We start from the raw sequence: 144,179 nt of genomic DNA, 5'->3' as shown, positions 1-144,179 counted from the left end.
AGTTGGACATCCCTGTTGTATAGTTGATTTTTGTTACATAACTGGCCACAGGCTGTGGAGACTGGACTGAATTGGGACTATGGCATAGAAGGCCCCCTGTGGTCCAGGAGTGGCCCACATCAGTGCTTCCTCTTCTCAACGGAATTGAATTTCCCGCTGGTGTCAATGGGGAACTTTCCTCCAGTGTGAACAGCAGGCACGAGGAAGGGGGACTGATTCCAATCATGACCATGGTGGGGCCAAAGGGCCCTCCATACCCCAGTTGAGCTTAACACACACCCACACCCTACGCCAGTTATTTGCTTAGCAACAACCAGCTTTGCAATGCAAAACTACATGACTGTTGTGTTCAGGTCTGCAACCAGAATCTGCAGGGCAAGATAGGGTCAAAAGCCGCAGGACCATGGATAGCTCCGAGCAAGTAGATTGCTTCAACAAGGGTTGATATCAGACTGAGCCTTTCAAAGCCTCTGCCCGCTTGTAGCTGAGTTTAAATTCTTAAAGGGCCAATCCTCTGGTCTATTCTATAGCCCCCTGCCTGGTGCACCCCATGCGCTACTGGACTGGTGAGGTCCTGTGGGAGGCATTTGGTTCCTCAAACTGAGGGGGGTCTGGGTTCTGTCTCATGAGTGTCTAAGGGAGGTTCTTTTGGGGGCTGGTGTCCACCAGGCTCAGTGGTCTCCTGATTTCCATCTGCCAGCTCAGATCAGAACCCATAGCTGGAGACAGTTCAGTCTCTGGCTCCAAGTCTTGGTTGCTGCTGGTTGGGTCATGACACTGGCAAGAAGTCATTCATAGTTTGACCATGAAATGTCTTCCTTAGCTCTGCGAGTTATTCAAACTGAAAGTCTGCTGGAGGGACCCAGCCCGACATGCTTAAACTTGAGCAAGTAAGTCATGAGTTAGGAAAGTAAAAATGTTAAATTATGGAAATTAAAAATAATATTCTATTAGTCTGTCTGAGTGGGCTGTGCTGCTTTCCATTCTAAGGAGCAAGTCTGCATGTAGGTACTATTTATTTCCCTCCCCAGGGTACTGGCACTGCATGGCTAGACAAGGTCAGACATGCCCTGCCCTGTTTCTTAATCCAGGAAATCATTCCTATAAAAGGTTATGCCCTTGCGTCAATTTCTTAGCCAAATTTCATATAACTATACAGACAAGTGTGAAGTGCTCTCAGTCTGGGATCAGCAGGTGTTAAACTCCCTGGATTTGACACTACGGCTTTAACTGCTGGTGGGAATGGGGAGAAAGAGACACTTGACTTTTAACTCATAATGACTGCACTGTCCCATGGATCTCCTTTAGCCACACAAAAGGGTATTATATCATTTAGAGAAAATAAGATCAGCTGCTTGCTCTATATATTTTCACCACAGCAATTCTGTTTGTATTTGTTAACAAACATGATCTCAAATGCTGTGTTTCCATCGGGGGCGGGGATTCTAACTAAATTTATCTCACTGCATATTAATACATTTGTTCTTTTGGCCCATTTATTGGAAATGTTTATATGCTAACCTGGGCCCTCAATCCACCCTGTGGCCCAGATCTATAATGACCCAATTTGGGCTGATCTGTCCTGTTCTGCCTCAGGGACCACCTGCCCTGGATCCATCCCTGAACCAATTCAGAGGTGAGCTCAGGGTTTTTTAAACCCTATTTTAATGTATGGTCAAAAGTGGGATGGCAGAGACACTGTGTCGCCTTCTCCCCTCCCCTTCCCCACCGAGGACAGGCAGTTTCAATCCTTCAGGATACTGCTCCTTCACAAGCAGCTTCACTGCATGCTGGGAAGCTGCTTCTGAAGGAGCAGCACCAAGCAGGATTGGATCTTCTACCAGCTGGTAAGTGGTAGGATCCGATCCTGCATGGTGGGAAGAAGGTGGGAAGGAGGAGAGGTTGGGTGGAAAAGGCATCTATCCACACCCACCATAACCGTCTTCCACAAAGTTGCAGCCACTTGGTAGGTCCCTCATTTCATGGTTGCTCCTTCTTTCTGCCTGATGCCACCTCCCTTGACAGCCTCTGATCACTCTGGGCTGCCCAACCTGAGCTGCAGCAATCTGAGGCTGTCTCAACCCCACTCAGCTGAGACCCAGATCTCCGAATCAGCCTGATTTGGTTGAAATCTGCTGCACAACCCTAATGCTAACCCTCTAGGCTGCTGATGTTCAAAAGGTGAATCAGGACTCACTAGTGGGTCATGTCCTGATCAAATATGGGTCACAGCAGGAGCATTACCACAGAGCAAATATACATAAAATAAGCAATACATATACAGTGGTGCCTCGGGTTACAGACGCTTCAGGTTACAGATGCTTCAGGTTACAGACTCCGCTAATCCAGAAATAGTACCTCGGGTTAAGAACTTTGCTTCAGGATGAGAACAGAAATCATGCTGCGGTGGCACAGTGGCAGCAGGAGACCCCATTAGCTAAACTGGTACCTCAGGTTAAGAACAGTTTCAGGTTAAGAACGGACCTCCAGAACGAATTAAGTTCTTAACCCGAGGTACCACTGTGTGTGTGTGTGTGTGTGTGTGTGTGTGTGTATACACATGTTTGGGTTAAAAGTGGGCCCGGGTCTGCAAATACCTGCTCTAGATCATGAATGAGAACCTCGGTTCCATGGGCAAAATTTGGCCCCACAATTCTCACTAATTTTGCTTTGCACCCTCTTTTCATGGAATGTGCCCTTGAACTTGGATAATGCCTTGTGCTTGCCTGAATAGAGGGTATAGAGGCATGTGCAGAGGGGCCATCTTGCGCCCAAGATTGGTAGGGCTGGCGTGCATGACGTCGCATTGTCGGGAGGTGGTCAAGCACAGAGCCCAGGGTGGCACAGCTTCCTCTCTTATGCTCAGGAGGAGCCAGCCACTGGACTGTGCGGCACTCACCTTGATGATTGGCTTCCTCTGCCCCTTCAATATTAAGGGGGTCTGGCCCTGTGCCAGAATATTTTGTGGGGGCTGAAGATACCTCTACCCCCTAGGAGTTGGCGCACTTGAGGGCGTGTAAGTCTGGGTAGAAAGTAGCCTTCTGTACCAAGGCAAAATCCAGATGAAGAGTTCTGCTCACTTTTGTATCTGTTTGTGCACACTTTTGCCTTTGGACCTGCCCACCACTGGCAAGCCCACATACAGCTTTCCAGAAGCGACTGCAGTCCACAGACTGAAAAAGGTCATCCTCTTCACTCTAGGCATCTTTGCATGTAAGAAACTGGAAACTGATTGAGTTAGGTTAAAGTGTCCAATGCATTGCCAAAAAAGAGGAAACACATTCACCCCAATCCCCAAAAAGAGCGCAACAGTGGACATGCATAAAATGTGCACGTGCCAATGTATATGAATAGGTGCAAAATTAGAAAACATTTCTCTTCCCCTCCCCCCCCCTACAAACACACATTCTCTCCTTATGCTCTTGAACCCAGTAGGTAGTGACAGCTATTGATTCACTGGGAGTGTTTTTTGAGTGAGGTTAGTCTTACTGGTAAACCTGAAGCAACTAAACAGTCATGGAATTTCATATGCCAAGTAATTCCTGGGGGTGCCACGGTAAGGACAGTGATAATATTGACACTCCCCAAGAACACCCACTTTCCTGTGAATGTTAGCTGTAAAATGCCATCTGCTTCCTTCCTTTCTCTGTCCCACTTTACAGCGATCCGAACAGTTCCCCCTTCCAACTCTATTAAATGAATTAATGCCTATTTAAAATGAATGTAGCTGTGCAGTTGTCAAATCATTTCCAGTAATCATTTATGGTTTTTGACCCTGTTTAGTTAAAGGACACTTTACATAGCAGAGATGTATCAAAGGAGATGTGTGCCCCTCTTTCCATTGATCTGCAAAGAGGGAGGTCACTGAACGAATTTGGGATTTTAATTTGAATATTCCGCTTTTGAACTGTGCTCATTGTGGTGTTTGATGAAGGCTATTTCTCTCCTGGTCTCTGCTAATTATATATTTCTCCTAGATGATATTTTTTATTTCTGATGTGGTTGGGATTACTGAAGATGCCTAATTGAAGTCTTTGGTCAGATTTTTATCGTGTTATCCCTCTGTAACTCTTTATATACAGATTGAAATTTCTTATCTGACACCTTTCACAATCTCTGTGCTTAGTGGTGTGAGCCACACTACAAAGTATTTTATTTATATTGCCGAACTGAAATAAAGGGGGAGGACTTTTCCTGAAATGTCAAAAACAAATCTATACCTAGGATATCCATCCTTTGGACTGTGCCATTTGTTCTGGACCTGCTAATCACTCTGCAGGAATAACAGCTAAAGAATCCCTGTCTCTTAGTCCCCAAGAGTGGCATGTGGTAAAATTTTTCATAGGGGAACAGTTGGGGCCAGAGGTGCCAGCTTGCGAGGGCGATTGGTGGGGGCTGACATCTCAATGTTGCATGTGTGAGCATTGTGCCTCCCTCCCTAAGCCGGGCAGAAGCTTCCCAGGATTTGAGAAGGAAACGCCAGGGGGACATTTAGCAGATTAGCCTAGTCCCCCAAGCCCACTGACAGCAGGCCACTGGTCCCCAATGTCCCTGTCCTACTAGCACAAAAGACTTGTGGCTGAGGAATGGAACTTCCCTCTGCTCTCCTTTGCAGTGTCCCGGGCATCTGCAAAATCAGCTCCAGGGGGTCAAATTTGGGAGTATGCCAGGTGGGTGGGGAAAGCATGGAACGGGAAGTTCTGTGGCTGCTTTCAGAGCGTTGGGTACAACCCATGGTGTTGTGGGAGCAAATTTCATAGTTTAACTATGTGCTGTATGAAGGAGTCTCCACTGAGAGCCAGTGTGGTGTAGTGGTTAAGAGCGGTGGACTCGTAATCTGGGGAACTGGGTTCGCGGCTCTGCTCCTCCACATGCAGCTGCTGGGCGACCTTGGGCTAGTCACACTTCTTTGAAGTCTCTCAGCCTCACTCACCTCACAGAGTGTTTGTTGTGGGGGAGGAAGAGAAAGGAGAATGTTAGCCGCTTTGAGACTCCTTTGGGTAGTGATAAAGCGGGATATCAAATCCAAACTCCTCCTCCTCCTCCTCCTCCTCCTCCTCCTCCTCCTCCTCCTCTTCTTCTTCTTCTTCTTCTTCTTCTTCTTCTTCTTCTTCTTCTTCTTCTTCTTCTTCTTCCCCTGGATGTCTCCCACCTCCCAATTCAGCTTCATCAGATGGCCCTGCTTTCTAGTAATATGAGAGAGGAAGAAAAACTTGACATGACACCCTCACCCCAAAGAAAGTCTCCCCTGTCCAGAAGTACATTTCAAGCAATCATATCCACCATCACATCTCATTTCTTGGATGCCTCACTTCCTGCACTTTCCCTGTGTTTAGTGCTAATATTGAAAACCGTGGCCAGGGTATGGATTGAAGGGCACGTGAGGCCACAACTTGGCTGAAGCTCAGCAGGTTTGGGTCTGGTCAGTGCCTGTAAGAGCACCTGGGAGTGACATCTACGCCACCTTGGGCTCTGGTGGAGGAAAGGTGGGACAGAAACCCAGGGAAACAAGCAAACCAAAGGGTTGCAGAATGCAGATCTGAAAAGTGAAAACCATTTCTCTTAGCAACAGTAGTTTCCCCTCTGAGATGGGCAGAATTATCACCAGCTGCCGGTGAATGTGAGCATGGGACAACAGAAATCCCATGTCAGAATCCTCTTTGTGTTTCTGTGGAAGGGCAGCTGTGTTTCTGCCCTTCTTTCTGAGAAGGCTGCCATCCCTGGCAAGTGCCACCCTTTGCTGCCCTGCCAGCGCTCTGTCACTGCAGCATTGTGCCAAAGCGAATGTTGTGCCCTTGCCATCAGTCTATACCGCCAGATGCCATCACATGCATTCCAGTGGGCTGTGTGTACAGTGGCAGAGAGCCAAGCGTTGTGAGTTTATGACTGCACAGCCACTCTCTCTGCTGTGACAAATGCACTATTTCTCCAAATCTGCAGCAGCAGACCTGATAAGGGCAGAGCTGGGATGAACAATAGGCAGAAAGCCTTACGACAAGCTATATAGGCAGCTTAGAACTGGATGGCACATTTAGCAAAGAGACATGATACGGCCCTCTTAGGACTTGGTCACTTCAGGGGTGGCAGAGAGGAAGCGTTTTAAACGTTGCCCCATTTTCCCATGGACAACTAACACATCAAAATAAAGGTCAGTGGTAGAGCAGCTACTTAAGTGCAAAAGTTCCCAGGTTCAGTTCCTGGCATCTCCAAATCTCAAATTCATTGTTTTATTTTCAGAAACCACTACATTTTGTTGGTTTGGGGGTATGTATTGCTTCATTCCACTCCCACTTTGTAGAGCTGCTTTGTTTCATAAATGAAACTTTTTTTTTTTTGCATTTCCAACTGATTTAAATGGGGGAAACACAACACATCTATAAATTTCACCTTTTTCTTCCACAGAATTGCATTCTTTCGGCTAAAATACTGACATTTCAGACAAATAGGTCCAGCGGCATTTTATGTTCCAAAGGTAACATTTTTTTAAAGTTTCTGCTGCTCTGCCACCTGGCTTTTGAAACTAAGTATTTGCATGGAACTCCTTTGGCCCAGAAATGGAAGACAGTACAGTGGTACCTCAGGTTAAGTACTTAATTCATTCCGGAGGTCCGTTCGTAACCTGAAACTGTTCTTAACCTGAAGCACCACTTTAGCTAATGGGGCCTCCTGCTGCTGCTGCGCCATCAGAGCACGATTTCTGTTCTCATCCTGAAGCAAAGTTGTTAACCTGAGGTATTATTTCTGGGTTAGCAGAGTTTGTAACCTGAAGCATCTGTAACCTGAAGCATATGGAACCCGAGGTACCACTGTACAGGGCTTAACCCTTTCATTGTGGTGTAAGAACATGTGGATTCTGTCTATTGTAGAGAAAATAACTCACAAATTACATGCTTCTAATGGTAAGGAAGACCCAGAACATTTCTATGCCTTTGGGTGGAATTTAATTTCTTATGTGTCAAATTCAGATATACAAAACTCTCTTCTCTCACCAAATCACAAAATTTAGCTTTGCTGCTTTTATTTTTCCACATTATCTGCTCTCTATTTATTTGGAAAATAAATGTACTGCTCTTCTGTTTTGTAATTTTGATTATGTTTTCTTTTTTTGTTGGCTGCACTTTTAATTTTATGTTAAGGGAAAAATACCTTAATTAAAAAAAAAAAACTTTACATAGATGCACACACACACACACAGAGAGAGAGAGAGAGAGAGAGAGAGAGAGAGAGAGAGAAAAACCTCACAGGGAATACAGAGGTGCCCTTCGGTAAAATCTCTGCAAAATTTGATATGGATATTTGCATCATGCAGGCAATGTAAGGCATTATTCCACTGATAGATAGACTTGTCAATTACAGTGCTGACTAGTACTCAGTCACCCTTCTCTACCCCTTCCTGGACATAGGCAAGGCAGAAAATCAGTACCCAAAATACAACTGAAACTTCATTCAGCACTTTGGTTCTAGCTGCCTTGTCCCAGCTTCTTTTACCTTCCACTTCATTTTACCTGGCTACGAACTACCCCGATTTATTACACACCTGAATCTGATCCAAAGTGATTGCACAGCCCTTACACCTAATACCTTTTGGCATAACTTATTGGTTTCATCCCAGGGTTCTGAATGGGATGGTCAGGGATGGTCAGTGGAAGCTTGAGAGACATTGCAGGGTACTGAAGATGAGGTTGAACTCAAGGGTTGCAGCTCACAGCCGGCCCATTGTGCCTGAATGCAAAGCAAGCAGAACTGGGGAGAAGGTGAGGAGCAGATTCCATTCTGTCTCACTTGTGTTGGAATGCAAAACAGCTACATAGAACATCCTTCTTCAGTGAACGCAGCCCTTTACAAGAAAGGAAGGTTAATAAAGAAGGACATTGGGCTGTATCCAAACCTGCAACTCAGGCAAAGGGCTTCCTTTCCCTCTCCTGTCCCTTCCAGACCCATGTGCACCCTCAAAATCAAATCCAGAGCATTGGATACAAGCTCCGCCCTCCTTTTAAACTGTGGGTGAACATTGCTTTAAAAGGTAGAGTAAGATACACAAAGTGAAAGCTCATCCACACTTATCTTTTGCCCCATGCTTTCTAGGCAAAGATCTGGGGTTTCCAGGTCTGACAACCTCTCTCCCCCCTCTCATTTTTTGGGGGTGGGGTTGCCTTGGCAAAAGCCCACTTTTTACTACTGAATCAGAGTAAATGGCAATTTGTTCCAATTCAGCAGTAAAAACTGGGTTTTCTTGGGGAAAGCAGTGGGGAGGAGGGTGTTCTCAGACCAGGAAAGCGCAGGCCTGTGCAAAAAGTAAGTGTGGGTGAGCCTTGAGAAATAGTCTTGAACCCATTTGCTTCATAATGGTCATTATAGTAAAGACTCATATTTCCCCCCAAGCTTTTGACAGACTAAGCAGATGCTATTTGGTTACTAGTGTGTGGATGCTATTTTGTTACTAGTGTGTCTGTTGTGGAGGTTATTTTCTTCTGTTTTACGGTGTAATGTATTTATATTTATGTATTCAATGTTCTGTCAGTTGCTTGGAGACCTTCAGGTAACAAGTGACTAAGAAGTCTTCTTCTTCTTCTTCTTCTTCTTCTTCTTCTTCTTCTTCTTCTTCTTCTCTCTACTACTATTTCCTGCTAAACACTATAGTTGACACCAGTCACAACGGAGAAATGGGAAACTTCAAGGAGATGTAACAATTGAGGGGAGGTTGAATGAGGGGAGGTTATGTCGAGGCTGAGGAAGATCTAGAGATCTCGATGGATCCAAGTTCCCAGAAGTTTATAAAAGTTTGTTTTACTGGGAGTAAAGAAATACAATCTAAAACGCAAGCTATGATGTGTAGCCTGGCTGTGGGAACTTGCTGCTGGAATACTTTCCTGCCCGGAGAGGCCTGCCCGCATGTTTCCTGGATTTCTGCACTGTCTCCTGTCAGCAAAGTGCTGAGACAACAAACTTAACCTCTCTGTCCACGGTGCACCTATCAGCCGCGGTTATTAAATCCCACAAAAGGTAGAAGAAGGGAAGTGAATGGGTCTAAAAGGAAGGAGGGGAAGAAAGAAGCACTTTCCTCATTTGGATTACCTCCTACAGAAACAGGACCTGCCAGAGAAAGGCAGAGAGTGTAATTGCTGGCCTGAAAGAGAAAGACAAACTATAAAAGGAACGAAAGAGAAGAAGGGGAGAAAATTGATAATGAAAATTTATCCTCTGAGCTAACGGTTAATTAATTCTGAAAATATCTGTCAGGCTAATAGAAGGTGGGGGGCGGGGAGGCAAGAGGAAAGCACGTGCCACAATACACAATCAGTAAAATAATAATAACCAAAAAAATGAAAGCGGAAAAAAGATTTTTGTAAGGTGTTGCTATCTTCTTACAGAGCAGGCCCTTGGCTTCCCAATGTCATTCTCTACACAATTTTTTCCCCTCCCTTCGTCTCTTTTCAGAAATTGTTCTCATGAATGATTTATATATGTCTAGTTATCTGGAGTGATTTCTATGGACCCGGGCGCGCTGCTGCATAATTGTTAATTTTAATGCCATAATAGCTTCAGATGGAGGAAGAGATTAGGCGTTTATTGCACAATTAAATGAAACATACTTGAGAATCACAAAAGGTTCCGTAATTATTTCAGACCATTAATAAAATGGGCATTAAATTATATGGGACACAAAAGGGAAAGGAAATAGATTTTCATTACAGCAATAGAAGCCGAGAGTAGTAATAGATCCTTGTTGAATTCTCTTTCTCTCTCTCTCTCTGAAATTAATTGTTGCCCAGCTTATTTCAAAGCAAAATAAAAGAGAAATAAAGTGTGTTAAAGAAGCCCTGATGAAAGGGCTTTGTTTGATAAGGACAATAGCCACTGATAAACTCCAAATAAAAGACTGCGCTTTGATTTTGGCTTCTGTCCTGAAGGCTGAGAGCGTTTTCACAAACAGAGGGTTTTCCAACAGAACAATGCTAATATAGGCCAGAAAAAGAGGGGGGAGATGAAGGAGGGTCCCCTTTGAATCTTGGATATTTGTTTCTGTTCCCTATTCATGTAAGAGATTCCTTCACCCCCTTGTCTTCCTAGTCCTCCCTCCCCCTCATGTCCCATCTCAAAACACACGCCTTAAGCAAAGTCTAAGCTGTGCCTCATTTTAACTGTGCACCTCCACTGCCAACTGGTTCACCCTACCCTGCTCACTACTCCTCACATGCCAGCACCTTCTTTCTCCTTGCACCTTCCTCTCACCTGTCCAATGTCAACTGCAAGTCCTTCAGGTGACTGCCATTCCCATTCTAGGTAACAGACAATGCCAGCCATGGAATTGGTACCAGATAAAAGCTGCATATGGGCCCACAGTTAAATAGTCTGTATTCTGATTTGGGGTGTGCAGTGATATCTCCTGTTGTTGTTGTTGTTTTCCTTGCCTAATTGAAATGGGGAATTGAATCAAAGTGGGGTGGAATTAACCCTTTCTGCTGCATAAATTAATCTAGGGATGCCTCCCCTCCCGAAGCTGTTATTAACCCCAGAGGGAGGAAAAGCAGGAACCTTTTTCCTGAAAGCATCATTTATGTCAAAGGAGTGGATATGAATGCACAGTAGCACCAAGGTGGGCCCTATTCGCATGATAATGGTTTTGGACCACGGCCGCCATGTTTTCCGGCTGCCTATGATTATTCCCAGCTGAATTTCCAGACAGTCCGAGTCTGTTGTTCAGCCTGCTGCCACAGACTGATGCTGGCAGAAGTTCTGTTCATGGCACTGACATGCATTTGACTGGATCAGCCCTTAGCAGTCTGCTTGGAAGTTGTTATAAGCTGACCGGAAACTGGAGCTGCTATAGCCCCCAAAAGCCACATGAACTGCATTGTGCGGTGCAGTGCCTAGGGTTTGTTTTAGATGTGGGGAAGCAATCTTTGGACCCCCACACAGCTGTGAAGCATCTTTCCTTGGCTAGTAGCAGCTGGTGTGGTAGAGCAGAGCTGCCTTTATGATGCTGGCATTACCACAGCTTACCTGTATGGGACAGTGAGGGTGGGGCTAGACTAGTGCTGTTCAAATAGGTCATTTTCAGGTTCTCTCACAGTCAGGTTCTCATTTTTCAAATCCTAAATTCAGTTCTCCACATTTCTATATCAGTTTGCAATTATTATTATTATTTTTTAAAGTCTATGAAAATTCATTAACATCTTTGGGAATGTTTCTCCTGCTATATTCCGTTTTATGTGCAATTTTACATAACATTCACATTTTTGGCAAAGCAATTCCCCCTAATATAATGCATTTTTTGCATGCCATTCTTGCTAATATTTTATGCATACTCTACCCTAGCAGATGCCCTTTTTGTACACATCATTTGTCTGGAGAACTCCATTGCAAAATTTGGATAAGTGTGAATTTCAAAGGATAGCTGTGTTTCAGTTTGCGTATTGTTTCTGAAAAGTGCAAATTTGGTAAGCTCACCTTTCAATACAAACTGAATCATATACCTCTCTCATCCCTAGGCTGCACAGATGCACCAGCATGTGTGCCAGATTTGCTACATTGGTGAAGCTGCACATGCCAGACCTCCCCACCACCCTGCCTGTTCCACCTCAACCCTGTTCAGATAAGCTGCAGTGATGCAGGTGTCAGGAGGACAGCATTGCCCCACTACATGGACAGTGGCTGCTCGTACCTCTGCTTTCTCAGGCTACCTGTGGCCAAGGCTTCTTGTGGGGCTAAAATGCTGCTCTAAGCTCATCTGAGGAAGGCTGGGAGTGGGACGCAAGTGAATAAACGGTCACTACCATAACTCTCTCCTTCCACCGGCAGACTTACTCCTTCAGCTTATTTTTCTCTACTTGATACATGATATAAATTTCTATGTGAATTATTTCCCAAGCCTTGAAAGATAGTTCAGGGTCGACCTCCCATTGCAATTCAAATGTCTTCATTTGTCTTCAAAACTGCCAGTGCTGCTTTCATGTTACTTTTCGCCCTACACAACATTCTCCAGGGGGTGTTCAGGTGTGTAGGAAAGTTTGGATAGACAAAGATCCCGCTTCAGATCTCTCTCACATCTCCAGATAGCGCTGGACCTCTGTCCCATCTGAAACTCTGGGGAACCACTGCTGTTTTTCGCCATAGACAGTGCTGAGTTAGATGAACCAATGGTCTGAATTTGGCATCTCCCAGTGTATTTGCCAACCAAAGAACTGCCAGTGCATCTCCCATGTGTGTCTATTGACCACTGTTTATGTGTTGGTCCCTCATTCACAAATAAAGTATCAGGTGGCCATCCTGCTGTACACAGGAGTATACAGGAGAAGGAAATAACTATTTCTAGTGCATTTCCTTCCCTTAGTCAGTTGCTCCAAGAGCTTTTCCCTTCTTGGCATTCACAGTGGAAGTGAAATAAGAATGGTGAAAAGTGCTCACACAACAACAGGCTGCAGAGAGGTAAGGTGCGAGTGAGGGTTCAGCGTCCTTCTTCCACATGCTTCTCATCCTTTACTTTAACGGGGTGGACATATCAAAAAAACTTGTGCATCTGCTACTGTTTCTTCTAGGTAAGTCCTTGTCCAAATGACGTGAAGCTTTGGTTTAACTCACATATTTAGCATCCTGATTGTTTGGAACCAAATGATTCCACTGGACATTGAGAGATGAGTATGAATTTTTTGGTAATTTTTGTTCAGGACACGGTTCTACATTTCAAGTTCAAATACCAGCTAAACATCCCCCCACAATACAGAAATATTTTCAAGGGACTTGGGAAATTCGTAAAATGCAATGTAATGTGTAATTTGCCTTGAAAACTGGGCTGCCATGATGACCTCTGGTACCCTGCACTTCTGTGACAGAATTCTCTGTTTGATGTTGGGAACCCTCTCAAGTTCTGAGCCCTTTTATAAGAGACTGTGGAAATGAAGGGGCCAAATGAATTCTGTTGTCTGAAGAATTCTGTTGTTTTAAGCAAGGTCTCTTATGATTTCTTAGCATCCTTCGTCTCTGCGGGCCAAATGGCAAGTTACACTACAGCCATGTGCAATGTTAGTTTGATACCCGCTTTTTTATTGCAGAGGACCCTTAGGAAATGCAGGGAAAGAAAGGCTGGCTCCTTTCCTTCTGTCAGGACTGGGCGTCAGGGGTTCAGTAGCCTCAGACAAGTCAGTAATATAGAATTAGAAGTTGTGATGTTCGTGTCCAGGCCAGGAGGACAGAGCAGCTTCTGCCACACAGTTCTTCCCTCAGACAGCTGACTTGATGGCAGTTATGCCAGTGTATAAAGTATAGGATGCTTTCATCCAATGTGAAGGGCACACGCAAAAAGAATTATTTATTTATTGTTTCTTTATATCCTGTCTTCTTTCTTCAATGGAGGTGGCATACACAGGACCTCCCATCCAGGCACTGATCAGACTCAGATCTGCTTATCTGCAGCATGGCTCATGCATCAGATGCCTTCAGATCATCATCTGGGACTAATTGTGTATGAATTTATCAAAAACACAGAAGGATTGCCTCATTCCTTCCTAGCTGCCATATCTGACTTTTGTAATGGCATGCTCCTAACTGTCAGTGTCCAGGCCCTTCAACCTTAAGAGGACACCTGTCTATTTTATACTGAGACTTGTGACCCTGTGCAAAAAATAATAATACGAGAATCAGCTCTTAAACTGGATATTTAAACAGAATATCTTGGTATATTGCTAATTATTTATTCTAAATCTGACTCTCCCCCTTGCCCTTGCCCTTGCCCTCACTCTCTCTCTCTCTCTCTCTACACACACACACACAAACCAAGCAATGGTAGACTTTAGGCTTTAAAAATTCAGTGGCATCCTGTGCGATGCCAAAATTTGTCCCTCCTCCTGCTTTCCATTCATCATGATTGCAGTGTCCCCTGTGGTGCCCAGTGCAGACAAACTGGTTATGGTCCCCTAAATCTGCCTCTGGACCAAGGAGGCAAAGGAATTGGGTAAAGACTTCACACGCAGGTCTTAGCAACAGAAGAGAGTTAGTGATATTGTAAGGCTTGGGATTTGGTTATTGAGGGGATATGAGATCACAGTGGGAAGAGTTTGACTTCCAGATGCGAATTTGAAACAACTAGACATATTTTGACATTCCTAACAGAACAGTGATTGGATTAGTACCATATAGTAGTATGATAAAACTGACCCGTTTGGTCAGATATAGTGAGGGCTCAGAAGGAGCTCATACTTTGAATGTGTTCTGCACAAAAATAGATTCCTTTTCTTAATTTCTTGAAACAGAGAGCCAGGCTCAACTAATGAGTCCTGCTAGCAGAAGCCCATGCAAGGACTTGGGCTAATGCAGTAGGGCTTAACTCCCTCTCCTCCCCCCATAAGCTGCCATGCCCCTCAAATTTGGCTCTGGGGTGCTGTTGGGAGAACCCCCAGAACAGCAGGCAAGGTGAGGAGAGAGGGGATCATTCTGTCTGGCAAGCTGAACTGCTTTTCATAGCACTACACTGGATTCCCCCAGACCTTGAGGCTGCAATCATCAATGCACATTTACCTAGGAGTAAGTCCCATTTAATTCAATGGGATATATCAGTTTCTCTTCATCTTAGTCTCTTTTATGATGTGCTGCATTTTAACTAAACCACTTTAAAGTCTAAGAAATAGAAAGAATACTTCTGTTTTAGCTTTTCTCTTATCCAACGTAGCTGAAATGCCCTGGCATAACTTCACATTTTCTCCTCGTTGAGTCTGACATTGCATGACCTGGAAATCTGTTGGTATCAATCAAGGCACACTTTCATTTCTCTTGTTTGGTTCAGCTATTCTGTTTGGCTTCGGCATCAAATCATTAAACAATGTCAGGCAAAGAAAAGAAGGCAGAGCTGTAACAGCAGGAGCTCAGAAGGTGTACATTCTGTTCAAGGCCTCTGGTTATGCCACTTTTAGAAGTCCTGGTTGGTCTAGATTCCCAGGAGGAGCACTCTTAGGCAAGGCAGAAAGGAATGTGTGTGTAGCACAGCGTTCCCTAAAAGAATAATCTAGTTGGAAACATCTTACTTTTAAAAAGCTGGCCATAGTGGCTTCAAAACACAAAACAAACATTAGTCACAATCCATCAGAAAATTGAAATGAATGGGAATTTGGAATGAACAAGAGCTGCTTATGAGCATGCACTGCAGTGTTCTCATGAAGCCCCCATTCCTATCCTCTTGACCTATCCAGAATCTATCATTTTGTGGAACCGACATAGGAATAAACATTGCCCCAGGCACAAAATTGTTAGGGATACAAAATTTCAACACCTGGTGCTGCCTCAATACAGCTGCATGCTTCCATTGCTGGGCTCTGTTGAAAATGGCTTCTCCATGCAAACCAGGAAATGACCTCTCCAGACAATGGAACGGCTCTTCTTTTCGTATCTCTGCGGCTGCAGTCTCTAGGGTGACATGACACCATTAGGCAGCTGAATGTGCATGTATACTCCATCCATTTCCCTCTCCCCCACCCATCCTCCTCTGTGTAGCCCCAAGCGCTGGCAACCCATGCTACGCCACTGGCCACAAGACACTTTCTTGTTTTTGCAGCAACAGATTGCCAGCCCAACCTAGCAATTCTACCCTAGATGCAGACTAGATATGTGTCAGCCTGGGGCATACAGTATGGCTATCTTATAATTCACTTTTGTCTATAGATAATTCGGCAGCAGCAATACCAGCCAATAATGCCCTTGTGGAGTCACACTGTTTACCGTTATGAAAAGTGTTGTGAGCATTTATTCCCACCCTTTACTTTTTGCCTTTTAACCAGTTTCCAATTCATAAGAGCACCACTCTTTGAAGTTTCCTTACATAATCTCTTGGGGTCCCGTTATGCAGTTAGACCTTTGACTCTTTGAATCTTTTCCAGCTAACTTTTAAACACCTGGTGTTAGATTAACCACATTCCTGTAGGATGCTGACCTTTCAGAGGAATCCTATACATAAACATCTTCTGTGTTCAGCAAGGGTTGCTTCCTACAAATTGTGGAAAGGGATTGCAGGTTTAATAATAATTACACTTTAAACAGAGACATCTGCAGTTAACTTTATATTGAATCTGACCATTGGTCTATCCAGCCCAGTAGTGTGTACTGCAGCTGTCTGGAGGTCTCCAAGGTTTTAGACAGTAGTCTTACCCAGATCTGCTTCCTGAGATCCTGTTAACTCAACGTGCATCCAGACTTGTAGCACCTCCATTTCAAAATGATCCTGCAGTATTACAGTCAAGCACACTAGTGCAGAATTGTGTGGGTGCTTTCATGAGCCACCAGCACAGTGACTGGTTACTATTTAGTTTGCATTTAGCGAGGCACTGGATGTTACAAGCAACACTGAAGTGCCACTTCGTGTCTCTTTCCTTTCTCTTCTTGGAAACATCTAATCCAGGAGGAGTCTTCCAGATTTCAACTCCCACCATCTTTAACCTTTGGCCATCCACTACGAAGGACGCCTTGTGCAAAGGCATTTATATTATGTTCCAGGTGAGGTCCATGGGGATAATGGAGAGGGAAGAACAAATGTTCAGGTGGTGAGCAGAATCATACATGGCTCCAAGTGAGGCTGAACAAAGAAAGACTTTCAAGTGCAGCAAAGTGAAATAATGCTCCAGTGGAATATTGCTCTATTGAAGTTAACCAGGAGTCTAAATGGCCCTGCTGGTTGGTGCTCCTGGCTCCACCCCCTCCAAAGAAACTTCTGGTTGTTAAAGGGACAGCACTCTGTTCCCTAAGTGCTGTTACCATCAGGGCTGGGGAGTCTTTGGCTCTGCTAGGGGGTCAGGCATATAAGTCTGAAGAGGAGGACAGAGCAACTTCCTCAGGATGTGGTGGCGGCAAATCTTGCCCCTGGGATTCTTCTCACTGGAAGGTTTCTAGCAGAGTGGGTGGTTTCTAAAGGTAATTCTATCAGATATCATCCTCCTGCTCAGTGTCTTCAGGCATTTTGTCTGATTGTAAAGGGTTTGACCCCTGAATGTCTGGTTGCAGAAATGTGCTGCTGAAATAGATATGCATAAATGGAAAACCCATAGAAATACCAACATTTAAAATGGAAGGCTTCTAAATTATGCATTCCATACCTCATATCTGTCATTGAAACTCAGCCTTGTTTCAAAATGTAAGCACCAGCCCAAACATGAAATACTGCAGTTCACCTCAAAAACATGAACATTTGCTAGAAACTCACAAGTTACATCTAAAATTTTAATTCCTGTGCTGGCAACTTTGAAATTCGGTTTACAAATATGGCTTGAGAAGTGGCAAGTTATTTGCTCTCTGGTCACATGACAAAACAACCAGAGTGCTATTTTGCTGCAGATTTCAGTATCCACCATTGATACTGTGATTTACCTTATTAAAGTCCATTGTGTGAATTTCTAGCCTTCAGAAAGAAGGCATTTTATTGCAAAAGTGTTTCAAAATACAGAGACAGACTTCTGCTTAATGCCCCACCATGTCTACCTTTTGTTCACCACAGATGCAGGTTGTCTAAAAGTAGTTGCAGCTCAGAGAGTCATCTAGTGGCTGGAAAATAGACATCTCGTCACACTGTGTGCAGCCCATCTTGACAAAAAGTAAATATTGGCTGTTGCTGCTGTTACTCATGCAATGCTTACACAGCCAAGACAGCTGGGACGTGGAGAAATGCAGATTCTATTTCTTCCCTGGCCCTGAGGGAAACCTTTATTAAATTCTAATCCCTGTGCAAATTTACTGAAGGGTCTTAATTGGGAAACACCATGGCTGCAAAGGTGTAACTGACAGCTTAATTTGGCCTTAGAAAGTGTGTATTCCTGCTGATGATGTTGACTGAGATGGGAAGAGTCCAGGTCTGCCTTTCAGGCTATGTCTGCTCCAGCAGCAATCACTGTGCAGCATTTCCAGACCTGGCACATAGTCTAGACAGGTAGCCCAGTCTTGTGCAAAGTTAGCTGTACCTAAGAAGCTCATTGATTCCAGTGGATTTGGAGGGTCCAGAGGTGCCTTTGGAAATCTAAGACACTGTCGTGGGCACCACAAAATGCCCATTTCAGGGGGAAACTCATGATGTTCAGAACCCCTGCCTCAAACAAAAGGAAAAACACCTGCACGCACCCCAGACAAATAAAACATAGACCAGAAAACCCCCACAGGTTATCCCCCCAACCGCCCAATGGGTAGCATGGGGCTTGTCTAACGGCACCATGATGCTCATGGGAGCCACACTGGGGAGCCTGGATCTAAATTATTCAGGAGTAACATGTCCCACATATGATGTCTGGAGCAAGCAATAGGATGGGGCTGCAATAGACCATAGATGTGTTTACATCAGAAGCAGTGCTGGAGTCAGCAGGAATATGGGAGAAGTGATCTGACCTCACTCCTATGCAGGGGCATAGGAAGGGGGGCAGTGGGGGCGGTCCACCCCGGGTGTCATCCCTGAGACAAAATCCCCCCTGGGCGGATCACCGTGCCACCCCCCTGGACGCCAATCGCCCCCCTGGACACTGATCACCGTGCTGATTGCCCCCCTGAGATGCTCACCAATCACCGCAGGCGGCACCCCCCTGGGATGCTTGCCCTGCCCACACGGGATGTTTGCCCCCCCCCGGGTGCACAGCATGTGTGCTGCTCCAGGTGCCAGAACAGCTAGCTCCACCTCTGCTCCTATGCTGCCACCTTGAGTTTGGGGGACAGTCGTTTTCACAGAACTGAGTGTGGGAGATGAGATTCAATGTAACTGCAACATGATACATTCTATGTCATAAAATCCATGTGGCATATTCATTTTATCCAGATTTGCAAAAGTGCATGCATTTGAATGAATGCACATTTCAAAAGACCCATTACTAGTTCTGAGGTTAAAAAAAGAGCAATAAAATGAATTAAAATAAGCTTTTAAAGTTTTCAAGAAGGAGGATAAGCTGGATGTAAAAACATTTAAAATTATCAAATTATCAAACAATATATAAAATTATAAAACAATACTTGCAAAGAGGAGACCAGTGTGTAGATGCAACACTGCCCTCTGGTGGGTGGAGTCAAACTATGTATGTCTCTTTCTGGGCAGGAAGCAGCAAGGGAGAGTTTCCTGTTTGGTGGAAGGGATGGGTCTTAGCAGGAAGAACCAAGTTATGTCTTTGTGGTTGCTTTCTTTTTCACAGCCATTGTATGTGTGCAGCAGAGTGACAACCATGAAGTCCTACACTGATTTGCTACAATACAAAATAAGCAAAAGAGTACTTAAAAGGAAACATAAGAAGCTAAAGAAAGAGTCAGAATCAGGAGAGGAGGAAAAAAGGCCTTAGAGAGATGAAAGAAGGATGGCATTAGAGGGACACAAATAAGGAGATACAATGAAACATGAACAATACACAGTATTAGAAGAGCCAGTAAAAAAATTCTTGAAAGAAAACTGGCTAAAATGCTAAACAGACAGAAACTCAGATGAAAGTTAAAGAATGTGAGGCTTGGTTTATGGTCTGTTTTGAATGTATTGTTGTTTATAGGCCAGTTTTCTCACCTGCTGATTATTAGAAATTCTCATTCACATAACTAAAAGTACAGCCCTATGCATATCTAGGCTAACTGTTTCAGAATGCTGTCTTGTCTCTTTGTCCTACAGACATGGTACTCTTGAGAAGAACCCTGAGTCTATACAGAAAAGATGCAATGGAGCAGATGGTGCTCTGGAACTTATTTTTGTGATATGTTTTAAAGTGTCTGATAGCATGGAGAACCTATGCCAGCCCTATAATTTGACTGCAGTGGATGTTAGGGTTGCGAACGTAATCTGTGTGGGATGCACGCAGCATTTGCAACCCGCAGCGGCATGTCTGTGCATGCGTGGGTTGTGATTCGGTGCTTCTGCGTATGCGCAAAGTGCGATTTAACGCTTCTATGCATTCTCGACTGCCGAAACCTGGAAGTAACCCGTTCCAGTACTTCTGGGTTTTGGCGTGTCCGTAACCTGAAAAAACGCAACCTGAAGCGTCTGTAACCCAAGGTATGACTGTATTCTTTTTTACATGCTATCAGCGCTGCTGGAAGACACTTGGAGGCCATGTGATAGCCTGGCCTGTGATCATACTAGTTATATATAATAATGCTAAGAACATGGGAAGGTTTTGTTGTTGTTGTTTAGTCGTTTAGTCATGTCCGACTCTTCGTGACCCCATGGACCAGAGAACGCCAGGCACCTCTGTCTTCCACTGCCTCCCGCAGTTTGGTCAAACTCATGCTGGTAGCTTCGAAGACACTATCCAACCATCTCGTCCTCTGTCGTCCCCTTCTCCTTGTGCCCTCCATCTTTCCCAACATCAGGGTCTTTTCCAGGGAGTCTTCTCTTCTCATGAGGTGGCCAAAGTATTGGAGCCTCAGCTTCAGGATCTGTCCTTCCAGTGAGCACTCAGGGCTGATTTCCTTAAGAATGGATAGGTTTGATCTTCTTGCAGTCCATGGGACTCTCAAGAGAAGGTGCCTTACACCAATTCTTGCAGTCCATGGGACTCTCATGGGAAGGTGCCTTACACCAATTAAGAACATTGCTCTGTCTAGTTCTGTATTGTCTATGGTAGTGGCTCACCAGGGTTTCAGGCAAGAATTCTCCTCCAGCCATTCCAGGATATGTCAGGGACTGAACCTGGGGCCTTCTCCATGCAAATCAGATGCTCTACCACTGAGCCACTGTTCTCCCCCAAAGAACCATGGGATATATGTGAAGACTAAGTGTACATGATCTTTTACAAATGGCTAAACTATGTGGGCTGCATATTTTTGAGTTGGGGTAGAGGATGCCAGAGTTTTACTAGCAACATGTCAGTTATATATCAATTGCATGTCCAGGCTCCATGGTCCAGAGTCATGAAGGTTTCAGCCTATGCAATTACATTTTGGAGCATTCTCATGGGACTAATGCACTCCATAGGATTTGCAGACACCGGTGTGGTGATCACCCTTCTTTTTCACTGATTAATTCCTGCAGGATTGGTTTGTGCATGAACTAAGAACAGAAGCAACTGCCATATTTGTGAAGTAGAGGCTGATCCTCTCCACAGTTCACAGGTGTATAAGCAATTAATCTCTCTCATTGTCCAGATCATGTGATGTCACTCCTTAATTTCTGACATCCTGCCTAGTCTCAAAATCTAGCACAAACTGCTTGTCCTCCCAGTAGATATCCTTTCTGTGACCTCCTCATCACTTCAACCATCCTCAGCCATCTGAGGAAGTCCTGCTCCTTCAAACATCTCCACCTTCCCCCCTTGTCTTATCCTTATGCTCTTTCCCCCCGTTCCAACCAAATAGCAACAGTGAAGCATTACATCTCAGACTGAATTTGGTTTCCCAAATTCCCAAATTGGGGAGTGGGGGAGAGATAAGTTCTGGGGTCATGTGATATTGGTAGAAAGTTCAGTGATTTGCAAATAGAATCAAATGAGACCTTGGGCAAAAATGTCAGCAGACATAGTGGGACTTCTGCCGGGGCAGTTGAATATATTTTGCTGCCTGAGTTGAAGGACAAGATGGCAACCCACCCCCATTCCATAAACCAACTTGATTGGCAGTTAAATCTTGCTTCAAAGCTAGCCATGGGAGAGCATCCTCCATTGCACCTGAGAGCAGGAGGGTAGCTTGGGTGGTGCAGGGCAGGCCATGTGGCACACACAGCTCCATCCCCCCCATCCTGCTGCAAACCCTTCTACACTGGCTACCTTGGGAAGCCATCTTACTCTGCCTAATTGTAGGGATGGTCCTATTTGTGGCTGTAATTCTCTGGTGTGTTTTCCCTGTGTTAAGTTCACTTCTATGAAATAGGTCTTGGGGCAATTTCTAAAGTGTCTTGATCCTTCCTTCCTTCCTTCCTTCCTAAGCTTTTTGAGAGTGAATTGTTTTGGGAAACAACAATGACGCATAACCGCTAAGGAGTGGTGATGGAAGGGAAGAATAATAGCTTAGAATGTGCAGAACTCATAACCTTATGAATGAAAGAACAAGCTGTTACATTGCTTTCTAAGAAATGTCACCTCTCCTCCTTCTCATTGAAACTACTGCCTGCCTAGAACCTTTCTTAGTAACCTATGCTTGGCTTCCTACCTTGGAACTCAATGGGGCAGCACAGGAAGCAGTACAGACTGTCTTTTCCAAGGTTTGAGTGATGCATCTCTCTCTTTAAGGGGGCCTGCTTATGGGCAGAGATAACACATTTAGTGCCAGCCTGGAAGGCGGGAGATGAAAACACTGGGGCCCTGATCAGTGCAGTGGTGCTTGACTGCCTCTTTCTATCTCTCTCCGGCCCAAAGACAGCTGAGCAATAATCTCTCCAGTCCCTGATTACAGCAGGGAAATCCATGACTTGGCAGCTCATAGGACTCTGGCAGCTGCCCAGGAAATATGGAAAACTCAGGAATTCCAAGCAGCACATTGGGCAGGTTTCTTGCTACCCTCCAGCGTACGGCAGGTTTTGTGGTGATTATCTACTTAAAACACTTCAGTGTCATCTTAGCCAAGACACATCAGCTAGGAAATTACCTGCTCCGTCCAGGACAGGTGGTGACTGTTGTTGAGCAATGGTTAGTTCCACGTTTGGCAGGTAGCAGAGTAATAATGTAGAGCAGGGGTCACTGATGTGGTGCAAGCAGATTCCAGTGTGTGTTTGAGAAACCCTTATGGCACCTGCAAAAGGTCTCAATAAACATCCCCTCAAAAATCCACAGTGCACAAGAGGCTGCTTGTTCTTCCTGCTCAGTTCCTCTCCTAAACTGAAAGCCTCACTTCAGGGTTGGCACTTGAGGCAAACCACAAAATGGCAGACACGCACTCCAGAAAAGAAGTGGGGAGAGAAGTTCTACAACAGTAACAAACAGGGAACAAATTTGATACAGGGCAGGAGGAGACCAGCAGTGCCTGCTATTTACCAAGATGTGGCTGTGGAGGCTGCCAAGGAGGTAACAGATCTGGCTTCCAAAGAGGTGATGTGTTCCTTGGAGGCTGGAAATGCCGCTCCTTATATCCTGCCACCTGAGGCAGGTCGCCTCACCTTACCTCATAGGTGGGCCCCACCCTACCCTTTAAACATGATTATTATTTATTTAATGTATTAATCACATGCCCACCTTTTATTGGATGCCAGGATGGGTCACACACCCTCTCTTCCATTCTGGACAGAGGAGAGGTGCAAAGATCATTGTGCTGTGATTCTGTGTGGCAGTAGCATTTTCCCTCGTTGATGAGGAGTGGGGAGTCTGGAGGGCATTGTGGTCCTGTATCTTATTCTGCTATTTTAGATGTGGCAGCCATTTTGTGCTATACCACACACCCCACGGCAGCCATTTTGTGACTGGCACCCATTACACTTCCACAGAACCCCAAATGTGCCCAAATGTTTGGCAACTCCCGTTGAAGCAGGACATAAGTACCAGTAACATAGAGGGTGCATGCTGCTTATTTTGTGTACCAACTGTGCCCACAGAGTGCAGTCAACAGGGGCCAGGGGCATTAACCAACCTGGCGGTTGCTGAGGATGGTTGTAGCACCAGTGTAGTCTACACAGTGTCCTCAGCTGGTTTCTTGATTTCCACATAGGGATGTCCCAAGGAAAAGCTACCTAGAGAGGTGCTGCCATGCATGTGAAAATGAAACAGACACCATACCTGAGAATGCTCCTGTGTATTTAGAACTGGGAGGGAGCTTCATTCCCACCTCCCTTAAGACTGGAGTTGCTTCCTATTGAGCCTTACCTTTGCTGAGGAGGTCTATACAGGCAGAGAACTTGTGGTGCCTCCAGCATCAAGTCTGGATTACAGAGTCCTATGTGGAGGTCAGAGAGGGGAGAGCTGTTAGCAAGGATTTTCACTATCTGAATGAAAGCTTTAGGATTTCCCTTCACTTCAAAGAAAAGATGCCAATAGAAGCACATCCTTGCCTTGTCACATTGGTAGGCAGAGGCAGTATTAGCATCATTGACATGTAAGCAGAGGAAGCCAGGGGCTCAGAACTGTGGTTCCACGCTGTCATAAACTCACAGGAAAATTTTTCAAAGCATTGCACCGAGATTCAGCCATGCAACTCCCATTGACTTATGTATTAGTAAAACAGCTAAATCCCCGCGCACCACTTTGAACATTTCTCCTTAGGAGACTGAAAGGGACAGCAAGCTTCTGTTTTATTAGATCTAAAAGGAGAATTAAAGGAATATTTGTGTGGGAGTCAAGGAGACCTGCAGCATATCTTTGCCACGCTCTCCATCCTCCTGAATGATCAGTGCTGGCCCCAAGTACCCCCACGATTAACCTAGCAACAGGAAGTTATAGCTTGTTGTTTTTAAAACTTACTTGCATCTCACTGTATTCCCTGGGTTTTACTCACTCAACTGTGGAGTTACACAGGAATTTACCTTATGGATCAAGTGCCAGATTCCTCAGTTTAAGAAAGCCCATTCCCCAGCATTTTGTTCCCAGGGAATAAATGGAGGGCAGGAGTTGCTGTTGTTGTTTCAATGAATTCTGCTGGAAGAGAGGAACAGGAAGTTATCCAGAGCAATGAAACCTAGGGATCTTTGAGTAATTTGAACTTTGAAATTTCCTCCACGAAATGGACGGATCCAGAGCCCTTAGCTATATCCACCAGACCTCACAGTTCTTTAAATGTTATGATACAGTTCTCAGAAGTTTAAATGCATTTAAAAGAAAAAGCACATTAAAAATATATTGGCACATGTTAAATTGCAGCTTTTCTTGCCAGATGATTAGATCTCTGCCACGGGTGTCCACTTTGTATTGTTTATAATCATCTGGCTTTTCATGTGTGTTACTTTTAACTGGTTTTCTTTTTTTAAAGTAGTTTTTATTGTATTCTGTACATCACCTTGAGATATATACCAGTATATGTCAAAGGTGATCAATAATTAACAACAACATTTAAATATTTATTTTTAGAGGACTTTAGAAAGAACAAAATCCACAGATTAATGCAGAAATGGAATGGGATTATGGGTAAAAATAATGCAGAAATGACAGAGATAAAAAATAGGCAGTTTTGTCCGTCCATATTAAAATCTCATCCCCTGACCATTGGTCTTCTGAGACCTCCGCAGGCTCTGTCTAGTCTGTTTCACAAATGTCCACCCCATTGCACAAATAAAATAATGTTCATTAGCACCTTTTGAAGGTTTTTGTCCTTCTGTCTTTGATCTAAGAAATCATTGTTGCCCACTCTTTTTTCTTCTTTATGGGCAACTGGTAAGGCTTTGCTGGGATTGCTGGGATGCTTTCCTGTTTGGTGGAACCAGGAATTCCTAAGCAGATGTGGACATTTTATTAATGCAATCACCACAAAGCTTCTGTCTGACAAACTGAACTCTTATCAATTCATCCTCCTCCCCTCCTCTGTGCAATGGCAGGGGACCACTTTTGCTTGCAAATTGATGTTCAAAGATAATAAGGGTGTTTTTTTTTACACATCCCCTTGAAATGTGATATTATTTGCACAACATTCTAATAACATTTGGTTCTTTGTTTGCCTAGGCTATAATTGCTTCTACATGCAAATAGTGTGCATTGAATAAATGAAGACTTGACTCATTTATGATGCTTCAGTCTCCTTTTTTCTTTTTAGCTCTAGGATACATAGACAGCCGGGGCCACTGCACATTTATCCATAAAGGTGCATTGCATTTCCTACAGACATCACATTGGCAAGTCTATCGCCTTGATATTTTGAAAGCAGCATCTTTATTACTCAGAAGGGTGAGGCTAATCAAAGCCTTTCTGGTAGTGATTTTCACATGCCTGATTTAGTAGTGAGGCTGCTGTGTCTTGGAGTAAATGTAAGTGAGCCTATGGCTTTTCAAAACCATTTCATGTTGTGGGATGCTCAAGCCTTCTGATTCCCTGGATTCAGCAATGAGGAGAAGTTGCCTTTCTTCCATTTACAAATATATTTTTCTTGGTTTATCATAAACATATGTACAAACTAACCACATAATCATACAAAGAATAACAGGAGCATACATGGAAGATATTCAGTACACATAAAAAACAAATTATAGAGATGCAGTTCTACATATAGCCAAGATTTTAAGATGATTCTATACAGCCCAACCACAATGAAGTGTGTGTCATAGGAGGAGTACTTACTGTACATGCCTTTCTGATGTGGACTTTTCAAACCCTAAAACCTTGTAAGTTTTGTGCTGTGTAAATAGGAATCTGTGTTTTATATCTAACCTAAACCTAATATCCTTTCTTTCAGTAGATCTACACTCTGAGGACCATTTATTGTTATTATATTAGCAGTATTTAGAAACTTCTTTTTAAAACTGCAAAAGCTTTCCCCATTATTGCTCACAAATTTTGAAATTTATAAAGCAGAATGCCACTGCGAAATAGAATTAGAACAAAAATAGAACACAGCATTCCTTCAAACTGGCGTGAACTTCCTCAGGGAGGGAGTGCCATGATTTTGGTGCCCTTGTCAAAAAGCTGCTGACTTAAGTAGCCAAACTGTGAACAGCAAGGAAACCTGAAACAGGACCTGTTAGGAAGATATCCTGCTAAGGGTAGGTTCATATGAGAGCAGGCAGTCCTTAGATGTCCTGGGCCCAGATCTTTTAGATCAGGAATAGACAATCTGTAGTCCTCCAGGTGTTATTGTCCTATACTTCTCATCATCCCTGTCCATTGGCTAGGCTGACTGGGACTAATGGGGATTTGAGTCCAACATTGTTTGGAGGGTTACAGATTCTTCATACCGGGCTTAGGATTTTAAAGGTCAACATCAAAACTTTAAGCTGGGCCAAGAAACCAACTGGGAGTCAAAGAAGCTAATTTCAAACTGTGAGATGTGTTCCCTACATCCCCTCCAGTTGTAACTGTAGCATCTGTGTTTTGGACCAGTTGTAGTTTTCAAGAGATCATCAAAAAGATCATGCAGGCTGTGTCTTACTTTGGCATCCACTCAGCTCTGCAGCCTGTGGTCCTGCTTCCAATTCCTCTGCTTCTTATTTTTTGGCTACTTATCCTCTGAATTCCCATCTTTCTGTTCCATACGCACAGCATTAATTCAGTAGTTCCCATAAAGAGCTGGTTCACCCATCTGTTTCCCGTTGCACTAACAAAAGCAAACACCTAGATCTTGAGCTGCTACCAATCAGAGTGTGGTTATTTTTCCCCATTAGCATGCATTGATAGGGCGAAAAGGGGGGGAAGATCCACTATTTAACCATCCTGACAGTGGCTTGGTTTGTGCACGATCACTTTCCCAATTCCTTGAATGATGCTGCATGTTTATTATCTCTCTCTCTTCCTGTCCTCCTCCCCACTCCTTTGCCCGGTTTTTAAGCCCCAAGTTAAGGGTTTAAGGCCTTTTAAAGGTTATTCTGTAATCCCACTCCCAATGTCATTTGTAATTCGTGGTATATTTTCCAGTGCCTTTGGGACAATATGGGCAGCCAAAATGTAACGCTGTATTCAGGTCATGATATTTTGGCAGTATATTTTTTAACTTTTCACAATTTGTTATTTTAACATTCTGTTTGCCTTCTCTACGGTCATACTGCAGGTTGTGTTCAGTGACCTGCATGACTTGTGACCCGCCAAGATGAAGTTGGTCTACTGCTCATATATTTTTGGCCTGTCTGGTGCTTGACTGCTACTAATTTGCAGTCTCTGTTTTTGCGGTGCTAGACAAGTAGCACATAAAAAAAATTATAGCATCCCAAACATGGCCTGTGGGTTTCATTCAGCTTGGCAGGTCATAAGTTTTGTGAGACTGTAGATCTTGTTCCTGAATGACTAATTAAGAAATAAACACTCATAGGGAGCTGCCTTACACTGAGTCAGACGATTAATCCATCTAGCTCAGTATTGTCTATGGCTCTCAGCCTATGACTGGCCATGGCTCTCCAGGATTTCAGATAGAGTCCTCTCCCAGCACAGCCTGGAGATCTCAGGGACCTTCAGCATAAAAAGCAAATGCTCTTCCACTGAGCTACGGCCCTTCCTTCAGATTAAGACCTATACTTCTCAGAATTTTATTTTGTTTGTCTGCTGTTGCCTTGGGAATTCTTCTAAGTCTGGAAACACCAGTTAACTGAAAGAGCGTCTCCACCCCCATTGTTCAACCTGGACACTAAGGTCCATATTGTTGTTGTTGTTGTTGTTATTATTATTATTATTATTATTATTCTTAACAACTAGATTGGTACAAAGGCCAAGTGGAAACTATTTAGTCAGAATTGAACATGGATGAAGAATCCATAACATGCGAACACTTGGGACCTAGCAAGATCTACGCTTACATCTTGCTTAAGTTGAGATGTGTTTCCAAATGGAACATTCTGCCACAAATAATCTTGCGCAGTTATGAATTTAGTTACAGGTAGGTCTGCCGTAGTCAAAACAAACAAACAAACAAAATTCCTTCCAGTAGCACCTTGGAGACCAACTAAGTTTGTTCTTTGTATGAGCTTTCATGTGCATGGTATCTGAAGAAGTGTGCATGCACACGAAAGCTCATACCAAGAACAAACTTAGTTGGTCTCTAAGGTGCTACTGGAAGGATTTTTTTTTTAATTTAGTTATGAATTTGTTAGTAATATGAACGCTATAAAGCACAAACAGTTCCACAGAAAATGATCAGATTATATGATGAGTGGTGTTCTCATTAGCTGCTTCTTAGTTGGTATTCCATCCCCCATAGTGGATAGTGCCTGAATATCTACTGGAAAAGTTAGTAGATATCATCATTAGTCTGGTTGCAGGAGTCTGAACCAGGTTACAGCCATTTGTAAAAGGAGTTATATTATCAAGGGGGCTATGAATGCAGGATGCAACAGCACAGGAATGTGTTTCTATTAACCTGACTGAGAACAGTAACTTAAAAGAAATGACAATCAAAGATCATCCTAACTGCTAACATGTTGTTAATCTGTTCTTAGGAATATGGTTGGTTAATTGCTGATACTGTGGCAGGAGAGATTGCCCAACTGGTAGTGATTCTTCCCAACAAGGGGCATTAATATGGAATGCTAAGCTACTATATCTTTTGATGCATAGAGCTTCGAACATGCTGTTGGAGGCAAGAACACCACCAGTCAGCCCTGACACCTGGGAAAACTTGTGGAAGACCTCACCAGCTTCATTGGTTATATATCATTGTAAACTATCTCAAAAACACAGCTGCATTTGTTTAAGAGTTTGTTTGCTTTTAAAGTCCTTCACCTTTCTACACTGGTACCACACTGAAAGGCTCAAACTGGGGTACCACAGAGTAGGAGGAATTTGGATTTTGATCTTATTAGAATTAGAGAGGATATCTTGATGTTTTATATGCTGTGTGTTGAGAACTTATTTTTATATAGTTGGCTTTTTAATTGTTGTAACATGAGAAAGGATGGGATTAAAAACCCAAATTAATATTCATAAAGCACTTATCTGACTGGGGGGAATTATGATATTTGTTTTTGCAGATAGAACTCAAATCTGTGCAATTATACTGAGTGACTCATCAGAAAAAGAAATCTGGAGTGAAAACTAGAAGCTATCCTTAGTATTTATGCAGATTTGATGTTTGTGCGTATGTAGAAATCATTCTTTAAGATTACTTCTGAGGTAAAGTTTTCTTCTGAAGAATTGTATATGAGCTGTCTAGGGCTCCAGGCTTTCGATTATGAGCTGTGGATGCCTGGTACAGTGGCACCTCGGGTTACAGATGCTTCAGGTTACAGACTCCACTAACCCAGAAATAGTACCTCAGGTTAAGAACTTTGCTTCAGGATGAGAACAGAAATTGTGTGGTGGCAGCAGTGGGAGGCCCCATTAGCTAAACTGGTACCTCAGGTTAAGAACAGTTTTAGGTTAAGAATGGACCTCCAAAATGAATTAAGTTCTTAACCCAAGATAACACTGTATTAGACTGAGAGCTGTAGGTGCCTGCCTGACAGCTAACTGTCACATCACCAAGAAAACCAAAATAATTTTGAGAGTGAGGTCCTGTTTATACACAGAGATCAAGGATTGAAATCTGGTAGATTTTGATTGGTCAAGACAGTTGATATTCTGCCTCATTCCATTGGACCAGAGTGATGGCTTGATGAAAGGGGCATCTCTGAAGTGATTGGCTGGAGAGAGGCCCTAGCTGGAAATTATATGGCAAACTTGAACCAAAGTGGGGTCAATCTTCAAGGAGAGTCACTGTGGGTTGGTTGTTGATAAGAGGAAGACCGAGGCCATCATGGGAAGAAGACAGAATTTCTTACATTCTAATGAACATCATGGCTTGGAAAAACTGAGAAAACTCAAGAACTGAAATCATTGGTTGGATCTGAGGAGGTATATGAGGGAGTGAAAATGTCCAGAGAGGCCGCCTTCATGAGTCAGTGGAGTTGTGAAGCTCCTGAGGCAGGAGAGATTGCTGGACAAGGTGAAAACTATATCAGAAGTCCTAACAGAAACCTGAGAGACTTCAGAGATAAATAGTTGAGGGCCAGAGGGGAGACTGCAAGTGTAGTCCTCAGAGCCTAGTTGATGAGTGCTAACTGGGTTGGAGCGTGTAAAGGAAATTGGCAATAGGTTTTACATAGGGAGAGGAAATGAATACCTCAAAACTGTCTTCTTAATGATACAATAGAGATAAATACATTGTATGACAAAGGAGCTGTTGCCTGACCGTGTTTACAAGAAAGAAGATATTTATATAGTTTTCAAACAACAATGTATTGTGGCTGGAATGCTGGGGAAAATGCCTGAGCAGTGGAAGCGCAATTTTGGGTGACAGTGTTTGCATCACCCACAGGAAACAAGTGACAACTATTCTCCCATTCTATCCTGCAAATGATCGTGTGTTTTTTAGTTGTGAGTCCAACACTTCATGATCTCTTTAGCATGACCTTGGGGGCTGATTCCTCGTTTTCAGATATTTGGAGTGGGAAAACGGATTGCCCTCTGAACCAGCCCCAGATGTACCTACTGCCCTGGAAGGGTACCCAAGAGGTTCATACCAGTATACCTGAAGGAGCATCTCCAGCCACATCATTCAGCTTGGGCACTGAGGTCCACCTCTGAGGGACCAAAATCTGCATGCCTGAAACCATTGCATGCAACGACATGTAAGAGATCTAATACAATTTCCTCTTCATAATCATCCAATTAAATCCTTTTAAAATAAATGTAAATAAAATTGCATATTACCAAAAACCTCAGTGTTTGAGAATATAAGGGAATATGCAGTGTGAGATGACTTACAACTGAATAAATGTTACCATTTTCTCCTTCATTCTCCATTACAGTAACATACAAGACTCCTATTAGCTAAACAAATAAGCAAACAAGTGTGACCTTAACTTACAGCTCCACCACTTAGAATTTGCTGTTACTGATTAAAATGGTCATCTCCTGATGAATCAAGTCAGGCTTTGACTGATTAATCTAACTGTCAAACCGGTCAAAGCTTCCAGCTCTAATTTTCATTATGATACTTTACATAAAGATCACTAACCAAGGACACAAGTGTAATCTGTGTCATACCCAGCTCAAAAGCCAAAATGACAGAGACCCAGAAAATCCAGTGTTCCTGAAAATACCACAACAGATTTTCTGCATAAAGAAGAGGATCACAATGGGCTGTAGTAAATCTAGGAAACAACATCAAGACAACTTTATTATACTTAAACACCCTCCCCAGAAAAGCTAGTGATACCAGTAATTGGAAGGGGCTCCATTTTACTAACCAGGAACAGGTTAAAAATCCAGAAAGATGTTTTTAAAATTGAGAAAGGTAGTTAACACAAATTTATGCTAAGTTGTGTTCTGTGTGCCATATAATCTTTATCATATATAGAAAATACTAATGCCTGGTATAAATAATACTTAAATATAATACAGCTGCCTAGAAATGTGAAGCAGTAAATGCTGGATGAATATTGGACTAAGTTTATCTGACTTTTAAGTATTTTAGGATATATGCTGACATAGTTCAGATAACCACATTTTATGTACTGCCACAATGTTCCATATAATAAATAGACCCTCCACAAATAGTATCTGCATGTCTGTGTGTTTTTTTTAAAAAAATAATACTGTTTTTAAGAACACTTCAAGTTTCTCCACCTTTAAGAATACAAATGGCAGCCTCACCCAAAAGAGACAGAAACGGACTTATTTGAAACATGAAATGGAGGTTCCTTATATTCCAATATTCATAGCTTCAAGCTCAGGCAGCCCATAACAAAATAATAGAATTATTTGTAATCTACTCTCTCTAATATCTTCAATTACTGTATATTTTGGGAGAATAGCAGGGAGCCAGGCAGAAGTCATACGCCCAATTTTCACATGTTGGCCTCCTACTTAAAACGTCCTGCTGCTTCCCATTCTGTACCACAAATCCTCCCCACTGTTTTCTTTCCACAATACTTACTGCTGTGAGGTGACTGGTGGGGATGGCTCACTGAAACTGTTTGCCTGGACAACGCTCCCCCCCCCCCCCGTAAGCATGTACACAGCAGCATTTAGGCATGGAGGTTTGGGGAATGTAAGTTCCCATGACTCCTGCTATGCATAGACACTTCTGCACATGTTTCAGCAGCATCCATGGATGCAAAAGAGAAAACCAACAATAGGGAAATAATTGGATGCTCATGGCAATGTGTAAGCCCCACTACAGCACACCAGTTTCCTTGAGAGAGGCAGCAACAAGAAGGGTTTGAATGGAGGGTAAGTGTTCCAGGGTGCTTCAAGATCCTGGTGACTTCTCTGGAAGTGTAGCAGGGGCCATGGGCATAGTCAAGGTGGGGCAGCTGCCCCACCATCAAGTAAATCAATAAAAACATTTTACTAACTGAGGTTCTGCCCCCCACAACATAAAGCCAGCCCCACCTAACATAAATCTTGGCTACACCTATGGCAGGGGCACAATTCACCAAACCAATTACCGTATTTTTTGCTCTATAAGACTCACCTTTTCCCTCCTAAAAAGTAAGGGGAAATGTGTGTGCGTCTTATGGAGTGAATGCAGGCTGCACAGCTATCCCAGAAGCTAGAACAGCAAGAGGGATAGTTGCTTTCGCTGTGCAGCGATCCCTCTTGCTGTTCTGGCTTCTGGGATTCAGAATTTTTTTTTTCCTTGTTTTCCTTCTCCAAAAACTAGGTGCGTCTCATGGTCTGGTGCGTCTTATAGAGCGAAAAAAACAATAATTGTTTTCAAAGTTTAGCCAAATTCAAAAACAAATGGAATCATTGAACATAATTGGTTTAAAGTATCAAATCCACATTCTTCCAAATAATTTCATTCGGTTGTATTCTGAATCGGACCATCCCTTACTGATATTTCACTTCTAGCTAATTATCACTGCTGCTGGGATTTCTTAGTAATGTCAGTCAGTCAAACATATTAACTAAAAACTACAAACTATCAGACTGAGAGAGCTATTTTAGCATAGATGACCCATGGCACATTGAACCCCTATTTGCATGAGTTGCCTTGTTACAAGGCTTCTATTAGCTTTGCCTACATTTACAAATAAGGGGAGGGCTCAGAGTGAGCTGATCATTTTAGCATCTAGCGAACTGAGAGCCACTATCTGATCCCTGTATTTTCCCATCTCTTCCACCTTCCATGGTTTTTTTTAAGATTTACCTGGCTCCAAGGTTTAGTGCAGGGATATAGATAGATATAGTCTGCAGAATCTAAGAACTGTAGGAAATGCATATGGGAAAATCTAAACAATGTGTTATATCTGTCATGACATCAGGCCTTCATATAATAATTGCTGGTGGCTTTAATACCAGAATGGGACACGATTATAAGCTGTTAATTAAGCATCAGCTGATCACTTGTTGAGGAAGAGGAGGTAGAGACTGCAAATGTCATTATATTTTTCTATCTTCATAAGGGGGGAGCATTATTTACATGCTTCCTTCCTGAGCATCAGTTCCATGATTGGATTATTTTATGGTTGTTGACTGGGAAGTGACCAATTCCTAATCAAACTCACCCCCCCCCCAATAAGGCTGAGGTGTGCCTTCAGTATGGAAAGACATAGACATAGTCAGATAGCGAAGACATATCCTCCAAGGCTCTAGGCAGGTTTTTTGGTCTATTCCCATTAAAGAAGGAGTAACCAACCTAGTTCATGATTATAACTTTCCCTTAACATGACAAATTAGGTCATTTTGTTGATATCTTGAAGGCATCCTAGCCATTTTTTGTTGCAGTCTAGTCCTTCCTAGTTAAACAATTTAATGGTGGCTGATATGATTTTGAATGCTGGAGAGCCAAATGTTCTATTGAAAAAAGTTATGAGTTTTCAGAAGAGAAGGGAGCCACTCTCCCCCAGCAGATTACTGTGTCCCACCCCACATTGTTCATAATGATCCACCAGAGAGGCTTTCTAGAGCATGTGTAGTGAGTTGCATTGGGGAGGAGGGGACTTCCTTAAGTTAACTTTTCTTGACATCTAACACATTTCCAGCACTTCCCACTCTCAGTGTAAATGTTAGAAAGTTAAATGTGAATTAAGAGATCCTCTGAAGCCAACAAGATTTAAGAGCCCAGTAAGTTTTACTGATTTAATAAATGTTGTTGGTTTTCTCCAAATTGTGTTCTTTATGTTTTATGGCCTGAATGTAACCCTAAATTTCTAGTGTTAGGTTGATTCCTTAGTTGTCATGCAACTTAACTTAATCAGTTAAGTACCCCAGCTAATCAACTTCTGTTTTAAATTACAGATAAAATCAAACGTATTTGAACTGCTGAAGGGCCTGACGATGCGCAGTGCAAATAGCCAACTCTATCCACTGTATATTAGTTCTGATGAAAAAGACAAAAGCAATGCCTTTTCCTTCAAGTTTGTATCCAAAACTAGCAAATATTTGCCTTTTAGGGAGAAATGGTTGTGCTATTAATTCTAGTAAAAAGAACCTATGGCAACAGAAGCAGGCAGCGCTTGGCTGAAATCACTGCCGATATCACACACACACCGGCAAAAAAAAAAATTATCTGAATTTTTCACAATACTGATGGAACTTGAGCTTTTTTTGTGAAGCTATTTGGGGATGTTATCATAATAGGAAATATCACATATTTGTTTGATAGAGAAGAAAATGAAGGTGACTCTTCCTTCTAGCAATAAGGGGTGGTTTTGTTCTGTTATTCAGTTTAATAAAATGTGCTGCCTTGCACTTAAGGAAAACTATCCCTTTCCTTCAGAATCATCACAAACACATTTCCATGGATGTTCTAGTATATGTGCACATATATTTCAATAGAACAACCCTCAGATTACTCTGCTAAAAGGTTAACAAAATCAGCTGGCTGAGACTTACTCCAAGGTACTTTCTGCTCCTTTCCCCCTTAGCTATTGTCCAGAGAAGTTTTACTGCAGTGATGCTACATAAATAAACTTTCTGCAGTGATGCTACATAAATGATGGCATATACGGATTTCCATGTAATTTAGGAAAAAATATCCAAATATATGAGAGTTATAATAATGTTTCAGAAGCAAATTCTATTGTGTTTGTTGGGGCATGCTCCCAGGTATGTGTATATACAATGTGTCTTTGCTCAGAAGTAAACCCCATTCAATGTTTTAGTTCCAGATACTTTCGTATATGACTGCAGCCACAGACATTCATGCGTTACATATGAGTGACAGGAAAATGGCTTTTCTGTGACACAGGAGGGCCAAATTGAAGACTGTGTTAGCCTAGCCTCAGATTTTATTCTAACACCATTCATGTGGCAGTTGAAAGACAGGTGTTCATTTGACTTGCAGTGGTCCTTGAATGAGGGAATAAGTAAGAGATAACAAAATCTGACAATTCTAAAAGATGTTTAAAAGCTGCAGGCCAGCATTCAGGTGTGACTCTAGAAATTTAATAAATTTATGTACAAATTTAATGAATAATAATAATGTGTTTGGTGAAGGGAGTTAGTGGTTTTCTTTTGTTTACATATGTACCGATATATTGTGTTCTCATTTTGTATTTTGTATTTTTTATGTTGCATACCATCCTGTGGTCTTTGGATGAAGGGCAGCATAGAAATTTAATAAATAACAATAATGAAGCGGTTGTTTGTGAAAGAAACTAAAATGCCAGCAGATGTCAATGTGTTTGCTTGCAATTCCAAAAATAACACTGGCATTTATATGGAAAATAAGAACAGAGACTTGAACTTAGCCTGAGCATGTTATTAACAAGTTACCCCCTCTAAAATCAACTGGACTTTCTTCATGTTAATATGTTTAGGACGGTGGCCTCTTGAACAGGGAAGAGGGCTTTGATCCATGACTAAGGGCTATCTATTAACTTCACTTATCTTTTCTCAGGCTAATTCAGGCTAATCAGCAGTGATGCTCAAAGTGATCATTTGAGCATCACTGCTGTACCAATGCCACCTTCAACCATCCTTAAAGATACAGGAATAGATGGACCAAAGAGATGGTAGTGGTCATCGTCATCGTGGTTATTGGTGATGATGGTGATAATGGCAGCATGAAGAGTGGTCGGATCTCTTCATTGCTTTAATAGTTTTGTATTGCTTTCTGCTATTAGCCCTATCTGTTGTATTGCTATTAGCCCTATCCTAATAATTTTTAATCAGTATAAGTCCCATAGTTGCCAATACATATTCAGGATCGCAGTCTTAAATGCTGTTACTTGTAACAACTCTGGGGACTCTCCGAAAGAAGAAGAAAAGGATTCAGCGCCCGCACTTATTTTAGTGGAGTTCGTGGCATGTAAATGTCTGGATACGCATTGCATATATATCGCACAATACTTCGGGTCCACATATTTTCATCAAAATGCCGCTCCAGAAAACCGCTTCTCACATCGCCAAGGGAATTAACTGCATGTGTAGAGTATGTGAGGACAGGGAATGGATTGTGATGCTGAAGTTCCTGACGGTGTCTCGAAAACTTCTTACGCACCCTCTGAGACCCATATACTCCCCCGTTGACTTTGCTCTTTTGTGCGTGAAAAGCAACGCACTTTAAAGTTGATTCATTCTTAGCATTGAAAGGAAGTGGTTAACTTGCTCCCCGCCCCCCCGTCTCCAATTTAACTCAGAACTTCTCCGGCGCGTCCAGTTAGATGGGTGCCGGGAAGAGAAGAATATATTTAACCTGGTCGGCCCTTGTCCTGTTGCTTCGCTGCTATTTTCTCCTGCCCCCGAAATAGCAAGCGCGCCCAGTTCTAAACCGGGATGACATTCGCCTGTGCTGAGGGCGCCTCCTAATTGGGCTTGAACGCGATTCCCAAAGGAAGCTGAACTGCCTTCGGGCGCAGCATTTACTCATATCTTTTGCTCTGCGGGAAATAACCCCGTCCCCACCCTTCTCTCTTGTATACCTTTTGGTGGAAAGAAGCGAGGGGAGGGGGAGCCAACCCCACAAACTTCCTCGCAAGCTTGCTGAAGTCGAGCGATTTGTCTTTGCAGCAGGTGGGAGTTCTCTTTTCCTGAAGACGAGGTCGCTGGAATTCCATGAGGGACTTAGTGGGCTATTCAATAGAATCCCCCATTTGGATGTCCCTCCCATGGGAAGGAACGATGTGGACACAATGCAAGAGAAAGTGTGCGTGCGCGCGCTCTCCATTTCCCTCCCAGGCTGCTTAAACGCGCCTAGACGAGCGTCGGGGAGTTTATTGGCAGAGCAATCTCGCTCCATCAATAGTCCCAACAATTATGGAGTGTTTTTTGAAAGGGTCTTCGACAGCCAACAAAGGGCAGCCTTCAACTCCCAAACGATTGGTCTTGCTATCTGGATTATTTTGTAAACCCAGAGACCAAATTTCACCTGTTTCTAAGCGGGGATAATGATAGCAGGTCCCTCCCCCCCCTCAAATAAATACATACTTCTCCTCCCACCCATCCCCAATAACAATGTTTTTGATAAAATAAATAAATGGATAAAATATAATTTGGCAGGAAAGGAGGAGGAAAGAACCGATATGTCATCGAGCCTGAGTCAAAGGGACCGCACACCCAAGCTTAGATCTGTAATGTGATTTTCCTGCCTTTTATCAAGCGCGGGTCTTTGCCTCGTGGCTCTGCGCACCTTGGTCCATGTGAGCTCCCGACCTTGCGCTACAGTCGGGAGACAGCGCTTCCCAGCCAGACCCTCGCAGCAACCCCGGCTGGAAAGATCCCAATGCTCTTTGGGAATGCGAGCAATCCGCGCGCCCGAAGAAGGGATCGCATTAGGAAACTGGTTGCCCCGCGCAAGGCGCATCTGGCTGCTGACTAATCCCAGACTACGGCCATGAGCCGCGGGAGAGACGTTTGCCTTGGCAAAGGGCTCTGAGTGGCAGTTTCTCTCCTATTGGTCCTCCGATTCTACCCTCCCCAGCTTTTTTTAGTTGCTGGTGGGGAATTGAGGCAGAGAGGGAACCTGCCCCGAGGCTAAACAATCATTTCGGTTTGAGACTTGAAGTCTCAGCTGACGAATGACCCCTGTCCATTTAGGCTAAGCAGGAGGATCCCTCGCACAGCGCTGCACCTGAGCTGTCTTGGAGCTTTCCCAAGAAGTCGGAGGGGGCGAACGGGCAAGAGGGGAGCTGCATTGGGTAGCCCCTTACAGAGACCCGATTTAGACCTGGGATTATTTTCGCAGTTGAGGAAAGAATGTGGAAGTTGCGAGAAAAAATCAGTCAGGATCGTGAGATGTGTTCTAAAACAGGGCGCAAACTCGGTTCAAGAGCGCGCTTTACGAGTATTTTGGAGAGGACTTTTGTTCACCCGGAGACAAATAGCATCTGTAGCCCTGACTAAGCAACAACACGCCGACCGCTGTCCCACCCCACCCCGCTTCTCTTTGCCCGCCTGGTTGGGGTCTCCTCCTGGCCTGATAGGCACCATAGTTTCTTTCCCAGTCCCCACTTCCCAACGCCCTAATACAATCAGGCAAATGGTGTGAAGTGATTTCTCCAGGAGTTTTCTGACCGAGGAAAAAGTAGTGTGCGTGTGCTCGCGCGCGCGCCCTTGCCACTGCGGGTGCGTGATGGGAGAGAGGGAGCGCTCACCTGTTCCCAGGGTCCCCGCCTCCAAATAGCCAACGAAATTTACTAAGGAACGTCTGCTGCAGCCTTTGAATCATATTCCAATTCCCCCGGGGGTAGGATGTGAGGGCAAGGGACTGCGGCTCCTTCCTCCGACCTGGTGAATTATGTATCTCATGTGCAGTGATTTTTTTCTTAAAAAATAATGTTTAGGAGTACTCTCATTTTCCGACTCATACTGAAATACTGCCCTCAATGAGGCCAAACTTAATTCACAAAATGTTTTTTGTGCGTACCCCCGCGTACCCCCACAAAAATCACTGCTTATGTGTAGCGCCGTGCCGCGCGCAATCAGCTCTCTCGTCGGTGTTTTGGTGCCGGAGAGGGAGGGGAGCGAGCTCATAGATTATCGCTATTGGTCATCTTAAATCTGGAAGTATAAAAATCGACAGCGGAGGAAAAACCCCCTTTAATCACGTCCGTTTACTTAAGTTACATATTGCGTTCAAGCCGTCTACGCGGGCCCTTGCAATGAGACCATTCTTGCCGCGTAAAAGCGCATGTCGAGCGGGGCCGGCCTGCGCCAGGGTTTGCTAGCTGAGCACCGCGCCGGGCTCAGAAATAGCAGGCGCGCGCGGCCATTACTTGAGCTGAGCCCACAGGACGGGAGCACGCCGGCGAGTGCGGGAGGAATAAGCTTTATACAGCCATATTCGCGGGCGCCATCAATTTACGACGGTGGTGGGAGTTGGGGAGGGTGGGAGAAGATGTCTGATGTTGTCTCAAAAAGGTACGTATGGACGTGCATCGCCACAGGCAGAAGACACAAGCAGAAGCCAGGGTCCCAGACTTCAGCTATTTAAATCGTGGCAGCTAACGAAATCCATGTATATCCCCCTGAGCATTTGAAATGGCGTGGGTTTTCTTTCTCTCTCTCTCTCTCTCTCTCCTGTTAGTGTAGTTTTCATTCAAGAGATCACTTCATATATATTACGCACATGCACATGCAATTCAAGAATCAAAGGCCACTCTGCCCTGCATTAAAAAAAACACCAACACCAACAGTGGGGTGGTTTTTTTGCTCTAGAGGCTGATATATTAGAAACCTTCCTTTGGATAAAAGTGTGGCAGAACTGAGAAGCGGGGGCGGTCGGATGGAGGATTCCGTTCGGAAAAGACATACCAATACACACGCAGCACAGCACCGATGCATTACATATGCATGAACCAGCCGCTCGGATGGGGCATGTAACCTCTAAATATACCTTGGGGAGCAAAACGCAGAGGGCCCCGGGCGCAGAGGGAGGGGGGAGAATGTCTCTGGCTGAAAAATGATTGGTGTTCTGCAAATATTTGCGATCTATTACCTACGCCGTTGCCAAGCGCGGGGAGACCTGGTCGCTGCTGTTTCTTCCCAAGCTTGAAAAACAACAACAAAACAAAACTATGGTTTGGACTCTCGGCAACGGCACTGATTTCCAGAGAGAGAAAGCCAGCGGCACGGGGAATATTTGTGCGCGCGCTTCTGTGTCGTGTGCGTCCGTGTGTGTGTGTGTGTGTGTGTGTGTGTGTACTTCCGAGATCTTTTGAAATGAACCAGGATGAGCTCGGCAGCAGGTGTGAGGAGCGGTTTAAGACGCCTCTCTGTACAGGTGTAAGGACTGAAACTGGCCTTCCATTGCTTTAAATAGGAAGTCGAGTAAAATCAGATCGTCAGTGGAAGTTGGGAGAAGGGGGGCTAATTGGTAAGCATTATTCTGCAGGGCCCCCCATAACAACGGAGAGGAAAGAAAATGATAGGTTCCCGCCCCGCCCCTTAGACAGTGCTGCAAATCATATGGTTTTATATTTGTAAGAATGTTTAACACCACGGGGCATAGTGGATGATATTATTATTATTATTATTATTATTATTATTAACTTGATTGGAATTTTTTTTTAAAAAAGGATGAGGCGCCTATATTTACATCCTGACAGCTTTAAAATCACTGGTGTAAAATTACCTGGCGTGCTCTTTTTCCATTTTTTGTAAAAGTCAAAATCAAATTTGAACCATGCAGTTGGCTAAATGAGCCTCAGAATTCCTATATTTTAAAACATCCTCTCTCCTCACCCTCCACCCCGAGACGCGGAAAAGGCATCATCAAAGATCCGGATCTACAAAACAAGGGAAGGTAACCCAACTCCTGTTAACTCTGACGCGCCTTTCGAACGAGAGCAGCTACAGAGCGAAAGGAGGCGATGGGAAACTATGGAAGAGGGTCGAGGGGCGGGGCGGGGGTGTGGAGGAAGAGAGAGAAGGCTGATGTTGGACCAGTTTTAAACTCGGCAGGTGCACAGAGCCAATAGGCCCTTCAAGAACCCGGGCTCTTTGGGGATTCGAGGGAAATGGTTTCCATTTAATAAATATTTTCCCCAAGGGCATTTTGCGTTAGGCAGCAATTATTCAAAGAAAACAGGCGTGGAGGGGAGAGAGGAGGGAGGGAGGGAGAGCTCCTGTGGGTATTTTGTTCTCTTTAGAAGCCAATCTTTTAATAGTTACCCCCCCCCCCAAATGCAACAACAAAAACCCCAGGACAGAGAAAGGCTTAGATTTAAAGCAGAGGAGAAGAATGAGAGAGCGCATCACAAAAGGGCATCGTCACCAAAGCGCAGGGGACAAATGTCTTCCTCGCCGCGCCCGCCCCGTCCAGCGTCCCCTCCTAGCCCAGTTCACTTAAGTCGGGCAGAACTCGTGCTCTTTGAGGCTCTGTAGATTTTTGCCTCCATAAAGTACGTATTGACATTTGGTATAAAAATGAACTCCAAATGGCGCTGGAAGTTTAGGTCTATCCTGTTCCACTCCCGTCCACCCCATCGAAGTGCCAGACCCCCCTTAATGCATATGGATCCAGCTTCGTCCTTCCACTCCCCCCGCCTCACAGCTCAGCCCTGTTTCTCCAGGTCGGCATTTGCCAGGCTCTCCCCGGCTCGGCCCAACTCCTTGAGGGGCAAGAGGGGAAGCTGGAGAGAGACGCGTGGCGACCTTCGCGCGGCTCTGCTCACTTTTGCTTTTCAAACAATCGCACGCCCCCCCCCCCAGTCGCCTGTCATTTCTCTCTCCCTCAGCGGCCCCCCCTTCACATCTCTCTCTCCAGCCAGACCTGGTGCTTTTCTGGTGGGGTCGAACACAAGGGGGGAAACATTAACAAGGACGCCCTTGTCCTTGGCTCGTGCTCTTGCCCCATTGACAAATTTACTCCGTTTGTTTGGACCCCACTCCCCAAATTAGGGGGAGGATTTCCACCACTCTGCCATGCCCCCTCCCTGCTCAAAAGAGCTCTTTTCACCCACTCCGCCCTAAAACGAGGGGATGGGCGGAGTTTTATTGGCTGCTGCTATTAGCGCGCCGTCTAACAAAAGCGGCCCCTTTAATCCTGTGTCTTTAGTGATTTCTGCCCTCTCCCCTCCTTCTCCCCCTCCTCTTTTTTCCTCTTTCTCCCGCTCTCTCTCTTCCGAAGGTATTCGTTCTCTCTCGCTCGCTCTTTCTCTGGCCGCTGATTGGGCGATCAGGTGAAGGGAGTGAACGCCCTACTCGCCGCTCCGTCAAGCTTGCGCGCCGTCCCGAACAGCCTCGCCTTTGAACTTCCCCGCTTTTGGCTCCGAGTCCGCTCCTTGTCCTCAGTCCCTTGCCAGCCGAGCCAGACACCCTCCGCGTCGCCACCGATCCCCGGTTCCAGGGCCGTCGAGGGGACCCCCCGGCAATCCTCTGGAGAGAGGGAGAGAGAGCGCTCGCTCGCCGGCGGACTAGGCGCCCCTGGATTGCCTTTGGCCTCGCTCCTCGGGCTCCTTCGCCCTGCGGCTGCCTCCTCCTCTTCCTGCTGCTTGCTCGCTCGCTCCGCTTCTCTCCTCTCCTCCCCTCCCCGCTCCCCAGCCATCCATCGGGGTACCTCGGCGGGGACTGGATCGCCCGGAGAACTGGTATGATCAGCTGAGCGTGGTGGGGGGTCGCCTTGGCTGGAAGGCAGGAGGAGGAGGCGAAGCGGAGCCAGGTGCGTGGGGCTGGGGACAGCTGGCGGCGGTTGGGCTGCTCGACGAGGCGTCCGTCCGGCACACCACCATGTCCAAACCTTCCGACCACATCAAGCGCCCCATGAACGCCTTCATGGTGTGGTCCCGGGGCCAGCGTCGGAAGATGGCCCAGGAAAACCCTAAAATGCACAACTCGGAGATTAGCAAGCGCCTGGGCGCCGAGTGGAAGCTGCTGTCGGAAGCCGAGAAGCGCCCTTACATCGACGAAGCCAAGAGGCTGCGCGCCCAGCACATGAAGGAGCACCCCGACTACAAGTACCGGCCCCGTCGCAAGCCCAAGAACCTCCTCAAGAAGGACAGGTATGTCTTCCCTTTGCCTTACCTCGGAGACACTGACCCCCTCAAGGCGGCCGGGCTCCCCGTGGCAGCCACGGACTCTCTGCTCGGCTCCCCGGAGAAGGCGAGGGCTTTCCTGCCCCCCACCTCCGCGCCCTACTCCTTACTTGACCCCAGCCAGTTCAGCTCCAGCGCCATCCAGAAGATGACCGAGGTGCCCCACACCTTGGCCACCAGCACCCTGCCCTACGCCTCCACCTTGGGATACCAGAACGGGGCCTTTGGCACCTTGAGTTGCCCCAGCCAGCACACCCACACCCACCCGTCGCCCACCAACCCCGGCTACGTGGTGCCCTGTAACTGTACGGCTTGGTCGGCGTCCAGTTTGCAGCCTCCCGTGGCCTACATATTATTCCCAGGCATGACCAAGACTGGAATAGACCCCTACTCGTCAGCGCACGCCGCAGCCATGTAACCCCCCCGGCAAGCTCCCATCATTGACAGCCCCACATAGGGCAGGCGGCCTGGAAACCCCCACGTCGCCATAGCGTTGGCTTGCCGGTGGAATCGGAACCCCTCCGTGGTGCATGTGATATTTGACGAGACTTCAGAAACAAAGATATTTTAAGAGCCTAAGCGAAAGCCACCTGAGCGCGGGAGAGATGTCCCGGAGACCTGATTTCACCTGGGGAAAGACTTTTAAGACTCGACTTTTTCCGAGGGTGGGAGGGCGGGGATGGGGAGACTCCGAGACTTTGTAGTCGAATCCAAAAACAAACACACAAAAGGTATTTTTCTTTCTGCACTTGGGGCTCCGAGGGGCCCCGAAACTTGTAAGAATTGTAAATGTGTCAAACTTTTAATTGCCCTTTTTGGCCGAAAGGCCAAAACATCTTTGATGATGATGATTTTCTTTTTTATTTATTATCTCAATGTCTATGAGTTTATATGATCGGATGTGAATCGGACTTGAATTCCTAAAATCCCGGAAGTATTCTGACTTAACTATTTCCTTTTTTGCACATTAAAAAACAAGAGTTAGCTGTGTTATATATATCTATATATCTATATTTTACCATCCAGCACTAATAGCTAAAATTGCTTTTCATGTCAAAAAGATTAAAAAAGAAGCTCTTCAGAGATATTAAAAAAGGGTGAAAAACGTTTATATTTCAAACATGGTATGATAGTGTTTGCTTAATTTAAAACAGATAGTCCTTCAATTTGTGTGAATCAGTGCAAGTAGACCTAAGTTTACTTTTAGACAGAATTTCAGATATGAAGTCAGGCAGTAGAATTGTTTTTTTTAATGGAAAATAAAATTTTAAAAAATGAATAACACGGTGGTAATTTAAATATGTTTTAACAATGTATTGGGGGAAGAATTGTATCCAGAAGGATTTTACCTCGTTAATTCTGTTCATTTGCTGAACAAAGACATTTTGAATAAAGACAATCTGTCGTCGAACACGTCAGTTATGTGCTTGTGAATCCAGTCTCGATCCACACAAAACAAAACCTTCTAGACAGCGAGGAAGCTGGCCAAGTCTACCTGCGTCTTGGCGGTGTGGTAGGGCCTGCAAATACTGCAGAAAGTAGGGTCAGGATACAAACAATTTCTAATATCGTCCTGAAAGCTCGAAATTTTTTAAAGATCTGAGCACAATCTTCCGGGAAATTATCCTGCTTACGCTCTATTAAAATGAACTGGGTTTTTGTGGGTAGCGAAAGCAGTTACTCAATCTTTCTTGCCGTGAACGAACTTCCAGGGAGATCGTGCCCATAGCTTGTCAAACTCCTTTCTTTCCATCCATCCACCCACCCACCCACCCCATCCATTTATTTATTTCGATTTCTGTGTTCCTTTGCTTCTAAGGCCCAGGGGCGTGTATGGTGCTACATTCTCTCTCTCTCTCTCTCTCTCTCTCTCTCTCAAAACCAACTCTTCCTATTTTACAGATTGGGAAACTGAGGTTGAGTCAGAGACAATGACTGGCTCTCGGCCACTCAGCGAGGTCCCCAGCTAGCGATCTGTCCTCTGGGCCTCTCTGAGGCCGCAACCCTAGTGTAAGCTCCATGGAACACAGAGTGGGGGCGACTTTTGAGCAAACTCGTAAATGCTTGTGCTAAGGGGAGTCTTTAATAACACTCTGTTTGCATATTTACTGCGAATGATCTCTCGTGCATTCAGTGGGCTTACTCCTAATTAAGTGCGCGTCGAACCACAGCCTGCCTTGCAGCAGTGTTTTAAGAGACTGAACCGGTTTAAAACAGGGTAATCGGTTACAGGTTTACCGTTTACTCAGCAGTTAAGTCCCGTTGTGTTCGGTGGGGACCATTCCCAGGCATAGGATTTGCAGTCTGGTTGAGTGGCAAAGGAATAAGTCTTACCTTGTTTAGGATTAGGAAGGAAAGAGATTTAAAGGGAGGTGCAGGAAGGAAAAGGAACAGTGAAACTCAGTTAGACGGACTGGTCCATATTTTGCTTCAGGGCTGAAAAGAACTGATCAAGTTCTCGAAATGTTTCCGGTACAGTTGGAGGTACCCAAATATTGACCCCAAACTTAAGCAGCTAAGCGATTATGTCTTGGCGGAGCTCTAGATTACCAAAAGCGAGGCGGCACAAAAAAAGCTCCGAAGGGCTGGGATAGCCCGAAGGAATTCACCTTAGCCCGGTCTCCCTGCCCAGTAAAATGTAGGAAGAGAAGAGCGCTTCTGAGAATGTGCAGAATCCCTTCCGGCTGAACTAACGGCAGTTTGTGGGGCTTCTCGACCTCTAGAAATTCCGTTTCCTCGTCCCTCTGCACGTATTGCAATCACCGCCCACTTCGCCCTCGTTTCCCAGGTCCCAGGATCATTTAATGTAGACTCCAGACCTGATGATTTGATGACCTCCGCTCTTTCGATGGCAAAATGTAGGACTTCACTTCTTTCCAAATGTGGCGAGACAGCTCTCTTGCCCTCGGGTCCCTCTTGGTCCCTCTGCTGAGTGGGGGTCCAGGAGTGCCTCAAAAGCGCCCCCACTCCCAATTTCCACCACCTTCCTTGCCCACGTTTCCACATTTCACTCCCCCTCCCCAATATCCCAAATCAGAGGGCGCAGGCCTGGAAAGAGGAAGAAACATCTCGGAAGGGAGGCTGGAGCAGGGCAGATTAGCATCTTGTCCCAAACAATTAACAGTGTTTGGCGCCCCTATTCATCAGGTCTCTCCCTTTGTCCAGGAAAGGATTTTTCATTAAAGGGGGAAGGAGGGGAGGATAGAAAGAAAAGATGGGGGGGGGGGCTGAGGTGGGGAGGGCGAGAGAGAGAGAAGAAGTAGCAGTTGTCCATCTGGCTAAGCTGAATAGCCAACGTGATCCATGTTGTAGATGTTTTTCTCATTAAGTGCTCTTTGGAGACCGCTGTTAGAATTAAATGGCATAACACAATTAACATACACGGGACCTGAATGGCAGGGTAAGCAGAGGAAGAATAGATAGATAAATAAATGAGAGATCAGGCGAAGGTAAACAAAAGAGCCGAGGAGAAAAGCTTTGAAAGGCGAGGTTAGAATGGCTGAACCACGCTTGTTTAGCATGACAAAAAGAGAGAGAGAGAGAGAGCCCACTTACAAATGGGCACAATTAAGACCTGGCTTGACTCGGAGGCGACAATCAGAGGCACAGTTGCGAGGGGACACTCCGAGGCAAGCCGCAATGAATGGACCCCACAGCGGAGGCGGAGGAGCTGCGCGCCCGGGCTGATTTAACCCCAGTTGACAGTTGCTGTCAGGCCCTGTGATAACGCTCATAGCTCAGCGTCCTTTAACATCTAGCTAGATTAGTCTTAACGCTGCCCTCACAGGTACAGGCGGGAGGGCTGCCGTCAGCTGTCTCCTCCTCTGGAGATTTGGGGAAGAGAGTCCGGAGGGCTGGGACAGGAGCGCCAGAAGCCCCACGGAGAAAGGCCTGGGCGCGCGGGGGGGGGGGGTGCGCTGGAGACTTGGTCTCCTGGGTTCCCTTCCTGGGCGCTAACGCAACGGGCTGGCTGGACTCCTCCGTTTGGTTACAGCGTTGATTTGAAAGTGAGAGATGGAGAGGACATTAGGAGGTGATGGTCCCAGGGGCAACTTGGCTGTTTGGCAAAACGGAGTTGCGTGTGTGTGGAATTGTGCTTCTCTAGAAAATAAATAAATAGGTTATATTGCACCATCACCACCAACGCGGCCTCTCAAATAAATAGGTTGGTTAGCTTTGTAAAATGCTGTCGTTACTGTGGTCATCGTGTAGTCGATATGTGAAGCTGAGATTTACCTAGTTGTTGCCGCGTCGCCTCAAGGGAATGCAAAGCAGGAGAGGGGAGGGCCCGATTTTTCTTTTCGCAGGATCTTTCTCCTGGAACTTTTGGGTCACACAGGACTCTTCGTCAAGGGGAATGGAAAAGGGTGCCGATTGAGCAAGGTTACATATTCCACTGCTCAAACTCGCCATTTAAACATATTCATTTTGCGAAATTCTGTTTTGATTTCAGCGATAGATGTGAGGATGTCATGTCCACACGGAGCTAGAGCTTCTAAATACTTCAGCACCCCAGGTCACCCCTCTTCTATTTTATTATGTATTTTTAACGTTAACTCAGCACCAGGAGCTCCACGGAATATACAGCTCCTGCCCATATTTACTACAATCTAACGATTTTGCCGAGTTGATGCTGGATAGTTTCCACTCTGCTCTACGAAGAGTCCTGTGTGATTCGAAAGTTTGCGCATTGTTATCCTTATTTGTGTTCTAGACGCCACAGAAATTGACTCGCGGAAGTTTGTGTGATGACTTTCCTCTCAACAGAAATCCAGACGAATGCCAACAGGGCAAAACTTTAGGACTGTCTTGAAACTTCATCGCTTGTCCCCCTCGCCCCGCCCCTTGCAACATTTCCTCATTCCTCCGCCAAATTACCACCTCTATCCGGCTCCTTCGTTTGCAGGTGCGTGTAGCTATTTTTATGCGTGCAGAGATAAAAATATTAAATAATCGCCATGACACCGAAATGAACCGATTACCGACTTTGATGTCAAAAGAATTGCAAAAGAAGGCGAGAGAGCGCGCGAGAACTATTCCCTAAAGGGAGAGAACGAACTCCTTGTCAAACCTGTTTCGCCACAACTGTCTCCTTCTTTCAATAAAATCATTAAACAAAAGGCTGCGGGGGTTAGGAGACACCACGCCTTCCGTGCGCTTCCCAAAGAGCAGGGGAAGGCAAGAGGATCCCATTTAGCCCTCAGTCCCCCCCCCCCTGAGTTTGGGTTGTCTGGGGTGCTCAGCGTGCCCAGCCCCTACTGGTCAGCTGGAGAGATGATGGATATGGACCCACACAGCTGGAGAGGAGGGAGATTGGGGAATCAGGCGGAGAGATTTTATTTCATTTTTAATGATCGGCCTAGGATTCTGCTGGGCTAACGTGCGCACACCTCGTTGGTGCTGGAGTTTTGAACCGCTACTCAACTCTGGGGTTTGGGAACAATGCAGTCGCTCAACAAGTGGACACGATTGGTACACCCTCCCCTGTCTTCCAAAAGAAATCTCAGTGTGATTCTTTGGAAGGCAGTCCCGCTGAAACCAACGGGCCCTTCCTTCCCAGTAAGAGAGTTGAGGAGTGAAAGGCCAGCCCTATTGACAGCAGGGGGAGTGGCACCCGATCCTCAAACCTGTTTGCTTGAAAGCAATCTGGCTGAGCGGAAATAGGCTGCCAATGGACGCGAACCTGGGAGCAAATCTGCTTGAACGCAGCGGGATTTACTCCCTAGTAAACACGCCAGGGTCCAATGCGCAGCCCATTCTAACCGGCAGCAAAATCCTCTCTAGGTCTCAACGATTATAGATTGCGGTGTTATAAGATCGCGCTATATATTCAAGCAACCTTGATGAAGTGGACTGAGGATCTGGTCTTCTTCGTCCACAAATCATTGATTTCAAATAAACTCCTCTTTGAAGGCGGGCGGGGCTGGAAGTTCTTAATCCATTTCCCTCCTTTCAGGAAGGAAAGAAGCTATTCCTAGCTAGCTGTAAACTTCACTGACTCCCACTATTTATACTTTTTCCTAATCCTCTCCAAAGGCCATCCCTCTCAAACTCCAGCCAGGGGGAAAGTGGGGGGTGCGCGCGCGCAAAAGAAGCGCCCCCTCATTTAGTTGCAGATGGAAACGCTGGATTCTTGGCCAACTTTGCTGCGGAGGGGATTAAACGAGCGAGGCCACGGACGTGCTGGAAACTTTCCTTTGAAAGGACACATTAAGAAGTCTCGGAGAGCTATTACTGATTTCTGCTGATTGGTGATAATAAGGGCGGAAATTCGCCGCCGAGGACTATCAAAGCCATTCAAAGGCGCTCTGGGAGATCAAACAGATCCCAGGTTGTGATTTGACAGTGCGGTTTTTAAAATATATTTTTTAATCCCTGCCCCCCTCCCTCCGTCTCCTTCTGGCTAAATTTCCTTCATTGTACTGGGTTTTTGCTTGTTGTTGTTTTTCTTAAAAAAGGGAACCGGGAAATCAGTAACATCATCTTCATTCTCTAGCCCATGAAAGTATTTTTTAAGCAACGTCAATGTCTAGAACACAAAAAAAGGTGGGGGGAGGAGGAGGAAGAAGAAGATGGAGACTCTTCTGGAAACGAGACTCCGAGAAATAACCCCAAAACGAATGCACCCGCGCCGCCGCCCCTCCTTGCCGAAAGGGGTTCTCGATTTGGAGCTGTCAGCTCGGCAGACGCAGCGAGCCGTCGCTTATCGAGCTGCATCTTGTACGGAACATCTGGCGGAGCAGCTTCAAAGCGGCGGAGGAAAGTTGCGCAGGTAAGAACACGTTCTCCGCCGCATCGGCAGACCGCGATCGACGCAGATCCCGGGCAGCTGCTGCCTCCGAGCTAGGTGGGAGCTCGCATGCTGCCTGCAGGAGTCTCGTGGGGAGGGCTGGGGTGGAGGAGGATGTGTGGGGTGGAAAGCGACGCCTGGCGACGTGGACGAGCTGCGCCAAAGCAACGCAACCTCCCAGGCGCACCAGGGGCCCTTCAGCCCAAGGAGGACCTCTGGCCCACAACTCCTCCAAGGCCTTTCCTTGGCGAGGCGATGCGCCAAGCTGGCTTCGTTAGGCTCCCTTTGGGATTTGCTTAAAAAAGAAATGCAGGAAAAGTTGGTGTGTGTGAAATTCTGGGTTTGTGAAATTGACTAGACCAGCGGAAGTGGGCTAGTTAATCGCAAAGGTCAAGAGACTGAAATGGGTTTAAGTCCCTGGCCGTCGGTTTCAAGAAGGCCAGACTCGTGGCCTTCGTACCACTCGAGAGGGGAGATTGTCGGGACGGAGGAGATGGTTGAGGAGGAGAAAAATAACAGCAAGGGAGACAGATGGGTTGAGAAGCGGGTGGAGGATGGAGAAGCAAAGTTTTAGTGGCACGGCTTCCAGTCTTCGAAGGGGCTGGGGGCGAAAATGAGGAAAAGGGACGCAGAGGCGACCCCGTAGCCGGGATGGAGGAGATTCTCAGACTGGAGCCCTGGGGTGGGTGGGTGGAGGCCTTTCTCCGCAGATCCCGTGGGAATCGGTTAAGCCTTGCCGGCCAGTCGTTTGCTTTTCAATTCGGGAGCGATGCGGTCGCCACGCAAGCTGCAGAGGCGTTTGATCTCTCTGGAGTTTACGGTTTCTCCTGCTAGGTCTTCATCTGCCTTTTAAAACGTTTGTGTTTTAATAGCATCTTCCTCTCTTTCTTCTTTCACACGCCTCGGCTTCGGTTCGGTCTGTTTTATAAGCACATCAAAGGCAAGAGCCAATCCTGCTTTCTTCTTTTTATTTTTCTTAATTTTTTTTTATTAGGACAAATCACCCAATATACTTCATTAGGGCCGAGCACGCCTCCTTTGAACCAGCTAAGCAAGAAATAACGTGCAAGTTCCGAGGAGGGGAAGATCACATTCCAAAAAGTTTGAGGGACTAAAAGGGGCCGGGAATGAAAGACTGCTGCTGTTGCCAAATTTTAAACCCGCGCACGGAATGAGAAGCTCCTCAACGGGCGTGGAAGGAGAGAGAGAGAGAGAGAGAGAGAGAGAGAGAGAGAGAAAGAAAGGGATCAGGCGGCGCCAAGGAGAGGGAAAGAGGAGCGAACGTGCACGCCGGATTCCAGCGTCGTCGTCTGCACCCAACTGGCACTCCGGCGCAAAAGCGTCGAGCGCTCATCTCCGGATGGGGCTCGCGTGCGCTCCCTTGTCTGGGCTTTGTGGTCGCCCCCTCCCCCCCGCCCAGCTCATTGTCACACTGCAATGCAATGGGATTTGCACACTTGAGGTGTAATAGCATTACTGCATTAATTAAAATTTTCATTTCACGTCCAGATTGTTTACTTATCTGCTGGAAACATATGTTGAGCGAAGTTAAGATTCTGGACTCTGCACTGTTGCCCAAGGTGCAATTCAATACCGAGGGTTGGGAGTGGGGTTGTGGGGCTGGTGGGGAGGGGGAGAGCGGAGGAGAAAGAGAAGAGACGTCTTCCGATTTATTATTATTATTATATCCTCCAGCCTTATCTTGGTGGCTATAAATTATAAGGATACTCCATTGAGCTGAATATTAAGATTATATTCTCTCTCACCCCCAATTCCCGCGCCCCTGAACATCGCTTCCTAAAGCTGGCCAGATCTCTGGCTCTTTGAAATAACCAAGCCTGCCTCTCTCTCTCTCTTTCTCTCTCTCTCTCTCTCTCTCTCTCTCTCTCTCTCTCTCTCTCCCCTTCCAGCAATCCTACCTTGCTTAGCAGCCAGGGGGTACCCCATGGCAGACAGACTCCCATCACCTCTCTTTGGCCATGCAGAGAAGGTGGAAGAGGAAGTCCCGGATGCCTGGAGCGGCTCCTGATGCTGAGAAGCTCTGGATCATTTGCCTTAAAACGGAGATGCGCTTCTTTAAAAAACGTGCAAAAAGGCGGATATATTTCGACGGGAGAAGCGTTGGCTTCACCGCCCAAAATGCTTCCCCCCACTTCATTGCTTTTATTTTTATTAATTTTTAAAAGAAGTTTAAAAAGCGTTCTAACAAACCGCCAGACATTTCATTCAGGTCCGCCCCCCCCCGCGCCGCTGTATCTCATCCGGATGGACCGGAGATGCAAAACCTCTCCCTCTCTCTCTCTGGTCTATTTTATTTAAGCAGCAGAGCTGCTCTGGAAGAGGAATCCAATCTCTCCTTATCTCGCCCAGGCCTCCTTTCAGGCTGAGATCAGAGCAGGGAGGATGGAGGGGGTGGGGAGGGGAGGGGGTGAAAAAGAAAAAAAGAAGAGAGAGGGGGGTAATTGTTCTTTATTCCCCCCTCCCCTTTTAATTTAATACGGCAGCCACCGCTTTCAGGTCATTTATATGCCTAATTTAGTGATAAAAGTCAATAAGCAAGGATCACAGCGTTGTCCCCTCCTTGTAAGTATTTCAGAGGAAGCGAGGCTCGGGCGGAGCGCGGGTGGGGAGACAGTGAGAGGAAAAGCAGTTTCCAAATCCTGGGCTTCAAAGCGTCCTTCTGGCTGCTCAAAAAAAGAGGGTTTTTTTTTAGTGTAATGAGGCTGATATTTGTTTGGCGGTAGCTGTCAAGCCAGTGTGGCTCTTTTCTTGTAGGCACCGCTTGCCTCTCCCTCCCCACGACGCTCCGGCAGGACCCACCGCGAGAGTCGGAGAGCGAAGCGCACGATAGGATGATAGAATCGCTCCTTCCCCAGGATTCCCGCATAGGAACACCGCGGTGTGTTTCACCCCGGTTTGGACCAAGCCCCTGTCACGAAATAAACAGATTGCTTCTCCATTTGGGGTGCGTTTTGCAGGGTGGGGAATTGTCGTATGTGGTATAGGCGGAAGAGGCATTTCCCTTCTCCCCCCCCCTTTAATTTTTAAAAGAGGAACGGTAAGGTGTCACCCTCCCTTCCTGGTCTATCTGTAATTGAATCTAGGTCAGTATTCTAAAGCAAGAAAAGTATGCTTCTGACTTTCCTACATCAGCCTAGAATTTAGGGGAGGGAAAGGGAGGGGGGTTCCTTGCAATTTCATTTAAAATGTAATGGTGGATGAACTGATAAGCAAATGGTGGGGGAGGGGGCCACTGCTTAAAAGAAAAAAAAAATGGCACGGTTTTAATATGCTTCCAGGTGGGGGGAAATGATTTACATGGGAGTTTATTTCCTCTTTGCTGATATGAAAGAATTACAGATACAAAACCCACTGATCTATAGAATAAAAAAAGAAAAGAAATGTTATTTTCCTGTAAAGGTATCAGTTCATTTATATTCATTTAACCATCCATCCATCAATTTAGTTTCTCACTCCTTGCACATACTCCTTAGCTCTGTTAAAGCTTCCCAACCAATATACTTTTCCAGAATATACAATGAAGTTCCCACTTAAAAAAAATAAAAATCATGGGCTGAAGTAGGTAAAGATGAGACCATTTCCACCCTAGGGGAAACTAACCCACACAAACACACATTCCCCCCTCTAGAGAGAATGAGCACTGCTGAAGTTGAATCAGTTGCATTCATTCATATACTGTTTATGAAACTGATTCACCTTTACCAATACTCATTCACAATATAGAAATATGTATGGTATAAGCACCCCTCTTCATAACATTCATTTTGTTGATAATAGACTTGATTAATATGCATCGTGCATTTATATTGTAAATGTAAGATTAGTATTCAAATATATAGTACAGTACAGTATTATATACACATACAATGGGATTGTGTTTTTATATTTGCACAAGCATTTTATACGCATATACATTGGGTGATATCCAGTGTTATGCATATCCTGACTTATTTAAAATCAGTGAACTTGAGTGTCCATTCATGCCAGTGAGTCAACTCTGAGTGTGACTAACTATGAATAATCACCCAGTATATTTATATTGTGTTTATTTTCATCATTAAACACAACATCTATACTGCAGTCAACACAATGTAAATGTGTGTATTTAATCGTTAATGAAAGAAACGAAAGTATTATTATTTTTTTATTTAGAAAGAAAAGATCAGATTAGAGTCTCATAAGAATAGTCCCATCTGGTTTTAAAATTGGTAAGAGATTTTAGCTGGGTTGGGGTGGGAGGAATTGAGAAAGAGAGAGACACTTTGCTGTTTGTAAACAGTATTAAAGAATGCAAGGCCAACCCCTTTCTTCCCATCAGCGGAACATCCTAACATTAAAGTCAAGCAAGACCATTATAGAAAAGCTCATTCTTATCTTTAGCGTCTGCACATTTGGTCAAGATATGGAGTGCTTTAAAGGGCTTTTCTCCAGTGTTTGACTCTGGCAGGCTTACTCAGGTGAGAGGTTTCAGGAAAGGAAGTGGGATTATTCACCAGCAGGGGTGGGGATGGGGGGAGTTACAGACTCAGGCTGCTTGTAATTAATGGGTTGTTCTTGTATGTGTATAAATATACTTTAAAAGCTGGGGGGGGGGGAGTGGGGAGTAGGAAAGATAGATGTTTTAAATTGGACAAAAACAAACAGGGTAAAACCCAGAAAAAAGCTAGCGATAATTAAGCGTACAATCCTGTGTACCCTTAAGTATGACTAAGTCCCATTCAACTCAGTTGGATTTACTTCCGAGTCAACCTGTATAGACTTGGGCTCTGTGTCTCAATGGAATTAAGGAAATTTACAGTGCAATCCTATATATGTCAGAAGTAAGCCCTATCAAAATCAGAGACTCTTACTCCCAGGTAAGCACTTATAGAATTGTGGCACAAAACTAAATACTCCCATCATTATTAATGCATATATGACTTCCTGCCAGGATAGGCTTCTAGGTGGTTTACAAAATACTTTTAAAAAACCCATTTACACAAAGTTCCATTTTACTTGTAAATAAGTCCCACTGTTTGGATGTACACTCAGAAATAAGTTCCACTGTATCCACTGTGACTTACTCCCAGGTAAGTAGGCCCAGGATTGAATCTTTAGGTTTAATTAATTTTAAGTGATTGTGCCTAGCTTGTGTCTCCATATTTTTTTTTTACTTCCAGCAAGAGTGCCTATTTCACAACTTATGTTTCCTTTTCAGTCTTTCAGAAATATACATCTAAATAACATACTTGTAAAATGTTCCAAATATTCTTAAAACCATGACATGAGCAACGTGACAGAGATTGTTCTTGTTGAAATTTATATCCAGAAGGAGATCAGGGTCTGAATGGGAGCTGCATGTTGTGGTTTGAGCCCATCCATGCACCTCCCCTGTGCACGATCATTTCATACAATAGTAAGGTTAGCAAAAGAAAAAACCCCAAAATGCTGGAAGTTAATGCATTTGGAATGCAAGCAGTAGTAGAAATCAGAAAGATTGGCACCAGCAAACTATAGTTCTTTTTCTTAAATGGTATTATCAAAATGTGGGTTTTGTGCTTGACTTTGGCAGAGGGTTTCTAAAGCAAGCACATGAGCCACACAAAAGCCTTGCCCTTCCTAACCAGCCTCATTTCAATCAGTGAGAGTTTGCCCATCCATTGCCATGAGCTCCCAGAGGCACTCCAGAGACCCATTTGGGTTGGGAACTGAAACACTGCTGCAGAGTGTTTAATTTTATTAATCTTTTAAAGCCCACCGCTTTTGAACAAATGCCCATTTAAAGCAGTTTTGCATAATTACACGTTTCAGTCGCATTTGAGTTGATTCTTAATTTTTATTATTATTATTATCTTGGGTTGCGTGGAAGTGCTCAATTTGCTGAAACTGAGTCCGGCCTCTCTCTGTCTTGAGTTCTTTCCCCCCCCTCTGAGACGCTTTTGGAATTCTCTGCCTTGCCACAAGAAGCTTTGGTCACGCAGAACTGTGCCAGCTCCCAGGACTGGTGAGTAAATCATTCTAGCATCTTTCAAATGCTTTCCCTCTGGCTGTTTCTCTGCTGCATTTGTCCCAGAATATCTAGAAGTTGCTCCAGTGCAGGGTATATGCTTCTTTATTTGATGTGTTTCCTTTCGTTATGATCACACAGGGGTGGCCCTGCAGTGTGGCAGGGTGAAGCAGGCTGTTTTGGGGGTGAAATTGAGGGGGCACAGCTGAAGCAGGAATCGATGACTGAACAGGGCAGCAAGATTTTTCAAAGTGTTTGTCCGAGCATGAGGTGTATGTGCGTGTGTGCGCCAGCCATTTGGTGACTTGGTGCAGGCAGCAAAATGCTTTGGACTGGTCATGTAATCACTTCACTTATTCCATTTGCAGAACCACACAAAACACTGCAAAGCCAGCTTCATCGGATTGCCTGTCCTGAATTTTGCTTGGGAATCCACCTGAAGGTATTGTAACAGAGCTGCTTAACACATCACAGATACAATCCTGCCCAAATTAAGCACTTTTATAATACACTGAGACCGTGTTCATACTGTACACTTAAAGCACCCCCAAAGAATCCCAGAAACTGTAGTTTACCCCTTAAAGGTAAAGGTAAAGGGAGCCCTGACCATTAGGTCCAGTCGTGACCGACTCTGGGGTTGTGGCGCTCATTTCGCTTTATTGGCCGAGGGAGCCGGCATACAGCTTCCAGGTCATGTGGCCAGTATGACTAAGCCACTTCTGGCAAACCAGAGCAGCACACGGAAACGCTGTTTACCTTCCCACCAGAGCGGTACCTATTTATCTACTTGCACTTTGATGTGCTTTCGAACTGCTAGGTTGGCAGGAGCAGGGACCAAGCAACAGGAGCTCACCCTGTCGTGGGGATTCGAACCGCCGACCTTCTGATCGGCAAGTCCTAGGCTCTGTGGTGCCACCCGCATCCCCCTTGCAGAGCTACAATTCCCAGCACTCTTAACAAACTAAAGTTCCCAGGGTTCTTTGGGGGAATCCATGTGCTTTATATGTATTGAGTGTACATGGTGTTTGATGAGAGAGTTAAGCACCTGCTTAAATCTCTCTCCTTGAAATCAGAGGGACCTAAATTTGGCTGGATTGAGCCCTACACTTCAGATGTGCATGTGAAATGTTTGTTTCCTCCCGAGAAAGTTAAATGGGAACATGCAGAAATATGTATGTAGGCACACCAGTGAGACCACAGCTCAAAGCTTTATGCACATCCAGTGGCAACCACTGGGTAATGTGAGAAGGGGCCTGTCAGCTTATTGAGACCCGTACATGGATACTGTATTCTTGAAGGATCCAAGTGAGGGCAGCACAAAACAAATGAATACTTAAATCAGAGTGTTTGTATCACACATGCACACATGCTTCACACATGAGATTCTTCCCATAAGTTGCAGCCTTAGACATCCAAGTAAATTCAACATTACAAATGCAGACTCTGTGGGTTGAAGATCCCAGTCACAATGTTTGTGGGTTCTTTCAATTCAGTATAAACTGGGTGTTCTTGAAGCCATCTACATATTGTTTGTCAGGTTACTGGTCCCTTACAGTTGCTTTATGCAAGTGACCTAGTTTATAGCAATTGATTCTTGTTGGGTTTGACCACATTCCTTACTGGCTAGTTCAAGTTGCCTTCTCTGGTGAGCTGCTATGGGTCATAAGTGTCTGCTGGATGTAGGAATCATGCATCTCACTGGTTATACACATATGTTCATGCTTTCTTATTAACCTGTGTTGTTGTTCCCTTGCTTTCTGTCTCAGCTCTGCATCTCATCCCTTGTCAATTTCTGCTTGTCTTAGCTGCGTGGGAACTAACCTCTGGGACCCTCCTTTCTGGAGAACCTTCTTACGTCTCCTTGTCTTGTCCTGATGCCTCTAAAGCTTCAACCCAGGGAACCCATCTTGAACTCTGGAATTTTACCAGGAAAGGTAAGCACTAGAAATCATTAATTTAGTAAGTTGTTATGGACTGTTCCCATTATGGCCAGTTTGACACCTTGTCTCGTCTTGTATATCACTCCAGAATCTGAAAATGATCCTGATTTTTAGTCTTCTTCCTTGAAAAGTCTTGATATGCCTTGCTGGCTTAGAGCAAGAAAATGATACTTGCAAGATAAGAAAACCTTAAAGTCTCATGCCTTCGTTCTCACTATTGTGAGGGGAAACATTGTGCAGTAGAAGATCACTGCCTAAGCAGGGGTGCAGAAGTGATGGTTTGCAGGCCAAATTTGGCCCCTGGTGCATTTCCTACTAACTCTCATTTGAAACCACTGCTCAGCTGTTTCCTGAACAGCTGGAGGGGGGAAATTGTGTGGAATGGAGAAAAACTTCCCCTCCTCATGCTCTCTCTCTCTTTCTCCCTCCCGCCCCTGACTCTTCCATCCTCTTTAGATTAAAGAGTGCTTTGGGTGACTTCCTGTTACTTTTCACTCTCCAGATAATCCTGCCCTGCCCTTTTAGCACTCATGAGTAAAACTAGGCCAACCTGCTGCTCTTTTGGGGCCTAACTTTATCATTTGGTGACTGGGGTTTCTTGGGGTCCTCCCAAAAGGATATATGATGTGGACCTGTGCACACCCTTCTTGCTATTAAAGGTCACTTTAGGACAGTCCATCATTACCTCTTCTCTTCAGTGTTATACTGAACACCCTGGCAAGGCATTTGGCTTGGCCAGAATTTTGATCTGTTCAAGGACAAACAATGAAACTATTGAACCAAAGCATTATTTATTCAGGAATGTATAATATAGCATCACGCATGCCCAAATAAACGTGTCCCTGCAGTCTGACTGGTACCCCGATACCTCCTATGATTAATGAGGAATTAGTTCACAGGGGCATAGAAGATATTAGAGAGCAAAGAACTATTCCTAATCTGGCAGAGATTGTCTGCAACATGCCCATCAAATGGTCAGTGAACAAAAATGAATGACAATGACAATCGCTTTTCTCTCCTGAGCCAACCCAGCAAGGGAAGATTGACCTTTGGAGAGCAAATGACATATCACAACCCTTTGTATTTGTTCAGAATTTATACTGTACCCTTTGCTGTGATCACTCCCACCACTTCTGAAATTCTCATGAACGGTGGACATTTGGGAAAGGCATGAAGTCTGAGGCTGCCCCACCAGTAGAGATTTCATCCAGAAAATCAAAACAGTATTGGCATCCTTATTGATTCAAGTACTTCTTAAGGGAAATCTTAGATGTATGCATTTCACAAACAAGGGATAGAATAGGTTGAAATGGTTTCAAATAAATACATAGGAGGCAAAGGAAGGCAGTACTTTGTGATCATAAGAAGGTTTTACTGTCAAGATGCTTGTTTGTTTTTAATATCAGGAATGAATTTGTGACTGTTTGTCATGGAGCCGGGGGGGGGGGGGGGGAGTAACTTGCTTCCTAAACGCTACAGCATCCCAGTTGTCAGTTGCCAGGTTGATTTTTGTTTTGTTTTGTTTCTTTTCTTTTTAATCTGGTTTCATTGATAATGCTGTTTTGCTGTATTTTGTTGGGTTTTGACTGTAAGCCACGTTGAAAGGACCCTGCATAAAAATATTTTAAATAAAGGAGGTACTAGTGGCAATGGAGAACCTGGATTTTTGCACCCTGGTTATGGCAGCAGTAGCAGTTGTTATTAGCCCACGAAGTAAACTTGTACATGTGTGTGGATGAGAAAAGGAAGGAACACAGAGGACAGAGCTCCCGACTTCTGAGTTCCTCATCCAATGAGCGAGGGGACCCTGCAGAGGCCGGTCCTGCTTCTGAGAGCTCTCAGGATCTGGCGCCAGGATACAGTTCCTTTACCTGATCCATGGAGTATAGTGTCAAGGCCTCCTCAGTGTTCCCTCATCTTCCACGAGAAGTTCAGGACTGGAGGGTGTGGTGTGAGCTTCTACTCTCTTCTCTCCAGTCCCAATGCCATTGCAGGGGTTTTTCTTGGGACAGCGGAGGGCAAACAACATTCAGCCCCTGAGTCCAAGGCACCTCTCCACGACAATGTTGGTGAGCTTTTGAGCTTTCAGAATCCATCCTATGGTGCTTGACAGGCCTCTTGCTTCCCTTCAGCCATATCTTCTTTGACTTCTGGTGACTGAGGATGGTGCCTGATTGCTGCTCTCTGTTGACAGGGATTTTGAAATGATAGCTCATGAGTACAAGCCTGGTTCCACAGCAACAGGTGTGTGGGGGCAGTGGGGGTCAATCTGTTCCTTGCTTTTATTCATCAGGGGAGTCTACTATGAATAGACAGCCTCACCATGCCAAAGTTTTCTCATTCCTCATTTTTGCATCCTCAGAGAGTGGTGGTGGTGGGAACACGAAGTCAACATTTTATCGAACAGGGAGACCCATTCTACAGATTTCAACTCCCCTCATCCTGCAGCATTTGCAGCTGCCTCACTTTGCCTAATAGTTAGGGCTAGCCCTGTGTACTTGTGCTATTGGGTACATGTAATCTTCCCTTGAGTGCAGTTCTCTGCATGTAGGATGGCCATTAATGGGGAACATGCGTTGGTGATGAAGGGCACCCACAAATGGGCAAGGGAGGGGAGCATGTGAGAGGGAACTGGATTATTCTTCCGAGTGACCAATCATTTGGACAAAAGCTTCATTAACAGTGAAATCATTATATGTATCTAGTCAGAAGTAAACCCCTTTGCATCCAGTCAGACTTATTTCTTTTAGACACTTATATGGGTTACAGCAAAATTATGGAATTAATTGTTAAAATATTATTGAAGTTTTGATGGCAGGTTTTTTCTGCAGCTTTAACTATTTTTTTTTTAAAAAATGAGATTTCAAGTATTGTAATGAAAGCAATGTTAGCGTAGAAGACTAACATCAGAAGAATACATGATTTATGTTACTGTGTCTGTCTTTGCACCTGCCTATCCCCGAAGCTATTCAAGTTTTTCTTATTCAGATTTGGTTTCCAAAATAATCCAAACTGGTAATAACCTCACCACAATTAAATCCAACAGCCTCTGGCCAAGCTAATCTGATCGTCAGTAGTAACATCTAAATTAGCCAAAAATAATTACAGAAACAAGATTCAAAATCAGGGAGAGAAATGGAAGCATTAATTGGGCACATGCGAGGAGGCAAATGTTTTTGAGCAAACATCCTGTAGAATGGGAACATTTTAGTGGTGCATTTTCTGGGCTGGCTTCTTGAACAAACCACTTTCCAATGGTATAGATTTTGCTTTGTTTGATAAATGGCCATTTGCTCAGCTGAATTTGCATGGTCACATTGGCAAAGTGAGCAGTAGGGGCCTTTGTGTGGAATGTCAGATAGTTTTTGTTCTCTAGATGTGCTCAGCGACAGCCAACATATACTTGATCTCATTTTTGTGGGTTGCCTAGACAGGGAAACATGACGAATTGTAGGCTATATTTTTCCTCTTTTTGTCAGGGCGCTGAAATGGCAAGGCAGCTCTCCCTGTAGACCCATGAGTAGTTGCTAGAGGAGGTATAATAATGATCTCCTTCTTAACTAAGGCTTTGATTATTCCAGAACTGGAATCACCAACCTTTTTGGGCTCTTGGACCCATTTGCAAACCAGAGAAACTGTTTTTGGCAGGCATCCTCAACAACCAATCATTTCCTCAAGCTTATTTGATTGGCTACAAGGCGAAGGAAGGGGGAGGGGACCCTGTGAGCACCAAGGAAGGTCTCTTGGGGGAACATCTGTACTCATGGGCACCATGTTGGTGACGCCTGCTCTAGAACATGGAGTAGAGAGGGACTTTTCTTACCTGTAGCCCAATCAATATAACTGGAGATGATGTCTGCCCTTCTACTTGTATTGATTGATGGAGATAGAGAACAATGGAGTGGTGTTTTTTGGCAGAGGCAGTTGGTGTATTCTTCCTTTGAAGATGTCAAAGCATGCATTTGCAGGGAAGGAGCCAAAGCTTAGTGGTATAATATGTGCCTTGCAATTAGGAAGCTCCAGGTTCAATCCCTAGTACCGTGTTTTGAGATTGGATCTCAGGTAGCAGGACTGAGTTACTGAGACCCAGTTACGAGTTACTGAGACCCAGACAGCTACTGCACTCAGATTAGATTGCACTGCGCTCAATGAACCAATGGTTTGACTCAGTCTAAGGCAGCTTAATTTTATTTATACCCCTCCTTTCTTTCAACATGGGACCTGTCTGACCTGAGACAGTATACATACATACAGGCACTGAGCAGTTCTGTGGTAGCCTCATGTACCTTCAGACCATACACTAGGACAATATGTTTTCTGCTTTTCTCTTCTGTAGTTTCTGTTCATTTAATGCATCTCTCAATGTTTAAATTAGATTGTAAAAGAGAGACGGGCAAGGAGAAGGCCAGGGAGGGTAAAAGTAAGCAAATCATCTTGAAGTTCCATGAGTTTTATAATTGTCACCTGGACGTGGTGGTTATCAAAACTGGCCCAAACTGGAGCAGCAGTCCTCCACATTATTCTGGCAACTAAGGCAGAGAATCCCACAAGGGGAATTTTGAATGAAACTTATGGCATAGCTCAGTGTGTGTGTGCCTTTTCCAGTGAGTAGGTATGGTGTCAAGTATCAAAAGAAGACTATTACCTTGGACTTCATGTGTATTAGAGAGACTCTTTGTTTGTTGATAGCAATCAATACAATGTCAGGGATGTCTGGCTCTGAGGTTCACTAGTAAAGAGGAAGAAAAAAGGAGTGATATTTGTTGTATTATTCCAAATCACTGAGATGTTAATGGTTTTATTGCCCCCTTGGGAATAAATCTACACAGATAATAACTAACATTGCTAACAAATTTCTGCCCTTTCACAATGCCCAGAACCATCTCTGTGGGGCAAATGCCTTGCTAAGCCCAAGTTTATGTAACTGAAGTGCTTGTGCACTTTCCCCTGTTTCCTCAACCTCTTCTTCTGTTCCCTCACTTGTGCTGAATTTTAGATTGTAAATAAAAATGAACTGGCAATTTTTTTTTTAAGAGTGTAAACTCCTCAGGGCAGTGATGTGTCTTTTTGTTAGACACACCTGTAAAGTGTGCACCCGTTAATGGCTCTCTGCTGCTGCTATTGTTGTGATGGCGGATCCAAACTTCCCATGTGTGGAACTCTGCTGTGGGAGGGAGAAGCAATATTTGCTGCTTCTGCCTTCTTCCTGCAGCCCCTGGACCTCCCTCAAAATCTCTGGAGAACTGGTGGACTCTCCAAAAACTGTGTGGGAGGAGTTGTGGTGGTGGTTGCGCAGGAGGGAAGCAAATCAAGTGAAAATGGCCATCTTCTCCTCCCACCAGTGGCAGCCCTCACTAGATCCCAGTCCCTTCCATGAATGAAAGATATGACATTTGCAGAAGGACAGTTCTGGATCCAGCCCATCGCCCCCACTATGAGCAGCAGCAATACTAGCGTAGGAAGAAATCATCACCATCTTAACCACCCCTTCACATGATTTCCCCTCTCTTAAAAAGCTAAACAAAAAAACAACAACAGCCACACAACAGCCTTAATACATAGAAGTCCCCACATTTATAATACAATTTCCTTGCAGCAGTTTTGTGAAGCAATCCCTGAACTTGACTGTTCCCAGATTGGCACAGTGGCTCCCCACACAGGAGCCTTTGCCGGCTTGGCCTTTCCACAACTGTTCTGCCCCCCAACCTGAGGTGCACAAGAAGAATCAGAATGCAAACAAATGCCATCTTTACAGAGAGTGAGGATCCCCCCCCCGCAAGTTGACCGGTCTCCCTCAATTCCTCACTCCATTAACTAGCAACACTTTAAGGCAATTTTATTACATCAAAGGATGATTTTATTATGGAAAGTAATTACAAGGAACAAGAAGGAGGAAAAGAAAGCGAAAGGCTTGAGTTGGCCAGCCTCCTCAGCAGTTTATAGCACCTACTCTGTACTTCCATTCCAGGCAAAATGGTCATCTGTTCCCTACAAATCTTTGGACTGATTCCATCTGGGAATTCACCATTGATTTAGGACATTTCCACTGCCAAGAACAGAAAAGCCTGCTGGATCAGGCCAATGGCCCATCTAGTCCAGCATCTCAACAAACAGGTTGAGAGCCACTGTGGTGTAGTGGTTAAGAGCAGTAGACTCGTAATCTGGTGAACCGGGTTTGCGTCTCCGCTCCTCCACATGCAGCTGCTGGGTGACCTTGGGCCAGTCACACTTCTCTGAAGTCTCTCAGCCCCACTCACCGCACAGAGTGTTTGTTGTGGGGGAGGAAGGGAAAGGAGAATGTTAGCCGCTTTGAGACTCCTTCGGGTAGTGATAAAGCGGGATATCAAATCCAAACTCTTCTTCCTCATCATCATCCTGTTCTCACAGTGGCCCACCAGATGCCTGTGGAAACCCTGCAAGCAGGATTTGAACATAAGAGGACTCTCCTCCTGTGGTTTCTGGCAACTGGTATTCAGAAACAATGCTGCCTGCAGCTGTGAAGGCACAGCATAGCTGTCATGGTCTATAATCATCTACCAGCTTTCTCCTCCACAAACTTCTCTTTTATTATTATTTATTAAATTTGTATAATCCTCTTTAAAAAAGCAGTTTTGCTGTGGGATTCCGTCACATACTGGCAAATTCAAGATACACAATTAGACTTGATCTGGAGGTCTTATCCAAGAAACCTTCTTTCCCCCACATATTAAACTTTTTGCAAAAGGGAAAGGGGATGAGCAAATGGGTGCTGTGAAGAGTGGGATGAGACTGGCTCGACACAACATTGTCTAACCTCCTCACAATCTAATCAGGAGGAATACTCACTAAACTGCCAATGTCATCTAATAATGTCCTTTCAGGATGAACGCTCAACAAACAGGTTGTCAGGAAGCACACTTCAGTTTGTCCAATTTACCTTTTCTGAGGGGAACAAAAGGCAAGGTTACTCTCCTTTTCTCACTCTGAATACCAAATGGGAACTGAGATTTCTTGGGGTGGGACAGATTAGGAGAGATACAGTTTAATTGCAGAGCTGGGGATAATTTCCTGGTTTGTAAATACTTTTGCAGGGAGTTTGGGAGCCGGGACACTTTGGGAACCTCTCAAGATAATATCACTGCAGGGCCTGGATGTTCTCCCCTTACAGAACTACGAATGTGGATGAATTAAAGTCAAAGCCCACCAAATAAATAGAATGCCTAAATGGGATTTCACCCAATGTTGGTCACAGCTCTATCTCAGAGATGGGGAACCTTTGGCTCTCCAGATGTGGGTGGACTATGTCTCCCAGCATGCCTGACCATTGGCCATGTTATGGGAGTTGAGAGCTCATATCCTGCCTGCTGGCTTCTCATAGGCATCTGGTTGGTCCACTTTGGACCACATGCTGAGCTAGATAGGCCTTTGGTCTGATGCAGAAGTGCTCTTCTTAAAGCAGGAGGAGTAGACTGGAGTGTGCTGCCCCCTAGATGTGGTATTTCACAGAGATGGAAAGACAACTGCCTGAGAGGGGTGGTTATTGGGTTGTTGTTTTTATTTTGATTATGTATTTTGTGGTTTTATTTATTGATTTTATTCTGTGAACTGCCCTGAGACCTCTGGGTTTAGGGCGGTATATAAATTCAAAAACAAACAAACAAACAAACAAACTTTGGGAGTCAAAACTGCATGAATGTAAAATGGAATACGACAAGACCTTGGGGAAGTTTGAAAAGCAGGCTCATCAGTCTGAGAGACCCTAACCTAGACAAATGGCTGTGACAACTGAGTCCCATTTCTCTCTCTTTTTAACTTCCTCAGTGATCAGATGCAGTTTCTGAGAGAGCAGTGAGGACAACTGTGGCCTCAAGCTGAGGACATTTCTAATTTTGCTGACCTTCATTTTTTGCTACATGATCTATCTTCAGGATGGCTTTTTGTCCCTTGTGTGAACATATGTGGACTTCTTCAGTGATAACAATTCAGCCTGTTTCTTCTGTTATAAAGGATCAGGGTGGGAGATGGTAATAATGCTCTTTTTCTTGCAAAGCGGGTGGAATATATTCTCTCTCCCTCTTCCACATTTTGGAAACAATTGCAAGCATATTCTTTCATTGAATTGGTTGTAGCAGATATTCTCCTCCAGTCATTTTATTTCAGGGCAAACAAAGAATTGCACAGGCTGCCTCGCTCCCTTCACTGTTGGGGAACGCACCAGTCACACACCCTCAGTGCACAAGTGGAGCACGCTGCAGCACAGAAAAGACTGGGGCAGCCCATGCTCATGAGAAGGTCTAAGTGGTCAGTGCATCTGGCTGTGAGGTGGATTAGGCTGAGAGGCAGCGACTGGCCCGAGGTCACCCAGTGATCTTCATGGCCAAGTGGGAATTTGAACCCTGGTCTCCCAGGTCCTATTCTGACACTCTGACCACCACACAACACTGTTGCCAATAGGCTTCACAGCTGTAGATCATTGTGGGCACAATTTTTGGTCCATACTCCAAATGCCTGGTGGCAAATGATTGGCATAGCTAGGCGATGGTTCTATAATTTTATCTCCTTTTCTTCAGTTGCTTCATGTTACTGGCAGCTGTCTCAGCCTCACATTTCTTCTTTCCACATCATTCCATTACGTACCTGAAAGATGCAAGTGCTAACTTGATGATAGAAGGAATCATCTCCCTTTCCAGAATAAGAACTTGGTAGGATGCAGTTTGGGAAAAGTGTGTGTATGTGTGTGTGTGTGTGAGAGAGAGAGAGAGAGAAAGGAGGCAGGGGCTCACATGAGCCTCAGACAGCAGGGCCAATGGTCAGAGATGATGGGAATTGGAATCTAACAACTTCTGAAGAGCTACAATGTCTTCTGATTCCAATACTGCTGAAGGCCACCTGATTGCTTTGTGGATCATTTATAATCAGGGCTCCCCCCCCCCCCACAGCCAGAACTGACTGGAATTCAGTTCTGACCCCTCTCAGGTGGGCTCCATTGCCATTATAAGAGAACAAGGGAGACGTTCATGGTGATTTCCAGACCTCTTTTTCTAGAAAAATGGTACTGTTTATAATACTTCATCCAATGCTTATTTTTCAAGTGTGTTTAATTAAAATGAGGAAGGCTTTCAAACTAACTTCGCTTAGCATTGGGACATCAGAGCATGTTAACTGTAGATTAATAAATTGACCCCAGATAACATAACCCTGCTTCATCTACTCTCTTAACCCCAGAGCTTAAGCAGTCTTTTCATCTCTGTGTCATCAAAATTTATACAAAGCAGGAATCAAATGCAAATCCTCAGGAAGCTGGAACTTTCTGTGGAAACTGCTAGAAAACGTTTTCAGTCTTAAATGGAGGGAAGTTAAAGAGATGTTCATAGACAAGAATACTAGCAGCGCTGTGCTGAAATCTGTCCTCTGTTTTCTCAGTTTTTAAAATTCCACTGCAAAAAGCCAACTTCCATTTCCCTGCCTCTTTCACAGGGCACTTTAGAATTCCTTTAGGATTTTGGTGAGTGTTGGGTTGGGCCTATTTTATTCTTGTGAAGTGGCTGTGGGGTGTGTGTCTGTTTTTCTCCCCACACCCACACCCCATGGATTGATCATATTTGGGCTTTACTGAGACATACAACATTTCATGGCATCTATACAGTTCAGTTGAAAAGATCGGTTGATTGGCAGGTAGGGCTGAATGGAGACTTAATTCAGTAGGATTCCTCCCTCTCTTAAGGTGTTGGCACCATCTTGTTGGCCAGAGTTATGTTCACAGGGCAGGCTCACATGGGAGTTTTTCTATTCATGGAACATTTTTCCGAGCCCTCTGCAGCCTCCCTGGGTGCCAGGGCTTACTAATCTGAATAAGCCCCATGGGAGAAGTTACTTAATGATGCCTTCCCCCGAGCTTTCTTTGAAGCCTGGGAGGCCTTCCCCAAGCACCAGAGATCAGTGCAGTCACTGAGTTTATTTTTAATGGAAGTCCAGACCACTTGAGCATACAAACCACTAATCATTGAGTCTTACGAAGCCCCTTGCTAAGAGCTGTTCATTGAGTATATGTTGTTACACCCGCTATGTATTCCCAATGGACCAAATTATATGTGTAAGCAGCCTTCAAACAAGATATATATAAAAGTGCAGCAGGGTTAAACTTTTTTTGTGAGGGATGTGGTGTAATACAATGACAACAAAGCAGTAATATCAATCAAATAGGGGATCTTGAAAATCAGCCCATGATTTAGTCCCCTTTTGTCTTGTACTTTTGGGGGAAACAGTTTTATGCACCCCAGTTTGTAGGATACTTCAACCGTACACATGCAATCAGTAATATTATTTGCCTTTTTGCTTCCATACACCTCATGAGCTAAAGACATCCTGTAGTAACATCTCATTAACAGATGCCTTATTAATATTGATGGTTTCTGCAGTTTAACTTTCTGTGGCAAGGTGGACCCCCACAGCTTTTCCTTTTCCTCTAAAAATAAAACCAAGTGTGCTGAATCTAGCTATGACTGCCTTAGTTGTTGGGTAATGCTCTCATTTAATGGCTTTATTTAGATCCATTTTCTGTATGCAAATCCTTAGGATTTGGCTTTGCAGCAGCCAGTTTAAAGCAGTGTTCATCCAGCCAGCTGCATTTGTTCAAGAACTCTGCATGTCCTGCTTTTTCATCACCTCTCTTACAGGCCTGTGTGTGATGGAGACATTTTGATGGCCCTCTGTTGTTTTTTTTTGCATTAGCATGCTGGATTCTTACTTCATTAGCGATACAAGCAGCATGTTCATAGCCCACCACACACTGTGCATGTCATCCAGCAATGAATGTCTGATATTCTCTGAAATCATAGTTGACGGCTGGAGTACAAGCCCTGAATTTGGGAAGCTGACATTTAATGTTGCGTTCTTAAAACTTATCAACAAAGCCTTCAGGTTTTCCTTAAGATCTGTATTTCAAAAACAAAACTGGAACATTCTAAAATTTCAAAGTTGAATCCTGATTCTCTCCCCTAAATTTGAACTTCTGCAACATTTCACCTTGTTGACCATACCGCCAGGTCCCAGTGTCATCATGGACAAACAAATCAATGCCCATCATTGCCTTGTTCATCTGCATGGAGTCTTGTCTCCAGTTTCTTTAAATGAATCTCCAGGTGAGTGGGCTTGGAAAAGTAGGGACCAAGTATAGAAGTCTCTATTTTTGAAAGCGATATTCTTCAAATTTACTGACAAATGCCTAACCATCTAAGAAAATACAGGTGCTGAGGAATGAACAGGGTGATGGAGGATTTTCAACAGCTTTCCAGTTTCTTCTAAGTAAGAGCTGTTTGACAGTGGAACCGTCTCCCTTGGGAGGTTGTGGACCCTCCTTCCTTGGAGGTTTCTAAGCAGAGGTTGGATGGCCATCTGTCATGCATGCTTTAGCTGATATTCCTGCATTGCAGGGGGTTGGACAAGATGACCCTCAGGATCCCTTCCAACTCTGCAATTCTATGATTCTTCAAGTTTAGAAATGCATATTCCTTTTTTCCTGTACATTTTCCAGTATTTTCTGCTTTTGCTTTTTCTGCTTTTGTCCCCCGCCCCCGCTTTTGTCTTCAGCTAAGAATAAATGTACCTAGAAAGAGTTCATTCTGCAGGAAAACTGGCTGCTCTCCAAGAGAGGTGGAGCAGCTCTACTCAGTAACCTGCTCAACTCAAGCAGCTTTGTTAGCAGTCTGCCTATGCTGTAGTTGACTCTCGGTGTGGGATTATTGGATGAAAGGAAAGGTGAGCGGAATCAGTCCCCTTGTTCATCCAGTTCAATACCATCAATACCGGAGGTTGCCAGCCTGTGGCCCTCCAGGCATTGTTGGAATACAACTCCCACTAGCCCCAGGTAGTATGACCAATGGTCAGCAACATGTGGAGGGTCAGAGGTTAGCAACCCCAGTTAGCAGTGGCTCTCTGGAGAGTTTCAGACAGAAGCTTCATTCCCAGTACTACCTGCAATGGCTGGGGAGTGAAATGGGAGAGAGGGAAATGCTCTGCTGCTGAGCTATAGCCCTTTCCCATCTCTCTGGGTGTCTGCATGACTGCTTCTATCTACCTGGGTGAGCAGGGCCAGTGGGAAAGAGTGTGGTTTATGGAGAACATATGCAGTTGATGTCAGGAGTGGGAGTCAGGAGCTGGCTGGCAATAAATCACACAGAGTCAGTGAAGTTAACCTCTTTATTCAAGGAAACATGGTCAGCTCAGGAGGCCAAGCCTAGTGAGCACAGCAACTTGTCCTGGTAGATCTTGCCCCAATGAGGAAGTTGTGGAGACTGAAGATCCCTGCCTTCCCAACAGTTGCCTAAGTCTCCTCTTCTCCCAAGCAATCAGAGACTCCACCGCTGTGCCTGTCCCTGCTCCTATCTCTTCATACCTCTTCTGGTTCTGGGAGACCAGGGGAGAGGGGAGCTGGTCACAGCAGGAGGGGGAGAACCCTCTGGCTTCTTCATCAGCCTGACTCATCTCTGCCTCTTGGTCCCCCTTTGTAACCTCCGCTTCTGCCTCTGATTCTGGACTGCTGTCTAGCACATACTCTTCCTGCTCACTATACCCTGTTGCATCTTCAGCTTCTGACACCTCCTCCTTCCAGTCTGCCCCCTCTTCTCCCCCCGACCAGTCATCGTCATCCCACCACCAATCCCCTAGCTTGGAGCCTTTTCCCCTGGGGATTCCCTTGGGGGGGGGATTCCCCAGCTGGCACCTCCCACTGCTCCTTGGCATCCGGCCAGTCCATGACAGTTGAGCACGACTCCCTGTAACCATTATGACAGCAGAAGGGTGATTCTGCATGTATCAAATACATCATTATACACTAAGGTCTCTATTCCCCACCCCGGTTGTCACCTGATGTGGTCCCTGTGGATATGCTAGAGCTCCCATTTGAACTGCAGAGTCCCATTGAGACTCTGGCAACAGTGTTTATGTGCTATTCTAATGCTGGTTTGAGCAGCCTAAGTGCTTTTTAATGCATAGCATTACAGCGAGTGTGCCTTATTCTTTCCCTTGTTGAATGGGTGTCTGGAGGAATGTAATTCCAGTCTCTTGCTTCTGCACATCATTATTTACAAGGCACAGGAACATGACCACACCAAGCATGGAGAGAGCCACTATCAAGCTTTAATTTGGCAACTGGCACGTGTGTGAGTGCAAGGAGCAGATCCATCCTCTTCAGGTTGGATGTATGCACGATATGGGCTAATACTTTTCTTTCTTTATTTACTTTAATACTGTTTCAACCCCTAAGATCACATTGCCTTCTGAAAAACCTATTTCAGGCATCCTTCCAAATTTGTACGTATATCCGAATTGTGCAGTGCAATGTTCTCCATGCAAACAACATGTACAAAGTTGCATATATTTTGGGAAAGCAAGCATAGAAATCGATGTATTATTGATGTATGATATGGTTGTATGAAATTAACATAGAAGTATGCATAGCATTGGGAGAAATTGCTTGTAAAAACGTTCACACCAGTCAAAACACAGTAATAAACTGTGTTTATTAGGAGAAATTCACATTAGAATGCTGAATAATTTTCATGACAATAAAAATAATAATCCATAAATTGCTGCAGAAATGTGGAGAACTGAATTTAAGGCTGGAAGAAATGAGAAACTGAGAGAACCAAAACTGCCAGGTGTTTCTAACCCTTGTCCAACTGCTGTTCCAAAAGGTGTAGATGCTGCAAGTCCCACCCACCCTGTCAAGCTGCTTCTCCCACATCTTCCCTTGCTTCCACCCATCCTGAGCTCCTCCTATCTGCCGCATCTCAGCCGCTTCCATGGAAGGCCCTCTTATTAGCCATGGTAGCTAAATGGAAATTCAGAGGTGGGCTACCTATGAATAAGCCTTGATTGTGAGGACAAACTAGAATGGAAGGCCATTCTTACCAGTGGGCAATGTCTGGTTGCTGTTGCAAAGGCAAGCCTGGTCATGGTTTGACCCAGCAAAACCTTAGGTCCTGATGCAGCTTTCACCAACATGGCGCCCTCCAGATGAAGGGGCAGGGCACCCAATGTGCTGCCCTCCTGTTGTTGCTGATCCAGTTCCCATCAGTCCCAGCCAGTACAGCCCAATGGTCAGGGAGGATGGGAGTCATAGAACCATAGAAGGGGCTCCAAGGGCCATCTAGTCCAACCCCCTGCAATGCAGGAATCTCAGCTAAAGCATCAATGACAGGTGGCCATCCAACCTCTGCTTAAAAACCTCAAAGGAAGAAGACGACCACCCATTGTGGGAGTCTGTTCAACTGTTGAACAGCTCTTCGAAAGATTTTCCTGATGTTCAGTCAGAATCTCCTTTCTTGTAACTTGAAGCCATTGGTTCGAGTCCTACCCTCCAGAGCAGAAGAAAACAAGCTTGTTCCCTCTTCCATGTGACAGCCCCTTAGATATTTAAAGATGGCTATCACATCTCCTCATAGTCTCCTCTTTTCCAGGCTAAACATACTCAGCTCCTTGCAGTAGCCAGAGGTGGATTTAGGGGTAATACAACCAGTTTGGTTGTACTGGGCGTGGAGCTTTGGGGATGCCACAACTATGATATAGAATGGAAGGCAAGAGGTGGGGTGGGCATCAGATTCTGGCACACTACAGGGACGCCACTGAAATTTGAGCTACTGCAGTAGGTATCACTTGCAGGCTGCGCTTGCTGCAATTCTCTCTTCTACACAATTATTGAAAATGTATGGACTTCTGCATCTGGCTATCCTAATTGGAGGCACTTTCCCTGATGTGGATGAATGAATGGTGGACAGGATTGCATGCTACCAACTGGGGATTGCTCCGCATGGCAAGGTGCTCATGTGAAATGTGCGGCTGCACCAGTGTGTACTGCACCAGGACAACCGGCTAGTTCCTTTGCCCATTATGCCTCAGTAACACCATGTTTCTTGTTACAGGAACACCCTCCCTCTCTGCTTGACTTGGGGTGTGTGGGATGCTCTATTGCTCCTAACCCCTACTTCGCTGGAGGAGACACAACAGTATTATGGTGCCATCTCGTGGCCATAGCAAGTAGGGGCATTTAACAGCAATGCCGCTTGAGAGAGTCACATTAAAACTGTCTTCCATAACATTGGACGTGTCCACCTGAAACATGCGGCAGCTGCATCACAAAGGACACATTTCTGACTGATGAAGAGAAACCAAATCTGACAAAAGAGCAACAAGATCTGCTGGGGAACAATTGGTGAAATGTTCATGACAATGAAACAAGTTTAATGTTTTTGCAAAGGTGATGTCAATAGCCTGGCGACCTTGTCATCTGCCTGATTAATTGATGTCCTGTTGCTTTAATATTTGTATGCACAGATTTTGAAATGAAAAGATGGATGCATATTCCAATAGAGAGGTGGGATGTTTGCATTTTAGAAGCCTCTACCTCATTACTGCCTTCTGTTGTTGTTTTTTTTCATGCCATGGGGTTGCTGAAGGGGGATTACACTACATTAAATCACATGGCGCTTTACATTTTCAATCATCTATTTGCCCAGAAGCAAATAAAACAAATACAGTATAGTGCAGGACACCAGTTTCAGAACTCTGGGCTGGTTCATGAAATATAGCTCTCCAGCGCCACACCATGCTCGGGACAGCTTTTCTCTGCTCTTATCTCTGAGAATTCCTACTATTGTGGGGCTAGTCAGTCTCGTGCGGATTTGGGATTATAGAGGCAAGGCAAATTTTAGCTTTGAGATTTTTTTTTAAAGTTTAGGATTGAAAAAATGGCTGCAGCTTTAATCAAATCTCAATGAAAAGGCATGTGGTTATGCAGAGTTCAGTCAAGCAGCAAATATCACATTATGTACCCACTCCTTATAAACAGGCCATCCTGCCTTCCAGACAGGAGCTGCCCATGTTTGCATATCTGTGTCTGCAGTGAGAGTCATAATGGAACGTGCTGTGGCTGATGGGAAATGGCCTCGGATGTTTTATGACTTCCCATTATTATACCAATAGACATCACCACCACTACAACAAGAATACAATGGTGTTTTTTTTAAAAAAACACACATTTATTTGATTCCCCACCCCACTTATGGTTCAAAAGTACCACTCAAGGCACCTTTCAAAATTTAATTTTACAAATACAATTGAATTAAAGCATTACTTAACAGTCAACCAAGGAGACAGGATCAGTGGTTAAAAGCAAGCATAAAATTGGATTTCAATTACGGTAGGTTTTACTCAAACCCACAGAAATATATAGTCTTAAACATGTTCATTAGTTTCAGTTGGTCTGTTCTAAATAAAACTAGTTGAATACCTCCCATTACCATAAAGGCCTAATAGAATAAAGTGGACAACCAATGAAAAACAATGAGGAAGGGAGTCAACCATACTTTATATGGTTCCATAATATACTTTATAGAGTTCCAAGTATAGAACTCTATAAAGTTCTATACTTTATAGAGTTCCATAATCTGGGGGCAGCCACTAAGAAGGCCCCCCCCCTCAACCATAGGAGCCAACTCCTAGGGGCCAAGGTTCCTTTGCCCCCCAATAAGATATTTCAGGGAGCCAAGGATCCGCAAAGTTGAAGGTCATTGCTATTCAATTATGCGGGGTGTGGCTTAGCTGGGCCCCCCAATTTTTTTATACAAGTTAGCACCCCTGCCCTCAACCCATTCTAAATGTGCTTCTGCTCTAAGTGGGACTTCTTCTTATCTCAGGGAGTGGACAAATTATATGAAAGGAGGCAATATTCTGGATCTAAGTCATGTAAGGCTTTAATGCTCTGAATTGTGTGGCTATTGCAGGAGTAGTGTAACATGGCCCAATGCACCAACATCTGTTCTGGACTGGCTGGAACATCTGGAGAGTTTTCAAAAGTGTGTGTGCTGCAATAATCCAACATGGATGTAATGAAGGTATGTGTTACAATGGCCATATCTAACCTCCTCCAGAATAGGCACAGTTGACAAAGGAATTCCTGGACACAGTGGCCACTGCAGACATGACAAGCCAAGTCCAGAAGTGATCCCACAGTGTGAACCTCTTTCTGTAAGGGGAGTAATATCCCTTCTAAAATAATGTCATTCTACAGTCCCCCCCCCCCCTTATCAGGAGCATCTCTTTCTTATCTGGATGAAGCCTTCATTTGTTAGCCCACTACTACCTCCAAGCATTGATCCAGAACACCAGCACCTTCCTTGGTATTAGAAAAACCAAGAGAGAGAGTTGTGTGCCATTTGCATGTTGGTGAAAATGCACTTTAAATCCTTGGAGGATCAATTTCAGTGGTTCCATGTAGATATTTAATAATATGGGGGACAAGTTATTGCTGCAGACCAGCAGAAAGCTAACGGCCAAAGTGCTGGAGCACAAGTTCCCCAACACAACCTTGTGGAACTAATCTTCAAGGAAGGACCAGAAGCATAGCAAAACTCTTTCTCCCAATTCCACCACTGCCAAATAGTCTAGTTGGACAATAGCAGCTGCAATGTTTAATTGGTTAAATCTTAAACTTTTGATCAACTAAAAGGGGGCACCCAGTTAATTGGCTAGCAGGTCTTTTTTAATAATAATCATCATCAAAGTTTTAGAAACGGCAGATGGCAAACTTTATCTTAAAGAGGTATAGGAATTTAATATAAATAAATAAATAAATTGCTGCAAGAGGCTTCAACTCTGAAATTATTTAACAAATATGCTCACTCAAATGAGGACTACTGGTCATGGTCACCAGCAAAAGCCAGTTGTCTCCCATTTAGATGTGTACTCTTTTCATATACAGTGGTACCTTGGGTTACATACGCTTCAGGTTACATACGCTTCAGGTTACAGACTCCGCTAACCCAGAAATAGTGCTTCAAGTTAAGAACTTTGCTTCAGGATGAGAACAGAAATCTTGCTCCGGTGGTGCAGTGGCAGCAGGAGGCCCCATTAGCTAAAGTGGTGCTTCAGGTTAAGAACAGTTTCAGGTTAAGTACGGACCTCCAGAACGAATTAAGTACTTAACCCGAGGTACCACTGTATCTTCTTTATTTCACCTTGATAAATAAAGATATACTTCCATAAACATCCATGCATGTGTATTTATGTCACTCCAATGTGGCTTGATGAAGGAGCCTGTTACCTATGAAAGATCATGTGGTGATTAAACCAGCAGATCTCTAAGATACCAAATACAGACCTCACATGACATAATGCAGGGGTGGGGAACCTCAGGTCTAGTGGTTAAATGTGGCCCTCCAAGTCTCTCTGTGGCCCCAGAACTCTTGCTAGGCAATGCCCCTTTCCAGGACAACTCTGCTACACACCATTATTGAGTGCTTTTGCCTGGCCTCTCAGATGTGTTCTTGAACTGTGATGATGCCTCTTGCACTCCTAGATGGAGAGAGGGCCGTGCACAAACATGTTAAGATTATACTGTAAGAGTCGCATCTGTTACTCCATTCAGTTTTGCCACCTTTTTTTTTAGCACAGACCTGTGGCCCCTGGGATGTTCCCTATGAGAGAAAGTGGCCCTTGGGTTGGGATAAAAAAGGTTCCCTACCTCAGTTTTGATGTGATCGCTTAGCTACAGGAAAGCTGAGTGATCAAAAATCCCACAGTTCTATAGCTGGCTGCAGTGAAATGAGCTGTGGCACGTCTAACCCAGAGCGCTGGTCTGTTTTTAAAAAATGGCAATGTGAAACCAAAGTATCGGGTCGTGCACATTGATAGGTACGACAGGTCAAGGGAGCAGTGCTTGCCCTACTCCTTCGCCACCCTGCATGCGCTCCAATGAAAAGGTGTCACTGAAGGGGTTTCATAAACTGAGGTGCATGCACTGGGTTGATACAGGATGGTGGCATGGGGGACTTGATGCTTCTGAAGAGCTGCTCAATTATTCATCCCTTATTTCTGCATATATGAAAGGTTAATCCACCCGGTGCTTCCCTACGCAGGGAAAGCAGCTCTTGGGAGGCCGTTTCACATTAAGTTCCCTCCTCACTCCCTCCTAGTGGTTTATCGAGCATTATCTGTCTTCTGTTTCTTCTGTTTGCAGTGGGTTGGGGGGGGGGAAGTTGTGGCTCATGCACTGTTGCTCAGGAGGGGCACTCTCTGGGAGGAGACCCACTACAGAGAAGAGAGAAAGTGGAGATCAACTTGTAAGGTTTTAGTGCCCCTAGCAACTGCTTCCCCTTTGTTGCCAAGGAGGTCCATTGTCCTAAGGACGTATGTGCTTGCACTACCCTTTGCCCTAAGTGTAGCTGCATCCTATTTGCTTCATTCAGTGAGAATAAACATCCCCTTGTAATTGAAAGACGAGGGGCTTTTAGTTCATCTCAAGATACCCATGTTAATTTGGGCTGGTTCCAGCCTCAATGCTTTTTCCTTCTTCCTGAGGGGCATGAAAGGCTGGCAAATGTAATCATGACATCACAAGAGCTTTTTCACTTTCAGCCCAACCCAGATTGTGCTAAAATGGATGACATGCTGCATCCTGGCTCTTGCTTTACAGGTTTCAGTTTACCTCCAGTGCAAGGTGTGCAGAAACAGAATAGAAGATTAGCTCATTCACAGGGTATACAGGGAGAAGATTAGCTCAATCACAGCTCTGTAACGTTGCTAAAATCCAGGCAACACAAACATTCCCTCTATTTCTGATGGTCCCTCTGCTCCATGATAATAGAATACCGAATGACTCCCGGAATGGGTTGGGATGAGTTGGGGAGAATGAAATGGTGTATCCTGGAAAAGGGCATGGTTGTCTAGCTGGCAGGAACACAGAACACCATCATTCCATGCTACAACATTTTCTTGCAGATCCCAATCATATAGTGAAATCGTAATTTTTAAATGATTCCCTGTTCCCCACACAAAGAGATGTATAGAACTGTACGTATTTTACTTGTGTCCTCCTTGTAAACATGGGAGCTGGTGGTGAAATCTGGAAGGAACATACCAGTGTTGATAAGGAATTATGGAAGTCCAGAAGGGAAAAACCAAAACAAAACCCTGCCACATCCATCACTGAGCTGAGTACTGCGCTGACCTTAACTCTCAAACACATCTTCTTTGAGCACTGTTGTTCATTGCGAGCCCCAGAAGTCCTGCAATAAGAGCAAATCTTCAGACTTGAAAAGCTGTATTTATTTGTTTAATTTTGAAACTTTAACCCTGTTACATGGCTGAACAAAACCCTTCTCTGGAGAGCCTGAAGTCATTAAAAACTGTTGTCATTATTTCCTTCGATTATTATTAAACAACACAAACACTAAAAAGGGAACACAGAGTGACATTGATCAACAGAGATGAATAGCTTAAAAAAACAAAGTTACAATTGAGGTCAAAATTACAGCTGAAGGGCTCGGTTATTGCCAATAAGCAACAACAACCATGATGCTATGTTTCACCATTTTTTTCTGACACTCAAGACAGAATGGGCCTTACAAACCGTTTTTGGGAGGGAATTCCACAATGAGGGCACCGGACTCACTGAATTGGCCCTGATCTGTAAGGTTTCCCATTGTGGCTTGATGATGTTGGTGTTTGTGGGGTGCCTGGAGTCATCTGCTTGGGGATACTAGTCTAGATAGTCAGATTTTGGTCTGACTGAGTCTTGCTATCTTCAGTCAGTGGATGGGGTGAGGAGGAGAGGGTGAGAAAAGGCTCCTAAGCAGGCTGACCTTATAGCCCCCCCACCAACCATTTAGGCCTCCCATTGGTGATGACACTACTACAACCACCAGCCTCCCTGTCCCCACATGTACAAACAGACTTACCCTGGTGTGGTGGTGCTAGGGCTACAATGGGCTGAGGAGCCCTGTCACTGGTGAGTGTGAAGGAGTGGGGTGACGATCAGCCCTTCCCTGCCCCTTGACAGGGACTAGAGTGTCACCTGGGGAACTGAGGCACTGAGCAGCTCCTGGTCCATCAGAGTCCCACTGCTAGGAAAGCTGGCTTGCTCATGAGACTGAGGGGGAGCTGGTGGCTAGAGTGGTGGCAGAAGCCAGGGGGCATATGTCGTAACAGAGACTGGTTGGCCAGTCATAGCCTGAATCTTGTAGGGCCTTACCAGGGTATGTGGGCCAGTATCAAACACCCCAGTATGTTGGGAGCTAATGCCAGGTTTGGAGAAAACATGCCCTGAAATAAATAAACAAATAAATATTACTGTGGGTTGAGCTTTCTTCGGCAATACGCTGCTTCATCAAATACATGCAACAGACTCACATATCCTCCAACATTTCTCCAATGAAAACCAGGAGTCCTGTTCCATTATTATTATTATTATTATTATTATTATTATTATTATTATTCAGCCCATATGACTGGGTTTCCCCAGCCACTCTGGGTGGCTTCCAACATATAAAAAAACATAATAAAACATTAAACATTAAAAAACTTCCCTATACAGGGCTGCCTCCAGATGTCTTCTAAAGGTTGTATAGTTACTTATCTCCTTGGCTTAGGGGTCACATAACTGCCTACCCTTCAGTAGTTCTCTAATGAAAATAAGGATGTCCTAAGGAAAAGTGGGCCATTCTCCGAGGATGTGGACAGGCTGCTTGGACGAGTGAAGCCAACCACCTGTCTCCTGGATCCTTGCCCTTCCTGGCTTATAAAAGCTAGCCGGGAAGGACTGAGCGATGGGCTTCATGGGGTGGTGAATGCTTCCCTCCATGAGGGAGCCTTCCCAGACCCGCTGAAAGAGGCGGTTATTAAACCGCTTCTTAAAAAACCATCTTCAGATGCTGCCACGATGGCCAACTATCGCCCAGTCGCAAATCTTCCATTCTTGGGCAAGGTGATTGAGCGAGTGGTTGCTGAACAACTCCAGGCACGCCTGGAAGAAGCGGACCATTTGGATCCTTTCCAGTCGGGATTCAGGCCTCATCATGGGACTGAAACTGCCTTGGTTGCACTGGTTGATGATCTCCGGCGGGCTAGGGACAAAGGTGAGAGCTGTTTCCTAGTTCTGCTGGATCTCTCAGCGGTGTTTGATACCATCGACCATAACATCCTTCTGGACCGTCTTGAGGGGCTGGGAGCTGGGGGCACTGTCATACAGTGGTTCCGCTCCTTCCTCCTGGGCCGTGTTCAGAAAGTGGTGGTGGGGGATGAGTGTTCAGACCCCTGGGCTCTCACTTGTGGGGTGCCTCAGGGTTCTGTCCTCTCCCCCATGCTTTTCAACATTTACATGCAGCCGTTGGGAGAGATCATCAGGAGGTTTGGGCTGGGTGTTCATCAGTATGCAGATGATACCCAGCTCTACCTCTCTTTTAAATCAGAACCAGTGAAGGCGGTGAAGGTCCTGTGTGAGTGTCTGGAGGTGGTTGGAGGATGGATGGTGGCTAACAGATTGAGGTTGAATCCTGACAAGACAGAAGTACTGTTTTTGGGGGACAGGAGGCGGGCAGGTGTGGAGGATTTCCTGGTCCTGAATGGGGTAACTGTGCCCCTGAAGGACCAGGTGGGCAGCCTGGGAGTCATTTTGGACTCATAGCTGTCCATGGAGGCACAGGTCAAATCTGTGTCCAGGGCAGCTGTTTACCAGCTCCATCTGGTACGTAGGCTGAGACCCTATCTGCCTGCGGACTGTCTCGCCAGAGTGGTGCATGCTCTAGTTATCTCCCGCTTGGACTACTGCAATGCGCTCTATGTGGGGCTACTTTTGAAGGTGACTCGGAAACTACAACTAATCCAGAATGCGGCAGCTAGACTGGTGACTGGGGGCGGCCGCCGAGACCATATAACACCGGTCTTGAAAGACCTACATTGGCTCCCAGTACGTTTCCGAGCACAATTCAAAGTGTTGGTGCTGACCTTTAAAGCCCTAAATGGCCTCGGTCCAGTATACCTGAAGGAGCGTCTCCACCCCCATCGTTTTGCCTGGACGCTGAGGTCCAGCGCCGAGGACCTTCTGGCGGTTCCCTCATTGCGAGAAGCAAAGCTACAGGGAACCAGGCAGAGGGCCTTCTCGGTAGTGGCGCCCGCCCTGTGGAACGCCCTTCCAGCAGATGTCAAAGTGATAAACAACTACCTGACATTCAGAAGACATCTTAAGGCAGCCCTGTCCAGGGAAGTTTTTAACGTGTGATATTTTAGTGTATTTTTTGTTTCTATGGAAGCCGCCCAGAGTGGCTGGGGAGGCCCAGCCAGATGGGCGGGGTATAAATAATAAATTATTATTATTATTATTATTATTATTATTATTATTATTATTATTCTGAGATCAAATCAGAAACTGAAACTGCTTCTGTAAATCTGGGACTGTCCCTGGAAAATAGGGGCACTTGGAGGGTCTGAACTCAGTGGGTATGTACATATGTTTGAGATACAATGTAGGATGGAGTAACAAAGTGTTGCTCCACCTAATGAAACAAAGAATGCATTAGTTATAGGAACAAACAATGCCTCCTGATAACTATATTTAAAAACAGAACATAAAATTTACTAAAGCATTGAAACATGGGTATCTAGGCCTTTCAGCTGCTCAAAACATGACTATAACCACATTTTAGATCGTTATTTTCAACAAGGGGAACATACACTACCTGTTTAATACACTATAGCAATAATGACTATTATTATTTGGATTCCTTGCCTAACCTGCTCTGTAAGGTCCCTCAGCAGTTACCATAATGAAGATGCTGCTGCCTTTCACTAGCAGTACATGCTCTCAATAAAATAAGTGCCACAGCCTAGGGCTTTGCCTACAACAAGAAATACAGAGCCAAAGTTGAAGAGCTTTTAAGTCCTACAGAAACCCATGAAACTGAAAAGTGCTTAACGTTGGGTGGATTGTGCCCTGACTTTGCTACAGCTCAGAGGCCAGTTTAAATCTAGTGCTGTGCTATTATGATACATGATTCTGCCAGTTGTGTAAGGGGGGTGGCGGAGGAAAGACGGGGAAATGACTTTGAACTGCTTTTCATCCCACTAGATATGGACGCCAGCAAAACTCTTGTTGCTTTGAAATGGAGCTTCAAATAAGGGATAAGGGAACCCTGAGAAGATTTTATTCAAAGGAATAGACTTCAGATGTGAATCACGTAGAAAAGCCACTGAAAAATTATGTTCAATAATTTTTATACCCAAAGCAGCAAGGGACTATAACCTTTAGCAAACCAGTGTTTGCAAACTGGTTCACTAGTCATTAGAGAATTGGTAAGCATTGGTGACTCCTCTAAGTCTGCAATCCTATGCACAGATAATATGGAGTAAACTCCACTATATAAAAAGGGTTTTCTTCCCAAACAGGGCCGTCTTAAGCATATCCGGTGCCGTGGTGCAAAGATCCCTACGGCGCTCCACCCCCATTTCCCAGAGTTGTCAACCTTTTCCTAAGCCTCTGCGGAGATTGCTCTCCTCCCGCAGAGGCTTGGGAGGCAAGCTGCACACCTGCCAGCCATATGGTTGGTGCAGCTGGCAGGCATGCAGGAGGGAAAGGGGAGGTGGCCGGCAAAGCCGTGCAGCTCCCCCACTCACTGGGGTGCCCCTGAGAGGCCGGTGCCCTGGCACAATGTGCCAGTAAACCCAATGGGAAAGATGGCTCTGCTCCTGAATACAAGTGAACAGGGTTGTGATGTTAATGCAAAATCATGGCTGTCATCCATAAATTAGCTACCCTGAAGCTGTTACAGAGATGCTCTATGTGACTTCTCCAAAGTAAATTATATTATTATTATTATTATTATTATTATTATTATTATTATTATGGACTGGGTGCCATTAAGAATCATATGATTAGGGAATTAGGAATGAGTGAGAAAAGTGTCACACAGAATCATCTTATCACCTAGGAATTTGTGATAGGGAAAGCCAACATTTTGTCTTTCTCAAAGGTGTTGTGTAACTTGGTGTGTGTATCACAATACCATAGAATCACCATAGGATTTTTGATCATGTGAAGGACTGTTCATGGGAGAGGGAAATAGGGCAGTTCTCCTTGGACAAGCCAAAGAAGGCCTGCACCTTGGCTATCCTTCAGGGAAATTGAGGTTTAGAAATAGCTCAAGATTTGTGATGGGATCCAGTGAGTCAGCACAGTGCATACAGGAACCAATGCCCCTCTTAAAAGCTGCTAGTCACACTGGATTGGTGACCCCTAAAATCTGGGTGACCCTAATGCTTTTCTATTATTCATCCCACCAGGCAGATCTCACAGATAGGGTTAGGAAGGTCAGCCCAATTTTAATATGTTGAACTGGAAGACACCATAGGCTAGAAATTGAGCTTGTCACACCAGAGTGATTCTCACTGATGGTATTTGATTTGTCATTAATATTAATTTTTTTTCTTTGATGGACACTTAAAGAGATTGCCATATACTATCAGTCTGTGACTGGCTAGCATTTAGCTTTTGAGGAAAAAACACACAAACATGTTTCCTGTAGGGTCATTATAATAAATGCAATAGCATCCCATATTCCCCACTAAAGTGATGGGTGAAGAAGTTCCACAGGCATGCTGTATTGGAGTGAACCTGGGGAGACCTACTCCTTCCTTTCTCCTACAGATAGATTCATCTTACAGAGGCACAGAGTGAAACCATGTGACACAGCATAGACCCCCTCAGGGATGCTTCTGATAATCTACCTGTCCTTTGGAAACCATCCACAACACAGGGTTGAAGGTGTTTTTACTGACAGACAAACCCTCTTGCATTTTGACATGCCAAACTGTTGCATTCGGCTTCCAAATTACCACCAACATTTCAACATACTCCTTTGCATAAGCATTTCAAAGTGGAAAATGGAAGTTATTCCAGAATGAGCTGGAAAATGGGAAGCAAACATTCTTGGCAGAATGTGTGGTCAGACAGAACTGCAGGATGAGATGACTGTAGACTGGTGCGAAATCTTCTTGTCACATCTCTGTATGACCCAGTGAACGACACACCTTTGCTTCACATGACAGAAACCCAAGCATCATAAAAGAGGTCCATGGCATGATAATAGTCTGCAATTTTATCAGGACAAGTTATTTGTTGTTTACTGTTGTAATAATTGTTTTCTCAAATTTATCTCCTGTACCATGAAATTAAATAAAAACATTAAGAAAGAAGTTGAGTGCTTTTTTTTTTTTTTTGCACTCAGGCTGTACATTAGAACTTACCACAGTTATTGCTTAAGACATAGGTAGCCAATCTGGTGCCCTTCAGATGCTGTTGTACTTCAATTCCCACCAGCCCCTGCCAGCATGGCCAATGGTCAGGGTTGATGGGAGATGTAGCCCAACAGCATATAGAGGGCACCACGTTGGATATGCCTGATCTAAAGGCCAAAATGAATGCAATGTGGAATCTGATCCCTGACTGGCCCTTGGCCACATATGCCAGCCATCACTTTTAAGAGCAACCCTATGCTTGCCCACTCTTCCACTGGCCCTGTCTCGCCTATAAGCTACATACAATCTTTTGGACTGGGATCTTAAAAAACAAAACAAAAACACATTTTTTTTCCAGTACTCTGGCATCAAGCAGCTTCTAACAAAAACCTTCATTGCTCCCCAATGCACTGCAAGTCAAGTCGTTCTGTAGACATTGTGGCTAAATCAATCAATAGGTAAGTAAAATGACTGCTGCCACGAAAAAACATAGTGGTCACCAATGAGGTCCACTATGTTTTTGTGATGGTAGCCATTTTTTAGTCAGTGTTCCGGAATAACTCATTGATTCATGGCAATTACAAGATCTTCAGGTGACCATGAAGATGGATAAGAGGCACTTAAGAGACTGTGTCTTTAGGTGCAATGCAGAAAGGGATCTAACCATGATTGCTTCTACTAAGAGCTCACCATGGTTCCCACTTATCAAAATGGAGCATGGCTGAGCTAGATACCTGACAAAGTTTCCACTTGCCGTACTAAGAATCGCTTTTACAGAACTATGATTCCAATTGATGCCCTCAGTGGTGTTGGATGGACGGTACAGCAAAGTACATTACAATGTGAGACTCTGTCTGTGTGGACAACCCTGTGTGAAGGACCTGTGCCATTATTTATTGCAGTGCCCATTATATATAGACCCAAGAGACCAATTTATAAAACCCCTGTTTACGAATGGAACACATTAGAATAGGGTGGAAAGGGTGAAATGGCTGCTAGTGACACTGACGACTTTGTTACTTATGAAGTAGCACTCTATGCGTTGGCGGCTAAGAAGATCAGGAGGAAGGAACTAGACAAAATAGTGGTCAATTGCAAAGGGGATTCGGATATTTAATTTGGCACATCTTACGTGAGAATCTGCCATTCTATTTTATTTAATGCAACAAATAATTTTAGTAGCCATGACCGTGGTTTTATTGTATGTCTGTGCCCAATGATTTTTATGGTTATTGTTGGTTTCTTTTCTCTCTTTTTGTTCTCCTTCTGAATGATGCCATGGCCTATGGCTAGTGCAATAAACAGTTTAATTGGAATTGGAATTGATTTATGGGGGAAACAAAGATGGCAGCAGAAGTCACTTGGTGTCAGGTGGCATGCTCAATAGTCTTGACAAAGTAAGTCCCTCCTGGTCGAAACCCCATGAACCAACGGTACAGGAGGGACACACAGAATGGCCCTTTGCCAAGGCTTTCTCTTTCTCCCTCTCCATTACCTAATCCTGGAGCTGTCCCTGGTTCTTAAACGTCAAAGAACAGCACAAACTGCAAATCAAGAACAGCACAAACTGCAAATCGAAGTCCTTAGGAGTCAAAGTTAGTTTAGTAATAAGCTAACCTTCCCCTCTCTGCTTCTCTTCAATCCACACACACATTTAAATGCAAGATATTAGTAAGTATTAGGTCCCTTTAGGTTTATCAGAGAGCACAGTGTCCTTGTTAAAATAACACTGTGCAGTAGAACAGAAAATAAGATGTCACGGCAAGCTAAACTCTTCCACTTTTGCAACATACTAAACAGCCTTCTGGTGAGAGCTGAAGGCAACAGACTCATCTACCTCTCTGAGGTGATTTCATTATTTAGTTTGTTTTTATACCTGGCCACAGGACCCAGCTGACCATTTAGGGGAACATAACAAGTCACTTGTAGATAGGCTATTGCTCTCTTAGGGAAAAGGTGTGCTGTTGGGTGGACCCTAGTCTCCTCGCACGAGGACAGGCTGGGCTTTGCTCTGAATGTCCATAGTGTGCTTGCTTTAACATCTTATTTTCTGTCTCATTGCACAGTGTTATTTTAATCTGCTCTCTGATAAACTTTGAAGATCACTCCACTGAGCTTCAGTGTACGAAAGCCCTGGGCACTCTGACTTTATTTATTGGTTCATTTTATTTTCTTTATTTTCCTGCCATGTTTAGTATGACTGAGTGGCCAATTCAATAAAAAATGGAAAACTCGTGCGGTCTGTATAATAAAGTGGAGCAGGTTACCGAAGGCTTGGTATTATGTTTTTCAATATTCTTTTCAAAAATACAGATCTGAAATACAGATATGCCGGATAAGATGGGCTGCCGATATTTCATTTCAGTTCATATTATTGCTAAGAATAGGAAGAGTCACTGGCATATAACTGTGAGATCTCCACAGGGAATACATTCTTGGGAACAACTCAGCCAGCTACTGGAAAAAGAAAGAGAGGTTCGACTCCACACCACCACCCGCCAGCTATAAACATAGAATAACACTACTGCACTACGGTTACTGTGCTATATTGAGAGCAACAGGGACACTTGATTAGTGTACACTGTATAGAAGCAAATACTGCAGAAAACACTCTGCAGTACAACAGAGGATTCAGATGACCCTCCCCATACATGTGAGGGAGTCTGCAGGGTCACATGGGCTGGTCATGACCCTTCCTGCCTCTGCATTTGGCATCCAATCAAGTTATAAACTCAAACAAAAAAGCAGCCAGTTCCTGGCAAGGTCCCTGGCTGGCTTAGCTCTCTGAGGCCCAGGGCAAGTGTGCCTGCCTGCCACCCCCTCCTCTATACAGGCCTCATACCCTCCAAGTGTCCCAGTTTTCTAGAGACAGTCCCAGAATTACGAAAGCCATCCCAACTCCTGATTCGATCCCGGAATGAAGGAGCATGCAAGCAATTTAGGGGTGCTCCTAGCTCCATCTATGTCACTAGAGGCCCAAGTGACCACTGTGGCCAGGAGAATCTTTTTACCAGCTCTGGCTGGTATGCAAGCTGTGACTGTTACTGGACAGACCACTGTGGCCCATAACCTTTAGTACTGTAATGTGCTTTATATGGGGCTGCCCTTGTGTCTGGTGTGGAAGCTTCAACTATTGCAACACACAGCAGCCAGACAGCTCAGCTCACAGGTGCAGATTATTGGCAGCATGTTACTCCATTGCTGAGCGAGATGCACAGGTTGCCAATTTTCTAACAGCCAGGTTCACAGTGCTTGAGTTGTTAGGAGCTGGGAGTTGTTAGAAGACCCAAAGACCCCTATACCCCTAATGCTCAGTTTAACAATCTACCCCTTTTCTCAGTGATCTCTGCAGTTTGTAACTCTGTGAGGAGAATATGGGTCTCCTAACAAGTCTCAGCACACTTAACAAATGGCAGTCCCATGGCCTTTAAGGGTTATTACCTGGGCTGGCCCTAAGATGAGGCAGAGTGAGGCAGCTGCCTCAGGCAGCAGATGCTGAGGTGGGGGAAGTGGCCAGAGCTGTGAATGCCATGTAGTCTGCTCTGTACCTCGTACCCTAGTCTGCTGCCTTCAAGTGCAGTGGAAGACCCTGTCCTTTCACTACATTTGTAGTAAGATTCAACTACTAGTTCAATTGGCCCTTGTGGGAGGGCACCATTTTGTCCTTTGCCTCAGGCAGAAAAATGTCTTGAACTACCCCTAATTATTACCAAAACTCTAAATTGAGCTCAGAATTAAATGGTAATCAGTTCAATCGGTGTAAGGGAGTTGTCATATGAGCTGATCACTTTGCCTCTAATTAGCAACCTGGCCACTGCATTTTGTATCAACTGTAGTTTTCAAATTGTTTTAACGAGAATCCTATACAGAGAGCATTGTGATGCTTCAGTTAATTGTGGCCTTAGGAGTCCCTTCTGCACAGCCATAAATTGCTGGCTGTATGTGTATATCACTACAATGATACACCTTTCCATAGCTAGGAAGTTTTAGTTATCAGAAAAAATATATCAAAAGTGTCATTCATGCCAAATAATGTTTCCACGAATATGAAGCAGCAAATAACTAAGCTATGGGGATAGTAAAATAAAGCTGCAGAGCGGTGGCAAAGCATGATTCTCTGGGGAGGGTATTTAATAACTCCTGGTGCCACCACTGAGAGGGTCCCGTAATGAGTACCGCCACTCCATTGTAAAAAAGAAAAAATTGTGAGCAAGCCACACCAATGGCTGCAGACCCCAATGCTCAGAAAGGTTCATTTGAAAGATACTCCCACTAATATTTCTTTCTTTTGATAATGTTTATTTATTTCTTTAGTATTTGCACTCTGCTTTTTAGCCAAAAATGGCTCCTGGAATGGCTTAAATGGCAGTAAGCAGTCAGTCTGTGCCCTCAGACCTGCAAAAAGGCTTGTGTGTCCAAATGTCATCATCATCTTCTTCTTCTTCTTCTTCTTCTTCTTCTTCTTCTTCTTCTTCTTCTTCTTCTTCTTCTTCTTCACCTCCCCCCCCCCCATATTTGTAACCAAGGTAGGATATCACTTGATAGGTAGCCAAGCCATCATCTTGGAGACCTATGCAAAAAAGCAAAACACCCAAACCCTTTATGCAAAAAGGTTCTTCCACAGACATTCTGCCCTTTTTTGATGCCAAATTTTTGATCCTATTACAGACTTATCAAAGAAGCCTGGATTAATTGAGATAAAACAACTTTCAATGCTGGTTTCTTCCTTTCTTTGCTCCTTTGTTTGTCTAAATAGCTGTTTTGGTGAGTGCGGAGAAATAATAGGAGGTAATTATTGCTTCATGTAATGTTCCATGTTTGGTTTTGTAATCCTTCCGTTAGGTTTATTTTCATTTTATGCACAGAAGCTCCCTCTGGAATATTATAATCTCCTTCTAGCTTTATAGAGCTCTCCTCCTTCAGAAGAGCTTAAATAATACCTGGCTGTGATGCAAGGTCAACAGGCTCCCTTGAACACTTGGCAATAAATGGGCTGGTGTAAGGACTGCGGTGTTAGAAGAGAGCTGCAGGCTAAGAGATGGTGCTTTGCCCAGGAAAAAACTATGAACTCCAGAGGTGAGCAGGAATCTGAACCCAGAACTCACTGGTCCAAGTCCAACTTAGAGACCATGAAGTTAAGTGGTACAGTGGTACCTCGGGTTAAGTACTTAATTTGTTCCGGAGGTCTGTTCTTAACCTGAAACTGTTCTTAACCCGAAGCACCACTTTAGCTAATGGGGCCTACTGCTGACGTCGCACCACTGGAGCATGTTTTCTGTTCTCATCCTGAAGCAAAGTTCTTAACCTGAGGTACTATTTCTGGGTTAACGGAGTCTGTAACCTGAAGTGTATGTAACCCGACGTACCACTGTATATAAGTTGATGGGAGTAACAACAACAATAACAACTTTCTCTCTGCCCACTACCTCACATCATCATCACCACCACCATATCTTCTTTTAAAAAGCACGTACATCATCTCTTTTTTATTTTTTCCAGTGTATATTTTTTATTAAATATTTCTTAGTTTACAAAAATACGTGCATTGTCTCTTTTTTCAAGTTGCGTTTTCTACAGATCAATGTCATTTGTTGTGAGATGTTAGTGTTACACACAATGCTAGTTTAGGAAGAAACAGGGGAACGAGGTGGAGGGGGGAATGGTGAGTGGGGTTGGGTGGCAATGCTTCTATTCTTCTCCTTAGTGTATGTGTGGGGTTTTGTGTCAGCATCACTTGTGTGGGTTCTCTTTACTATTTGCTTGTTGTATTTCTTTGGTGGTGAGAGAGGTTGGGGTGGCCTAGGGTGTGGCTGGTTATCTTTGATTGTAGTGAAATTTGTTTTTATGTGTGAGTGGGGGGTGTGGGTATGTGTTTTTGGATCAGGGTAGCCAGATTGATTCGTATGCTGTTGAAGGGTTCTTGTTGTTGTCTTGTTGGGTTGTGTATGTGATAAAGGGTAAATATACCAGGGTGAAGGCGTCTTCTTCTATTCCCTGTGTCTTCTTCTTCTGTCCCTGTGTCAGTTTCAGTTTCTTGGTTAGTTTTTCTAATAAGACTGTTTCCCATACTATTTGATACCATTGGTTACACCATCTCTTTTTACATTACAATATATATAAAGTGTCCTATGCAGAGATAGTGTGGAGAACACAATGGACAAAGTGTCCCCAGCCTTCTTTAGTTAGGGGTTAAATATTTTACTTTATTTACTCCATTTTAATCCTGATCTTCCTCAGAGTGGTTCAGACAGTGCACGTGAACCCCTCATACTCTTTCCTCACAACAGCCTGGTGAGGTCGACAATCCTGAGAGACAGTGACTGGCACAAAGTGATCCAGTGAGCTTTGTGGCCAAGTGGCACGTGAAGGTAGCCGTCCTGCAGTTTACAGACTAAAATAAAGGCAGTACATACACAATAATTATCAAAATACAAACTACCGTATGTGTTAGTAAAGTGTACATCCTCCTGTTGAATCGTTCCTGGATTTTGAGATCTCCACCAGAGGCAATTCTCCAGGTTCCCCCATGTAAGGAGGTGAGATGGTTGGTTACTTAGAAGAGAGCCTTTTTTATGGTCACACACCACCAGTTATGGAACGTTCTCCCTGGCACCAATGCAAAACAGCCCAGGTGAAGATTTTTTTCTCCTCTTCTGGGCTTCTTAAATTCCATGGTTTTAAGTTAGGGATAGCTAACACGTTGATGCCCTCCAGATGTTATTGGACTCCAAATCCCATCAGCCCCAGCCAATATGGGTGGTCAGAGATGATGGCAGTTGTAGTTCAACATCTGGAGGGCATCATGTTGGCTTCTCCTGCATTTAGTTCTCAGAATGATTTTGTCTTGCTTTGAAAATCCTGCTTAATGGTTTTAAACTGTTTTATTGGAGAATTTTATGCTGGCATTGTTCTTATACATCAATTGTTTTTAGTACTGTTGATCGTATTTGTATTTTCTTGATTTTTATTGTAAACCACGCAGAGGGCATGGTTGATTGGGCAATATGAAACTGCCTGACTAAATAAGCAAAATAATCCACCCTTTGCTTTTAAAAAGAAATGGGGCATAGATCTTAGCCAACATATTTCAAAGAAGGCACGGTCATGTGTGATTAATAAAGTGCCAATAAGACTGATTGGTACCACTTTAGAATAGAATTCAACCCCCCTGAGAATCAGTGGCATCTTATCCTACATAGATTAAATGATATCTGTTCTAATTTTGTTAATAAATGCTGAAGATGGAACTCATTCAATACAGATTTTATGCTTATCTTCTGGGCATGTTCATATACATATACTGGACTTTGGACATGCCTGACATATGCTGTTATCCGCCCCCCCCCCCGATCTTAACATGAGGGGCACAACTTAACCATGTGGAAAATTATTTGCTCCATCTCTGCTCCTCCCATATATATATATTTGTTGTGCTACAACTATTTAAAAGAGGTCATGAAACGGTGTATCATTCTAAAAATGAAGACTCAGTTGCTTCAGTTTGGAAGCTCTGCTGGAAAGAGTGCGGAGTTGATCACTGCTTTTGCCTTCCAGCTTTGGCATTTCATCCCATAGAATCAAAGAATTGTGGAGCTGGAAGTGATCCTGAGGGTTATCCAGTCCTACTCCCTGCAATGCAGGAATTACAGCTAAAGATGGCCACCCCAACTCTGTTTAAAAACCTCCATTGAAGGAGAGTCCACCACCTTCTGAGATAGTTCATTCACTGTTGAGCAGCCCGTCAACAGTAGTTCCGTATTAATTCTGGAGTGTTAAAAAGCCCAAAGGGTATCATATTGCATTACAACTCTTCACTTAAACAGCGATTCTTCTGGTCACTTCTGCTCAGTGCTTGGAGTGAACTTGTTTGGTTTAACTAAATTCACTGAAGTAGTTCAGAAATATCTGAGGTATGCTTCCTATAATTGCCAGGTGCCTTGAAGATGAATCAAGTTTGATTTTGGGTAGAACTTTTAATGATTTCTAGTTCATTTCCCCCCATTTTTTTTTCCCTTTAGACCCTTGGGCCTTTAAGCTTAAAGATCATAATTGTTTGAGTAAATGAATCAAACACCTCACATTCAGCTGTGTGGATTTTTATGTTTTCTTCAGTGTGTTTTATACTTTAACACTGAAGATTGTAACATTCTGAATGCTGACAGGTTTTTTTGTTTTCTGCTGAGGCTCATTTAGATTAACTTGAACTGGGAATGGAAGGTGAACCAAACTAGCTCATTTTGTAAAGGGACAAAACATGAACTGGAATTAGATCCTTTTTGGGGGGACATGTTGAAATTGAAACCACTTCCTTTTAAAAATGAACTTCCCAAGCTCTGTTTCTGCTTTTTTCCCCAGTGTGCAAGCAATGCAACTTAGTTAGTTCAAAAAATGCTGCCACTACTATATTCATTACATAATATATAGATACTTGTTCTCCCATCTTCTGAACATTTATTTCCTGGTACAAACAAGCCCTCATGTGCTCACAGTGGATTAAGGATCAAGTTGTTTTTTTTTAAAAAACGGATACTTATTGGAGAAAGCTTTCCCAGAAATGAGAGGACAGGTGACAATATTCAAGAAATATACATAATAAAGCTTCAGAGAAAGGGGGAGTAGTAAAGCAATGCATAATGCATGGGGAGAAATTAATCAAGTCCTCTTTCCTATACCCATTGCAATTATATTGAACATGGGTAATCATCAACTAACAGGTTTGAGTCTTAAAAACACACACACACACACAGAAATAGGATAAACAGTGGTTATGGTGATATTTGAAAGGAGGTGTATTGAAAGCTGGAATCACATTTAGAGCAGCACCTAACAGATTTTTATCTTGTTGTGCTTTCATTGTGGAATGGGCCTTTCCCCCTTTAGATTGGTGGGGAGTTGTGGGGAAGATAGCAAGAAGGACGGTGTGCGTTAGAGCAAAGAGATTGGGCAAAATTATTTTCCTTCATGCTTGACTAGGCCTCAGTGCATAGAAGGGGATCCAGCTTAGAGCTGGTGGCAGATTGCAGATAATAGAAGCTTCATTTCTAACTGACCTTCTGAAGGGAGGCGGGGGAAGAGATAATGGAGGAAGCAACCTGAGGAGAAGCTGACAGTGAATGGCCAAGCCAAGGTTCCAGGGAAACAAGATGGGGGAAAACAAAGGCCATAATCACCACTTTGTCTTCAAATGGTTTCTATAGTTCCTACAAAAAGAGCACCACTGAATGGCAAGCAGAGGCCTGCTTTGGTGAGCGTGCGTTGCGTATGTTCACAATGCAAAAAAGAAAAGAAAAAAAAGGCACATGTAAACAGCACCCAGGGATGGAGAAACATTGATCAATGCTACAAGTGGGAACAAATGTGCAAGTACCTGGTTATTGAAAATTAATGGAGATTGATCAACTAAGGAGCTTTGCCGATTCTACATGGCAGACCTTAAATTGACATTTTTATTGTTTCTCTCTTTGTCTTTTCCCCTTGCTTTCTATCAGCTCGCCTCCTCTGGCTTCAAATTTGCACTTATTTAATTAACTATGTATATGCAAGTCAGTACTGGTGGGGTCTCTCTGCCCCTCAGACATCAAGCCAACCATTTGTCTTATGTGACTAGGTCAACAGGACTTTATTCTAAAGTACTTCTAAAGGGCAAGTTTAATCATCTGCCCTTGATAGCGTGCATAGCAATTACCCCATAAAACTTGTAGGGAGAACTGAATTGAAAAATAGTCAGAGCAGAAAAGCTCCATAAATTGGAGCTTAGGAAACATGTATGTGCCCCAGAGATAGGAATCCATCCATTCCTAAACTCAGTTGGGTGTGGAATCTGTGGCCCTCCATATGTTGTTGGACCACACTGGTGGGAGCTAATGGGAGTTGGAGTCCATCTGGAGTGTCACAGGTTCCTTGTTCCTTCAGTGTAACACGAGATAACAAAAATCACAGATGTCTACATAGGCATTCTTATTGTGATGCAGCAGTCAGGGATGGTGTCCCTGGAGCATCCATGTTAGGTCCAACGACACACCATGCAGTGATGCGTAACATTCTTTCAATGGACCCTTCTCCTTTGCGAAACATCTACAAGAGAGGATTAAATTGTGAACTGAACAGGGCTACTGATTTGCCTTCTCTACCTCCACAATCACACTCCTTCCTTCCTTGGCTCCACCGATACTGCATTTATGAATGGAGAGCACATAACCTAGAGGTAATAGGACAGAAAAGCAGTGCAGAGTGCACTTGCTTTATATTCTTTCTTTCCTTATGTCATTAAAATATATTTTCACAACCAGCCTTTATTTTACTATGAATAGTTTTTCACACACACACAAAACGCAAGCAAACCTGCATATCAAAACGAGTGTTATTGTTGATTTCTGTTGACTATTATGTAGATTACAATGCTTAAGTACTCTAGTTCCCACTACTTAAAGCATTTGTAATAGCAGAGCATAATGCTTATGTTTTGATCTTTTATAGATGGTTAAAAGTTTGACACAAGGATGACTTTGATATCATTAGTGATAATCTGCTTATTCCATGCATAGAATTTGCCATTACACCATTGATAGGATTGACAGTGGTGCAGTTAAGTCATGGACAGTATCTGTTAGTTGAGTCTAGACCACAGTGTATTATTTCTGGATCCCAGGGACATGATTTGCATTTTAGCAAAACTAGTATAACGAATAATACATTGAAAATTATGGGAAGAAATCTAACCAGGAGCCTAGCTTAAAAATTGCTAGCTTCTTCCTATTTCTGCTTACTCTACAGCTGTGCCTCTGCTGAATGAGTAGGGAACCCTTCTAGGTAACATACATTTCATTTTTTAAAATGCATGTTAGGAGAATTTATTATCCATCCAATTTCCATCAGAGGAAATTCTATTAAACCCCTGGAAGAAGTGCATTATGGCTATACTTTCAGAAGCAGACCCTTGAATAAACGTTTTTTAGTTATTTCATATAACTTCCATTATGGATCACATTATGCAGTAGCTAAACATTTTCTTGAACAATTAGATGCAGAAGAAAGAACATAGCTTGCCCGAGATCATTGAAATCTATCTGCTTAGGTGATTCATTTTCTTCCAACTAGGCTGCCCATAATAAGCTTTTCTTCTGCGGCTTTGTCTTGCTTTCCATTTCAGTCGGCCACAATGCCCAAAGAATTGAAAGAATGTCTTTCCCTATGTCCTTGTGCTACGACCAAACCTGGCAAACAGAAATTAAAAGGGGTGGGGGTGGGTGGAGAAAGGAAGAAAAGATTAAAAATAAAACAAGCCACATTCCCTGTGGCAGCACTCCAATTCGGGTGCAAGAGCAATGAGGGCCATCATAAACAAGTGGATGAGGCATAATCTCCACAATATTGGACTTAAATTCAAACAAAGAACAAGGTTCTAACATGCCGTCTCAGCCTGAAAGAGTTATTGGCTATATTCTCTTCTTGGTCATATAAAACAGTGTATGGGTAGAGATATATACAGAGCACAATTGTGAATTTTGTGTCATTTTTTGCCCTTACTACCATAGGGCTTATGCTAGGCTTACGCTGAAAATTGGTATGATTTTCTGTGATGTTTCAACAAGATTTCACCATATGCAACAGAATCCTCATTAGCTGCTTCACCTATTTGATATCCAAAGGCCAAAGTTCTCACAAGCAGTAGAGAACCATATGCACCACTTGTAGATGAGGCCCCCACAATGCAAAGGCAGCACGCTGCCCTCTCCCAAAAGATCCCTGAACATAGAAAACTAACCTGTCAGAGGCAGAAGCTTAGCCTAGAGCCCTTCTCCCTCACATCTAATATTCTACATGCAGGGATGTTTTAACAGTAAGTTAAAAAGTGGAGCATTCAAACACAACACTAGTCCTACTCAGAGCAGATCCCTTGGGCCATAACCAACACTGCAGCTCTGCTGGCACAATAGACATCCATGTGTGCAACAGAACTTTCTTTCCTGTCCTCCCCAGCCCCTTGCACACCCTCAAAATCAGGTGTGGGAGGTTGTGGGATCCTCCAGAGAAGATTTGGAGGGGCATATTTAGAGGAGAGGAAATGGAAGTCCCCTTGTGTCAGCAGAACCCCACTGGTGCAGCATGGAATACAACCCATTGAAATTAATGGGCGTGACTAGCTTAGGTGCAATTAATTTCAGTGGGTCTACTCTGAGCCTAACTTAGTTGAATATGGCTCCCTTCCAGAGCCAGAATAAGTAGGTTTCCCAGGGTGCTTTTCATGAATAAAACCAACTTATCAATGGGAGGCTGGTATCACACACATTGTCTCCACCTCTATTGTTGTGTGGTCTGCTAGCTCAATCTCTTTGCAGATGTTCTCCTGAACATACAGGTGACAAGGATGGAGCTGGTGGGATTTGCAGTGTCCTATACTTTCCACTCCAAGTCTTCCATCTCCTAGGGAGGTGGAGGCACACAAACAAAATTCAAGTCCTTTGCTGTTGGGGAGAGTGAAGCCCTTAGTCACCCGAGTTTAATGTGACACTTGCGTAGTTCTATGTCAGTAAACTCTTGTCAATAGAAAATCCTATTTAATAGGATTGACCCTTGTCAATAGAAAATCCTATTTATCCAAATTTATTGTGATCCAAATACTGCATGTCTCCAATAACATAAAGCTAAATAAACAAAATATAGAAAGGTTAGGCAGATATTAGACCAGGCATAGGCAAACTCAGCCCTCCAGATGTTTTGGGACTACAATTCCCATCATCCCTGACTGCTGGTCCTGTTAGCTAGGGATCATGGGAGTTGTAGTCCTAAAGCATCTAGAGGGCCGAGTTTGCCTATGCCTGTATTCAACTGATTTGAAATTAGGAAGGGATGTGTCTGCATATACTCATCTAATTTGCCATACAAGATTTTAAAGGTTTTGCCTTGTTTGAGAAGATACATAATAGATTATTTCCTCTACTACTTCTTTTTACATCTATAATTAATACAGCTTCACACAAGATTTAATGCTTGGAAGATGGTTAACACATAGAAGAGAAAATTCAAAAATTAATATTTACATTGCAACTATAAAATATATATATTAAAAATCACAGAACACAAAAACAGTCAGATTAGTCAGTTATCCATTAGAAGCTTAAGAGAATAAAATTATCTTAGCCTGGCTCCCCAAAGGTAGTTAGGAAGGTACCAGCTGAATATCTCTGGGGAAAGTATTCTATAACTATTATCATTCTCTGCGCAGGAGCAGGGTCTCTGATCATGCAAATCTTAAATGTCAGTTAGGGTCGCATGAGCAAAGAAATTGATATATAAAAATCCAATCAGGCTGAAATTCCCACTTACCTAGGAGTAAGCCATGTTGCCAGATGAGGCTCACTGGGTGGGGCAGAGCCACTCCCTTGCCTCCCTAGCAGGTGGGATTCTTTTGCTTACTAGGAGGGGTAAGGCTGTGGGGAAGTCAGCACAGTGCAAACACACTGGCAGGAAGGCTTCTACATTTGCACTGCACTGACCTCCCTGGTGCCTCACCCTCTAGCTTCCAGTATGCAACAGTAACCTGCCTGTTGAGAAGCTAGAGTAGCATATTCTGCCCACCCAACAAGATTGTTGCATTCATTGGGACTTTTCAGTGCTATATACGGGGTCCAAATTCTCAGTTCCTTTTGTTACCTTCCATGCTGTCGGGCAGAGCTTTGCTCTTAACATTGACTAAATTCTTCACAAAGAATTCACTAATTGGAAGACTGTTTTGTCATCTGTTTTGTAACTCAGTAAATTGCTAAGAACTCCAAAAAGGGTGAAAAAAAGAGCTTTGTTTCTTTTCAAATACCAGAAGCAAAGGATGGACGTTGAGGCTGCCCTGCGTTCCTTGTGGATAGGTGCTCTGAGGAAGAGAATTGAATGGCAATTCTACATGAATGTGAAGCAAGGGAAAATGTTTTTCTAAGAAAAAGAAATGGCAAAACTTGGGGGGGGGGGGAGACAAAGAATATAAGACCTTGAACTGAGGCTATTTTGAAAAGATAAAAGGATGGGGGGGGGGGGAAGTGCCTGCCTGAATAATGAAATAACTGTCAACCTTGAACATAGATGTTGTGTATAATAAGAATGAAACAAAGCCAGCTCTGAATATGAGACATTCTTGGAGCAAAGAATAATAAGTGGCAAATTTTGAAAATGGAAGGTGTATAATATAATGGATAAAGCAAGGGCCCGAAGCAACTTGTTATTAGAGAAGAAAGATCGGAGTGGCTTGGCATATAGCCTCATTTAGCCAAAAGGAGAAAGTTGGATTGTGTCATATGCAAATACGAACACAAGTTGCATATGGGCAGTGATAAATAAATGTATCACCTAGACACCATTGTACCTGGGTTTGTTGCTCATAAAGTATATGACAGGGACAGGGAATGTTTTCCAGATGAGGGGTGGGGCTGCACCCAAAGGTGTCCAACCTTCTGCCGGCCACATTGACAGGGAGGCAGGGCTGCTCACCTGCCGCTCACCTAATGTCATATGACACTAGGCATGAGAAACCTCAAGCCATGGTTGCAAAGGAAGAATGAGGAGTGCACACTTAAGTATTTGAGTCCATTCCTGATTTTGCCTTTGGAACTGCATCCTGAATTCACCGCTTTGTGAATTTGGCACCTTTTCTGTTGCCCTGCATTTGACATGGATCAGATCCACTTGCGAGCTCCTGATCATTCCCAAGTGGATCCAATTCCAGTCAAAGGCCGGATAACAGAAAAAGTACCAAAACTGCCAAATTCAAGGTGTGGCTGCAAAGGAAGAATCTAAGACTTGGAGTCCATCCCTAATTCTTCCCTTGCAGTCACAGCTTAAACTTCCTGTGCCTGATGTTTAAGATGTACTGGGTGGTCATAGCTTGTCCAAAATGGCTGTGTGGGCCAAATCAAGAGGTCTGGCAGGCCTAGTTAAACCTGCAGGCCAGAGGTTCCCCATGGACACGGTGTGAGGGCATAATTGTCACAACTCTCTCTCTTATTTTTATATTCAGACAAAGGGCAAGCTCCAGGTTTTCTGGAGCCCTCAGCAAAGTGAGCATTGAGCACTGTCTCAGTGGGCCGCACTACTCACAAATTTACCTGCAGGAGGCTTTAAGATACCATTTTAAATCTTCCACAGATTGGGACTTTGTGAGAAATTATTAATTCATTAATAAAAATTTCTATACCACCCTTCCTTCAAAGATCGCAGGGTGGTTTACAATATAAAAACGCAAAAATGCATACAATAATGACACACATACACACACACACCAGTTTAAAAGGCGTTAGATATGCAACAAAGGCTCCAGGCTAGCCTCTCTGGGAAGAACATTCCACAAATGGGCAGCCACTGCAGAAAAGGCCTGTTCTGGTGTTGCTGCGCTTCCGACCTCTCACAGAGGAGGCATATGAAGAAGGACCTCAGATGATGATCACAAGGTCCGAGTCAGTTCATATGGGGAGAGGTGGTCCTTGAGGTATTGTGTTCCTAAGCTGTTTAAGGCTTTATAGGTCAAAACCAGCACTTTGGATTAGGTCTGGAAACTAATTGGCAGCCAGTGCAGATGGGCCAGGATTGGGGCTATCTGCTTAAACTGGCTTGCCCTGGTGAGCAACCTGGCTGCCAAATTCTGTACCAGCTGATGTTTCCGAACCGTCTTCAAAGGCTGTCCCACATCCTCAAGTGATGAACATGCATGTGTGAATCTGCTTTGCCTTAACTCTTCCACATTGCTTTTTTGTTGTTGTTGTTGTTGTTTTGTTGTTGCGGTTAAAAAAGTGAGGCGCTGGTTCTGATATCTTGATACTGATGTGGGTGGCAGCACAAAATGGATCTTATGAGCAATCAAACAAAGGTGATTGTACTCTGTACCAGTAAGTACCATCACAAAACACAAATTTTACACAAAAAAGCCCATGGAAGCAGAGCACTATTACCAAATACAGAACTGGGTCACTTTTATATTATATATATTGTATTCATCTTCAGTTTCCCCAAATCCACTGCTTCAGGAATAGCCTGATTTTGAACCAGGGCAGATTTCCAACTTGACCCCTCTTGCCATTTTATAATTTATTCATGTTTACCTCACTTGCGTGTGCTGGGCTTACATGTCAAACTTCCTGCTGGATTGGTCCTTGAGGGCAAATCATTCCATTATATATATATCCTGAGGCCAACATGGTTCATCTCTGCTGCTTTCTGCTTTGTGTCGAGCTTCATGTTGTCCTCATTTTTCACACGACAAAAGATTAAAGATAATACTCATACTAATAATATAAAAACGCTCTTCTGGGAATGGCTTGCTAGGCAGTATTGTACAGTATAAAGACTCTGTCAAATAGCTGAGGTAATTTGCACTCATTAGAAGGAGAATGCAGTAGATTAAAGGTAGCAAGGGTGAATAGGCGCCCATTTTTGTAAAACTTGCCTAACCTTTTATTCACCTACTAAAGCCATTATTTTATGATAATAAGAAAGGGAGAGGGAGGGAGGGAGACAGAGACAAGAGAGAGAGAGAGAGAGAGAGAGAGAGAGAGAGAGAGAGAGAAATGTGCGAACTTCAGGAAAGACAGAACAAGCAGAGAGCTATTTTCTCTCAAGAGGAATAGAGTGTGTAGATTAAAGGTGGAAAGACAGCCCTCATTTAAATCTATCCTCCTCTCAAAGCATATTTATTCACAGATTAATTAGAGTTGCAAATGAAAATTATCTGGTTGGTGGGAACATTATTGAGGGCCTTTAAAATGTAGGAGTGAAGATGAAAAGGAAGCACATTTACCCCTTGTTTGTCATTCAAAGAGCAGATCAAAAGCACCGGTGTCAAATTAACAATCTGGGTGGTAACACTCTTCTCATAGTTCTTTGGTTATTTATTTGAGGTTTGTCCTGTTATGAACAGGCTGAAGACCTGAAGTCTATGTAGGCTGGATTAAGTGTCCACAGCTCTCTCTAGTTCTGACAGAATAGCTAGTAATAAAAGCCCTCTTGAGGGATTTCTCTCCAGTCATGTGGAGAGAGACAGTGGGGCCACAGACACTCACCCTGCCCCACTGCCCCACACAACACAGCTCCTTCTCCAAGGCTGTCAACCTGTTGGGAAAAGAACTGTAGGGGGGACATGCATATAGGTTGCCCAGGGGAGTTGGAATAGAGTTCAGGTTTATGGAGATGGCCTTCTTGTTTTCAGTAGGCCTCTTCCATTCAGATGATGACATATGGGCAGTGCTGGGCGTGGGACTGGTGCAGGGCATGATGGTGTGTACAGGTTGTATGTGTGGCCCTGCTGTCTTTTTGATGTGGTTGAGGTTGTATGGAGAGAAATTCCTGAGGGTTGGACAATGTGTAGGGATTCTTGCATTGCAGGACTGGGTGCCCCACCTCTACAATTCTATGATTCCATGGATAAAAAGGCATTTTAGTAGTTTGAACTTTTAGGTAATAAGAAATATGAGGGGATAGATTTTTCACATTGCTGTATTGTGGGGAACTCTCAACAGATGTATAAATTCATCACAATAACTTTTATTGTGTTTTATCTGTGGTCTTTCTTCCTGGTGAAAAATGGGTTTTCAGGCTACATGAGGTAGAATAGGCACAAAGGTAGATCCTTTGTCAGCAATGCTGAACTTCTTTTAGAAGGAAAATCTAAGCTTTCCAAGGTCACAGACTTAACGCTGAAATACTAGCAGTTTTCCCCTTTGCTATTTGATAAAGAGACTGTAGAGCTTGGAGGGTACTCACAAAGTAGAATTTATTACAAAATGAAGATCAAGCAAATGTTCAATTTTTTTTGATATAGAATGCTTGAACTTTAAAATATGATAATTCTCTTTTTTGTAATTTCTTTTTATTATATTTTCAGTAATAAGCAAACATAAAGTAAGATACAAAATAATTTTAGCAATGCAAAGTTAAACAGAGAGCAACCAGGAGCCAAGGAAATATCAGGTTTATCAGCACCCATCTAGTGTTTCTGGGCTTTGCTTGATCTTCTGTGAGTTTCCCAGGTGGTATTGGGAATGGCTCCCTATTCTTCTCCATCATCTTCCTCTCTTTCCAGCAGGACCATAATATCAGGTAGATATTCCATGTCCAGCATGGCTAGACCCTTTGGCACCTCCCTCAGATTTGTTGCAGAAAGGGTGGTTGAAACCCGAATGACAATCAGCCCAAATGCAAAGGTCCATCAGTAACAAATATCTGCATCTTGAAGCTTGCAAGTGATGGGCATTCATTCTTGACGTCTTCTGAGCATTTCATGCTAGTACAAGTGGCACACTTAGCGTGGCCAGTTTCAAACCCTATCCAGCTTTTCAAGGAGAGTATTCCCACCACTTTCTATTTAGTGTTACCATAGATGAGAGGAACAGCCAGCTAACAGCACTTTAATACTGCCTGGCTGGAACAAGTTTTGGAAGATAACAGCATAACAAATAGCCTTAAGCAAGTTAGAAAACCAAGCAGTAGTATTGCACCTTGCCATAGTGACTAGCTTTTCTGGTAACAGTTCTTTGATTAGGGTGCTCAGGAAAAAAGGAAAACACTTCAAACAGTTATGTACAAGAGGAACTTTCAGCAGGTGTAGTTGGTCATGCAAGCTACATCTACTGAAATCCCCTTTTCTACACAACTATTTAGGTGCAGAAACCATGTCCTTCTTTCTTCATCTGGCCAGTAGCCACCCTACAATCTTGATTGGTCCAACCTCCAGGCTGAAAACCTCTGGAATGATTATGGCACCTGGCTGAAAACACAGTAGTAAGGAATCTATCACCGCTCTTCTTCTGAAATGTGATAACTTGGCAAGGCTATTTCATTTACAAATTTGTTTAAAACCCTTTTTTAAAAGTTGGGAGGATAAACTTAAACTGGGTTGTTTAGCCAATTGCAAATCAGGGCAATGGATCTGAAAGGAGAGAGAGAGAGAGAGAGAGAGAGAGAGAGAGAGAGAGACCTTCCTGCCGTCTCACTGCCTCCCAAACTGGTGAGAACTCTGAACATTAAAAGTGATGCAAAGCTGTGTTTAATGGACACTCCCAGTGCTCTCCCCCCTTGCACCACAATTGATTGCAGTGAGATTACGGTGCCATTAAAATTCACTTGGCCCATAAACTAATGCTGTGGAAAATGCTGACGTTTATAGCAGCTCCTATAAGAGACATATTTCAGCATGAAAGTGAGCTCTAATGCATGAACTTTATTTAAGTAAAACAACATCTAAGGAAGGGGGGGGCAGAGGAGGAGAAGTGGGAGCAATTGCTGAGAATTTTATTTCTTTCAACTAATGGGTATATGGATGCTAAATTTAAAAGACATTTTTTAATAAATCTATTGGTCTTTGACAAAATCAGTCCAAACCCCATAAACCAAGAAGTCACCCACTTGATATTAATGAGGCTGAATTTGCATTTATTTGTCCCTTACAGTAGACAAACCATTAATTTCATGTTTATGCTTTCTTTGAAGCCTGAATGCTTATAGATAGATGGCCACATCAACTCTCCTGCTGCTACATTAATATTTTGCTATAAATGATAAATTTGACCATTTTCTGCAACACCCCTTCTTTCTTAAGAAAGCTGAGAAAATGGAAGCAATAAGTCTTAAGCCCTTGGATTTTTTTTAATGCTCTGCAGCCATTGATTATTAAAACCATCATAGTTTTAACTGCCAGAGACATTTGATAACATCTAGTAGTTTGTCAATGAAAATTGCAAAATTATCATGAAATGAACAAAATTGCATGATCCCCCCCACCCCCGGTGGGTAGGACACTTCAACCCATCAAAGTGGAAATTAGCAAGTAGCTAGACTAGGGTTGGTGTACTGGGATGTTCTCATGCCATTCTCCATTATGGTGTTTGCATCACAGACTCAATTGCTTTAACGTTATGATCTCTAACCTCAATAACCTCACCACCTCTAACTACGGTTGCCATATAGTATTTCAAAAAATTGAAATTCCTGACACCCTTTTTTTTTTTTAGGAAGACCCCAAAATTGTTGAGCTCCCAAATAGTGATTTTAAGCTTTTGGAGCTGTTTCCACTGCTTTTTCCATCACGTTGCCTGACATTTTGCCGATTCCCCCCACCCTGACACCGGTTTTGCACCCGAAAACCAGAACACGTCAGAAATTTTCTGATGTATGGCAAACCTACCTCTAACTTCAGCTGCACCCCAGCATTCTGGCTCTTAACAATGCCTTCCAAAAGCCCCAAGGTCATAGGCAAGAGGCTAGCTCCTTGATACACCTACTTACAGCCTCCAGAATATAAGCTACTCTTTCCTTGACCGCCTTTCAAAATACCATACGGGACAAAAACCCAGAATCTTTCTTCTTATACACCTTTGTCTTATAACAGCAATCATTTCAAACAACAATAAAGTACTGTACTTGTGTGTTCGGTCTTCATTTCTAACCCAGCGGGGAAGAAAACTGAATTGGCAGTACAGAGATAATGCAAAAGTGAAGTACTTTACTGCTGACATTACTGAAGGAATAAACAATTACTGTTTCACAGGATAGATACGAATGAAAAAAACAATTGGGGTTTTGAGAGTAGGAAGGAAGGGCCGTAGCCCAATGGTAGAGGACATGCTTTGGATGTTCAGCCCATGGCCCCTCTGGGTAGGGCTGGGACAGAACCAATGCCAGTCAATGTAGACAATACATTGGAAGAAGGTGGCTTCTTATGGTCCTGTGAGATCCTAGAAGTCACTGGAGCTTAATCTGAAGACGTGTTCATAGAGAGAACATAGTGAACATACAGTGGTGGCACCAGAAAAAGAAATTTAGGGGAAGGAGCACAGAAAGAACAAATTGATTTGGGGGGAAAGAACTAGAAGGGGGACAGTGGAGATTATGGGGAAGAGCCCCCATCCGCCTCTCACATTTTGTGCTGCTCATTTCACTATGTCATAGTTGAGGCACCTCCTAGGCTGCACACAGTGCAAAGGAACTGGTTGTGCTGCCCTAAATCTGCCTCTGGCTGGCTGGCCAAAGACGGACAACATGCCAGCTTCGATTTCTCAGTTTTCCAATGTTAAATTTGGTTTTCCACATCAGTTTGTGGTTTTTTAAAAAGAAAAGTCATTGTGAAAATTAATCAGCATTTTAGCATGCATCTCTCCTAAAATGCACTCTTTAAAAGCAATCTAATGTTCCCAGGAAGACAGGAGTGCCTGGCGTGCTCTGGTCCATGGGGTCACAAAGAGTCGGACACGACTAAACGTCTAAACAACAACAACAACGTTCCCAGGTTTAGAACCAAGTTTCCTAAGGAGATGTATTTTTGTACTTTCCCCCAGAAGTGGGGGACTGGAGGTAGTGGGGGGAGAGGGGCATCACACTCAGTTGCATGCAAACAGGCAGTTGCCAATTGTTTAGAAGCCTCCAGTGTGGGCTGCTGATGTCATAGACTTGTAGACTTTGTAGACTTAAAATGAATGACAGGGATCAAAAGCCTTGATTACCGGCACCTCAAATTCCTCTCCAGGAAACTGAGCAACTGAGAACTCTGGAATCCCATCCCAGGACTTCAGTAAAATACCTTGCCATTTTTGTGGGGCGAAAGAGCAGCGTGTTTTATTGTTAGCAAAGGCATGTGAACAGTCCACAGGACACTGCCTTGAACAACAGCTGTGGAAGTGCCTCCCTTTGTAGAAGTACCTCACCTTACACTGCTTACCTTTGTGAGCGGCCTACAGCTGACTTTGACCCCCTGCCTCCACAACCTCTCCTGACAACAGCCCACGGAGCAGTCCATTTCCCTTCACCCTTCACACATGTCTTCTGTGTCTCCTGTGCCACCAGCGACGGTGTGTCAGAACAGCTAAAAGAGGAGCCAACACGGTAGCAATCAAGGCTGCAGGTTTGTTTTAATCTATTCATTCATATAAAGCTTCTGCCTTTAAAAAAGAGAGAGAGTAGGAACAAAAGTAACTAAAAAGAGAGAAATGTTAACTTGCATGGCTCGGTATGTATACAGCAGACAATGCACAGCTTGTTCTTCAACAATGGTTCTGAAAAGCAGGTGTCATAGCAGCTGTGCGAGGTTAAATCATAGGGACCATTATGTGCAAAATGGGTATTTATCCTGAGTCTGCTTCAGCTCTTAAGGATGTGCTTTCTTTTGTGCCGGTGTTTGCTGGTAGGCCTCCAACTGTACAATAGAGAAATCGCTCATTCACACTTTTCTCCCAACCTCCGTTCCACCATCCGAATCTATCGTTATGGATATAATACAGACCTCTGACATACAAGGTTCTTGTTGCCCTATACTTCTGAAACAAAAGCTATTGTGCGGCATGTTGAAAACCTTCCTGCTGCAGAATAAAGCAGCCCGGCAGCATGAATCCAGAGGAGGTATTTGTGAGCCTCTCTCTAAAGTTAAAAACCTAGGAGAATAATAATAATAATGGCGGGGGAAAACCCTCACCACAACAAAATGCTTCTAATTAAAAATGTCCCTTTGTGTTTTTGTCTTTTGTCCGTGCGTGTGCGCGCGCGTGTGTGTATCAGAACATTTCTTCCAAATGCATGTTAAAAAAGGCAAGTGACCTGTCCTTGCTTTCAGCCTTAGAAAGGAGTGTGTGGAGGGGAGAGAAAGAAGAGACATACAGAGAGAGGGGTGGAGGCAGGCGGGTGAGAGAAAGCCTAGAAAGGTTTAGAGAACTGGAGAAAGCAAAATCTCCCTTGTAATAAAAAGCAAGCAAGGGACAATAGTACTTTTTTCTTTTTGGGGGGTGGAATGGGACAAATTACTAGAAGCTCTGGACTGAAATAAATGGCTGATAGAGAGCATAACCCTTAGTGAGAAAGATTCATATTTCCGGAACTGTTTTTACTACCAATATTTCAGGTGATTGGTGCAATAGCTTGGGGAAGACTTGTTTTTTTAAAAAATGCATCCCATCCTCTAAAGAAATGAGGGGCAGGGAATGATCTTGCACTTTGTACACAATGATGAGGGGCAACTAAATTATTCAGGACTGCATAAAACTGACAAAAAACCCGCAATCCATCTTTTCTGCAATAATTTGAAGGTGCAGCATCTGCATGGCCGTGTTTCCTGACCGAAAACATCCCCATGAATCAACTGGTAAATGAACATCCAAAATTAATTGGAGAGACATTGTGCTGTAGTAGTTGGAACAAGGGTGGGAAACCATTGGCTCCACTGATGTTGCTCAATTGCTTTCCCCCTCATTTTCAGCCACTGGCCATGCTGGCTGGGACTGATGGGAGTTGTAGTCCAACCGCACACGGAGGGTCACAGAGCTGGGGAGAACCAGGTTGAAATCCCCACTTGGTGTTTGAAGCTCATTGGATGACCCTTGGACCTGTTACAATCGCTCCACCTAAACTGCAGTAGCACAATATTGTTGTGAGAATAACAAGGTAATTCTGAGGGGGAAACAGCAGCTGTTGATAGGAGGACAGGGCACACTTTGTTTCTTGCGCTGCTTTTACCTACCTTGGGAAGCAGAAAAGCTTGCCCTTGTTACTACTCTCCACCATTATTGTCCATGCCTTTAAAAAGTTGCCAAATAGTAGGTTGTTGATCTTGAACAACTCCAATACAGCAACACAGAGCTCTGGAAACAATGCAGTGAGTGGCTGACAAGGCTTTGAGGGTAGCCATATAGGACCGAGCAGGAAGATATTTCTTTTTCATCTCCCCTTGTACGCAAGAGCAGCAAGCGCATTATGGGACCTGCCCTGCACTCAAAAACAACAATTGTAATAATATTTTATCACAGCTTATCCTACCAGCTGTAAAAGGACTTCGATCTAATTAAGCTTGTGGTGGGAAGGGGTTCATAAATGCCAGATTTCATCTAAAGTACAGTGTGATGGGACGATGAGCTGCTTGTGTGTAAAATCCTAGTCCCTCAGAGTTTGGTCAAGTTTGCAAACCTCTGTCTGTAACGGAGCCCCTTAAACATGGCTCCGTCAGTCGCTGGCAGATTCCGACAGTGGTTGCTTTCGGAATCGCTTCCAACATAAAAGCTCCTTAACGGAAACACGTCTTCTGGACTCTCTGCGTGACAGTTTCCGGCGAGGAGTGGGTGTCCCTACAGGAGGTCCTGAAACCTCCCCACTGTTTTCGCTGGAAGTGTCTCTGAGCCATCCCTCCAGCTCCCTTTCCCTCAGCTCAGCTCCTCTCCCCCTACTGGTTCCCTCTTCAGCTGCTGAGTCTCTCCCAACCTGTGTGAGCCCTTTCACTTCCCTTCCTTCCGATGGCAGTTCCCTGACATCCACCTCCCCTCCAGGGCCCCCTTCATCCCCTCTCGCCCCCTCCTCTACGGGCGGTGAGGAGGCAAAACCCCGGAATGAACTTCCTTCATCTTCCGATGTCCCGAACACTTCTCTCCACCTGTTGCGGTTCCTGGTCTCGAAGTACTCCTCCTCCTCAGAGTCCATCTCCCCTTCCCCTTCCGATTCCGAGAATCCTTCCAACTCCTCCTCCTCATCGGTGGTCCCAAAGTATTCCCTCCGGAACCTCTCCACAGGCTGAGGTTTCCTTGGGAACCTTTGATGGAACGTTTCTATCAATACCTCGTCATTGATATCTTCTGCCATTACCCAAGTGTTTTCTGACTCCGGTTCTCCTTCCCACGCTACCAAATACTCCACCTGATCCCCCTTCCATCTGGCGTCGAGGATTTCTGCCACATGGCTGCTGCATTCCCTTTCTTCTATGACCGGTCCCCGAGTGGCCATCCCTTCTCGTCCCCCCTCATACGGTGACAGTAACGACCTGTGAAATACTGGGTGCAGTTTCATGTGGTTGGGTAACCGGAGCCTGAAAGCCACTGGGTTGACCTGTTGAATGACCTCAAAGGGACCCAATCTCCTGGGTCTTAATTTCTTACAACCTCCTTTGAACGGCAACCCTTGGGTTGACAGCCACACCCTATCTCCCACCCTTATGGTTTCACCTTCCCTTCGGTTCTTGTCTGCCTGCCTCTTGTATTCTTCCTTCGCCCTTTCTAAGTTGAGTTGGAGCTGACGATGGATTGCTTCCATTTCTTCTACAAAATGCTCGGCTGCCGGGACACCCCATCTCTCCCCTTCTCCCCCTGGGAAAGCCCTGGGATGACACCCATAATTAGCCAAGAAGGGGCTCATCCCTGTGGACACATTCTCGGCATTGTTGTAGGCAAATTCCGCCAGCGCCAACTTTTCTACCCAGTCATTCTCTCTGTCATTGACATAACACCTCAGGTATTGCTGGAGGACCCCGTTTGCTCTTTCCGCCTGCCCGTTGGTTTCAGGGTGCCGGGCAGTCGAAAAGTTGACCTCCACCTGCAGTAAGCTCATGAGCTTCCTCCAGAACCTGGAAGTAAATTGTTTTCCTCGGTCTGAGACCACCCTCAATGGCACCCCGTGCAACCTAAAAATGTGTTCTACAAATAACTTCGCTGTCTCTTCCGCCGTGACTGCATGCGAGCAGGCTACAAAGTGGCACATCTTTGTTAGTAGGTCTACCACCACCATGATGGCTGTTTTCCCCTTGGACTTCGGCAGATCAGTCATAAAATCTATCGACACTGCCTCCCAAGGTCGTTCTGGGGTTGGTAAGGGTTCTAATAGCCCCGCCGGTGCCCGCCTCTCCCCTTTGGCTCGCTGGCATTGCTCACACCCTCTTACATACTCCCGTACATCTTCCCTCACCTTAGGCCACCAAAATTCCCTGGTGACCAACCACATGGTTTTGTGTTGTCCAAAATGCCCCGCCGTGGGGCTGTCGTGCAACTGCTTGAGTACCCTCCCCCTTAAGTCTCCTTCAGGGATATACAGTGCCCCTTTGTAATACAAAGCTCCATTTCTTTCCTCGAAACCCCCTGGTTCCTCTCCCTCACCCCTAAGACCTCTGAGCTTATTCTGGGCGTATTCATCATTCTCTGTTTCCTCTACCAGTTCTCTTTGTCCCACCAATGCCGCCCCACACACCCAGCGGTCCTCTGGAATGACATGTCTCTCTTCGGGTGCTCCCTCCCCCTCCAAATATTCAGGTTTGCGTGAGAGAGCGTCCACCCTAATGTTCTCTGGGCCTGGCACGTAACAAATCTCAAAGTTAAATTTGGAGAACTCCTGGGCCCATCTCACTTGCCGTTGGTTGAGCACTCGTGCCGTCCTCCAATACTCTAGGTTCTTGTGGTCAGTGCACACTTGCACCTTATGTTGTGCGCCAATTAGCAGGTGCCTCCATCTCCGGAACGCCTCATGAATGGCTAGTAGTTCTCGGTCATACACCGTGTAGTTCCTCTCGGATTTGTTCAGCTTTCGCGAAAAAAAGGCACACGGTCTCCACTCTGACTCCTCCTTCCCTGGCTGCAGAAGCACCGCCCCAATAGCTCTGTCTGATGCGTCAGTTTCCACTCTCATCGGTTTTTGTAAATCCACATGCAGGAGTTGTTGTTCCGAGGCGAAGGCCCTTTTTAGTTCCTCAAATGCTCGCTCCGCCTCCTCAGTCCAAACGAACTTCTTCTTACTGCTGAGACAGTCCGTAATGGGCGCCGTCAGGTGGGCAAAGTTTCGGATGAACTTACGATAGAAGTTCCCAAATCCTAGGAACCTCTGCACATCCTTCCTTGTTTTGGGTGTTTTCCATTCCAGCACCGCCTGGACCTTGCCGGGATCCATGGCCAATCCCTTGTCTGACAGGCGATACCCCAGGAATTCCACCTCCTTGGTATGAAACTGACACTTCTCCAGTTTCACCCACAGCTGGTTGGCTTGCAGCCTGCTCAACACTTCTCTGACGTCTCTCACATGCTGCTCCTCATTCTCAGAATACACCAACACGTCGTCTAAGAAGGCCACACAATTCTTGTAAAGCAAAGGCCCCAGGACGTGGTTCATAAACGATTGAAAGCACGCGGAGCCTCCTTGTAGACCGAAGGGCATAACTAAATATTCAAATGCCCCCAAAGGGGTGAACATGGTGGTTTTCCATTCATCCCCCTTCCTTATTCGTATCAGGTTGTACGCCCCCCTTAGGTCCAGTTTAGTAAAAATCTTTCCCTTCCTGACCCTTGTCAAAATGTCGTCAATCCTGGGCATAGGGAAAGCCACTGGTTCTGACACTGCATTTAAGGCCCTGAAGTCACACACAAGCCTCGGCTTGTTCGTGTTTTTTTTATCCACAAAAAACACTGGGCTGCCCCCCACCGCCCTGGACTCTCTGATGAACCCTCTCTTCAGGTTCTTGTCAATGAACTCTCTTAGCTCCTGCATCTCTCTGTCTGACATGGCGTACAGCTTGCCTACAGGGAGCTGTGCCCCAGGGAGTAAATTGATTTGACAGTCAAAGGGTCTATGCGGGGGTAGTTGGTCAGCTTCCCTTTCGCTGAAGACGTCGCGGAGATCTGCGTATTGTCGTGGTACCTTCACGTTCTCCGTTACTTCAGTCCCTGCTAGGGTGGCTTGGGCCCCTTCCAAACCCTTTCCCTCTTTGCAGTGTTCTAAGCAATGTGCTGAACCAAAAGAAACCACTCTCTGATGCCAGCCCACCAGCGGATCATGTAACGCTAGCCAGCTCATCCCCAATATAATGGGAGCTCCTCCCAAGGTGGCCACATTAAACGCTATCAGTTCGGTGTGCCTTGCCACCTTCATTATCATTGGGACGGTCTGCAAGCTGACTTCTCCTCCCAACAGCTCCCTGCCATCGATCGTGGTCACCTGCAGGGGGTTGCTTAAAGGGATCGTCTGTATCTGGTGTTCAGCTGCAAACTCTTTGCTCATGAAATTGCAGGAGCTGCCTGAGTCCAACAGCGCCTTTATCTTTAGAGGGTGTCCGTTTGGCAGCTCTAGCGCCACTTCTATCACTAGGGCGGGTTTAGGAGGTTCTGGCGTGGGCACTTTCACTGCTCTTTGGCCTGGCTGCTGTGCCCCGACGGTGGCAGCCAGGCGTTGGCTTTTACTTGCTTCGGTATTTCTTCCTCTCTTCCCTCCACAGCTCCTACCATCCCTTGCCATTCCTTCCTCTGGGGGCAGACTCTGGCAAAGTGACCTGGCTGTTGGCAGAGATAGCATTTCCGGGCGCCTTTTCCCTCCTTCTTTCCCCCCTCACTGGGCTTTGAAACTGCGCGCGCGCGCGCTGTTCCGATTTCCATCGGCTCTGCCGGCGGGAAAGTTGGCTCTGGAATGTCTGGAATGCGGAACTCCTTCCAACGTTCCCCCTTCCCTTCCCGCCTCTCCAATGCTCTCGCCTCCTGGCGCGCTCCTATGGTCAGCGCTGATTTGGTCAGCTGGTCCATAGACTCCGCCCTGGGCGCCCCCGAAAGTTCGTCTTTCACAGCCGAAGAAAGCCCTTCTTCAAAGAGCATTTGAATGGGTTCCGCCGATAGATCCCACCCCAATTTATGGATCAACATGGTGAACTCAGTCCAGTACTCACGGACAGATCGGCTCCCCTGTTTGCAAGCCATTAACTGTCTGCGGACCACTCCCTGTTCAATATCGCTGGAAAACATCAGATCCATGGCGCGAAAGAACTTCATCGTGTCCTTTAGGACGTCACTATTCGCTGCCATCAGGGGTCTAACCCAGTCTCTCGCCCCCTTTTCAAGATGCCCAATCACGAAAGCCACTCGTGATTCCTCGTCAGGGAATTCATCAAACTGCAGATTGAGGGCATATTGCATCTCTGTCCGAAAGCCATGATAGTCTTTGGGCTCCCCCCCAAACTTCTGCACCAATCCTGGTACCTTTCTGACGAGCTGGGTGTCTTTCCCCTTTTTGTCTGCATCCTGAGCCCTCCTCTCCTCAAGCCTCGCCGTCTGCAGCGCTAGCTGGACCTCCAACACCCGGTACCTTTCTTCCAGGCTTGGACCCGCTCCAGCTCCTGCTTCTCCGGTTCCGGCTGGGTTGCTCATGATGCCTTCTCCTGCACAAGCTGCTCACGAAGACTGTCGGAATGCTGTGATGGGACGATGAGCTGCTTGTGTGTAAAATCCTAGTCCCTCAGAGTTTGGTCAAGTTTGCAAACCTCTGTCTGTAACGGAGCCCCTTAAACATGGCTCCGTCAGTCGCTGGCAGATTCCGACAGTGGTTGCTTTCGGAATCGCTTCCAACATAAAAGCTCCTTAACGGAAACACGTCTTCTGGACTCTCTGCGTGACAGTTTCCGGCGAGGAGTGGGTGTCCCTACAGGAGGTCCTGAAACCTCCCCACTGTTTTCGCTGGAAGTGTCTCTGAGCCATCCCTCCAGCTCCCTTTCCCTCAGCTCAGCTCCTCTCCCCCTACTGGTTCCCTCTTCAGCTGCTGAGTCTCTCCCAACCTGTGTGAGCCCTTTCACTTCCCTTCCTTCCGATGGCAGTTCCCTGACATACAGGTTTCCTCATCAGCCAAAAACGTCTGAAGAATACCTGAGGAAGTCAAAAGGGGTTCAAAGACCCCACGTTTTAAAAAATGGGATTGGATTTGTGTAGTTCTGGGGTGGGGGACCTCACAGCAGTGATGGCTGATAACATTTTGGGTCTGCAATTTGGATCTACAATTTAAACCTTGCCCTTTTCATCACAATAGGACAGGAATGTCCAGTCCGTTTCAGGGGCCTAATCTGGCCTGTCAGTCTTTTTAATCTGGCTCCTGTGGCAGTTCATTTCCTGGGGTAAAATCCTAGAAAAACCTCAACAAATTCAATCCTAAAAAATCCCAAGAACTTTGGGGTAAAATCATAAAAAAGCTCAACAACTTACAACTTCTACAATCTTAAAAAAAGGTTAACAACTTTGGTCGGCCCTCACGGCCCTTCACTTCATTAAATCTGGCCCTCTCTCTAAAGAGAGAATATTATGAAAATGATATACAGGTGGTACATAACCCCAGTCAAGCTTGCGAAAATCTATCACTTGCCCGATAACAAATGTTGGAAATGTAAAGAAATTGAAGGTACATTTTTTCACCTTTGGTGGACGTGCCCAAAGATTAAGAAGGTCTTCTGGGAAATGATATATAATGAATTAAAAAAGGTATTTAAGTATACCTTCCCTAAGAAACCAGAGGCCTTTCTCCTGGGCATAGTCGGCCAAATGGTGTTAAAAAAGGATAGAACTTTTTTTATGTATGCAACAACAGCAGCAAGAATACTCATCGCAAAGTATTGGAAGACACAAGAACTTCCCACGCTGGAGGAATGGCAGATGAAACTTATGGACTATATGGAACTGGCTGAAATGACTGGTAGAATCCGTGACCAGGGAGAAGAGTCGATGGAGGAAGACTGGAAGAAATTTAAAGACTATCTTCAGAAACATTGCAAAATTAAGGAATGTTAGAGTGATGTTGGACTGAAAACAAGTGGTTTCCAGCTGTACAGGTTAAAGTTATGGAAATTTGATATTAAAAGGGAAAACTTTAAAGTTATATGATATTAAGACCAAGAACTAGGTTTTTAAAAAAATTGAAGTTATATATTTTAACATTTTACTAAATTAAAGATTGGGATTAAAAAAAAGTGGAAAAGAAACTGCTGAACAAACAATGTGGACTGGAATACAAAGGAGGGAGGTTTGAGGAAGTCTAGAAAATAAGTCATGTAAAATTGGAAATGGAAAAGAGAGTTTGTTTTTAATTGTTGTATTTTGTGTTTTTATTGTTAAGTTTTGTATTATTTTTATGTGAGTTTTTCTGTTTTTTTTTTGTTTTATGTTGTTTTAAACTTTAATAAAAAAAATTATTCAAAGCGTTTGCCAAGAAAAAAAAAGAAAAAAGTTTGGACACCACTGCAATAGGACTTGTACAGCACTTCTTTAGGAAAGTCTGCCATTACAGATGTGCAGAGTGCCATTGACTGCTCACTACAAACCCAATTATTCTCTGCATATCTATGAACAGGGAGAGAACTTCATTCAGTCATTCATTCATTCATTCAATTTGTACGCCACTTTTCCACACACAAAAATCATGCTCAAAGTCGCTTACACTAGGAAACAGGAAGGCATTTCAAACAAACATGACAAAAACAATTCCATAATAACACAACAGAGCAATAGCATAATAACAATTTCATAATAACATAGCAAAACTATAATATCATAACAATTTCATTATAACACAGCAAAACAATAGCAAACATATTAACATACAAAAAAACACATTTTGGTACTCTAAATATAACAAGATTACTGTACATAAACAACATGGAGCATCCCACTTTGTTCCTAGAAATACCTGTCCCATGATTTTGTTCACAGTCCCTCTCCTGTAGCGGATGAGATTAACTCCATACCTGCTACTTAGAAATTAAGTCATATCACATGACTTAAGTTTTTTAATTCATGCATTGATTAGAATTACACATCCATTGCCAAAGAAACTAAACAAATACACAACTTTTTAAATGTGAGAAACGCTTGCTTCCTGTTGTATGCAGCTCTCTCAAAAAATCAGTTTAACTTTTCATTATTCAAAACACCTTTTCTCTAAATTGAAAGAACAAAGTATTCCAACCAACAGACAAAAATGATTGCTTAATTTGAGCCAGGGCACATCAGAGCGCAGCAGAACACATTTGCAATGCATGGCTCAGTCCTGAAAAATCTGAACGAATGATTTCTGCTCATGTGCAGAGTGCATCACACCAGTGAGTAATCATAATCAGCCTGTTATGTCTGAGATTAGGAAGAGTATCTTCCAAGTTTGGGGAAGGATGCAGTGTCAGTCAGTGTGACATCCAGACAGGCACAGAGCCCAGACTTATCATTTTAGAAATTCAATGACAAACTCACAAAAAAGCAAGGAAGAAACAATAGCAGCAACATCTCCCTCTTTTCAGCGTTCAAGATATTCTGATTGGAAGCTAGAGGAGGGGTTGGCTGGAAGCAGATCCACACATCTTTTCTGGAAACACGCTGGAGAATACTCTGCTGCACTGGGGCCCTTTGGGAGCAAGAGTGGGGTATAAAAATTAAATAAAGAACATAAAGTACAGTACTGCAGAATGGCACATGGCTCAAATCGACCTGCCCTGCCCTACCCAGCAGGTATTGCAACTTTTAATGAGTGACTGCAGGGGCATAGTTAATACAAAATTTATTGCAACACATACACAAGCCATTGTTCACTATGTACCCCAATCCACTAAGCAAACCAAAATGGTTACTTTTTTTTTAAAGATACCTTTATTGCAGAAAGAGGATCACACTTTGTGCATTGTTGTGTGCTCTCTCTCTCTCTCTGTCTGTCTGTCAGGAAACATATACTATGCAAACCAAAAATGGCGAAACTACTCAAAAACTTCCTAGAATAACCTAAAAGTTGTGAGGAGATGTGGGCTTCAAGGAGACAGCTCTGAGCATGCTCAAAACAGTTTATGAGCCTGACTGGCTATCTATCAGAAGTCTGGGGGGCTGCCACAGGTTGAAGGAATGGGAACTTGCTCAACTGGAGCTAAGTAGCTGGCAGTCCTAGTAACATTCTCAGGTGTTTTTTTTTTTCTGTCCAGAGAAATGTAAGTGGGAACACTTTGCCATAGCAATATTTTTGGGTTGGGATTGGCTAGTGGTACATACAGTAAGGTTACCAGATTTTTTTTCAAAGAATCTGGGGACACTTCTTCTTTTTCTTCTTCTTGAGAAAAAAGTTATTAAAAATATTTTTTTCAAAAATTAAGAAGTAATATCTTCTCTTCTGTGGTCTCCTCTGTTGCGTGGCCTTCCTCTGGGCCCCAGCCTGCTGTCTTGGAGGGCTAGCCACTGTGGAGCAGGCTCGGGTCGGGCCTGGGCTTGGCCACGTGTCCTTGCCCTCCTGGTGCTCTCCTACCTCAGGGCTCTCCTCTTTTTTTCTCCTTCCTCTTTCTCTCTCTCCCTTCTCCTTCTCCTGTCCTCCTTCTCCCTGCGTCAGCTCCAGGGTTTTTCCTGGCCCGAGAGTGCCGCTGGGCAGTCAGCTGGGTGGCGGGGTGCTCTTGCTCCCAGCTCAGTTTGGGTCGCAAGGTGTGTGTGTCAGCAGTTCCTCCAGTTGACACAGCAGGCATCCCCAGTCCCCCCCCCTTTTTAAATGATATTTATTAAAGTTTCAAAAAATACAAGAAATACAAAATACAAAAAAAAAGAATAAAGTTTTTAAAATATAACAGAAAAGTAAGGAATAAAAAAGAAACATACAAAATAAAACAGTTAAAAAGACAATAATTTTCCATAGCCTATCTTCCCTACACTTATTTCCCCGGACCTCCTCATACCTCCCTTTTTTGTATTCCAGTTCAGTTTGTTAGCTCAGCAAATCCTTACCATTAGGCTTTTACTCAACTGTAAACCTTTTTTCATATCTCTTAAAGCATTACAGCTAAAAACCTCTTAGTTTCTATCCAACATCCTTCTAAGATTCCTTAATTTTACAATATTTCTGTAAATAGTCTTTAAATTTCTTCCAGTCTTCTTTCACTGACTCTTCTCCTTGGTCTCGGATTCTGCCCATCCCCAGTTCCCCTTTGGTAGTGGAGGTGGCAGCGGCAGTCTCAGCAGCCCGAAGCCAGCCTGGTAGCTTCAGGATCTGCTCGCTGCTGTGGCGTCCCGCATGTTGCCTCCCCGGAAGTCTCCATATGATGTGTCTTATGCTGTTGAACCAATCACACAACATTCATTCCCTACTAATAAATCTACAACACTTAAAATATAAACCCAGGGACATTAAATGAAATCTGGGGACATTCCGGGGACGTATTTTGTCCGGGGACTGTCCCTGGGAAACGGGGACGTCTGGTAACCATAGCATACAGATGATTGGCCAGAATACAGGAGATTAATAGAAATGTCTCCAGGAGCATCTCTAAGTTGAAATGGAAGTAGAAAATGTGTGTGAGACAAGAAATACTGTGGGCTTTGGTATTTTTTTTGGGGGGTGGACATGTTTTTTAAAATTGCTTGACCTTTTCCTTGGCAGGTCTTTGCCCCAGTAGCCCTAGTGCAAGAGCCTCCAATGCCTCACTGGCATGGATAAAAGTGTTTAAAAGAAGGGGGAAATAGTTAATAGTAATCCAAGTAAATCTAAATGAAAGAGTTCAGGCACAACTAAGTTCAGGAGAGCCCAGGGCAAAGCATGTGGTGTCGTGTTTTGAATAAAATGAGTCATTTTTTTGCATGAAAGTGCCACTCTCAGCACAAACTGTGCGAATACAAAAGCAAAATAGTCCATCCTTGTAGTGACACAACAGACAAGGCTGTTGCTGCTGCTGGTGAGGCTGATGCATAAATAAGGGCTCTTTGTTGAGTTGCTTAATATCTTTACACAGTAATATTGCTACTACAACACTTTTGTTTACATTACTGTGGAAGCAAATTTCAAAACAGACAAAAGAGTGAGTCAGAAAGGGGAGAGTGTTATCAGTCAAAAGATGCTCTGAGATAAACTTCTCAATGCTGAGACAGAAACCTAAGCTTGTTCATATGGATGCCACAAAGGACCCCTTTTTGTCAAGCTAAAGTGGCATGATGAATATGAGAGATACCTGCATACGGGGACTCAAATGGAAGAAAAAACAATTCTGCATGAGGTCGCTTGAACAGCAATTCAATAGATGCACATAGGGTTGGACATTATTTTGGGCTCTTAAATTGCAGTTGAGCATTGACCAAGCAAGAGAGGAGGTAGAGAAAAGACGTATGAGAAACTGAAAGATACACCAAAACATTTTGGGGGATGGGGCAAAAACCACTCAAATTTGAATTTATAACTCATAAAATCCTGAAATTCTAAATGTCAAAATTCAAGGCCACAAATTGAATCTATATCATCAAACTGTGAAGTGTATTTACTCTGATTCAAGTGTTTAATACGACTTATGCTCAGGTATGTGGGGTTTATGCTCTAGAACATACCACAGGGTCTTCTGGCATCGAAATATGTATGCATCGCAGAGCATTATAAGGACCTAGTCTGGAGATTATATTCTGGCCTACAGAAGTACATCTTGATACCAACCCATACAGGCATCTCCCCACATGCAGGGGTTATGCTCTTGGATACCATGTGTATACATGAAATCACATGTAGTGGGGAACACCATCTAAGAAGCCTGTAAGCACCCTCTAAACCACTGGGAAGCCTCAAAAGTTTTTAGGGAAGTTTTTAATGTTTGATGCTGTATTGTTTTTAATATTCGGTTGGAAGCCACCCAGAGTGGCTGGGGAATCCCAGCCAGATGGGTGGGGTATAAATATTATTATTATTATTATTATATTGAAAATCCCTTTAGAAAACCAGCAGCACTTGCCAGACTCGCATGAATGGTGGCAATGGTGGCTCTCAGTCTTCCTCATCACTGGAAGATGATGCGGAAACAAGAACGAAGGGGGGTAGACTGGTACGTCTAAGTGCTTGGGTTTGCTAGCTGTTTTCCTGCTCTTTTTGTGCCATTTTTGCAGTTTTCCTGCTGTTTTGGGGTCATTTTATTGGCCCCTTTTTGCAGTTTAAAATGATTTAATTATTTCCCAGCACTTTGCATGTACAAGGTCGAGCATAAGCCGCATGTCCATAAGTGGGGAGACACCTGTATCTTTTCAAGACAAGAGAAAGAGCCTCTTCTTGCCAGACAGTGTAAATATGTCAAATATGTTCCGAAGAATTAGACTCCCAAGCTCATCTTCTCTCAATGAGTGTAAGGCTGGGTTCAAGCATGCAGTGAGCATAGGTGTGATCTGGCTTCAGACAGAAGCATTCATGAGTCTGGATTGATCTGAGGTGATACAACATTGTCCAAGGTGTGTAATATGTGAAGGCTATGACCTAACTGCCAAATCATCAGCCGTTGCCGTGACTGAATGATGAACATGCCAGTGTGGTGTAGTGGTTAAGAGCGGTAGTCTCCTAATCTGGGGAACCGGGTTCGCGTCTCCGCTCCTCCACATGCAGCTGCTGGGTGACCTTGGGCCAGTCACACTTCTTTGAAGTCTCTCAGCCCCACTCACCTCACAGAGTGTTTGTTGTGGGGGAGGAAGGGAAAGGAGAATGTTAGCCGCTTTGAGACTCCTTAAAGGGAGTGAAAGGCGGGATATCAAATCCAAACTCTTCTTCTTCTTCTTCTTTTGTGAATTCACACTCATTTATCCTGTGGAAATATGGGAGGGAGCTTGCACTTTTTACATAAAAATTATCAAAGCTAGTTCTTGTCATGCATTAAGAAGGTATTTACAGGTGACTAGCATGACAAAGTGAAAGGGGAAATGCATTTGAATGCGTTGAATGAAATGCACTGTAGACAGAAGGCATCCATGTTTGGGTGTGCGCTTGCCTTTTGAAGGAAGGGCAGGATAGAAATTCAATAATAATGTGCATTTTGTTGCTCATTGATTTAGACCCACTGTACGTCATCCAGCAAGGGGTATGTGCACGGAAGCTTGCTTCTATATGCATATCTCATTTGCTGAATTATGTAAAATGTGCCTTCCCATGCTGCCCACGGTCCCACCTGATATGGGTTACTGGCATACCTTTTCCTAAGTACCCAGTTTAAGAGATGTCTTAATTCAGTAATCTGCATTCCTTATTAAGTAACTAGAATTTGCCAGTGTATTACTGGAACATAAGCTAGTAAAATGGAAGCAGTGTTATGCCAAAAGTGAAATGAGGTGATAAGAAGCTTACGAAATAGTTCAATGCTTAGAAGTTAGAACATGTTATGTTAATTTTCTCCCAGTTAAAAAGTGTATGAATAAAGAAACACATTGAAACCATGAAAATCATAGATGCCGTTAGATGTGCAAAGAAGCATGTGACAAAATTGCTTGATATATTGTATTTATTAATTGCAGTGAGCTGCTTTGTGAAGGGTTTATCTTAACAAGGTGGACTATAAATACATTTGTTCATTCATTCATTCAGTCAGTCAATCAATCAATCAATCAATCAATCAATCAAAACTAGGTTTTGAGACTCCTCCCATCACTTTCCCCTCAAGTGGCCGCTTTGGAGCTGAGAATCACAGAAAAAGCAGAGTGTCCAATGGATTGCAGAAGGTGTGACTTGTTATTTCGGTTGGGTCATTATTTTCACTCTGGGGCTACAACCATATTGCCTAGCAGCCTCTGTCTGATTTGAACTGGAAAGCCCTCTGGCGTGCGTTTGCAGACCTGAGCATCTCTGTTCAAATAGCCATGCCATATCTGATTTGGCTCTTAATGGATTTCTTTTCCTACTTCCCTGAGAATCAGACACAAGGGTCGGAAATCAAGGGTCAGGACAACCAAGTCTTTATACTGAAACATTTGCTACTGCCAACCTATCTATTAATTATTGGGCTGTTTGGATTTGGATGGACATTTGTCAAAGATTCTCACCTCTATCTGCTTCTTTGGCTGGACCCACAGACATGTGTATTTACATGACGGAGCAGCTTGGGTGAAATGATGATGTGCTGCAAAATAGTAGTATCCATTTTGAAATTTCAGTTGTGGATAAGATAAACAAAGAAACTCTTCAGGGAAAAGTAGGCATGTGGTTTTCATTCTTTGTGCAAAGAATTCAAAATTTATGTTAATTCCAAAGGCACCATTTACCTTTCATACTAGCCGGAGTATAGCTCATTTATTACTATTTTCTACTTATTTTCTTTCTCTGTACAGACTGCATTGCAATTCTTATCACAGCTACCCTCACCACAATCCAGTTAAGTAAGTGTATACACCCACACACCCACACACCAAGTCCAGGCCACTATCCACTGCAGCGCATTGGCTCGGAGGGAAAGTGATGGAGTATGCCACAAGCTTGGAGCAGAAAATTACATTAACAACATCTACCTAGAATACACTGCAATGGAGAACATCCACCAAGTGATAAATTCAAATCTCACAGTCTTTAAGAGTCTCACTGGCGTCCTTTGTAGATAAGCTCGGCAGGTAGCTCGTTGATCTTATTTAATCCACAGAACACCAAGTTCATGACACAATGCTCTCCAAAAGGAACAATTTTCTGGGCTTTCTTTGTACAAACTGCAGCAAACAATTAAAATACTTAAAACCTGACTCAAAATACTTAACTTTAAAATGGTTAGTTTAACTGACACCTTTTTCTTTCTCCAAAGTATAGCAATGATCCTTCCACCCACTGAGCCCAATGAAGTGTACACAGATTCTGTTCTTTTGTGCTTGTGCATTTGTCAGTTTGCCTGCTTGGTTGATTGGCTTTAGGGTTGGAACTAACTAAAGTTGCTCAGTCCTGCAGAATGGCTTGGAATCCCTTTCTGCACAAGCATGTCCGATAGGTAGCAGTCTTCTTAAGAAACTAATATCCTTCCTCAGCCTGGAAGGTGAAAGATTTATTTGGGTTCTAATTCAACCCTCCCTTTGTGTGAGTAGAACAGACTCCCATTTCTGCAAGGGGATTTTACCTTTCCCTCATCCTTCTTGCAGTTTCCCTCACACTCTCAAAAACTGCCCCAGATGGTTAGGAGACCCTCTGGAAGAAATTTTGGGGCCTCACAGTGGCTTCAGTTGGGAGAAGGGGATGTTGAAGTCGTGATGTACAGGCAGAAGTCCTCCTGTACAGCTCTGGATTCTGGCCTTAAATTCTTCAGTGCCCCTTCAGTTTTTAAATTCTACTTAGTTTGAATTACAGGGAGAAAAGATATGGAAAGAAACAAATCTTGAAACTAATATAATAATAATGAATTTTATTTATATCCCGCCCTCCCCAGCCGAAGCTGGGCTCAGGGCGGCTAACAACAATAAAAATAATCCAATGTTCTAAAAACATTTCATTATAAAAATTAATTAAAATCAAATTGGTGGGCAACCATTAAGCAAAATTCTGTGCAGATTGCCAGAGGAGGGGGTCAGGCTGCGCCCTGACCAAAGGCCTGGTGGAACAGCTCTGTCTTGCAGGCCCTGCGGAAAGATGTCAGGTCCCGCAGGGCCCTAGTCTCTTGTGACAGAGCATTCCACCAGATTGGAGCCACAGCCGAGAAAGCCCTGGCTCTAGTTGAGGCCAGCCTAACCTCTCTGTGGCCTGGGATCTTCAGGATGTTTTTATTTGCAGAACGTAAGTTCCTCTGTGGGACATACTAGGAGAGGCGGTCCTGTAGGTACGAGGGTCCTAGGCCGTATAGGGCTTTAAAGGTTAAAACCAGCACCTTAAACCTGATCCTGTACTCCACCGGGAGCCAGTGCAGTTGGTATAGTACCGGATGAATGTGATCACGCAGCGAAGACCCCATAAGGAGTCTTGCCGTGGCATTCTGCACCCGCTGGAGTTTCTGGGTCAGTCTCAATGGCAGCCCCACGTAGAGCGAGTTACAATAATCCAGTCTGGAGGTGACTGTCACATGGATCACAGTGGCTAGGTCAGAGCGAGAGAGATAAGGAGCCAACTGCTTAGCTTGGCAGAGATGAAAAAATGCCGCCTTTGTTATAGCTGTAATCTGCGCCTCCATAGAGAGGGAGGCATCGAAGATTACACCCAAACTCTTAACGGACGATGCTGGCACTAATTGCACCCCCGCAAGAGATGGGAGTTGCCCCCTCAATCCCATATCGTCCCGTCCCAGCCAGAGGACCTCTGTCTTCGAAGGATTTAACTTCAACCGGCTCCCACGTAACCATCCAGCCACAGCTTCCAGACATCTGGTCAGTGTCTCTGGGGCTGAGTCAGGATGGCCATCCATCAACAGATAGAGTTGGGTGTCATCAGCATACTGATGGCAACCCAGCCCAAAACTCCAGACAAGCTGGGCGAGGGGGCGCATAAAGATGTTAAAAAGCATCGGGGAGAGAATCGCACCCTGAGGCACTCCACACACCAAGGAGTGGCGCGATGACAATTCCCCCCCAAGTGCCACCCTCTGTCCCCGACCAGAGAGAAACGAGCGCAGCCATTGAAGGACTGTGCCCTGGAGCCCCACGTCGGCAAGGTGGTGGTCCAGGAGTTCGTGATCGACCATGTCAAAGGCTGCTGACAGGTCTAGAAGAATCAGCAGCCCCGACCCGCCTCGATCCAGCTGCCTGCGGAGATCATCTGTTAGGGCGACCAGAGCCGTCTTGGTCCCATGACAAGCGCGGAAGCCGGACTGGAATGAATCCAGAGCCGATGTTTCATCCAGAAACCTACCAAGCTGCTCAGCAACCGCTCTCTCAATCACCTTACCCAGGAATGGAAGATTCGAAACCAGGCGGTAATTGGATAGATCTAAGGGATCTAATGATGTTTTATTTAAGAGCAGGCGCACCACTGCCTCCTTCAGTTCCCCTGGGAATATCCCAGGGAATTTGCCAAGGGACAAATTGATATCACCCAGGGGGGCCCGCACCTTGTCTGGACACGCTCTAATCAGCCAAGACGGGCACGGGTCAAGAGGACAGGTGGTGGGCTTTCCAGCTCGGAGGAGTCTGTCCATATCGGCTGGGGATATCCGGTCAAAGTGGTCCAATACTGGACCCGAGGACAGTCGAGGGGCCTCCAGTTCCTTTATTGTATCCAAATTGGCAGGGAGGTCATGGAGGAGCAACAGGACCTTCTCCGCAAAAAAAGCTCGCAGATGCCTCACAGCTGTGTGTCAAATTGTTATTTAAATTTGGCTGTCCTTCAAGGGATGTTAAAGACCTAATTATACTAAAAAATTGCACCGGGCGAGAGCTAGCGGAGGCAATGGAGGCCGAGAAGTAGGACTTCTTAGCAGCCTTCACTGCCATCTCGTAGGTTTTCATAAAAACCCTATAAGATGTTCTTGAGGCTCCGTCACGGGCACCCCGCCATACTCACTCTAGCTGTCTGAGGTCCTGCTTCATTTTCCGAATCTCCTCGGTAAACCAGGGAGCCCGGTTTCTGCGGGGTCGCAGAGGGCACCTAGGTGCGATCTCATCGATGGCTGCTAGGAGCTGGATATTCCAGCCCTCAACAAGCTCAGTCAATGAGTCGCCAGGGGGAGCAAGGTCCCGCAAGGCCTGACGGAATCTATCAGGGTCCATCAGCCTCTGCGGGCGAGCCCAAATTGGCTCGCCACCTAAGCAGGGTGGGGGTGGAAAATCAATTCTGGCTTTCAGAGCGAAGTGATCAGACCATGGCACCTTCATCGAAGGAGGGATGATCACATCTATACCGACGCCAAAGATCAGATCCAGCGTGTGGCCTGCTTGATGTGTGGGACCCGAAACAAACTGGGAGAGCCCTAGTGTTGCCATGGAAGACACCAGGTCCAGAGCCTGTGAGGAGGGAGTGGCATCAGCATGGACGTTGAAGTCCCCCAATACCAATAGGTTAGGGAACTCCAAGGCCCAGCCGGCCACCGCCTCCAGCAGGCCTGACAGGGTGGCTGCTGGTGCGCTAAGTGGCCGGTACACCAGCCAGACAGCCAAGCTCACCTCGGAGCCCCACACTAGGCCAACACATTCAATGTCGGGGATCGATGGCGATGGTAGAGCCCTGAAAGAACAATCTTCCTGGATTAATAATGCCACCCCTCCCCCCGGCCCACAGTCCGCGACTGGTGCAGGACGGAGAAACACGGGGGCGCCATCTCTCGTAAGGTGACAGTTTCCCCTTCGCACACCCAGGTCTCCGTCACACAAGCCAGGTCAACCCCCTGCGAGGTGAAGAAATCTCGCAGGGTGGCGGTTTTGTTGCCTATAGACCTGGCATTGCACAACACCAGTGACGGAGGTGAGTAATCCTTGCTCACCCTACCCTCGTCCCTCGGGATGGGGCGCAGATTGGAAGGGGTACGAGCATATCCGTATCTCGATCCCCTTTGCCTATAACATCTGCCCCCACCGCCATACCTCCCTCGCCCCACCACGGTAGCAATCCCAAGCCTCATACCAACCTCCATTTACAAAATAGAAAAACAAACCAAACCAAAAACAATTATACCAAACAAAACCAATCCCCACCCCACTCAATATCCAACCCCAAACTAAAATAAAACGGAACAAAATAAAAATACATCAATAAAAACCACCGTTCACGGTGGTACAACAAAGTAAAAAGTAAAAACCCCTTTAAAACACTTTAAAATATATAAAAACATTTTTAATATAATATAATATAATATAATATATAATATAATATAAAATATAATAATAATACTGTTTTTTTTATTCTTAACAGTATATAACTTGTTCCAATAAATAATAAATGGCTGCCTTTGTTCCAAACGTGGCAGGTGTCAATTTCTTACATTTTTCAATATTATATATATTAAATATGTAGTTTTAGGCATTATTATTAGCTTCTCTTTATCTATTCTTCTTCAGACAGAAGCTTTGTCTTTTTCAAGTATTTTGTAGCGGATATCCATGTAGCCGCTAATGCATTTCTAACTAGCTTTTGATGTCCCGCCCCCCTTTGCTGTGTTATTAATGTCTTCAGGCCAAAGAAAAGTTTGCTATCTAAAAGAGAGGCCATCACCACATCTTATACCAAATAATTCCAAAAGTTTCCAGGAGCTACACATTCAGTATTGTGGATCCAATTTTATGGAATGCCCTGTTGAGGTCAGCCAGACCCTCTTCCTATTGATAATCCAGCACCTACTGAATACTATTATTATTATTATTATTATTATTATTATTATTATTATTATTATTCTAGTAGGCATTTGAACTGAATTTTGCTTTTATTATTTTAACTGGGTTAAAAAAATCATTCCGTTGAATTTTTTTGTATGCTGTTTAGAGACGATTGCAATTAAGCAGTACATTAATTTACAAAACAAAAAACAAATACGTTAATTGTTTGAAGAAGCTCTTTCTTTTATTTGTCTTCCCTAATCAATTTAATTTGATGTTCCTCAGTTCTAACGTTCAGAGAGAAAGAGAGAGAGAGAGATAGGACTTCTCTTTATTTTCATTCTTTACATCATGCATATTTTTATAAATTCTTTCTTATATCCCTTTAGCTATCTCTTTTTTTCTAAACTAAGATGTCCTAATGTTACCATTTCCTGACAGGGAAGGTGCTCCAATTTCCTAATCATTTTGGGTGCCATTTTCTGCATGTGGTCTAGCTTTATGACAGTCTTTTTGAGATGCAGTTACTGGAACTGTACCCAGTAGTCCACATATAGATCATCAGAAATTAAATTCATTTCACATTTAAAGTGAATATACCTACTTCACACTTTCTGAAACCATGTGTGAATTGAAGCATAGCCGCCCTCTGAAATTTGAGCTTCCTCTTTTTGCATTGCAAAAGGTGCATTTTAGGCAGAATTACATACAAAAATGTTTATATTAGAAGAAATCTGCACTAAAGTGCTGCTGAATTTTCACCAAGATTTGTGTGTGTGTGTGTGTTTTAAACCGCAAACTGATATAGAAATGTGGAGAACTGAATTTAAGATTGGAAAAAGGAGAAACTGCATAGGGGAAAAAAAGACTCTTTTTTTTCTAGTTTCTAGTTCTCTTTCTAGTTCTTTACAGATTTATATAAAGGACTTGCAATTGCTGTACTGGTTGTCTTATTCCTAATCCCTTTCCTAATAAAATCTAGCATGGAATTTGCCTTTTCTCTGCCACTGCAAACTGCATTGCTGTTTGTATTGATCTATCAACCATACTCTCAAGATCACTTTACTAGTTAATCACCGCCAGTTCAGTATAGCTGGAATTTTTGCTCCAATATTCATTTCAATTGCTGTTAGTTCTTATTTGCCATTTTATTACTTATTCATAGTTTGGAGAGATCCTTCTGGAACTCTTAATAGTTCACTTGGGTTTTCATAATCTTAAATAATTTGGTGTCATCTACAAATATCGTGACCTCACTACTCAACCTAGCCTGCATCTTTGGAAAGCCCCACTTTTGATTTGCCTCCATTGTGAGAACTGTCCACACACTCAATCCCCTTTGCTTTTTGTTGTTTAACTGGTTTCTCATCAATAACATAACATGCTCCCTTATCCTGATAAGTTTATTCAGGAGCATTTGGCGAAGGTCTCTGGTGTGAGCTTTTTTGAAGTCCAAACATATAACATCTACTGGATCCATTTCTGCCTATATGCTTCTTCACAGAAAAGACCATGTGGATCCTCTCTCAGCAATGATTTTCTTCTATGTGTGAAATGATTCTGCCTTCAATAATGATTTCTACCAAACTACCCAGAGCAATTATTACAGATCAGGTAATCTAACACCTATCTGGGGTAAATTAATGTGAAGCATTACAAAAATTAGAGTGATAAGAGTCCTGCTTCTCCCTTGGATCCCTTAAAAATGGTATTATGTTAACTACTTCCCAGTCTATAGTTGCAGACCTAGTTTGGATCACGTGGTCAGGCAATCAGCAATTTTGCATACGAGTTCTTTAATAACTCTGGGTAGATGCCCCCTGGATCCAGTGACGTGTTGATTTGTAACTTTGTCATTTAGCTTTAGAACTTGGTTACCTTTATTTTACACTGTTCTTCAGTTTCCATGCCTAGAAAAAATGGTTTAGGTGTGTGTACCTGTTCTGCTAAGGATACTAATGCAAATAATTAATTCATTTCCCCCCTGAAATCTTCCTATTCTCTTTTAATAATCCATTTGCTTGTTTGACATCTTACCATCCCAGGGCCATTCCAAAACATTCTGCTGCCTGAGGCAGAAAATGAGTAGTTTAGAAAATCCCAGAAGCACTTATGCCTCTGCTATGATAATAAAAGTGTTAATGTTGTTGTTGTTGTTGTTGTTGTTATAGCAATTAACAATGTCTGATCTTTCAAGACATTAAAAATCTGTTGCCTGTACAGGCTGCCTAATAGTATGGCCAGGCCAGCAAACCATCTCTGTGATTGGTTTCCTGCCTCTGATGAGTTTCTAGTACTTTTGTTTATATCCGTCAGTTTCTTTAAAAATGATTTCAGTATGTTTGCATGGTGACCAAAATGCTTAAAATCTGCTTCTGCTTGGTTATACCTCTAACACCCACCTTTTCAGGTTCCTGGGCACATCTGAAAATGAGAGAAACTGTGATGGGCACCACACACTACCACCAAACACACACAACAGAATACCGGTACCTGTTTCAAACCGAATTTCAGTGTGGGGAGGGGCTGAGGAGTGAACCCTCTCTGCAGGTACATGCAGTGTGTGTGTGTGTGTGTGTGTGTGTGTGAACCTGCACAATAGATTATAAACATTATCCTTTGAATTAAAAAATGAAATAATTCTTATAGCACATAGATATACAAGAGACTATTGTTCCTTTGAAAATAAAAATCTATTTCTCATTATTCTTTGTGCTGTTATTTGTAGACTATGACTCTTATGCAACACCTTCTGATAAATAGGAGATATTTGTAGGGTTTTGTACCCCACTCCCCATCACAAAAAGATGTGCCAGTGAGCAGAAGAAATTAGAGAGTTCCGCATCTCTTTGTAACCGGTTCCTAACTCAAGGATAGTGGGGGTGGGGAAATTGCTTTACACTTTTTTTTTTATCATGCTTGCCTTTGAAAGTAGCAAAACCCTGTGCGGAAGGTCACTTCTATTCTACAAATAGAAAGCAGAGAGGCTTACTCAAGGCCACACAATGAAAAAGCTCAAGAGGATTATTGTAGGGTTCCAATTCAAAACCCATTGGGCGACCTGGATATAAGGATTGGTAGGAATATTTGTAGATTCATAGTCTTTAAGGGCGTGGGGGAAAAGCCCATTGAGACCATCTCATGAAGCACCTGAAAAATCTGTTTGACAAAAGCTAAGATAAATCTCATGGTTGTTGACTTGAGCTATTGTTGCTTCTCTTTTTGTTCACCTGCAACCATCCAGGTGTCAGTGTTCTAACTATCGGTCATTCTACCTTTTAAGTGGCAGAGGGGAATGTATTTTTCTTCAAATATACTGTAGTGTAGTAATAGTTATAGAATTATGGTTCCATTTGTGAGCCTCACAAAAAGATACTTAGAATGGGTTGATATTTGTAAGGTGTGTAGTGTGTGTGCATTGTTGTGTTTGACATCGTCTCAGGATCATATCTAGGCTCTGGTGCAGAAAAGAATCCTCTCATTTATTCAGCTGCCTATACAAGTTATAGCTACAGTGTCTCTTTTACATTAATACACAATTCTTCAGTCACATCAACCCAGTGAGGTACATTGTGGGGGGTGCATCTGTTCCATTGGTGAGCCAAATAACAAGGTCATTTGGGGTTCCCCAGTGGCCTCCCCTCCCCCAATTCAAAATGCAATGTCAATACATGCCCTCCATCAGATCAAGGCCCCCATAAAACCTCATGCCACTCTGGTTCTGGATTTTTCCATACCGATAACACGATATTTCCTATATTATATCTATGTTTATCTAGCTCTGCAAAAAGTGAAATTGTCCATAATGTTGCCTGTGGAGCACTGAAGAGCTCTGGATTATTTTTCGTTAAAGCACAGCAGTGAAAGATTTTATTTTTTAAACACTTTATTTAAGTTTTTTTATTTAAAGCCATCTGCTTTAACAAAACAAAAAGCAGAAAACAAAATACAGAGGTCTTCGGCTGTGTTCCAGTCAGCCTCACACTGCAAATCCTGTTAGACACAATTATAAACTGTTTGGATTGGGAGACCTGCAAAATATATCAAAGGACACAAACAGCCACTAGAAACAAAGGCTGGTGTGAAGCTACAATGTTTTTAAAAACAACAACAAAAGTACAAGCAAGAATGCACACCACTCAGCCATCTCTTAATTATTTTAAGTAAGAAAGAGACAAACCCTCACTATTCCCCTCCAGGGATTAGGGGATTTTTTCTATTTATCCCACAAAAAGCCTCTGGACCCATTTGCCTGCAATTTGGCAGACTTTATCCATTCTGTAGGGACTCCTGTAAATTTCATCTGCTTTAGCCAAAAGAGGATAAAGTTACAGTTGCTTTTTAGAATCTACATTATAGTGTGTGTGTTGGGAAGGGGCAGAGCAGCCCAGAACCTGAATTACAGATTGAAGCCGAGAGTGCAAAAAGCGACTCAGAAACAGTGCAGAAAATTTAAAACACACAGATACAATTCAAGGAAAATCTTGAGGCCTATGCACACCCCTAGAATGTTATGTTCAAAGACAGTGACTGGCTGAAGATCTTCTGGTGCTTCATAGCTGAGTGGGGATCTGAACTTCGGTCCACACACTGCTAACCCAACACTGTAACATAGATGATATTTTGACTCTTAACTGCTGGATTAAACATGAGAAATGGTTAAAGCAGTCAAGATGCAGACCAGGACATTGACAAGTTAAGCCTTGTCATCTGCTGGTGGCAGGCAGCTGATCCATGGGATGTATTCTGCTTGGCCATTATCAACAGGCAGCATCCACTATGTCAATAAATGGGAGGGAATTCAAGGGAGAGCAACAAAACCTATGAAATGGGCTGGAAAGCTTGAATACCTTAAGTATGTACAGCTTGACTAACCAGAAGCTAAACCAAGCTACATGTTGATGACTCAGCTATATAGATCCAGATGTTAGTTGCTTGCTGCATTAAATGGATGAAATACAACATGGGTGTCTGCCTAGGCCCTTCTAATGTCTCCTCAAGCAGAAATTACAGACAGATTTGGGGACTGGCTTTCTTTTCCTAAGAAAACTACAGTATATAGCCCTAAAATTGATTCACAGGAAATTGCTAAATCAGCAGTTGGTTCACAGAGTTAATTCTGTGTCATAGGTGGTAGAGCAAGGGCAGGTGTTTCTGGATTAAACTGATGATCTAGATCCTTTATAATCTGGGTTCAAAACAGGCTTCAGCCCTGAACCAGCATGGTTTCAAATCAGGCTTGAGCACTTTTACAAAAGTGGATGAAATTATTAGGTACAGCAGCCCTTCCGGAATAAAGGTAAAGGTAAAGGACCCCTAGACGGTTAAGTCCAGTCAAAGGCGACTATGGGGTATGCCACTCATCTCGCTTTTCAGGCCAAGGGAGCTGGCATTTGTCCACAGACATCTTTCCAGGTCATGTGGCCAGCAGGACTCAACCGCTTCTAGCACAACCGTGACGGAAGCCAGAGTGCACGGAAACGCTGGAGTGGTACCTATTTATATACTTGCACTGGTATGCTTCCATACAGCAGCACCCACAGGAGCCCTTCCAGAATAGATTAAGTCTGCAAAACTGTAGGCAGATACATCTGGGGTGGGGTGTCATGTAGGTACCTTTAAAGTTTTATTTTTATAAACAAAGAAAAAAGTCTACAACTTTTTCATTTTCTCCCAGTAGTGGATGAAATCCTCAGGCATGGTCCTTTCTGTAAGGGGGCAAGGCCTGCCTAATTTCAAAATGATTGCTGCAGTGGTTCTTCCATAAGCACATGCATTGCCATTTGGGGATGGGTACAATTGGAATCATGGAGTGGGCAGTGGTGAGCCCCCAGGAAAGATTAGGGTGAGGAAAATGTCATCTGCTCAAGGGTTGTTTACAGAGGTGAGCTACTGCCCTTCACAGATTTTTGGTGATACAATGGAGGTCTTTCCAGTAACTTGCATAGGAGAAGGCATATATTCTCTTTCATTGTTTTAATGGTTTTTTATCTCTTTTGCAAGTTTTGTTGTACGCTGCCCTGATATTTTGTATGAGGGGCAGTTCATTTTAAAGAAATAAATGTGAAAAATTAATCCTTCCTTAAGGTCACTGTGTCTGGAGGGAAAATAATTTACCATGATTGAAAACTAGACCTGCTCATCTTAATGAAATTTTTCACACCATAACCAATACAGCTGTTCCACATTCTCTGGGTGGCTTCTGGGTCAGCTAGGTTTTGTTTTCTTAGGAAAAAACAAATGGCTATCTGAGATTTTGGACAGCTGAGGTCATAGAGTGACTCAGAAGCTTATGGAGTTCCTCAACCAACTCAAGAAACAGGTCAAAACCCTGTTCTGACTCGGAAATGTGAGAACTTTCCTTGAATCACTCTGATTCACCTCATTTGGCATACTCACACAGCATACTCCTAGCAGTTAGGCAATTTTAGACCTTGGTTTTAGTAGCCTTTGGATGATAATGTGTAACACCTGCTATTGGCAGGGTTGGATTAGATGGATCACCATTCGAGGTCCCTTCCAACTCTGTGAATGTGGCCTGCTGCATTTGAACCCCCCCCCCACTCATTTTGCTAAGTGGGACCCTGGACTTCTGCCCCCAAAGTCCTGCCCTGATGGCACCACTGGCAAAACACAATTCATCCTTTGTGAGAGGAACTGTAGGCTAGCGGAGCCACAATGGTCTCCTGCCTTGTGCTGCTGTGAACAATCCTGAATAGAGCAAGCTAGATTCATATAATATGCAGCAACCCAATGAACAAGGTGACCCAGCAGTTCTGCCTTTGCCTTCTGTTTCAGTGCTGCTGCTGGGACATTTCAGTCTCAGCTGAGGGTATTCAACACCTTCCATCAATTAACCCTCCGCCCTTTCACACAGAATCCCAGCGCATACTGCTTCCAAATGATAGGAGAGCGGCACACCACTGGGCACAGGGCAGGATGGTACTATTACACTCCTTTATCTGGGCTTTCTCTCCTTGAAATGTAAGAGATGACTGTTATCGTAAGGCCTCTGCACAGAGAGCTGCAGAAAATACTTCCAGACAATGAAATACCTCAATTTGATGACTATAATGGAGAAAGTCCTCCCTAGCAGAAGCTGCTGGAAAAAAGGAGAAAGGAAGGATGGAGGCAAACATGGTGATATACTTAAGTTGTTGGTGCCATCTAGTGGGTTCAGTATAAGTTACAGTTCTTTAATCAAGCAAAAGATGCTGGGGGGGGGGAATCCCTTCACAACACACACACACACACACACACACACACACACACGAATTTAGTTTAAAGTTAAACAATAAGTACTATCATTTCCATAGAACCTTGATGGTAATGTTAATATGCACATCAAATTCCTTTGTTGCCACTTACCTGCACTATACCCCACCTCAGTGCTTAATCTGTGCCCAGAACTTGTTTTCATGGCCAGGTCACAGCCCTGCAACATATCTTGTGAAGGCACTTCTGACCATGTGCTGACCATCACTTATCGTATTGACCGGGGATGGAGAACCTGTGGTCCTCTAGTTGTTGTTGAACTTCAGCTCCCAACAGCTCCAGCTAGTATCGCTAGTATGGTCAGGGATGATGGTCATCGTACTCTTACAAACCACATGCCCAGTCACTGAGCAATGGTACATTGCTCAGTCATGTTGTTGTTTAATCATTTAGTCATGTCCGACTCTTCGTGACCCCTGGACCAGAGCACGCCAGGCATTCCTGTCTTCCACTGCCTCCCGCAGTTTGGTCAAACTCATGCCGGAAGCTTCGAGAACACTGTCCAACCATCTCGTCCTCTATCGTCCCCTTCTCCTTGTGCCCTCAATCTTTCCCAACATCAGGGTCTTTTCCAGGGAGTCTTCTCTTCCCATGAGGTGGCCACAGTATTGGAGCCTCAGCTTCAGGATCTGTCCTTCCAGTGAGCACTCAGGGCTGATTTCCTTCAGAATGGAGAGGTTTGATCTTCTTGCAGTCCATGGGACTCTCAAGAGTCTCCTCCAGCACCATAACTCAAAAGCATCAATTCTTTGGCGATCACCCTTCTTTATGGTCCCACTCTCACTTCCATACATCACTACTGGGAAAACCATAGCTTTAACTATACAGACCTTTGTTGGCAAGGTTTGCTCAGTCATAGAATAGTATAATTTTATCTCCTCAACTCAATGCATTTCTGCACAGTCAAGCTTTTTTTCTTTTCAAAATGGAAGTCAACAGCTAGGGAGGTTTGTGGCGTTCCTGCCCGGCTTGTGAGCATCTTGAAAGGGTTTGGGTGACCACAGTGGGAAGCAGAATGTAGGCTAGATGGTTTGGGCTTTTTTTCTTTCAAAAGTAGCAGCTCAAAAAATGTCCCTTTACTTGTTCAGCCTGCAGTCTTTCAACCACAATTCTCCAAAGTTTGAATCATTGGCAGGAACTGATGGATTGCTTTGATCAGGTGTTTCTGACACGCCTTGCAAATAACTGATATCAATATCAAAAGGGAATTTTAAGAGATAAGGGAGTGCTGGACAGTTGATAGCCACCAGTGCAAAGGCAATACCAAGACACACTTTCTTTTTCAGAACAGCAGAGGGACCAAAGTAATTGTTCAGTACAAAGGCAACTATTGTAAGATCTCAGGAAAGCTTTGTTATTTGCAAACCCAGTTCCTTGGTGCCAAAGCAATGAGTGGAAACAAAAGTTTGGTGGGGGTTGAGAGTCTTAAGTAAAATTATGTTTGTGGCAACTGCCTTGACATTTTAGACAAGTTTTTGAGAAATCCTTAAATAGACAATGTCCTTTCTGGTTAAACAGTGGAAATGAAAAATAATCCAAGTTAACACTAACCAGAGCGGCACTGCTGTCTTACGGTGGCAATGAATGTGCTTTGACTGAAGCAGTTATGGGAGTGGGAGAAGCTATGGGAAAGGGCTGCAGTTTAGTGGCAGAGCATGTGCCTCACATGCAGAAGATCCCAGTTTCAATCCCCAGCATCTCAAGGCAGGGCTGGGAATTCTCCCTGTCTGAAACCTTGGACAACTGCTGTCAGGTCCAAGATGGACCAATGATCTGTCTCTGCACATGACAGTATCCTATGCTCATATGCCCCACCAGCAGCCTCAGGACACAAGCTCTGGAAGCTTTGTGGCATGGAGAAGCCAGCAAAGCTCTCCAGGCTTGGATCTGGAATGGATACAAGCTTTCCAAATGCTTGCCTCCAATTAAGAGGCAAGCATTACAAGGCCCCCTGATTCTTCTTTGGTTCAGTTTAAAAACTGAGCTGGAGAAGAACTTCTGGCTTAACCACTCACTTGCACCCCTAACCCCAAATGACCACTGTCTGCAAGACTTCCCTTGATTGTAGATAGCATTTGCATGGAGTTTTCCAAGCCCTCACTGTGCTCAGGTATAAATGGTAGCTTCACATGGATAGGAGAAGCTCCTGTGACCACTGCTAGCCTCACAAATCTGTCAAAAACTAGCAGGGAACAAAGGAAGACTGCAGGTTTATGTGATCCCTGGCTACTTCTGATAGGCCTCCTTCTGTATTTTGAGCACTGGGCTACACCTCTCAAACTACCGAAGTCCCAGAACTCAGCTTTGCTCCTTTATTTAGCCCAACATAATGGAAACTCTCTCAAGAGTATGGAGAAGACACAGAGAGGCGAGGTTCTAACACACAGTCCTATGAACATAGAGGGTGGCACAGGTCACAGGACAGAACACATACTCCAATTTCAGTGAAAGCAAAATGATAAGCCTGTATTGCTTAGAAAACTGGCTCAACTGTGTTTCAACATGATGTTTCTCAACAAGGCAAGCCTTAAGCTCCAATTGGGCAGTGAGCCCTAACATCAATTTCCTGGATTTTGAGTCATGGGAAGTGTTCCTCTGCAATGCTTTATTAGCATATTGCTTGCATCTAATTATTTATTTAAGACATGGGAGGGAATCCAACGAAAGGCAACAAATATGATAAAGGGATTAGGGGGCATGACTCAGAAAGAGAGATTAAGAGATCTTGTCGCATCCAGCCTCAGAGAATAGATAATAAAAGAGTCATATAGAATATTATCCTGTATGGAAACCTTTGAAAGGAAATAGTCCCAAAGTTATCAAGGAATTATATAAAGTGGTACAAGAATAAATAATGACCTGATAATGGAAAAGGGGAAAGCGAACAGTGGGAGATTAAACATGATGTTCTTACAGGTGGATTAGTTGGAGAGCAGTGAATCACAAGGCCAAATCCATTCTGTGAGGCTGTGGTTCATTGAATGAATCAATGGAGTGCTGGGATGACAAGACAAACCTTGGACTAGTGATGGGACCCAACTCCAAGCCAAGCACAGTGGATCTTTTCCATTCCTATATGGCTCTGTTGTACCATGCACTGTGTACTGGGGATGGGGTGAAGAAAATGGAACAAGCGTAGCAGGCACTCTTTGTCAAGCCGTCCATGTCTGTCTTGGTCATGATCTCCAGCTGGTACAACAGAACCTCTGGTTTCTTATGATCTTGGGAATAGATGCAGTTCAGTGCTAGGGGAACTGTGGCCTTTCAAACCTTGCTGGACTCCAGCTTCCATCACTTGCAACCAGCATGGCCAATGGTGATGGGGGATGGGAGTTGCCATCCAGGAACATCTGGAGGTCTACAGGTTTCCCACCCTTGATGTAGTTATCAACTCAGAATGGGGCTCAAGCTCCTCCTCCTATCCCATTATTTCATGATGCCCTGCCATTTACTCTCCAAGTCTGCCTCTCTTCTTTATTGTCAGTAATGCAATCTAGAGCAACCAATTTCACCCCAATGGAGGGAAATATATTATTGCTTTGTCCATTTTACCCATTCTGTATAGGTATCAGATAATTAAGGGGCTCCAATGTCCAAGAAGTGCTTCCGATCTACTTTAGAACCCTCATATTTAATAATTACTATAGAGATGGGACCAGTGGCAGAGCACGTGCTTTTCCTGTTGTAGGTCCCATATTCAGTCCTTGACAATCTCCAGTTAAAAGGGCTAAATGGTAGCAGATGATGGGAAAGAGATCCCAGAAAATGGGTCTCTCCCAGAGTTGTGGTTGGCATTCGTCTGTCTCTGACAACAATGGAAGAGTGTGCCTAGAGTTGTAGATAATACTGGGCTAGATGGACAAATACCCCTGTGATGTCACTACTTGTTTTGCACACTGATGCAGTGAATGGATGCACCATTGTCCACAACTCATACTTTTTTGAAAATTAGTATCTCAGTCTACATATGGTTGCTTGATTTATTTGCTCTGCTTCAAAGCAGGTGGTGAACGAGCCATCGCAGAGCAACATGCAGAAGGGAATTGTGGAGCTATGTGGAACTGCTGTCAGGTCGTTCAATTGACATCTCTGATATTTGTATCTCTGAAGTTCTGCTGCACTGCAAGTACTGGAGCTGCTAGTTAATTCCTATCACTGCCTACCATTTCAAGTGAAGCTGAGGAATATAAACAGAAGTACTATTAGCATCCTATTTGGCTCTTAATGGTTAGAGGGGAATCCAGGACTCTTTTGGCAGAGTGGCCCTTTTTTAAAAAGGAGAAAGAAAGAAAAAGAAAGAAGTTTAATTGAAGCCTGCGATGTTGCAAAATAGAATATCTAAGTTTTAATTGAAAAATAATTATAACCACTTAATCATTTTAAATGAGGGCTGTAATTGCAGTCAGTTCATAATAGCCAAATACAGACACTTAGATTCCCGCAATAAAGCAGGGATGGTACAGCTTGATTTGCTAATAGCACTTCCACTTCTCTTTCCTTTTGTCTCAAAGATTAATTCAGGCAAGGGCTATTAGTGCCGTTAATTGGTTCTGCAATTTAGACCTTGTGTCTGTGAATGAGTGACTGATGCAGCCCTATCAGCCAATAATGTGAACACTCTGTCAAAGTGTTCTCCATTGTCCAGTTGGATATTACTCCTCCAGAAGCTCCCCTGTGCCACCCAGCCACACTTGATCCCAGGAGGGATCAGGAAGAAGGCAGTTTCTCTAGGCTAAGCAATTTGCCCAGCTTTAGATAGGTCACCAAGATGTCTTTGAAGTTACAGTTGGTTTGTGAATAATATTGTTACAAAAGCCTGGCGCCTGCCCCTTCTCTCTGCCAAGCAGTGGCCAGAACGCATGGGGTCACAGGCACACATAAAGGGTCTGTGTCCCTTCAGAGAACAGAAGGCACGGCGGAGGCTGCCGTGCTTTAAGAAATAGGGTTTATTCGTCTATTTATACCTTCCATCTGCACCTAGGTAGTCCAAATCTTATAGCATGGCCCAGAGCATTGCAGACAGTCCTTCCTTCACCCTCACCAAGATGGATATCCCCTTTCTTCCCCTTTCTTCTTCCCAGAAGCCACTTGCCCTCCCCCATAGCAGTTACCCTGGCAACCTTCCAAATCTCTAGGCTCTGGTCACACCTGGGACAAGGAGTTGTTGAGGACCCTGAAGGAGCTCTATTGTAATGCTAACAGCCCTGCTCTTCCCTCAGCCAGCCAGGCTGGTTTGCATAAGGCAGCCTAGGAATCCCCTTGCAGCTTATATTCTCCCTTCCTATCACAAATAACCCCAAATCCTAGCATTTATTAATTTCTAGGGTTTAGCGGGATCCCCCCTATTTCTATAACAATACTGTATAGCAAATCATTGAAAGGTATCGTTGGCAACAGAGACAAACCCTCAACACAGGAGATTCCCCCTGCCCCCATTGTCGGGGAAGAAGAAGGAGAGGTCATGAAAACTGTGATGAAGAAAGAAAAGCAAGATCAAGTAGCGCAACAAAACGAAACAAAAATATGGCTATTGAACAGGATCCAGATTCAATTAATTCAGCTTTCCCCACTTGAAATCAATGGGCCTTGCATTATGGCTAACTTTTCCTTTTGATTCCAATGTGAACTTAAGTTCAGCTAACTTTGTCTGGATCAAACCCAAACCTAGTTCCAACAAAGTATAACATTTGTGTCATTTGCTTTAGCAAAGTGGAACACAAAGTTTGTGCCTTAATGTTCGAAGACAGTGAATTAGATCTAGACTTGCAGCACAATCTTAACCATCTACTCAGTCCTACTGACTTCAGGTTTCCAGGTAAATGGAGTTAGGGTTGCAGCCTAAATCATGCTTAAGAGTTGGCCTATTGAAGTCAATGGAACTTATGTTAGTCATGACTCAACCTAAGCTGGTACATCAAACCCAAGGTGCAGTTATCAAAGACTGAAAAGGGATGCCATCAAGAGTTGTGTGTTCTCAGAACCAATCGGCAGAGTCAGACAGCATTGACCTTTATTTCTCTATCATGTTTGTAGCTATGATTAAGGCAATACCAGAAAACTATTCAGAAAGAACTTTGTCCTGTGTTGACCGATACCAAGAGTGACTTCATCTAGAATACACATGATGCTACAGCTGCTGACTTTAGGCTGAGTTGCACCATTTGATGTAGTTCTGATTTCAGACCTAGCCCAGTCAACGTTGAGCTGCCTATTAACATTACTGAATTTTTCCGCCAGCAATTTCCTGTTATTCCCCCCCCCCCCCAATCCCTAAGATTCCAGCCAGCCCGACTGATATGTAAGTAAATTCAGAGGCAATTAAAACAAATGTGCACATTTATATTATATTATCAATACATAAATATGACACTTGGATGACAAGGCCTCTTGTAAGAATACACAACAGAAACACACAATATTGTATTACCTGAAAATCCTCAAATTTTCAACACTAATTGCTCTTTTTATGTTAGTAATAATACAGAAAAGCTTTCTTGCCACTACTGTCTGGCAGATTTCCGTCCATATATACCAGGGGTGGGGAAGGTCAGGCTCTGTTGTCAAATGCAGGCCTCCAAGTCTCTCTAGGACTTTGCCACACACACATATCATTGGTCCTGCTCTGCACCCTCCTCTAGTGATTTTACCCAGCTGGGATGGGTCAATGAACTGTGGTAAGGCCTCTTGCTTGCAGGGATGAAAGATGGAGAGTGGTGTGGAGAGCTGTAGAGACACACTTCTTTCATATTCCTACAAGCAGTGGCACAAGAAGGTAGGACAACCTCCCCTCCTCCACCAATGAACTGCCTTCCAGATGTTTTGGACTCTACTACTACTACTACTACTACTACTAATACATTATTATTTATAGCCCACCCATCTGGCTGGGTTTCCCCAGCCACTCTGGGCGGCTCCCAACAGAATATAAGACAGAATAAAACTTCAAACATTAAAAACTTCCCTAAACAGGGCTGCCTTCAGACGTCTTCTAAAAGTCAGGTAGTTGTTTATTTGACATTTGATGAGAGGGCATTCCACAGGGTGGGTGCCACCACCGAGAAGGCCCTCTGTGTGGTTCCCTGTAACCTCACCTCTCGCAGTGAGGGAAACGCCAGAAGGCCCTCTGCGCTGGATCTCAGTGTCCAGGTTGAACGATGGGGGTGGAGACGCTCCTTCAGGTACACTGGGCCAAGGCTGTTTAGGGCTTTAAAGGTTAGCACCAACACTTTGAATTGTGCTCGGAAATGTTCTGGGAACCAATGTAGGTCTTTCAGGGCTGGTTTTACTAGCATGGCTGTTGGAGAAGGATAAAGCAGAACATTGAAGGACCAGGAGAAAGAGAAGCCCCAGGTTGTTTAAAAATCAAACAATGATAGAAATGGGTTGGAGGATCACCGAGCCCAAGATGAAAATTGTGATTTTAAACAATGGCAGAGCAGGGAGGGAGGGTCACTGAGGGTTTTAAAATTATTAAACAAATTTTAGCAAGGAGAAATAGTAAAGATGGGTTCAGCACAGAAGCTAACCCCAAAAAGCTAACGCAACAGAACCTTTCTTAACTCCCTCTTCACTGTTCTCAAACCTTATTTTAAATTGTAACTTTATCCTTTCAGTTTTATCTCCTGCTTGCTCTACTCAAACTCCTGCCATTGCTTAAAACTCTTTCCTCTCCACCCCGGCTTTACTGAAGCTTTTGCTGTTGTTTAAAACAGCTACTTTCCTTTCAGTGTTTCCCCCTTCTTGCTATACTCAAACTTCTCTTTCATTCCTCAGCTGCCTCGCTTGAGAGAGATAAAAGACATGGAGCTGTTGTTTAAGACCACTATTTCCCCTTCTGTCCCCTCCATCCCTACTTTCCCCAACCTTCTGCTGTTGTTTTAAATTACCACTTTACCACTCTCAGTGTCTCTCACTTCTTGCTCCCATGTCATGGCCACAGCTATTGTGCGACCTGCATCATCATCATCACCACCACCATCATCAATTATATTTCCCCAGCCACTCTGGGTGGCTCCCAACAGAATATTATTATTTTTTCATTTATTTGGTCTGCTTTAGTTTAAATTTTAGTGATGTTTAGGATTATTGTTTTGTTTTATAGTTCTGCAGTTGACTGCCTTGATAGGAATGTCTTAATAAAAGAAGGATATAAATAAATATGCTTTTAATAAATAAATGTACACCCAGAATCCACACGCAGATAGACAGATGCAACATTACTTGCAGAAGAAAGGAGGTAATTGCTGGAATAATGGGTCAAACCCCATATGTATTGGTACATTTCCCTGATTTCTAATAGGTAGCGAGAGTAGTAAATTATATTCGAAACCTAAAGGGGAGGACATGTCAATGTTTTTATGCTAAATAACAACATTTTAATGACACGGCCAAATTCGCTCCTTGGTGTGTAAGCCCAACATTTCTGTAACAGAAAGGTGCCTGCAAGGATTAACTAATGCCAACCCTTTTGAATTAGTCATGAAAACTATTCTCGAAAGGTAAATAGAGAGTGAGGCATTTGCAATATGGATAACAAATGGCTCCTGGTACCGACTGAGGCAAATAATCTAACTGAAACAGATAACAGGAGCAGGGCATGTCTGTATGGCAGAGGCCAAATTTCCCTTCCTGTTAGTGACGTGTGCCGACTCCTGTCAGTAAAAGCCCCATTTTGCTTGACAGGTACTCAGATGCGATCACAGAACCATCGGTACACCTTGCAGAGTCCTTTTCAAAGCAAGTCGCCATCATGTCTGTGACAATGTGCCAGTCCGTGGGCTTTGTGGTGTCAATGTTGGGGGTCGGTGGAGTTATTGCCTCTACTGTCATGGACCAATGGAGCACCCAAGACCTTTACAACAATCCGGTGACGGCCGTCTTTAATTACCAGGGTCTATGGCGCACTTGTGTCAGGGAGAGCTCTGGTTTCACCGAGTGCCGCTCCTATTTCACCATCCTTGGACTACCAGGTAGGGAATAAGCTGTACTCTCAATAGTGCGATTGAAAAGAGCTGGTGGGATGAAGCGACTCAAGACTGCTGTAGGCCTCTGAGAGAACTGGATCCTCTCATTTGCTCTTGCTCCCTTCCTCATAATATTATTCTCATTTCCATAGACTTTGAGAAAGGGACGGGGGAAGAAATTTGGTTTGGTGGGCCTTTTAATGCAAGCCTACTTAATTTGCGCTGCCCAAAGCAATATGAACTGGCACACACCTATCCTTCAAAATGTGCCCTTCTCTTAGTTTTGTGATGAAATAATGTTGACATGTATGTGTGTATTGAAATTCATATTTTAGTGAAAGTAATGTACAAAATTGCATCGTATTGGGGATAATTGCTTGCGTATGTTGGAGGAAATGCATACAAAAATGTGCGTATTAGGAGAAATTTGCATAAATACACTGACAAATTGCTGTGAGGACTTTTTTGCTTTAAAAAGTTGCAAACTGATGTGGAACTGTGGAGCACTGAACTTAAAGATTGGGAAAAATGAGAAACAGAGAGAAGCCAAAATTGACAGATCCGTCTATTCCCTACCTAGAGGACAGCATTTTATATAGTGAAATGTTCTGCTGGAGATAGTCATATTTCCCCCCTCACACTGATGCCCATATCATCACCAACATTTGCCAGGCTGGCTGATGTGGGGGCAGAAGTGCAGAAACATGGATGCAGAACTATCCAAAGGGATCAGGAGGTAGAAGGCAAATGACAAAAACCCCATATGACCTCAGTATTATTTCTAATGATGTGGGAAGAGGATGGTGGATTATATACATGTGTGTGTGTGTTTGACATTGAGAATTCAAAAGTATACTATTGCTTTTGTTCAAACTTTTCCCCACCATCCCAAGTCCACATGACCAATGTCATGTTGATTTTGGGAAGGAGCTATTGTCCTCCTTTCTAAAGATACCTCTAAAGGGAGGATTTTAAAAGTTAAGAATAAAATATATAAGATAGAAGTCATATACAATCAATTAAATAAAAGCTACTTTCAGGAGACTAGATCTTTACCTCATGTTGTGCAAGGCCTTTAGGTTTTTCTTACCCCCACACTTTCTTATTAAATAGTGTAACGTTTAGTCTTCAGATGATTTAACATCAGATTAGAAATATTTTTTCTTTTCTTTTTGGAAATATAATCTTTGCTTTCTATTTGTTCAGAGAAAAGGGGAAATCAAACCTCATTGGGGTTGAAATAAAGCGCTTGACACCTGTCCCAAAGCAACATTATGAAAAGTCTTTTGTGTGTGTGTCTGTAAATGAATTTTCTTTTCTTGACTGGAGCC

General features: G+C 44.1%; 2 protein-coding genes and 3 long non-coding RNA genes across 7 annotated transcripts in view; all 5 read left to right on the top strand.

Annotated features, from left to right (window-relative positions):
* Window positions 1-42,328: 42,328 nt before the first annotated feature.
* SOX14 (SRY-box transcription factor 14) lies at window positions 42,329-45,079 on the top strand. Its single transcript, XM_081006387.1, has one exon. The coding sequence runs from the start codon at window positions 43,074-43,076 to the stop codon at window positions 43,794-43,796; it is 723 nt and encodes a 240-aa protein (XP_080862513.1). The 5' UTR covers window positions 42,329-43,073; the 3' UTR covers window positions 43,797-45,079.
* Window positions 45,080-45,320: 241 nt separating this feature from the next.
* LOC308477659 lies at window positions 45,321-53,133 on the top strand. The gene is made up of 2 exons (XR_013986652.1): window positions 45,321-50,150; window positions 52,944-53,133. It is a non-coding gene; the product is annotated as an uncharacterized lncRNA (long non-coding RNA).
* Window positions 53,134-54,724: 1,591 nt separating this feature from the next.
* Window positions 54,725-71,327, top strand: LOC308478077. Of its 3 annotated transcripts, XR_013986852.1 has the most exons (4): window positions 54,725-56,172; window positions 56,544-56,617; window positions 57,942-58,109; window positions 58,572-59,488. It is a non-coding gene; the product is annotated as an uncharacterized lncRNA (long non-coding RNA). The 3 variants fall into 3 exon arrangements; XR_013986851.1 differs by lacking the exons at window positions 54,725-56,172; window positions 58,572-59,488 and adding an exon at window positions 69,684-71,327 and having other exon boundaries at window positions 56,318-56,617; XR_013986853.1 differs by lacking the exon at window positions 54,725-56,172 and having other exon boundaries at window positions 56,318-56,617.
* Window positions 71,328-71,351: 24 nt separating this feature from the next.
* Window positions 71,352-73,489, top strand: LOC308478078. Its single transcript, XR_013986854.1, has 2 exons — window positions 71,352-71,405; window positions 73,016-73,489. It is a non-coding gene; the product is annotated as an uncharacterized lncRNA (long non-coding RNA).
* A 69,087-nt stretch (window positions 73,490-142,576) lies between these two features.
* CLDN18 (claudin 18) overlaps window positions 142,577-144,179 on the top strand; it is a 20,492-nt gene continuing 18,889 nt past the window's right edge. Inside the window, exon 1 of the mRNA XM_081006576.1 lies at window positions 142,577-142,854. Within this exon, the coding sequence (XP_080862702.1) occupies window positions 142,635-142,854 (220 nt within the window). The 5' untranslated portion in view covers window positions 142,577-142,634. The remainder of the gene's footprint in view (window positions 142,855-144,179) is intronic.

This window comes from Podarcis pityusensis (assembly GCF_964106645.2).
Source record: "Podarcis pityusensis genome assembly, chromosome: 5".
NCBI classification, from domain to species: domain Eukaryota; kingdom Metazoa; phylum Chordata; class Lepidosauria; order Squamata; family Lacertidae; genus Podarcis; species Podarcis pityusensis.
This window is presented reverse-complemented; position numbering and strand designations above follow the sequence as displayed.

Excerpts from the sequence above, each read along its gene's own strand:
- SOX14 (XM_081006387.1), top strand. The coding sequence starts at position 43,074 with ATGTCCAAACCTTCCGACCACATCAAGCGCCCCATGAACGCCTTCATG.